Here is a 121,896-nt window from a genome sequence, read left to right as displayed (position 1 = left end):
TGTGATGGTGGATATATGACACCATGCATTCATCAAAACTCATAGAATTGTACAGCACAAGGGGTGAATCTTAATGTAAACCACGGACTTTAGTTAATAATAACGTACCAATATTGGTTCATGAATTACAACAAATATACTATGTCAATGCAAGATAATAATAGGGGAAACTGGGGGGGCGGGTATAGGTGAACTCTTTGATTTCTGCTCATTTTTTTGGTAAACCTAAACCTGTATTAAAAATTAGTTAAAATCAAACAAACAGACTTTGTTCCACAGAGTCAGATGGATCCCTGCTATGATGTTGCTACTTGTCTGAATTCCCGTACAGGCTGCAGGGTATCTAGACTTTATATTTTATTTTGTGGCTTTTAGAGTTTTTGTATTCACAGTTATTTTTGCTAAAGCATGGCTGCCTTATGTGGAGGCCTGATTTCAGAGGCCCTTTCTGCCTCAGTCATATATTCTACTAGAGTCATCCAATTGATCAGAGTTCCTAGTATGGAGTCTCCCTTCTCTCACGGTGAATTTTTATTTCCTGTTAGATTAATTTAAATCTTATCATGATAGCATCTGCAAAAGTAAGAAAAAATCAATCCATCTTGAGGCATAAAGAATCCAACAGATTCAGACTCAGAGATGACCAAGATGTTAGAATTGACAAGGAATCTAGAAGAATTATGATTAAAATGTTAAAAGATCTAATGGAACAAATGGACAATGGGCACTAACAGATGGGTATTGTGTTAGATAAAAACTATAAAACAGTCAAATGGAAATGCTAGAAATTAAAAAAAAAAACCAAAACCATGAGATCAGAGATGAAGAATTTCTTCAATAAGCTTACTAACAGCCCAGAAACTACAGACAAAGAATTAGTGTAAGTGAAAATAAGTTAACTGGAATCATACAACTGAAATATGGAAGAACAAGGAGGAGCAGGGGGGTGGGGAGGGGAAGGGAACAACTGTGGGATAATGAACTAACACACATGTAATTGGAGTCCCAGAAGAAGAGAGTGAGAGAGAGGTAAAAGAATATTTGAAGAGACAACGGCCAAGAATTTTCCAAAGTCAATGAAAGAATACAAGCCAAAAATTTATTAAAGAAAAAAAAAAAACCCTTAAAAACATCATTGTCAAACTCCTAAGAACCAAAGTTAAAGAAATCTTTTTTTTTTAATTAACATATAATGTATTATTTGTTTCAGGGTAGAGTTAAAGAAATCTTGAAGGCAATCAGGAGAGAAAAAGCATTATATATAGACCCAGTACCATGGCCTGGCAAAACAACCATTTGGTCAGTATGAGTCAAGTGACCTGACCCACTGCTGGGTTTCTGTTCTTTGTCCACATGCTTGAAAACAGGAAAACTCAAATGAACTTATCCTAGGATCTCTGGGTTTGGAGCTTAGCTGTCACCAGCTAGACCCCAAGACCTGAGCTTTACTGCCCACTTGCTTGTACTCACTAACCTTTGTCCTATGTTTTTTTTTTTTTAAGCTCTTCTTTCCAGCTTATCTCTTAACTCAGGCCAGCTGAAAGCAAAACCACCCCTCAGTGATAGCAACTGCCCTGACAGGACCTCTAGCCCGCCCAGATCACCCAAACCAGCTTGAGCTAAACCCCTGACTTATGCCTCCACAGAGGGGCCATGGAGTGACCTCTGGATTGACCAACAATTATCTTTACCACATTATAATACTAAAATCTCCACTCAAGAAGGAGCACTGGGCCTCATTTACATAACATAATGTGTGTATAGGCATGTTTCTTTTAAGGCACACGCATGACCTTCTGCTCACCTCTACATATAATGAAAATACTTTCCTATCTAAATATTCATCCTAGGGTGCCTGGGTGGCTGAGTCGATTAGGCTTCTGATTCTTGGTTTCAGCTCAGATCATGAACCCAGGGTTGTGGGATCAAGTTCCACATTGGGCTCATGCTGAGCATAGAGCCTGCTTGGGATTCTCTCTCCCTTTCCCTCTACACCCCCATCCATGGCTCTTGCACGTGCACACTTGTGTGTGCTCTCTCTCTCGCTCTCTCTATGTCAAAAAAAATTAAATAAATAAAAATAAATATTTATCTTAAACCTAAACAAAAGAAAACACATTTACCCTCGCTTGGAGAGTCACAGTTTTGGAAGTTATTCCCTATGATCTCCTTATTTGTGGCAAATAAATTTTCCTTTGTGTGACAACTCATCTGGTACAGTTTCTGTGACTCATCAAAGGACTGAACTCACCTTGTTTTGGTTACACTGCCCCTTAGTGGTCTTCCTGTATTCTTTTGTAAATCCCAGGGCCTTGGCTTATAACAACAAAATGAAGGCTTCCTCAAGTCCAGGTTTTGCTGGCTCCCAAATGTGGAGTGGGAGACTGGTTCTGTTTCTATGGGTTGGATTTATATAGTACTTCCTAGGACACTAGTATATGGTTTCATCAGTGACAGTTACGGGTGCTTCGTCTGGTTTCCTTCACTACAGAGGAAGCGTCAGTGTACACTGTTGTCCACTAGAGAGCGATATGAGCATTAACTTCTTTAAACAGGACACTGAGCCAGATTTCTGACACAAATTTATTTGTATGCTAGGGAAAAAAATAATGAACTCTAAAACAATCAATGTTTAAATTATTTTCATATTACCTTCTGGTTTGTGCTATGGTTGGAACATGATTAATATTTTCTAAAAATGCACATTAGTAGAAAAATCAAGCAAATAGTAAGAGAAAATTATTACTAGAGACTTTCCAGAATGATAAAAGGGTCAATTCATCAAGAAATTATAACAATTATAAATATATATGCACCTAACAATAGAGTTGTAAAATACATGAAGTGAACTGACAGAATTTAGGAGTGGCTGTTCAACAGTAATAGAAGCTTCAGTACTTAACTTCCAATAATAAATAGATAAGAGGCCAAAAGGGAACTAGGAGACTTGAACAACATTATAAACAAACTAGAGTCAATAGATGTATACAGAGCACTCACACAACGACAGCAGAATACAAAGTCTTAAATACATGTGGAATACTGTCTGGACAGATATGCGTTAGACTACAGAATAAGTCCCAGTAAATTTAAAATATTGAAATCGCACAATGTATATTCTCCAAGCATGATGGAATGAAATTAGAATTCAATAACTGAAAGAAATTTGGGGACTCGGCACATATGCAGAAATTAAATAATACACTTCTAAATAACCAATGGATCAAAGAAGAAAGCACAAAGGAAAGCAGAAAATTCTTTGAGATGAATGAAATTAAAACACAATATGCCAAAAATTTATGCACTAAAAGTAGTGCTTAGAAACTTATACTTCCTATATATAAAAAAAAGAAAGATCTCAAATTAATAACCTAAACTTCCACCTTAAGAACCTAGAAAACTAAGATCAAGATAAACATAAAGAAAGCAGCAGGAAGGAAATAATAAAAATCAGAGCAGAAATACATGAAATATAAATAAAAACAATAGATACAATCAGCAAAACCAAAGTTAGTTCTTTGAAAAGATTAATAAAATTGATGAAATTGTAGCTAGTCTGACAAAAAAAGAGAGAAGACTCAATTTACTAAAATGAAGAATACGTGAGGGGACATTACTACCAATATTACAGAAATAAAAAGGGGGAAAGAAATAAGGTCATGCTAAAAGCAATTATATACAAATAAATTAGATAACCCAGATGAAATGGATGTATTCCAGAAAAACACAGATTATTAAAGGTAACTCAAGAAGGAATAAAAAATCTAAATAGAACTATAACAAGAAAAAAGACTGACAATAAAAATGTTTTGAATTCCTACAAAAATCCCAAAACCAGATACCTTCACTGGTGAGTTCTATCAAACATTTAAAGAAGAAATAATACGAACTCTTCACATATTCTCCAAGAATTAGAAGAGGAGGGATCCCTTCCCAATTCATTCTATGAATCCAGTATTATCTGATCCGAACATCAGATAAAGATATTACAAGTAAAATAAACTACAGACCAGCATCCTTAACAAAATACTGTTTGCTATATTTTGTTAAGGTGTTAATACACCATTAACAAATGTGATTTATACTAGGAATGCAAGGATGGCTCAACATATGAAAATTAATCAATGAAATACACCATATTAATGCAAGAAGGACAAAAATGGCATGATTATCTCAAAGGATGCATAAAAAGTATTTAACAAAAGTCTAACACGTTTTCATGATAAAATCATTTAAAAAAACCCTAGAAATAGGACACTGCCTCAACACAATAAAAAGTATCTATGAAAAACCACACTTAACATCATACTTAATGGTGAAAGCCTAAAAGCTTTTCCTCAAAGATAAGGAATGAGACAAGGACATTTGCTCTTGCCACTTATATTCAACACTATATAGGAAATTATATCCAGTGCACTTGGGCAAGAAAAAGAAATAAAAGACCTACATATTTGAAAGGAAAACTACCTCTATTTTCAGAAGATATGATCTTCTATATTGAAAATCCTAAAGAATCCATTAAAAAATTTCTTAAAGCTAGTAAACAAGTTCAGCAAAGTTACAGAATGCAAAATCAACATCCCCAAATTAGTTTATTTCTATACACTAGCAATGAACAATCTGTAAATGAAATTAAGAAAATAACCTTCTGTACAACAGCACTGATAAGAATAAAATAACAAGAACAAATTTAACAACAAAAACATGTGAGATTTGTATACTAAAAACTATAAAACATCATCAAAAAAATTAAGGACCTAAATAAGTGGGAAGACATCCTACGTTCATGGATCAAAAGACTGTTAAGAATCAAAAGACTATTAAGATGACAACACTCTCCAAATTGATCAATAGAGTGAATGCAATCCCTATCAAAATCCCAGCTACATTTTGTTTTTTGCAGAAGTTTACAACCTGATTCTAAAATTCATATGGAAATGTAAGAGATCCAGAAAATCCAAAACAAATAAAAGGATTTGAATTCTCTAAGGAAGATTTATAAGGGCCAATAATCACATAAAAAGATGTTCAACATCATTAGTTACTAGGGAAATGCAAATCAAAACCATAATGAGATATTACTTCACACCCACTAGGATGGCTATACTCAAAAAGACAGATAATAGTAAGTGTTTACCAGGACATGGAAAAATTGGAATTCTCAATCATTCCTGCTGGAAATGTAAAATGGTGCAGCCATTTTGGAAGTCAGCTGGTAGTTCAAAAAGTTAAATATGGAGGTACCATATGACCCAGCAAATCCAGTCCTAGCTATATCCCCAGGAAATCTGAAACATAGTTCGAAGTTCACACAAAAACTTGAACATGAATGTTCATAGTAGTACTATTCGTTACAAGTAAAAAGTGGGGGGAAAAACGTGGAAAAAGGCTCAGCTCATTCCCTCTCCTCTGGCTGCACTCTCCTTTCTCTCCTTTCTGAGCCCCTCTACCCTCCTGGCTAGGTTGGTTGGGCCCAGTGAGTCCAGTGAACCATTGCTTCTCTTCTTTTGCTGTCCAGCTGAGCTTCCTGGATTAAGCTCCAGAAAGTTCTGATGAAGGTGAGACCCATGAAAAAAGCAAGGCAGCCACTTAGCCTACTTGGATTCTAAATCCTCAGGCTTGCCTTTAACTTAAGAAAAAGGACTTCTCTCTGTGATACAATGAAGCAGAACAGGGGCTGCATGGGGGTGTGGGGACAGAACTTCATAGCATTGAGTCATCTACAAAGGGACACAATAGTGTCCATCTCATAGTACCAAGTGGATCAAATGAAGTAAGCCTGTGAAAATCCTGGCACAGAACACTAATGTATTGCCTGACGTTCTCTGGTAATAGAAACAATGCTTTCTTTATCAGACATCAAACATTGGCTTTGTTCTCCTGTTGACTGGCAGTATCCCCTTGAGGCCAGAGACTTTGCCTGTCTTCTCTACCTCTGTATCTTCAGCACCTAACAAGTGCTGTTAATATGAATGAATGCATGAAATAGGTATTTGCTAAATGATCTGTTCATCTCTCCCTCATTACTGAATAGCACCTTCTACATACGGAGTGTTTGAAACATGTTTGATTAATCAATTTTATGTCTGAATACGTACACTTACTCCTTCTTAAATGTGTAGTCAAGTGCCCTCTGGTTGCAATGAACTTCTTGTGAGGTTCTGAGCTGTAAGGAAAGAATGCTGAGCTTCAATTCTGAAAAATCTGGTGTTGTCCTGGATTTGCTACTTAATAATTATAACAAACATTTTGGGTCACTGATTGTGCCAAACCCTGGGCTAAACATTTTACACACATTACGTTATTTCACCTTGACATCAATATTATGAGTCATGCACTATAATCATCCCTATTTTATAGATAAGAAAGCAAAGACTTGGAGAGGAGAGCATCTTGTTCAATGGTATATGCTTAGTCAGTGGTAGAGTCAGAATGCAAACCTAAATTTAATTCCAGCTTCCACTCCAATATTTGAACTATTTCAAGCTATGCAACATCAGCCACTAAACCTTCACACCTCTATTTCCTCATCTTTTTTTTTAATGATTTATTTACTTATTTGAGAGAGAGAGAGAGCAAACACATGTGAACATGCTTGCTTAGGGAGAAGGGCAGAGGGAGAAGGAGAGAGAGAATCTCAAGCAGACTCTCCCCTGAGCATGGAGCCCAATGCAGGGACTTGATCTCACGACACTGAGATCATGACCTAAGCTGAAATCAAGAATCAGACGCTTAACCGACTGAGCCACCCAGGTGCCCCTTTCTTCATCTTTATTTTTAATATTTTTATTTTTTTAAAGATCTGTTCATTTATTCAAGAGAGAGAGCATGGGAGGAGGTGGGGGGAGGGAGAGAGAGAATCCAGGGACCCAGGCGCCCCTTTCCTCATCTTTAAAATAGTTAAAATACCTGCCCTGCCCAACTGAGCTGATTATACCAGTAGGAAAGTATATGTTAGAAGCTTTTAAAAAGTAAAAACTTCAAAACTAGTGTAAGAATGTTCGTGATTCTCTGAGACAGGACTTATCAACGCCTTCTTATTCTCTAGTCTTGTAAAATTGTTATTTGTTCAATGGACACGTGTATATACTAGGCATTTACAACCTCAACACCATGTGTTTAAGATTCAAAACTATACTTGAGAATCAGATATCTCTATCTGCCATAACAGAGTTGGGATTTTTAGTTTCTAAAAAAAAAAAAAATAGATGATGTGGGTCAAGCGTGAATAGACATGTTTCCTAAATGCTTATTGTAAAAACCCCGAATTAATCACAACAAAATTTCACCAGCTCATTCCACTTTGGTCTCCCACTGATTTACCCTGAATTAGGAACCTGATGTGCATTCTTAATCCATGGGAACTGGGGCGCTCTTGAAAAAATGCAAAGCATTGCATTAATTCAGGCAATCTGGTCTGGCTTGTAAATTCTGGAAAACAACTTGTTCTACTCAACTGGCCACTTTCACAGTTCATTTTATTTAAAGCAATCATACTGATGCGCAAATTCTATGTAAACGATATTTACTGCGTTTCTTAATGGAAACCACTTAAATGTGTCATCAGTTTACAGAACCTGATAGCTCTAGCTGTTCTTTTTATTACTTTCTGTTGGTCTAGTTTGAGTTTCCTTGTTTTGTATACATCTGTTCACGGCCATGGGGTCTTGGACTTGGGCCCTATATTCTCTGAGGCTCAGAACAAGGGTTTCCTCTGCATGTCAGGAAGCATGAACGCTACGCTACTCTCTTCAAAGAAAGAGGAAATTGACAGGCAATGGAGGGATTAGAGAGTTTAGAGAAACTCAGTTATCCTGCTGGGTCTTCTGGCAACTAGAATGTCCTTCTTTGTGGATTGGGGCACTTACTCTTTCCCCCACTGCAGTGTAAGCCCCACAGGGTCAAGGCTCATGGCCTCGTTTACCACAGTGTCCACAGTATTGATGCAGTGCCTGACACAAGGAGCAGGTGTTCAGCGTGAATGTGGTGAGTATGAGTGCGTGTGTGTGAGTGAGTCACTCAATTGTATGAGTGTGGGGAGAGAGCGAAGGGGAGCGGGAGAAAACAAAGTTTCACATTTTGGCACATAGTGGAGAATAAAAAGGCAAGAAAAGGACTTTCCAACTCAGCTAGCATTTATTTAACACCTGATACTCCAAGCACGATGCTGAACACAGGGAGATGTCCTAAAATCCATGCATGAAAATTTACATCCCTGTTGCATCAGGAAATCTTTTAAGTATTTCCATGAAGCCTATGAATAGTTTTGACAACTGTAACAAACATCTACATTCCCACTTATCAGATTAGAAGCAGCCTATTAGGGATGTAATGGATGCCCTTTGTGGCCATGTGACAGCAGCAAGAAGTGACATCCTCAGAAGGAACACACAAACCATTTATAACAAGAAAAAAATAAGAATATTGATATTCAAGCCATAGGTTTCCCTCAGCCAAATGAAGGAAACTGCATGTGTGTGTTTCCTGGGTTTTTGTTGTATAGAAGAGGGATAGTAAGTGAAGGAGTTAAAGGAATATATCAGGGTAAGGAAAATAGAGATAAATACTAACCTGGCTGTATTTAAAAGGAAATTGTATGGTTCCGAGACAAATCCTAAGGAAGTTTTCCCAGGGTTGTGAATGTATTTCCCCTGCACCATTTGAAAATCAAAAAATCTCATCACTCTAAATACATTTAATATGCACAAAGCCCTAAAAAAACCTAAGTTCATTGAGAAATCTATGTACTGCCATACAATGATTGATATTAATAATTATGATCGCAAAACACAAAAAGATTTGTGGTCTCTGTTTAAGGAGGCAAAAAAGCATGAGATAATTCTGTGGATTCTATGGCTCAAATCTGGAAACAAACCAAATGTCCATCAGTAGGGAATCAGTTAACCGATTTAGTCAATGGACGACTATACACACATTAAAAGTGAAGAGACATATACACACATAAAAAATCTCTCTCTCTCAGGAAATGTCCATAATGTGGTTTTCATTTTTTAATGCTATAAAACAAAAAAAAAGCATTCAGTATAACCCATCTCTGTGTGTTTATGTGTGACTCACCAACTATATCCATGTTGTCAAATCCAAGGTTTCTTTGTCATCTTTCTTGACCTCAAAGTAACGTGTGATACAGTTCATCACTCATTCTCCTCTTGCCTCTTGTGACACCATATTCTCTTGGTTTTCTTCCTGGTTCTTCCTTACCTATCTCCTCTTTTCTTGCTCTCTGACTGACCTCCATAAATGGAGCACTTTGTGGCCTGGTGTTGGACTCTATTCTTTTCCTGGGCTTTATTGTTTTCCTTGGTGATCTTAGAAGGTCTTTTGGCTTTAAATACCATCCAAATGCTGAAGACTTGAGGTTTCTATTTCTTTTTTTTTTTTTAAAGATTTTATTTATTTATTTGACACAGAGAGACAGCCAGCGAGAGAGGAAACACAGTCACGGGGAGTGGGAGAGGAAGAAGCAGGCTCATAGCAGAGGAGCCTGATGTGGGGCTCGATCCCACAACGCCGGGATCATGCCCTGAGCCAAAGGCAGACGCTTAACTGCTGTGCCACCCAGGCGCCCCTGAGGTTTCTATTTCTAACCTGGTTTTTCTTCCTCGCTTCAGACTCTTAAGTTCAATGGTCAACTTGACAACACACAGCAATCTACAGAACTAAAGATTGTATTTTGACCCGTTGCCCTCCAAAATCTGTCTCTCCTGACTCTAAAGCATTGCTGTATATGAGCTAGCTCTTGTCTACATCAAGCTCTTGTCTTTATACCTTAACAAAGTTTCCCCTTATTGCGTCTGCTCTGATCTATCTTAATTTCCTTCTGGTTCTTAGACACACCAAGTTCATCCTTGACTCAGGCCATTTGCACATGGTGTTCCCTCTTCCTAGAATTCTCTTCCTTCTGATTTTCACTTGATTATTCATTCCTTGTCATTTGCATCTTAAATGTCCCCTCCTCAGACAGCCCTTGCCTGAATACCATATCTAAGTTGCTCTCATCCCCAATACTCTCTACACCATGTTTTATTTTATTCATAACCCTTATATTTTAATATCTGTCTCTTTATTGAAATAGAGTCTCCATTAGAGTAGGAAATCTGTCCATTTTGTTAACACTTATAACCAGAATACCTTTAAAGAATTCTTGGCACAGAATAGATGCTCAAGTACTATACATGTGTACATTGAAACAAAATTTAGAAAGATGCATACCATACAATTAACAGTTGTTGTTTCTGGGTGGGCGGTAGTAGGGGAGGTTAATTATAAACTGACTTTCACTTTCTACCAAGATATGTTTCAGTTAGTCTTAAATGATTCGAAATGAAATTGAATTACTTTAACAATTAGAAAAATTAAACATATTTTCAATTAGCAAAGATGGTTGATAAAATTGTGATGCTTAAGATAAACTGTTTAATTGGAAGATGAACTTATGTGGGATACTTTCTTGAGAATGTTAGGTAAGTAATGTGTTACTATATATAGTAAAATGTCTATGATTTTGTAAAAGCACTGAAACATGAAGCAGCAGAAACATTTCACCCAGTTCTCTTTCCTTTGATCTTGACCATCATATCTCTTGTTAATCATTTAAATTGATTTCTTCTTCAAAAGGTAACAAGATCCAACCATGAGTTTGATGATAACATATGCTTATTTTTCTTCAAATTATTATATTTTACATTGCTATTTGATATGTTCATCCTGAACACACTTACGCTTTGTCTTTTTTATAAGCTTACTAAACTTGCAATATTAGCTGTTGTTACCAGGTCTGAATGTTAAGTCAGCATCTGTTTGAGAGACCTTCAACTTATCAAGGATTGCAGGTCTCTGATTGTTTTGGAACCTCTTCTGATACCTGTGGACTTAGTTCAAGGCCAGTGATTTTTTTTTTCCAATAGGATGAACAAATGGTTAATTGTTTGCTTTGGTCACTCAGGTGTAGGATCTTACCTTATATAAAAGTCTAGGTGGAGTCTCTGCTCAGTGACATCCTTACCTTTCTAATCAGAGACTGTCCTCCTCAGAAGTTTTGCATTAGAGTTGCAAAATGATGACCATATCTTTGATCTGGGGGATTGTTGTCGCAGTGTGCTGTTGTTTATGGCTTATTCTTGGAATGAGGAGAAGGTAAGGAAAGTTTTATCTTTAAGCTGCATTTTAGTTCATCCATTTAAAGTTCTTTTACCTTTGTTGTTACATAATAAATTTGGTGTTCTGTACTTACTCTCACTAGCATTTTCTTTTTTAACAAAAAAACTTTAAATTTAAAATATAACTTAGAAGTTTGAAGTGGTATCTTATCACATCTAACAAAAAAGATTGAATGACAGTGTTTCCCTTTTAGTATTGACATACCCGTGGTCATGCAAAAATGTAAAAACTTGTTAAACAAAATGGACAGAAATTTTATAAGGTCTCTGGGTATGTTTCTGGGTGGATATAAAGATGAAGTCTGGATTAGGAAAGATGTAAGTGGTAAGTGGGATCTGCAATGGAAAGGGTTTCTTTCTAGCATGAGGATTAAATAGATGCTCTGACTAAATGAATGTTCTCTTCTCAGCTAGTTCTTGTGTGCTGAATAGACTCAGCCTAGGTTTGGACAAGAGCACAGAACCTGCATTGGTCGTTCTATTACATTCTGCTCATTAATGATAATCAACTATGGTAAATTGGGCAACTGCCAAATTTAGGTAACATCACTTTGATTTATGTGTCATTTATTTATAACCGGTTCAAAAAGACAAGAAATACAAATAGGTTCACATACATAGCCGTATTTATCTACCTTCTGATTGGCTCAGAGTATTTGGGGGAGGGCTCTGTAACTATTCTGTTATGTCAATCTCCAGAAGACAGAATTACCCACAGCATATCTTCAGCTATGTAGATTGCTATGTGTTTCTCTCATTTACAAGTTGTTTTTTGTTGTTGTTGTGTGTGCTTTAAGGTATCCTAATTCAGGTCCGATAATTTCTAGTTTTAGTTAACCTTACTTATCTTTGAACTCATAAAATGAGCATAATTATTTTATGCTAAGTTGTTCTGTCAAGAGGGATGGGAGTTTATGTTGGAAAATTAATGTTTATATTATTTAAAAACATTTAAAATAACATGAAAGACTGTATGTCAACTATGCTTCAATAAAAAAGAGACAACAAATAGCATGAAAGAGTTTTAAATCACAATTGGTGATCCTGTCAATTCTCACCTTATTTAATTTCTTTTTATAATAAGCTAATCTCTCAAATGAGATTCTTCTTATCTTCAACAATCATTATAGAATAATAATATCTTTAAACTATGAAGATTTTAAAAACTTCAATTTTGCCATCTTCTCTGCAATTGAGTATTCTATCTCTTTAAAGAAAGCAATCAAATAAAACATTTTGAGAGACTCAGGCAAATGATGTTTAGGAAAAATATGAACACTAGAATGTAGTTTCATCTGTAGTGAGAGGAAGAATCTTGTTAGGCCTTGTTGATCCTTTTATCCTCGTCATTGGAAAAAGTGACTGTCACATAGTAGACAGTCAATAAATGTGGAATGCATGGATGGATAGATGGATGGACGGATGGACGGACGGATGGATGGATTTAGCAATCATTTTTACCAACATATCATGTTACTAGGTTAATAAAACCCATTATTTTAGTAAAAGAGCAGGGCCCCACCAACAAAAGAATGATCTATAACTGTAGGTTTTTAAAGTTTGAAGTCAGTAGTGAAAGTTTAAATCAGGTGTAAATAAAAAAAGCAATGTGTAATTTCCCATACTTATCGTATGTTTGTGTCTTACAGACAAATGGGTGAACCACCTCTGGAGAATGGGTTGATTCCGTACCTGGGATGTGCTCTGAAATTTGGTGCCAATCCTCTTGAGTTCCTGAGAGCAAATCAAAGGAAACATGGTCACGTTTTCACTTGCAGATTGATGGGAAACTATGTCCACTTCATCACAAATCCCCTGTCCTACCAGAAGGTGTTGTGCCATGGAAAATACTTGGATTGGAAAAAGTTTCACTTCGCTACTTCTGCAAAGGTAACCAGTTTCCCATTTACACAGCGTTCTGCTTGTTTTCTTCTTTTTAGTTTGTCAGTTTACTTAGCCTTTGCTGTACCTAGACTTAAAAATAGAGATGTTGAGAGTTATCCTTCCATGGAGATTCTTAGAAATATAATGAATCCAATTAGACAGAAGCTCTTGGTAGTAATCATTTCAAAAGTCAAAATAGGTATAGATTTGTCATTCCTTAACCATGAGAATGAAATAAAAATGAAATATTCTACTGAGGCAGGTGTTATCAGTAAGATGGGTACAAACTCCCTCATGTCAACCACATGCACATAACTCCTAGAGCACATGTGGCGGAAACTTAGCACTGAACAATTGTTTTAGCACACTTATGCCACACAACTGTTTAATTTTGTTAAGCAGCTGATCAGATATTTTGCCATTGTTTAGCAATAATCTGAGAGGCTTTTTGAGAAAGAAAGCAACTAGCCAATATTTAGTGAGTCTCTGCAAGGAAATATTAGACACAATCTTGGCTCTAAGCAGACTAAAATCTGGTTAAAGTACATCTACGAAAAATAGAGAAGAGAACTGATGATTGAGACAAATATGGATTAATACCAAATTAACATGCCAATATATGCAGTAGCATAAGAAAAGTAAGAAATGGACAACTTGTGTGGTTGAGGGAAGTTTCACTGAAGAGCTGGAATTTCAACTTGGCCTTCCAGGAAGGGTAGGACTTGGCCATTTATTTGGAAAGTGCTATGGAATTGTATGTGCAAAGGCCAATTTCCCTCCTGCCCTGTTTTTAACAAGCAGAGAATTATGAAAGTATCTGATCTGTTTTTCAGTCATTTTCTAGCGCTGTGTCAGGTTTAATCTCTTTTTTTTTTCACACATTTCATTTATCATCAGGCATTTGGGCACAGAAGTATTGACCCGAGTGATGGAAATACCACTGATAATATAAGTAAAACTTTCGTCAAAACCCTGCAGGGTGATGGCTTGAATTCCCTCACAGAAGCCATGATGGAAAACCTCCAACTTGTCATGAGACGTCCGCTGGTATCTAAATCAAAGGTGCCTGCCTGGGTGACAGAAGGGATGTATTCCTTCTGCTACCGAGTGATGTTTGAAGCTGGGTATTTAACTCTCTTTGGCAAAGATCTTACAGGGCAAGATGCACAAAAAAGACACATTCTGAATAACCTTGACCACTTCAAGGAATTTGACAAAATCTTTCCGGCTCTGGTAGCAGGCCTCCCCATTCATGTGTTCAAGACCGCACACCACGCTAGGGAAAAACTGGCAGAGGGCTTGAGGCATGAGAACCTCGGAAAGAGAGACCATATCTCGGAACTGGTCAGGTTTCTGAATGACATGCTTTCCACCTTAGATGACATGGATAAGGCTAAGACACACCTCGCTATCCTCTGGGCGTCACAAGCAAACACCATCCCGGCAACTTTCTGGAGCTTATTTCAAATGATTAGGTAACTAGCAATTTATCCATTTATTTCTTTATTTTAAATGAAAGTAGAAAAGCTACTATTTTAACTTAAAAAAAAGAGTCATGGTATTTTCTCATGTTATCAATCAAGAATGTGATATTTCCTTTGTAAGTGTTTAACATGTATCAGTTCATCCAATCCTCACAAAACCATAAACAACCGTGCCTGGTACACACATCTTGTGGAAGCAGAGACCTTTCCAGGGGGAAAGAATGCACTGCATAGGGTCCGTTCAGGTTGCCTGGGCCCAGAGACCTGCTTTCAACCTCAGGCTGTTCCTCATGACACCTACTTGATGAATTCTGTCTTCATAATCATAAAAATGTATTTAATGATTCTGACTTGGGGACAGTGAGAGGGCAGTGCCTATGCCTTAGTCCTTTGTGTATTAACAGTTTGTTTCCACCCCATTAGTAATTTCTGTCTTAGCTACGGATCTATCCTACTGATTATTATCAATGGGCTTTGGCTAAATTTTGCCTTTTAAATGTATATAACAAAAACACTGTATGTAACATATACTTTACATAACATGATTTTGTTCCAAAGTGTCAGTCTTTTGGAAATTTGACATTCAAATGGTTTACTGGATTATTCTGGTTAAATTGGGAGTTTAGTTCACATGGACACAAAATTACTATTCTGTAGCATTGGGAATGCCAAATTTCCACTGATGGCTGATAATTTTATGTTTTTAATTTAAAAAATTTTTAGGGGCACCAGGGTGGCTCATTTGGTGAAACATCAGACTCTAGATTTCAGTTCAGGTCACGATCTCAGGGTTGTGAGATCACATCAGGCTCTGCCCTGGGCATGAAGCCTGCTCAGGAGTCTTCCTCTGCCCCACCCTCTCATGCATGCATGTGTGCACGTGCTCTCTCTCTCTCAAAAAAAAAAAAAAAGGAAACAATTTCAGATATAAAAACCCATTACTAATCTGTCTCAAATGTTAAATGTCTTCCCAAGTTTTTACTTGAGGGAACTCCGTCCAAAATAAATTCGTATATTTTCAGTAAGGTTACAACATCAATGTAATATCATAAAGGTAATAATAGCCATTTTATGACAGTCACACATATACTTACCAAACATTTCTGAGACTCAGTTTACTTCAATCATGTTATATAGATCCCTCTCCATGGCACTAAGGATCCAGTAAATCTCCATGCACTAAAAGGATCTAGCATTCATTTTACATGTTAAAGTGTTAGAACAATATAAGAGCGGAAAAGCTATTGTCCTACCTGAAATTGTGGCATGGGTTTTAAGAGTAAATTTTGATATCCATTTGCAATTTAGCTAATACTTTGTAATTGTTATCTCACCTGCAATTTTCCTTCTCAATTGCTATGTATATGACTAATTTGACCATTTAATCCTTATTACAATAATTTATTTATAAAAGTATGGCCAAAGTTTTACTTTTATGTTGCAAGGCCTTTTCAGGCAACAATTCTTGCTAATATGCAAGGACTTCGACACAGTTACAAAAGTGAATAAAAAGTAATTGGGAATGTCCCTTTCCCACCTTCTCTGGTATCCTGACCACCTAGTTAAAAGAAGGGGAAAACTCCTATCTCTTTGCAGATCTTTGGGTCTAGAAAACATTTATTTTCTGTACATCTTTTCTTTTCTCCACTTTTTCTAGGAGCCCTGAAGCAATGAAAGCAGCTACTGAAGAAGTGAATAAAACACTAGAGAATGCTGGCCAAAAAATCAGCTTTGACGGCAGTCCCATTTGTTTAAATCAAATGCAACTGAATGCCATGCCAGTGCTGGGTATGCTTACTGTGTTACATTTCATTCACTGTGTCCCACAAACAGCAATTGTCAATATCTGTTATGCACTTACGTGTAGGCATTAAGCTAAGTGTGTCATGTGTGTTGTCCCGTTTGATCTGCACCGAAATCCTATGATTGGAGAGTAGTTTCTATAGAACAGGTCAGGAAATTGACCCTGAGAGGTTAAGTTCGTACCTGCAGATACAGTGTTAATGTGAGACTCCCGACCCTACCTTCTCAACCGCTTCTCTGCCCTGCCCTCCTCTGTCTCCTTTATTATTATTATTACCCTTACCACTGATGTTATGACTGTGGGAGCATATTACTCATTTTCATGAAATAAAGGAGGGAAAAGTACCATCAAGACACCACAATTAGCTGCATGGGTTGAGTGATGGGATTGAAGGTTATTTTGAGTTTCTTATTTGTGCTTCTCTGTGTTTTACAGAAATACCAAAGTACTCTCTTTTTATAGTGATAAAAAGTTTTCTTTTTGTTTTTGTTATTTTTCTCTTGAGGAAAGAACCCAGTGCATGTTGTTAGGGGCAGCAAGTCTTAGTGGAAGGGACATAGGCAAGAAGCATAGGTTCTATGTTGGGTTCTGCCCCCCCACAGATGACCCCAGACTTGTCATTTCATTTTGGGGGACTTGCTTTTCTCATTTGTAAAATAAAAGGCTAACATGTTATGATTTTACACAAATCATATGATGACCACCTGAAACATGACCGTTAAAAGGATAGAGGCTGGAAGGTCGGGCTAGACCTTCTCATTGGATCTGCATATTTTAGCTATTTGCAGGGTGGTTCTTTTTGCCCCTTACCCTTTACCAGGCAGTAGGGCATTATCATACACCATCAGGTAGTGTAATCATAAAAATGGGGTCTTAGAAACACTGAACTGAAGCAGCATTAAACATCTGGAAACATATTTCTATATGAAAATGGTATCAGTATATTAAATCTCAGAAGTAATAAACTGAATAATTCACATAAAAGTGATCTGCTGATTTTTCCCATTGTATTCAATGACTAGTGTCATGTAGAAATAAGATTATTTTTCCATAAAATTATAAAAGTCTAGTTGCCATTGTTAACCAAGAAGATTATATCCTTATGAAATGATTTTCATAAACTCAGATGATCAGATAAAAACTACATTCAGACACAACTGAATCATTGATTACAGCATAGTGGCAACAGAAAAAAAATTTGGGAAAGTTTTATCTGGCCAGCTTCCCCTAGTTTGTTCAGCTTGTGTTATAAGCTGCTAGCAATATTTCAGACTCTATATTATGAGGCCTTTAAAATACTTGATTTCTTCTTCCTTTCCTCCTTCTCCTTGTTTCTTCCTTTAAAAATATTTAGATAGCATCATCAAGGAGTCTCTGAGGCTCTCCAGTGCCTCCCTGAACATCCGGACTGCTAAAGAGGATTTCACTTTGCACCTCCAGGACAGCTCCTATAACATCCGCAAAGATGACATCATAGCTCTGTACCCGCAGTTAATGCATTTGGATCCAGAAATCTACCCAGACCCTTTGGTAAGTTCATCAAAATTCCATATCCAGGTGATGTCTATCCAGATGGAAATAAAGAGGAAATTTACCGGGGTGCCTGGGTGGCTTAGTCAGTTAAATGTTGGACTCAGGTCATGATCTCATGGGTCATGAGATTGAACCCCATTGTGTTGGGCTCTGTGCTTGGTTGGGAGACTGCTTAAGATTATGTCTCTCTCTCTCACTCTCTCTCTCTCTTTCTTTTCTGCCCCCTTCGTGGGCATGCGTGCTCTCTCTTTAATAAATAAATAAATCTTTAAAAAAATAAAAAGGAAATTTATCATTGCAGAATTGATTTAACCATTGAAGCCAGAGGCATTGTCCTCTTAATTATGTCCGATATTCATAAATTTTGGAAAACCTGGAAGAGGGCCTGAATTTTAAAATTCCTGATACTTGTCATCCCATCATCTCTGCTAGATTATGTTTGCAATCATGATAATAAAGCTGCTGCCTTCCTTTTTTCTTAACAACTGCCTGCTCCCAAATCCAGGGAATTAGAGGCTAATATACTGGCTCTTCGAGTTTCTAATCTGAACTTTTCCTTCTTGTTCTGCCTAATGGAGGAACTAGTCACCCAGGAAGGATGGAAGGTATAATAAAGCTTTTTCTGGGGCGCCTGGGTGGCACAGCGGTTAAGCGTCTGCCTTTGGCTCAGGGCGTGATCCCGGCGTTGCGGGATCGAGCCCCACATCAGGCTCTTCCGTTATGAGCCTGCTTCTTCCTCTCCCACTCCCCCTGCTTGTGCCCTCTCTCGCTGGCTGTCTCTATCTCTGTCAAATAAATAAATAAAATCTTTAAAAAAAATAATAAAGCTTTTTCTGTTCCCCTCAGTTCTTGTCAAGCTCTTATTCCTTATTACTTTCTGAGTCAAGTTGGTGAATTTGCTAAATTACCGATAGATTGGGTTAAAAAAGAAAATTTCTCTTTGGAGCATCCCCATCAAAAAACAGATAAATTCCTTTAACTCTGGCTTACAGATTTGTTTTCTCTGTATTTTTATGGCAGACCTTTAAATATGATCGATACCTTGATGAAAATAGGAAGACAAAGACCACGTTCTATAGTAACGGAATCAAGTTAAAGTATTACTACATGCCCTTTGGGTCAGGAGCAACAATATGTCCAGGAAGAATATTTGCTGTCCAGGAAATCAAGCAGTTTTTGATTCTGATGCTTTCCTATTTTGAACTGGAGCTTGTGGAGAGCCAGGTTAAATGTCCCCCTTTGAACCAGTCCCGTGCAGGCTTGGGCATTTTACCACCATTAAATGATATTGAGTTTAAATATAAATTCAAACATTTGTGAACATATGGTTGGAAGCAGAGGATACGAGATGATGTTACCAGCCTGCAGAACGCCATCATGTATCTGTCCCTTTGGACAGTCCCTTTGGTGGTGGTGGCACTAAGGGGGGGTCCAACTCTGTACACGGATGCTTGCTTCTGAATCTTAACATTTTGGTGACAGTTTCCAGATGTTATCTCAGGCTGCGCTAGTGAAAAAACTTCGTTTCTAGAAGCACAATAATTTGTTTTCATTTGAGTATATCAGTGAACGTTCATCTAGCTAGGCGCTGAAGTTCATTATTTTCAAAGAAAAAGTCTTTTTTTCTTTTTCCAGAATGAAGATATTCTGATTGGCAAAAGGTTTTTTCCCCCCTAAGGAAACAGGTTTATTTTTGGAAGAATCACCCAATAATTATGAATAAGGTACAAATTCACGTTTTAGTGAAACCACATGATTTTTTGACTAGACAGGGGATATCTTTTTCCTTTTTTAAAATATAACCCTTTTATTGTCCAGCACCTGTGATAGTTTCATGTCTCTCTTTAAAGACTGCAGGAAGTTTAGGGCATTATTAGCCCTTTTAAAGGCAAAGGAGTGGGTAGGCACAGCCAGAAGTCCGTGACTATCGTACCACGTGGAAATGTGCTGTTAGTACAACCAAGCCCATACCCTCCATGCTCCCCACCACAGTCAAATGTAGATGTATATTATAAAAGATATATGAAATGATTTTATCATGCTCTTTAATCAAAAGGAAATGTTTTTCGGCTTTCCCTATAGGCCGTATTTAGGACTTTTAAAATGATGACCTTGATGTCCTGAAAATACTAAAGGTGGTTTTAATATTTGCTCTTTATGCTTTAATGTATTTTTGCTGGAAACCCTAATGTCTATGTCAGGCTTCAACTATCTTATCTATATTTTCATTAGATCCCATATTAAAAAGAAGATTTTTTTCAGAGAAAGCAGTTTTTCTGGTACTACTAACCATCTATCAGTGAAGAGAAGGTAGCTTTCCTATGATATCTTTTAAGATGAAAATGACCATTTGAAAGCCTTGGATGTGAAACATACAAAGAGTTCGCTAAATGTAGCTAGACATTGTGTTTTATTTAAATATTTTTTACCTTTAAATGACTTGTAGTTGAAGGAAAAATAATTGAAGGCTAGATAGTAGTGTTTAACTGCTGTGTACAACAGTGCTTTGATAAAATATTTTGAATATTGGAGTTAGCAGCTATACTATTTTTACTGATATTTCTGTATGTATATATTTTTTTTGAAAGAGAGAGAGTGGGCACGCGTAGGGGTGGGGGGGAGGAGCAGAGAGAGAGGGAGAGAATCTCAAGCAGCCTCCACATCCAGTGCGGAGCCTGATGCGGGGCTTGATCTCCTGACCCTGAGATCACGACCTGAGCCGCAATCAGGAGTCCGACTGTTGACTGAGCCACCCAGGGGCCCCTTATGTATGTATTTATATGTAAATTATATTTCCCTTTTTTCTTATATACAAATACTAAAAAAATACTGTAACATTTGATAATTTTGAAATGATTCACCTTTCAGAAATAAAAGTGTGTATGTGTGTAATTTTAAGTTCTTAACTCTTCAGAATGTTTAAAACATTCACCTAGTGACAAGCTGCAACAGTTTTGTTCATTATTCATCTCTTAGAAAAAATAAAATATTCACTCAAAAATCTCCTCCATACTTCATACAAGTCATTGAAAATTTTTAATCCTGCTATTTAATATTACCATGGCATTATCTCTTATGTAGGTTACTTTATATATTAAGAAAATTAAACTTATTTAGATATGGTGCAAGATGAACAAAATTCTGTTTTATAGCAAATTGTTTTCAACTAAATTTCTAATTGCAGATCCCTAATATATTTTATAACATGGTGGACAGGTCTATACATCCTTCCGTGTCTTTATTCTTTTAAAGCAGGGGTTGGTAATTGATACAACTGAGGGGCCAAAGGTTCCTCTCCATCTGTTTTTTATATGGATTGAAAGCTAAGAATGGTTTTTACATCTTCAAAGAGTTGTGAGAAAATCAAAACAATATTTCATGATGTGAAAATTACATGAAATTCAGATTTTCCCCATCCATGAGTGAAGATTTATGGGGACACAAGACAGTGCATTTGTGTTCGAGTCTGGGACTGCTCTAGGAATGTTTTTGCAGAGCTGAGTAGTTGCAATAGAGACCATGTGATTGTAAAGCTTCAAATATGTATTAGGCTGTAAAGCCTAAAAGAGATATGTTAATGGCTAAATGTGTTCAGGGTTACTGTGGTCCAGGTCCAAGCTTGGACACTTCCCTTGCACAATCTCATTTGGTCCTCATAAGAGTCCTGTAGGGTGCTTGTTTCTATCACCCCTACATTACAGAAGAGAGAGAGGGAACTCCAGAATGGTTAAGTCACTGACCCGGGGTTATAGTGCTGGCAAATGGCAGAGTATTGGAATCCAAGTTTTTCCTACTCCAGAGCCAGCATTTTTTCACTTTGTGGCAAGTCCAAGTGACAGGCTGTCTTCTTAAACTCAGGTCATTGAGGGAAGGCCACAGTAAACAAATTCTATGATGTCATTTCTGTCCTAAAATCTGCACTGTTTGAGAGCGTCACCTGGCCATGCTCAGCTGGTCCGGGGTGGCCAGGATGCTGGGGACCCCACCTTGCAGTGACTCCAACCAGGAGCCTGGGAGGAGCTACTGTGAAACCACGTTCAGTGTCGCTGCCTTAAAGGATGCTGCCCTCCACGCTGGAGCGCACTGCTTTGTCTCGCCAATAGCTTGTGCTTGCTCACTGCGGAGTCTCCGGTTCCTTCGAGGATCAGCGTCAGACATTTTTGAGGTGGTTGGGATTAAGGCTTCAGCCATCATCTCATTAATAGGTCATTGAATGCCAATCTTGTACTCACCAGCCTCTTCTCCACACCACCTTGACCGATCCCATTTCAGAGGCTTGGGCGTAGAAAGTGACACCAAGACAACAGCCCTGATGTTTCACAGAGCATCACGGACTATTCAGATTCTTCTAGTCTCAGCTCTCCTTTTAGTTAGAAACTGGCATCTGGTGGAAACGAAGTGATTTTGTTAAAAAGGCTGCACAGCAAGGTATACGGCAGGCCTGGTTCTGGAAGTCTCCTGTTTGCACAGCAAATACTGTAGTCACTGAATTAACCGGTATACGTTGAACATTAAGGACCTCGCTCTCCAAACTAGAAACATTAGTTTCATAGAGTCCACAGAGCCCATTTCCTTATCTATAGAGATATACATGAAAAAAAAAATAGAGGGGCGCCTGGGTGGCACAGCGGTTAGGCGTCTGCCTTCGGCTCAGGGCGTGATCCCGGCGTTATGGGATCGAGGCCCCACGTCAGGCTTCTCTGCTATGAGCCTGCTTCTTCCTCTCCCACTCCCCCTTTGTGTTCCCTCTCTCGCTGGCTGTCTCTATCTCTGTCAAATAAATAAATAAAATCTTTTAAAAAAAAAAAAAAGAAAGAAAAAAAAGAAAAAAAATAGAAAAATTTAAAACATTCATAAACTTTAACATTACTATATTTTTACAAAATTCCCATCTTTATTTGAAGAAAGTATATAATGTCTGGTATCCTCAACCCCATTTGCTGAGGAACCACTGGCCAGTGAAAGTTATCCAGCAATCTTCTGTCAAGTTAATTGGAAGGTTGATGCACTGCTTGGCAGTTCTAGAACCAATGTATCGTGGATGAAAAGAATGACAGTTTTAAGAATGATGAGTTTGTGTGAGAGAGTTTCTGAGAGAAGGGAGAGCTTACGGGAGTAAGGATGACCCCCTCCCTGACATGCTAGTTTGCAAAATTTCAAACGCTGAGAAACAGGTTAGAGGAACACAGCGACCACCCTCCACTTTCATCCAGATCCACCAGTCGGTCACTTGGCCACGTTTGCTTTTACCAAGGAAGCTGGCTTGAAAAGTGATTTTAGTTAGGGTTTTCATTTATAATTATTATCCCTTTTTTTTTTTTTTTAGATTTTATTTATTTATTTAAGAGAGAGAAAGAGCAGAAGCAGGGGGAGAAGCAGGCAGAGGGAGAGGGAGAAGCAGAGTCCCCTCTGAGCAAGGACTCAATCCCAGGATCCTGGGATCATGACCTGAGCCGAAGGCAGTTGCTTACCCGACTGCGCCACCCAGGCGTCCCTATAATTATTTTCCTTTCTCAGTTCCCAAGTTGGCATTTGATCTCTGGTTCCTCTGAATCTCTGAGGAGGAGAAAGGGATGAGGGAACCAGGCAGTCAATGACAGGTATTGATTCTCTTCCCCACTAGTGCCATGTCTATGCATAATCTTGTTTTACTTCTCGGGCAGGAAAAATAGTGAAATTCACTTAAACTCCCCTGGAAACAGAAATTGCTTTTTTGAACATAAAAAAATATACACATGTGCGGAAATCTGGAAGGAGACTCTTTTTCTTCAGAAGGTTCCTTAAAGGGTGCTGCTGAGAAGATGGCCAGGGAGGAGGTCCAGGTATTTCGCGAAGTAGTCGGTGCTCCAATAACGTGCGTCTGTCGAGGGCCATCTCTGCAGAGTGAGGGCAGGTGTCCTGGGGGGGGTGGGGGTGATGGGGAGGGGGACTCTGCATGGACACATTTCTAGGAAGTATAGACCTTAGTGCCTGTACTTCATCACTTCTTTGGAGTGATTCCAGGGCATGCCAGCTCCCCAAGAGGGTCACTGTGTTTTCTTCTCCTCTATAGCTCACCAAAGCTCCTAACTGGTGTCTTGCACATAGTAGGAGCTCAAACGTTTGAAGCCGGCGGCAAAGGGAACGATCAAGGTGAATGTGCCTGGAGGCGCTTTGCTCTCGGGGGGTCCCTGTTTTTCTTAGTCCAGGCTGCACAAGTTGCAAATGCTTTATTTGGCTGCTTTGCTAAGCAGACCTTTTTGCTTCTCTCTATTGATTTCTCACTCTATTACAATATTGGGAAAGAGTTACACACAGAATTGAGAACACACCTGGCCTGAGCTCAGGCCCAGATTGCGTGATAAGGCGGGTTCACTATTTGCTAAGATAAAGCGGAGTGGAGAGGGTCTCAGGCCTGCACACTGCTGAGCGATCTGCCCCAGGATCTCAGAGACAGAGAGGCGACCTGGTAGGGAGTGGCCGACATTGGAAATGGAGCACACGCTGCTACTCTTCAGTGTTCATCAATGTACCTCATACCCTACATTTAGCCTCTATTTTGTTATTCATTGAAGTTTCAGAAATTCGCACCCTGCTGAGGGTCTCGGCCCATTTTTGGTGATCATCAGGCCTTTGCTTGTGGCACAATGAAGTAACACATTCATTGTATAGTTTTCTAGCGCTGGAGGATGGAGCTGTAATGCCCTGCCACCTCTTAAGATTTCTGCTCATATTATAATTAGGTCAGGCTGTTTGTCTCATAATAATTAAAGCTTATTGCCAAAGAAATAGCATCGAGATGTATGACTTCTTTCAATTCAACCTGGTTTAGACAGAGTCCCAGTTCATAAATAGTATGTTCCAAAGATGCACTGTGAATAGAATATTTAGGACTCAGAACATATTTTATTGAAAAAACTGTGTTATAAATGGGATTTAAATTCTCAGAGAAACAAACAAAAGCTAATTTCATCCATAACAGCCATGGGTTTTGAATAATTTTGCAATGCAAAAGGAAAGAGGGGAAGTGCTGTCGAAATGTGAATATTCTAAATTGGAAACAGATGTCTTAGCAGAGGATGGAAGATGGGATATGAAGGATCTGAAGAGGTCATCTGGGTACTTTGGAAGGAGGCGCTTTTCCAGGAGATGATTTAGAATCACAGTCTCCAGGTTATGGATACTGACTTATTTTTTTAGCTAAGGAAAACAAGAGACAGAAAGATATTTCTAATTTTACCTCAAAGCTTATCCATTTTATTTACTTCTATTCAGTTGTGTCACTAGTGGTGAGAAGGCAGTGGGAGAAAGCTAATGGCATGTAAAGAGGAATTTGAGAAAAGATGACAGGTCAGTGTATTCGTTCTCAAGGGTTGCCATAACGAAATACCACAGACTGGGGGGGCTTAACCAGTTTTGGAAGCTGGAAGTCAGAGATCGAGGTGTTGGCAGGTTTGGTTTCTCCTCAGGCCTCTCTCCCTGGCTTGCAGATGGCCATCATCGACCTGTGTCCTCAGACGGTCTGTCTCCTGGGCACGCACAGCCCTGGTGTCTCTTCCTCTTTTTATAAGGAACCAGTCATATTGGATTAGGGCTCCGCCCATATGACCTCATTTAACCTTGATTATCTCCTTAAACTCCCATCTCCAAATACAGTCACCTTCTGAGGAGCTGGGGGTGAGGGCTTCAAGATACAAATTTAGGGGGGGACACAATTCAGTCCATACCAGCATGGAAAGTGAGAGAAAGCAAGAAATAAGTTAAAGAGCTGTGTGCAGCCAACGTGAGCAGTGAATAAGGCAGGGTGTACAGAGCAGTGGTTGGGAAGAAGAGGGCTGGGAGCTTTGGCATGGGGACATGGAGTGGGGGACAAGGCTCCTGAATCAGCCTGACCTGGCCTTCTGTGCAAATGTGTGTGTGTGGGGGGGGGTGACTAAAACACCTCAATTCTCATTCCCATGAATTTTACTTTTTCCTTAGGGGCCCAAAATACCAATGCCATCACACACAGATTCCATGAAGACTTCTCCCATTTTGAACCCCTTAAATAGGAAGCGGTCCAAGATGGCTGTGCAGCCCCAAGTGAGGGCATACTTCCCAGCACCCATTTCTGGCATGGAAATCAGGTAACAATGGCCAAGGGAATGTGTGATCCAACACTAATCAGGGAATTTTCCTACTTTAACACTGGAAGGTCTTCCCGGTGTCTCGCATGGGGATTTCAGATTCGTTGCAAAGCAGTGACCCCCAAATGTCTCCCACTCTTTCCTATTCTAAATGGGAGTGTTTTCTTGTACTTACTCTACCCCATTTCACTCTGGTTCATCAGTCCAGGGTGTGTCTTTTTAGTTCAGAGAGGTTCTGATGTGATGGGGTCTATGCTAGAGACCCCAGACTTTCAGCTGGAAGGGGACTAATGGCCCTCTAGGGAGCCTCCCTTGGGAAGGGGTCAGTGTGTTCTATGAATGAGAAGAACAATGGAATTGTTGAAGGTGGTCAGAGGGTGGATTGTTGCAGAGATAACTCTATGGGTTTTCAAATTCCATCTCATCGTTTTCTTCCTAGGTACCTGGGATATTACCTGTCCTGGCTTCTCTTATAGTGGGTTGGGGCCAGGTAACTGGGTTAGTAGAAGGCTAACTGGATGAGGTCACCAGCACTGTCAGTCACTCCCAGCCTGGCCTTAAGGAAATTTCTTCAAGATGGGCCACTTCTCTTTTCCCTCACCATGGTAACTGCAGATCACATGTTGGAGGCCAGTGGTGTGATGGACAAGGGCCGCCCGACTCACACTGGGTGTTGCATCAGTGAGAAGTAAATCTGCATTATTAAGTGTATGCCACCAAAACATGGGCATATCCCAGCCTTTTTTTACACTGAAACTGCCTCACTGTTGTATGTTTGCCTCCTTGTTTACTTCCTTTCCAACCTCCCTTGACACTTGCTTTCATAAAGCCTTCTTATCTTAAATTCCAGCCAGCCCCACCTGCTAACTCGTTCCAAACGGTCCCCTACAGACCTTATTCTCCAAAGTTTAGAACAACTTCACAAAATGCTGTTCTGAGGTTTTGCTTCTCAGTTCTCAGCTGAGTGTAGCTCTAGGCTACACTCCAGCTCCCCACAGAATCAAAGCCAACTGAAGGGGCGGCCAGCTAGGCAGGTGCCCTGGTAGCCAACCCATGAGGGCCAATGGAAAACACTGAAATGCAATAACGTGAAGAGAACTGTATTTACCAAAATTCCTCTAATCCTTTGATCAGCTCTTTGTGAAGGGGGCAGGAATGAGACCCCCAAGGAGCACATTCCAGTAATGGCTGGTGTCTGCTCAGCTGCTTTCTAGGGAAAGAGGTGTGCAACCCTGAGACCGGCTGATTGCTCATGATGAGAAAGGAGAGACTAAGAAGCACCAGCACTTTCTCAGCCCTTTCTCCCATTCCACACTTAGCTCTCCTCTGAGAACATAGGTAATGGCTTGATTTGATCTGATCCTGATCCTTTTTGTTTTGTGGTCAACTTACCCATTTGTTCACTGCAACCCAAGAGTAGGAAAGATAGCATACATATTTACACATGAAGAGGCCTTTCCCCACTCCTATTACCCAGTGGGTAAGCAGGTAATTGTGGGACTAGTAGGGACTAGTATTTCCATACAGGCAGTGGGTCTGTTAGCAGCTAATGATATCAAATACTGTAACTACGCATAGCCTATAGCATTCCTGCAATGAGCGTGACCCCTGTTGAACTGCTGGACTATTCCAACATGATTTTAGCCTGACACGTGAGAACAAGGCAAGGTGAAATTACGAAGTAAGGCTCATCTTTGGTGGCCTCTTCCTCATTTTCCTCTGTCCATCTTTTATTCATGAAAGAGTCAAGAGTAGCTGAGTATTCAGGCTGCCTAGACATAGTGCCAGGAATGGTAATTTATAGAGATAAAAAGACCCAATCCTGCCCTCAAAGAGTTTAGAGTTGAGCTCAATTGTTTTAGAAGCCCAGACAGACCAAATTCCAATAGCACATATACCTAAGAGTGGATTTAAAGTAATAGGATATTTTTTTGGGGGGGGAGGGGCAGGTATTTAAAATGTAACTTCTAATTTCAGAGCAAACCAACCCCACCCTATATCAGAGGATTTCAAGTGGCAGATGGATGAGGCTGTCTTCCCAAGGTCCTGCAGTCAGGCCTGGAGATAAATGTTCTTTGGAGGCTGGCCCCGTTTCAGGGACATGGTAGTTGCCTCTTCTTTGGAGGCTGGCCCCATTTCAGGGACATGGTAGTTGCTCACTTACAAAACAAGATTTTTGCCTTATTCATCAAAATTTTTTTGTCCTTATCAACCCTCATGTGCCGTATAAATCCTGCAAAGCAACCCTAGGCCTCAGTGCTCCAAACTAATAACTCTCATTGGGTGTCTTCCAATGCTGTCTCATGGTGTTTGAAATTTTGGCAGGAGATGTAGGGTCAAACAGTTGTTTGCAAGGTATTCACCTTGGTTACTCTTGGTGAAATGATGTAACCATCGCTCTATCTTTGGTATGTCAGCTTTTTTGTGTGTGTTTTTTTTTAGTAAGCTCCATGCTGGGCATGAACTCACGACCCTAAGACCAAGACCTTGAGATCAAGACCTGAGCTGAGATCAAGAGTCAAATGCTTAACCAACTGAGCCACTCAGGTTTTTGAAAATCAGCTTTTGAATCTAAAGTCACTTAAGGGCAGTGGCAAGGCTGATGGGTAAGAATGTAAAAAACTGAAGCCCTGCCCCCGTAACACACACGTGCACACACACACACACACACACACACACAATTTAAGCAACCTTTTGCATCTTCTATTTAAAAAGAGCAAGAGAAAAGTATTTTCACATGATGAAAAATCTCCAGACTAGATGGCAAACTAAACATGATCCAAGCCAAAGGACTTTGAGGAGAAACAAGAGAACAACAAAACCAAAAAGATTAACCAGGCCCTTGGTACTCAGAGATGTGTTCTTAAGACCACGTCAACTTACAAATACCACTGCCATGTAGGATTCTTCCATAAAATATGGCTGCCACAAAGCATTAAGATGATGTTGGGCTGATGTTCAGGTGTCTACCCACTGGGTAAGTGCCTCGCTCCTGCACACGAGTATCAGTGGGCATAACCACAGATTACTAAATGGTATGGAAGGTTCAGGGACCCTACTGGATGTCCAAAATGTGATGGTAAATCCTCAAAGGAGGGGACTCTTTCATGATTATGTGGCAAAGATGGAAGGAACAGGGGCTGATGACTCACTGATCACATACACCCTTGGCCTCTATTGATAACTATGTTAAAGAGTTTATTAGCTCAAATTTATTAATAATATGTACAAATTAGATGGACAAGACCATAATAGTCCCTCATCATTTCTAAGCTAAACTGATAAATATAAAAAAGTTTAATGAACCTGAATGAAAATCATTTGATCATTTTGTAGGAATCTAGGGAAAAGTTTCTGATCAGAACATGTTCATTGTACCTGATGAGAAGATTACATATAGACATCCTGTACGCAGACACACATAGACTCACTTACACTCACACACAGGTGAAGAAGAAAAAAAAAAAGAAAAAAGAGAGTGAAAAAAAAAAAAGACACTGAAAGCCCCAGGTGGGGAAGGAAGGCTGGGTCACCACCTACGGGTGACTCTTCATACTGCCCAAGCTCATGGATCCCATACCCTATGGAGTGATCACTCCTCATTAATCAAATTTGTCTACATAATTCCAGTGAGGTAGGCATGACGAATGGATTTCCTTGAGAGAGGAATTCAATAACGGAAGCAGTGGAGAAATTTAGAATTTCAGAAAGTCCTGGATAAGTTTCAAAAAAAATCAATCATGAAATTGTTACAGAAGTAATTCTGTTTAAATAGGAATAAAAAACTTGCTTGGAGTAAGCCATCAACACAGGCACCACAAATAGCCAAGGCCCCCTGCTAACTACAGGCTTTATTAAGAAAGGCAGATTCTCTTTTAAAAAAAGAAAGAGACGCAAATTCTCATTGTAACATTTTGTATTAGTTAAAATAAACAACAACAGCAACAACAAAAAACACGGAAAAAAACAACAACACCCCAGTGTTGTTTAGCAGTTGTATCATTGCTATACAGCAAATTACCCCCAAACGTAATAGCTTAAAATGATAAATATTAACTTACAGTTTGTATGGTCCCGGAGTCCAGACCTCTTAGTGGTGTGCCTGTAGCTCAAGGTCTTTCCCAAGGCTGCAGTTCTCTCAAAGTCGGATTGGGGCTGAGGAATCTGCTGCCAGGCTCCCTCTCGTAGCTGTTGGCAGACTTAGAAATTTGTACTCAGTTTACCCTGTGGGCTTCTCTACAGGGCTGCTTCATGCCAGGGCATCTGGCCTCCCCCAGGGTGAGTCACCCAAGTGATAGCAAGAGGGAGTGCCCCAAATGGACCCTACCGTTGCTTATATCCTAACCTCAGAAGTAATATCTTGTCACTTCTGCTGTTCTATTTATTAGAAGAAAATAAAAAATTTCAGCTCCCACACAAGGGCATGAATACTAGAAGGCAAGGATCATTGGGGCCATCTTAGGGGCTGTGTAACACAGTGGCTAGCAGTCTGATTCTGGAACCAAGATACCTGCATTCACTTCTCGGCTTTTCCACTTACTAGCCTCATGATCTTGATCTCTCTGTGCCTCAACTTCCTTACCTTTAAAAAGGGGATAACAGGGGCACCTGGGTGGCACAGCGGTTAAAGCGTCTGCCTTCGGCTCAGGGCGTGATCCCGGCGTTATGGGATCGAGCCCCACATCAGGCTCCTCCACTATGAGCCTGCTTCTTCCTCTCCCACTCCCCCTGCTTGTGTTCCCTCTCTCGCTGGCTGTCTCTATCTCTGTCAAATAAATAAGTAAAAATCTTTTAAAAAAAGGGGGGGATAACAAAGCAGACACCTCATAGAGGCGTTATGGGTTGTCAGTGAGTACTTAAAACACTGCATAGCACTAAGTAAGCCTTAGAGAAATTGTGATTATTAATGCAAGAGATTGCTTAATGCTCTAGGTTTCAGAATGTTATGGGGGATAAAAATGAGAACTTTCTGTATTGGTTCACATAGTAGGTAATATATTTGTCATGTGGATTACCCACAGAGGAATAGTACTGAAGGAAAACCAGAACGGCAGAACTATAAATGGCTGCCCAAGCAGAGCATTGTCAGAGTTCCCCCATGGCACAGGGCCTTGGATGGAGAGGGAGATGTTGACGGCATGAACCTAAAATCTCACCATGCAAGTCCCACAAGTTGAAATTCTCGGACCCTGAAGAGCAGCAGGTTTGTCCTGTTTTTGATGGTCCCCTATTTCTATTCCTAAGAAGAGGATAGGGGATGGGGAACCTCCTGACTTAGTCCTTCAGAAAAAATACATTTGAGAACTGCCCAAGGTTACAGAATTCCAATAGAACTAAAGTCAAAGTAAACATATCTTTGCAAGTCATTATTGACTTTAGGGTACAGCAATGCCTCCCACCGGCCCTGAAAACCTCGCAATTGCTAGCAAAGAAAACACTCATGATTCACCTGTGTGGATGAAAAGTGTAGGAACAAGGGAAATCAGAGGCCAACCTCCAGCTTCTTATTTTTTTAAATATTTTTTTATTATATTATGTGAGTCACCATACAGTACATCCCTGGTTTTTGATGTAAAAGTCGATGATTCATCAGTTGCGTATAACACCCAGTGCACCATGCAATACGTGCCCTCCTTAATACCTATCACCAGTCTATCCCATTCCCCCACCCCCCTCCCCTCTGAAGCGCTCAGTTTGTTTCTCAGAGTCCATAGTCTCTCATTTTTCATTCCCCCTTCTGATTACCCCCCCTTTCTTTATCCCTTTCTTCCCCTACCGATCATCCTAGTTCTTATGTTCCATAGATGAGAGAAATCATATGATAATTGTCTTTCTCTTCTTGACTTATTTCACTTAGCATTATCTCCTCCAGCAACCTCCAACTTCTTAATAAGGATCATCACATAAGGCACAGAGGCACATCTCCCAGAATACATCTTTTTCAAGTCATAGCAGGATGAGAATTCCAAAGAGTTTCCAACCCTTCACTCCAACCCCCAACCCATGGATATATCCAGGAGAATGGATATATAAATCACCTAGAAGTTATTTTAATTAATGAAATTTAGTGATGGGAAATGACATCAGGATTCTGTTGAGATTTTAATAGATCAGACCTCTTGATTTGTTAAGTCAGACTGAACTCTCCAGTGTCTAATTCCATCCAGTATTTTGAACTGAGACTACTACTAATACTAAAGGTATTGCAATGCTTACTATGGGTTAGACACTGAATTGAGGGCTCTCACGGATTGCCTCGCTTAACCCTCTGGATTACCCTATGAGGTTTATACTATTATTACCTTTTTTTCTGGATGAGGAAACTAAGATTTAGAGAAGGTAAGTGACTCATGACCAGGAATGATTTGTGCCCTGAAGGCCTCAGTGCAAAGCCCCGAAGAACTTCTTCTATCATTGGCAAGAGGGGAAAGGCAGAAGGTGTTTAGGAACAGCTGGTTGTGGGATGGCAGTGTGCTGAGGATAGACTATTAATTTTGGATGTCCCAGCAGGGTCAAATCACAACAGACCAGCACTCACATGCTAAGGATGTTCAGAAGCCACAAGCTATGTCTCAGCTACTAGCCCTCGATTAGATTTTGAAGGAACTCTTTCTGAGGAAAGAAAGATTGGAGGTGTACCAGCTGGGTTTGACAAGACCAGTAAGGGAAGACAGGGCAGAACACCACTTTTCCTGCTGTCCCCACCCTCCATGAGCAGAAGTGGGGGAGCAGGACAGGGGATGGAGACTGGGACAGAGGAGTCAGACACATGGAGCTGAATCATCGGAGACACCGTGAGAAGCTGAGACCACATAGTGGCTCTGCTTGTATTATGTTCTGGCTGAGAGCTTGGCAAAGTAGGTCTTGTGAGCTGCAATAAATACCCCCATTTGGAAAAAGAGGAAACCCAGCAGCCACTGCTTCTCTAAGAAGACGGAATCTCACAGGGAAGGGGCTGTAAGGATTCTGTGTCTGGTGGTGTGTGTAACCCCTCAGGAAGACCTTGATCATGTTCTCTGTGAAGAATCCCTTGTCTGTGTTCTCCAGGCCCTGGGATCCTCCCTCTGGCAGGGTTCATTGTCCTCATGTCCGTGGTCACATCGGAAGTGGGCTCTGGGGAGTCTGGGCTCCTTGAAGGCTGCTAAAGCCAGTAAGCTGCTGAAGGATGTTCAGTTCAGTCAGGTCCTGAAGTGGTTAGATTTTCTGCCGTGTGGACAAGGATGGATAGAGATAGGATAGATAGAGAAGGATGAGGCTGACAGGCAAGAGGAAAGTAGATATAAGAGAGAAAGTCTTGATGCTATATGGGTTCCTGGTCCAGCTATTCTTGCGGCTCAAATAAGTCCTTCCCTTTCTACTCCTTAGATTCTCTTTAGAGTCTGTGAGATGCCCCTGAGGCCTTGGCAACCGAGAGTCCTCACTAATACAATCCTATAATGAATCCAACTGCCAAAGGTATTCCATTCAATGCACAGACACTCAAGTTCTTTGACTTGGACTAGAGTTCTAATAATTTTTGCCCCATTTTTATTAGATAACATTCATTAACATTACCAAGGCAAAAGCAAAAACAAACAAGCAACCCTCCCCCCAAAAACCCCCAAATATTGTGGCTGACTTATGAGCAGATGTATTTACTTAAGAGGGATAATAAATGACAATGAGTCATAATGCACTGGGTCTAGATACCCTGATCTTGCTCCAGAAGATCAGGTAAATTTGTATTAATAATAAAAAAATGCATAAAACATAGGAGAGTTAAACAAAATGTGGTGGACACATACAATGGACTATTACTCAACTTTTAAAAGGAAGGAAATTCTGACACATGCTACAACACAAATGAACCTTGAGGACATTACGCTAAGTGAAATGAGCCAACCACAAGAAAGCAGATACTGTATAATCTCACTTACATGAGGTACTTGGAGTAGTCCAATTCACAGAGGCAGAAAAGAGAATGGAGGTTGCTAGGGGCTGGGAGGATGGGGCCAGAGGGAGTTGTTGTTTAAGGGATACAGAATTTAGTTTTGTGACATGAAAAAAGGTCTGGAAATTGGTTGCCCAACAATATAAATGTACTTAACACTGCTAAACCTTGCACTTAAAAATGGCTAAGATGGTAAACTTTGTTGTGTATTTTACCACAATTAAAAAAAATCAACCGGTGAGACCAATGTTTTAGAACCGTGCTGTTGTTAGAAAACAAATACATTTGTTGATAAATTAGTCTAGATATCAGACTAGATGACCTTCCAACCTGGATGCTTAAAATTTTGATGATAGCTATTACCCAGGCAGGTGGTTCTTAATTTTTTCCCTTAATGTGGTACACATAGAAAAATTATTCTATTTTAGACACATGGGAGCAACTGGAAGGGCCTGCTTGAAGCTGGAGGTCATTGGTTGGGGTGCGGAGGTGGGGGCCTCTAGCTGTTCCAGCACCTGGCCAGCTTGCCAAGTCCTGACTGTCTCTGTGCTCCAATCACCTCTTCATGGCACCTGCTGGGAAGCTCCCATCTACGGAGCCTGGTCACAGGGCGATTACCTCTGTCAATGGCTATATTCCAAAGCTGACAAATCAAGTTTGTGTAACCTGTAGCTCTGACAAGATGGAGCAGTTCTGGTTGTTGTTGTTATGTAGCCTGCTGATTTCATCTGCCAAGCCTTGAACAGCAAGGCAATGTCGTCAGATGTTACACCAGGCTGAAAATAAGAAGGCTCATTAGTTGTTCATTAAAGTAGATCAAGCACAACCAGCAGACCCTGAGACATTATTGTTCACATTCAGTGTGACTGTCAGATACAAACATAAATATTAATTCTTTCTGGAAAGATGATTTCTTCTCCCTTTCCAACCACCCATAACTTTGATAAGATAACTTATCCTAACCTGGAGTGGGAATTTGACAAGGAACATGGATCCCTAAAATAGGGCATTCACATTGTGCTATATTATTACACAGTATATTACATTAGGGTACACTTAACTCCAGAACAAAGAAAGAATTTCTCTGTGTCTTAGATCAGATCCTGCCTATGTTACTCTTACAATCCATCATGGCTTCCTGAAATGTTATTTTAGGTAAAAATGAGAGTGATGTTTCTGGAAAATGAACTTGGGGCAGACTAGAGATGATACTCTTCTCTTTGAGAGGTGGAGTCAATTCCCCTCACCTTGAGTCTGGGTGAGCTGTGACTTGTTTGGCCAGAAGCAATACTGTATTATAAAATGCTAGGCGAGAAGCAACCTTCCCCTCACAGAAATCCTGCTTTCTGCATACAATAGGTTACGTCCATCTATGAGCTTGGATATACCCAAACTGTTCTAAGATAACTCAACCAAAGAAAAATTCAAAGAATACTTAATTAAGGATGTGAATGACTAATATGTTGTCTCTATATTTGTTTTCTCTCTTGCCATTCTGATCACAATCCTCAAGAAATCATCAAAGCATTCCAAAGTTTAAAGAATCTTCAGGAGGACTGATCCACATTGATTTCCTATTTGGGGAGAAAGAAATAGGCTTCTAAGTCAACATGTTATTATTATGGTCGAATGTTGAGAGGAGCTTTGGGAGATGATGCTCAGATCATGACAGTTATCAACAGAGTAGCTTTATTTTTCATTGCATTCCAATTATTTAAAAAGTACTAGACCCCTTAAGTTGTAAACAAATTTTAGAAAAACTAAAAAGAATGATCCCTATTTCAGAGAGTGGTCAGCAAAGCAAGGAAGGCCTCAAAGCAACAGATGAAAGATGCATAATCATTTCTTACGTTGTCTAACACTTTAGAGGGGTGAAGTGATTTGCCCAATGTCCCACTGATGGTAAGTGGTGGAGTAAAGATGAGCCTACAGGTTATAGTCATTTCCTTCCCCTAAGCCATGTTGTGTCTGCAGAACACATCGCTTTTATAGAAACCCATATGAGCCATGAACATTTGAGAAATAGACAACTTTAAATTTTGACATGTAACCCAACAAGCTCATTGCCATGGTGTTACTCTACCAAAACTTAATTGAAAAACTGTTCAAGCATCTGAAGTCATGGGACATGCTGTTTTTGCTGGTTGCTTAACTGAAGTTCAAAGAAAGAAAGCAAGAACTTTCTCCACACTCTAGCCTCCAGTTCAGCTTGGGCTCATCTGATACTGGCCACACATTAGGTACCATAAGTGTTTAAAAAATATCTCTCAAAGGAGGACCCAAAGTTGGTTCTATTGAGATGTGTTATTTGAATTGATATTATTTCCCCCTCCTTGTTCTGTTCCCCTTGAAATGGCATACTTTTCAAAGCTTATAAACAATAGGCTTCCACGAAAGGGTAGTTAAAATCATAACCCTATCTCTTGGGACAAAGAAATATCAGTAGAAATAAAGTGTGCTTTGTATGTATATTAGAAAGCTTGGAAATGGCAAGCATTTTGTCACTGAAGAGGTATAAAGCTTCCAAAGTCAACATAAGCTAGTAGGTTATATACATAGCCTGTTCAACTCTGGACCCAATAGCCAAGATCAAGGCCATTTACTGATAAAAGTAGACCTTGAACAGTATTTATCAAGGTCTCTCTCTCTCTCTTTTTAAATCCCTACAGCTATTTGGGAACATTGAAACCAAACTGCACTTGCACGTAACCTTGATCCTGTGTTCTACTTCTTATGTTTATTTGAGGTAGTTCTCCATTCTTAGGTCTATGAACTCTAGGTAAATGATCCTACAGTCACACTTTTATTAAGGACTCAAACCATTATGTAATGGATGGGTAAAATGTTATTTACAACTTCTGAGGAAGACAAATCCTACGGAATGAAATCCCCACCCTTTTCTACAGAGGAGCTCAATTGGTTGGGTGAAGGGGCTAAACATTTGATTAGAGATAGAAAAGAGGAAACTGGCTCTACTTGGAGAGAAAATTTGGAGTCCTAGGGAGCACTAACTTCCTATCAAGGAGCATAAAGTTGGCACTATGGCGTAAGCCTGAAGATGTAGCACGGGACAAGAGGGCCAAAGAACAATCCGTAGGGATGGACGGTGTAGGACTTGCTGAGCGCTTAACTGAAGTTGCTGTATTGCTGTAATATTTCTCTCCCCTTCCTCCACAATCTCCTTTTATTCAAGTTGGCTACCAAAGGAAAGGCCTTGCATGCAGGGTTTTGCTTTCCCTGGGCTTTGGTTTTGGGTGAGGGTAGGGTGGGCGATGAGACCACGGGAAGTGTCCCAGTTTGACATCTGTGTCAATGTCGTGTAGAATAGGAACCGCATAGGTGAACCAGTGGGATGGCTGTTCATAAATCGAACTGATTAATTAGAAACAAGGAGCTTAGTGTAAGGACGCTCATGAAAATAAAACCAATGTGGAGAAATGTTGGGAAGGGCTTTTGACTTCCATAGGACATGGAATGGAAGTCAGAGCCAATTTCACATAGAGGTTAGAAGGATGTGAAATCATTTTGTGTCTTCAACGTCCTTCAAGAGTGATCTGTAGTTTCTAGAATATAGATCCTTTACCTCTCTGGTTAAGTTAATTCCAAGATAACATATGATTTTTGGTGCTATTATAAATGGAATCAATTCCCTAATTTCTCTTTCTTCAGTCTCATTGTTTGTGTATAGAAATGCAACTGATTTCTGAGCATTGATTTTGTATCCTACCACATTACTGAATTTCTCTATAAGTTCTAGTAATTTGGGGGTGGAGTCTTTTGGGTTTTCCTTATAGAGTATCATATCATCTGTGAAGAGAGACAGTTTGACTTCTTTGCCGATTTGAATACCTTTTATCCTTTTTTGTTCTGATTGCTGTCACAAGGACTTCTAGTACTATTTTGAATAATAATGGCAAGAGTGGGCATCCTTGTCGTGTTCCTGATCTTAAGGGAAAGGCTTTCAGCTTTTCCCCATTGAGAATGGTATTTGCTGTAGGCTTTTCATAGATGGTTTTTATGAAACTGAGGAATGTACCCTCTATCCCTACACTCTGAAGGGTTTTAATCAGGAAAGGATGCTGTATTTTGTCAAATGCTTTTTCTGCATCAATTGAAAGGATCATATGGTTCTTGACTCTTTTCTTGTTGATATGATGTATCACACTGATAGATTTGCAAATGTTGAACCACCTCTGCATCCCAGGGACGAATCCCACTTGGTCATGATGGACTAACATAACATAATAAAAAAATTATTATTAAAAAAAAGGATGGGAAATCATAGCTACTCCTGGTAGAAGTACTTTACATGTGTCTCTTGCTCGTGCTTTCTCTCTCTGGGAGGGGGTGTTTAACAGATACGTAAATATCTTTACATAACTTTTGATTATCTCACCCTTCGGAGGTACTATTTGCTTCTTTTTTGATTTTACAGATGAAGATATTAGAGCTGTGAGTTTCTTTTCCACGGCCATTTAGGAAAAGCAGGAGAGCAAGGGATTAAGGTGACACCTGACCCCACTGCCATGATGGTTAGGGCACAGGGAAGAGACAACACTGTGGACCCCCCGGAGTCACTGAACAGCTTACTTCCTTACACTGGGGCCAGGGAGGATCTCTGGTGGCTTGTGATCTAAACAGCTCGGTTCGCCGTGTATTAGTGACTCTAACTATATATTGATCTACAGATTCAGATCCCTAAAGAAACAAGTAGGAGATTTTAAAGGAATGAATGGCCTTTGCCATATCATCATTTTCATTTAATCTTTCAACATGGGTTCTTCATCAGAGTCAGTTTTCTTGGGTGAATTTGCTCCAGCAAATAGAATGTTTCTGTTCTTTGCACAGAAATTGCAGGAACTGACAAATCAGTGTGATGAAAGTATGGAAGGGAATTCCTCTTGTGCAAATGAGGGACAGGCGGGGGAGGGGGACAAGCAGCTGTAATCAAATAAGAGAGTTAAATACATCACTGGAAAAGCAAACACGCCGGTTATATGTGAATTAAGATCCATTCATCACAACCAGGAGCAACTGAAAAGTCTGAAAATTAGAGATCACAACAAAGATTTTGGATTTAGTTAAGAAAGAAGAGGTTGGGGCACCTGGGTGGCTCAGTTGCTTAAGCGTCTGCCTAGGGCTTAGGTCATGATCCCAGGGTTCTAGGATCCAGACCCACATGCATTGGGCTCCCTGCTCAGCAGGGAGCTTGCTTCTCTCCCTCTGCTGTTCCCCCTGCTTATGCTCTCTTGCTCTCTCTGTCAAATAAATAAGTACACAAAACTTAGAAAGAAAGAAAGAGAGAGAGAGAGAGAGAGAGACAGAAAGAAAGAAAAAGAAAGAAAGAAAGAAAGAAAGAAAGAAAGAAAGAAAGAAAGAAAGAAAAGTTAAGGAAAACCTTATCGTGGCTGCTTCTGATCACTGAGGGTCACAAAAGTCAGTGCCCACACTGGGGAGAAAATTGGAGAGTGGACAGTGAGGCAGTTCAAGGGTTTACACAAAGCACGCTTGGTTCGGACTCCACTGAAGAGCAAGATAAAGGAATCAGGAAGACAAGAGAGGTAGGAACGTTCAAGGAGAAAAACTGTTTTCCCTTACAACTCTTTCATGAGACAGAAAGACACAGAATGAGAAACAGTAGGAGGGGGAGAAGGGGAGAGAACGAACGAATGGATGAGAATAAATCAGGACTACTTTAGGAAATAAACAGCTGAAGGAGATTATGAAGAGTCAGTAAGAAAAAAGATATTGTCCTAAATGAACAGTCACCAAGTGACACAGTGGCGGGGATTGTTGAATTCTTTAGTGACAAAAAGTCCTAAGAGAAGTGAATAATTATGTAATCAGAGTACTCAGTGGTGCAGAGATAACAAAGGATAATTTCACAGAGTCCTTACAGCACAGAGAGAACAAAAGAATCTTGAGTGGAAATCAGAATGAAATCAAGCGAAAGTTTAAAACAGGAACAAAGAAGAGATTTTTGAAAATTTAGGATAGGAAAAATTGATCAACCGTTAGAAGGTTAATGAGAAAATTTCAGTAGATAGTTGTTAAACTAGACATCATCTCATCTCGCATAATTCCCATTAGCCATAAGGTAGGTACAGCATAAATAACGAAGGCATAGAGTCTGTGTGCGTGACCAGCTGGTAAATGGTGAAGTCAGGGGTGAAACCGAAGCCTATACTCCACCACCATTAACATTTTTGTGATTAATGAGCATTAACATTTTGAATACCTTAGTATGCATTAATTTTTTTTCTTCATAGCTAAGAATATTAATCACATTTCACAAAACTAATCATAATTTTCAATATTCCCAGCCCATATGTCACAAGTCACCCTCAAAATACCATTTAGAGTAGGTCTCTCCAAATCAGGATCTAGTCCTGTGCACACTACAGTAGCTGTACTCCTCACCCCTCCTTTACTCTAGAAGAATCTCTTCTTTTCATGACATGGATCTGTCCTGTAAAATTTTTCATCTTCTGGATTTGTCTGATTCTTTTTTTTGACAATTTTTAACTTATTCTTCTGTATTTTTCCTATAAAGTGAAAGTTACATCTAAAGGCTTGACTAATTGAAGTTAAATGTTTTAGTTGAGAGTACACTGCGTGTAGACATGTGTCTACACCACAGGCAACCCACTAGGAGATGCGTAGTTCCTGGCTATTCCACCATTGGGGGTGTTAATTTTGGTCAATGAATTAGGGTGATGATGGCCTTTTTCCATTATGCAGTCATGGTTTCCCCCTTGTGATGAGAGTATAATATTTTTTGATGTGCCCTGGGCAAATTGCATAGAAAATCCATTTCCTCCCAATCAATCATCTGATAATTTCAATACTAGCTGATAATCCTTATCTGAGTTAGTAATTTCATTAGGGACTTCAAATAATGGTTTTATATTTGTATCATCATCAACATTTATTAGCTTTCACTTATCGCTAGGGCTACTGGTTATTAGAAATAAAGGTCTGTGGGAAAGGCAGAGTAAATCTGTAATGCTTCCCTTTCCTTACCAGTTTTCAAGCTGAGGAGTTGGTTTAATGGTTTCCTCAAATGGTGACAAAGAAGCTTTAATGGCTCTTTGATAGGCATGAAGGACTTAGGGGATTTTCATAGACCCAGTGTATTTTGGTTAGCTGAAATCTTTTTTTTTTTTTAAGATTTTATTTATTTATTTGACAGAGAGAGAGAGAGTGCACAAGCAGGGAGAGCTGCAGAGGGAGAGGGGGAAGCAGGCTCCCCACAGGGCAGGGAGACCAACCTGGGACTCAGTCCCAGGACCCTGAGATCATGACCTGCGCTGAAGGGAGCTGCTTAACCCACTGAGTCACCCAGGTACCCTCAGTTAACTAAAATCTCGATGCTGATATGGTATCAGTGGGAATCACATCAGCCTGGCTCTTGAATCCATTGGTCATTTTAAGTTTCTTTACTTTTAGTCACAAGATAACCTGGGCTCACCTTGTATTTCCCTTTCCTGAACCTGGAATCAGCCATTTCTTGAAGGGGTTCTGGTTACATTTAGTGAGGAATAATATTGGAAACTGAAATTTGGACTAGAGAGTAAGAAATTTGTTCATTTTGTTTTTCCTAAATAAACCATCATCCTATGGTAAATCTTTTCTAACTTGACTTTGTTCTTATGATGAATTTTTTCACATCATTAAATATTCTACATTTAAAAAAATGAATAGAGTTTTATGAAGACACTATCATTTTTTTTAAATTTTATTTTATTATATTATGTTAATCACCATACAGTACATCCCCAGATTCCGATGTAAAGTTTAATGCTTCATTAGTTGCGTATAACACCCAGTGCACCATGCAATACGTGCCCTCCTTACTACCCATCACCAGTCTATCCAAGACACTATCATTTTTGTTGACTAGATCTGTACAGTTAGACACGAACATCATCTTTTTTAAAAGCTATTAAACAACTAGGAAAATTGTTTTGACCGTAAAGTTATCTTTAACCTATTTGTTAACACTATACTTTACCAGCTAGTCTACAGACATTATTAGACTAAAAATGCTTTTAATAAGAATACTCAAATTCTTTTGCCAGTAGGATAGTGCCAGAAAACCAACCCAAAAGGAAGAGGATAAATAACACAAGTTATATTTTCTATGGATTTACTTATTGCTTTTCACCGAGTTGTATCATTTGATCATCTTTCTGTCCATGATACCATCTTTAGGCAGGTTATGTTGGTCAGCACTTAATTTCATGGAAAGAGTCAGAATTCTCATCTCCTTGTTCTGGAGATAAAGTAGAGTTGATGGTGGAGGCATGATGAGCAGTGTAAGACATCAAACTCTTTTGCCAATCCTCTCCAGTTTAATTCTACAATTCTGCCACTTCTGTCTCTAAGAGTGGGCTCGGTGATCATAAAGTTGCATACACAATTCTAGAAGGACTGGTGAGTGTAAGAATTGAAATTTGAGTAATCAGAATTTAGCCAAGGAAAACAGGAGGGAGTATGATGTGGGGGAAAACAAAACAAAACAAAACAAACACACACACACACAAAATAAATACTTTCCAGGGAGACTGGCCTGTGGCATATGACAAAGTGTTAAACATCTGGGCACTATCACACTAAAAAAAACCCCCAAGGCCTAGTACATGAAACTATCAATATTTTTCATTTAATATCATTACATTTCTGAAAATGTGAATTATATTTATCCCTGTATTCTTTATGTGTACTACAGGTCAGAAAAAGCAGTGCTCAATGATATTGACGTCTGGGTAATTCCCACTTCTTACTTTAACAAATTTTATACTCTCCTTTCACATCACTTGAACAGTAAGGGAGACAGAATGATGTACATCCCTTTCCAGGGCCTATACACCCTCTGGTGGAGACAATAAGTAACCAAATTCCCACATACTGCTGTTGTAGTATTAACTTGTTGAAGGTACTGTAAGATGTCGTTTTATTAACAGCAGCACCTGGATCATTACGAAGATCAAGGGGGCCTGTGGCCTTAGGTATTTCTTGTCAGATGATGACATATGAAAAAAAAATTCTTCCCTCACTTTTCTACCTCACATGGCTCCTCCTCCAGACATATGTTTTGGTGGGTGGAAATGCAGTTCTTCCATCTTCCATGCTGGGTTGTTTTCTGAGATTGGAGTCATTTTGTGAGAGTTAAACTGTAATTGACAATAGCATTTTTGATATTGTTAATTGCTGCCAGGCAATGATAGGTGCTATAGTAATCTCAATTCTTTTCTTATATTGAAGGTAAACCATGTACCAGCACCCAGTCTCCTCTCCTACCATATTTGTTGTTGTTGTTGTTTTTGTTTTTGTTTTTTATAGTACATAAGATTTTTAAAAGCCTGTATGAAGAACTTTTCAGATCTCTAGGTTTATCAACTTTTTAGCTTCCAAGATATTCTGGCTTAGAGTTATGAGTAAGAATACCAGTACTCATTCACTAGATCAATGTAAAAAATAATTTGATATTCATATCTCCAGTTAAAAAACAACATATCCTTATGGAAACAGAGTCAGGTCCCTTCAAGTACTCTGCTTTTTCTGCCTCACGGTTCTTTTTTTTTTTTAAGGTTTTATTTATTTATTTATTTATTTATTCATTTATTTATTAGTCAGAGAGAGCGCAAGCAGGGGGAGCAGAGGCAGAGGGAGCAGCAGACTCCCCGCTGAGCAAGGAGACTGACGCGGGACTCGATCCCAGGACCCTGGGATCGTGACCTGAGCCAAAGGCAGATGCTTAACCGACTGAGCCAGATCGTCTCTCTGCCTCATGATTCTGGTTGAATAAAATTGCCAAGGAGATAGCAAGCAATGGAGGAAAAATATAACAAAACTTTGAACTATATTTGAATACTCCGTACAAAAAGTTACATAGCACCAAAATTACCAAATCATCATAGATTACCATTTTACCTGAGGATGGTTTTGGTGGTGAAGTTAAGAGTTACCATATTTGCTGAATATATTTTAGAGTATTACTTAACATGCTGAAAGTTCCTTAAAGTGCTGAATACTTGCCACGTTTGCTAAATACCCTTTAGAAAATGACTTAATCTTTTATCAGTCATCTATCAAACGAGTGTCCTGCTATTTCCATATCTACGCTACAGATGATTAGTAAGAAATGAGGACAACGTTTGTTGCCGACACTGCTGGACATTGGAAACGGAAGCACACCAAGAGGAGGGAGACACTCACTGACTTCACCTCTGCTCACAATGTGATTTTCCCATGAAAGTGATGGGGATAACACTGATTCTGCTTGTCTCGGTTCTCATGAAGGTTTGCCTCACCTCATCTTCCCTGCACTTGACTCTTCTCCCTACACATTTGAGGATGGAGAACCCCTTGCTCCAAGGAAAGCTCCCAGTAAGTCAGGAAGTTTGGGAAGTAATATTTAGAAGTATGTGGAGAAAAAAAGAGAGAAGACAACCTAATGAGAGAATGACAGGAGAAATAAGAATGGGAGTGAAAGTCTGCGTGTTGGTTGGAAACCACACACCACCACTATTCCCAACCTCCACATACATATGGTATGAGGATTTTTAGGTATTTTGGTAGATCCTCGGAGTCACAGTAAGCACTGACTATTGTTTATAACAGGAAGAATATGAGGAAAAAACCAAACATGCTTTTGCATACACTTACATGCAATTATTTGAGTAAAAATCTTAGCCTTGATTGGAGAACCAACCAAAAGTGGAATTAGGGGACTTAGGTGCAGGTATGAAATGAAAAACTTTAAGTCATAAAATTTACAACTTCTAAAAATGCAAACATCTTTCATAATTTTTTTCACTAGTAGATTAATGTAGATCCTCTTATTTAAAGCAATAATTTAGAGAAAGAAAAAAATAAATACAGTTTGTGAATCATCCAGTGGTCCTTCACATCTGAGGAGATTAGATCAAATGAATACATGCCACACACTCACGGAGTCATGTGTGTGACTTGGAATCAAATCTAGTGTCTTTGCTATTTTTACTACATCTAAAAAAAATGATTAAGCTGCCTAGGCATACAGTTCTATGTAAAAGTCATTTATGTCAAGGGCTGCACATATACACCCTTGATCACTTACAACTACGAGCTCTAGTGCCATTTTAAATGTCAAACATACTTAAGATTTGTATTTACAATATGTAAAAAAAATCTATGCAAGTTAAATAAGTACTAGGCATTTTAATATACATAAAAGGGTGTTATTAAAGAACACCAAAATTAGAATTTTAAACATCATTTCTCTCTGAAAAAATAATTTCAAGAACACTGAATCTCACACATGTTTGCTGATATACTTGTCTGTTTATAAAGGTTATTTGGAAATCTGTAACTCCAGGTCAATTTCTGCTTTCTTTGCTTGCGTGGAAGATTGGGTAATGGGAGTTAATTTAGAGAACAAGAACAATATAAAGTGCCTAGTGAGAATTTTCTTTGCAAGTTCAGCCAAATTGAGAGTCAAGCCAAAGTCAACAGTTCCTCAAACTAGTTTCATTTCAAAGGCACGAGGGATGTGTCAATAAAGTCTCAAGCAACATCTGACTTTCTACAACTTTTCAGTTAACTAGTTTACATGTATTTTAGCACACTCCCAATTGATTGATTAAAATTCATTTAAATCAACTTCCATTTTGAGGTATCAGTATTAAAGTGACAAATAAATGACGATGAGGTGTCACATTCTAAAACAAAACATTAATGGCTAAAATGTTTAAATAAATTACATGAAAGTCACATAATTAAATAATAGCTCTTATGAGGCTAGTAGTATTTTACCTCTGACATAAAGATAAAATCCATAAGGGAAATCATATTATAAACAGCAGATCACATGACCAGTCAGCAGCACACCTTTCTGAGTAATCGAATAGAACATAATGGGTTGACGGGTCTCTGGGTCTCTACCATGTCTCTAGAACAAAGTTCTTCCTTAGCCTTAAACTTGTAGAATCACAACACCTACTGCTGGGATTCAGACAATCTCGGATGTTTCTCATACTGTTGGGAGGGCATTCTTTAGCTCTCTTTACCCTAATTCTACCATGGGAACTGCCAGGACCATTCACTTATAGGGGTCGGTGCTACCACTCCTGGAAATGAATCAAGTCTGCCACTTACAGAACACTTTCTCTTCTCCTTCCTTTAAAACCCAAACAAGTATTTTCTATCACCAGTATGAACTCCGTTGGCATTTCTGAATCTCTCAATTTTAAAACATTAATGCATACATTTGTCCAACATTCAGAGGGTGCCATTCTTAATTCACTGATTTATTACTTATTAACCATTTATCTAACCATCAAAGATACAACAGTGGATAAGAAAAATCTCTGCTCTCACAAAGGCACATTTTGAGAATCTGGGGTGTTAAAGTTAATTCATTTATTGGGATCCACAAAATGTAGGATACCCCAGTGGCCTGGCCCATCACAATTTTATACCCAAGCCTGCTCTCACGGGCAGTGCCGGTCAAGGAAACGACACACACCAATCACAATGCTCCAACTCAGCTTTAGCTTGCTCACCTCACCCTGGAAAGGAGGCCCTGCTAGCCTTAAGGAAACCCCCCACCTCCTAGCCAATCATGCATTTCCAAGTTGCCTCTTCTGCTGGCTCTAAAGCTTGCTCTTGCTCCCGATCCCTCGGGCTCGGTGCTCCAGCGCTTCTGAGCACTGTACTCTCCCATCCATGGATTGTTTTCCTTGGATAAAGGACGTCAAGCTCTTACTAAATAGTTTTACTTTCATCATTTGATAGGGGGAACAGGAAAGATTGTCTCCATGTGAGATGTTGACAAAAGCCAAACAAATTAACAAGAAAATATCAGGCATTGCTAATGCTGTAGTAACAGGGTAATGTGACTAAGAGATAAGGGCATGATTTTAGATTGAGGCCTCACAGAAGTCCTCTCTGAAGTCACACTTATATAGAGGTCAGGGTGATAGAATAACAGAGGGACGTTGGCCATGAGTAACATGCTGCCTATCAAAATAGGATCCTGCTCTTGGTAAGCCCTCAATAAATGTTCAGCCCAAGTCGTTGTTATCTAAGATACATAGCCCTTACTACAAATGAATCACACGTGCTTTATTAAAGAATATAAAGTCAGATTCATTTGAGTTGCCATAAAATACCTATGTACACCATGTTTCAAACGGTAACATCTACTTACATTACGGACATTTATGTTTTCAAGGGGAAAAAAAAGACCTAGACTTCATGTTATCATGTATTTTATAATATACATATATAAACCACTGATTTGTATATAATTTTACTATATTAATAAAAACAACCCCCTCACCTCAGGGAATGTTAAATCTGAGTGATTGTACTAAGAACGAACATTTCTTTCTTTTTTTAAAAAGATTTTATTTATTTGAGAGAAGGAGAGAATGCGAGCAGGGTAAGGGGCAGAGGGAGCAGCAGACTCCCCACCGAGCAGGGAGCTCAATGTGGGGCTGGATCCTGGGACTCCAGGATCATGACCTGAGCCGAAGGCAGACGCTTAGCCAATGGGCCACCCAGGCGCCCGGAACACTTCTTTTTACAAGGTGCTACTCCACCCTACCTCCTCCTACGCTCAGAAGCTCAGAGCTGGCTAAAAATTCCAGGCTGCTGGGAGCACAACCTCTGCTTCTACTTAACTACATTCATGTTTTCACTCTCAAGCCTACCGATGTTCTGAATCTTTGTAGTATTTACAGTTGCTACTTTCTAATCAACATAGATTCTGATAGCAAACTAAAAATTATACTTTATACCATTCCCGATCCTAGGATTAAAAATGGTTAAAACTGTTAACCTTAGAAAAAATAAGCCTTTCTCACAAAGACAAAAATGAAGAACAAAGCAGGAAAGGTGTTAAATGTGGAAACGACGATATGGGACACTATAATTAACAATGTCCTAAAAAGTACATTTGAAAGGTACACTATGTAGATAAGGGAAATACGAACCAAAAAAGCAAACACGAAAGCATAAAATAAAAGGACACATACTCATTTTAAATACTCTTCTATTCCCAATCAATGTTAAGGCAAGAAAAGTCATAGTCTTAAAACACATGTTGTGACAAGATTTTCAGAAATCCAGTCTGGCAAAAAGTTAAGAAAAATTTGCACCTTTATTTTTGTGGAATAAAAACAGAAACAGTAACGGGAAATTGAAGTAACATTGCTACAATTCAGTTCTTCTCTGTCCATCAAAAAGATGCACCACAAGAAATTAAAGCACAGGTAATGTTATTCATGCTTTAAAATAATCCATTAAATCACTCAAATAAAACTGCAAATCAAGGAAATTTTGAGAAGGATTTTCAATGCCTTTCAGTGAAAATGGTCTTTATTGGTAAAGCAGACACTTAAAACTTTTTGATTACGTAGGTCATGCAAAACAACTGACCTCACACATGGCTGTCCACCTGCTCACTGTAACATCATCTTTGGGGAGGATTATAAATTTTATAAGTTACAGTGACTGCAACAGTAAAAAGAATTCAGGAGAACGACTGTAATGAAGCAAAACACGATGTAGCACAGGTGCAAGTATTGTTCTGAATGTTTAATTCTCCCTCCTGCTATGAACCTCTACACTTTGGGAGACTATCAGATACAAAAACGGCAGTCGCTTCTGTATGTGCATCCACAGGCACTCCCTCTACATGATAAAAGGAAACCACAGGAATAACATTTGGAACACAGTTCTACAGGGTTTGGTTAATCCCCTCACCCCATTTTGTTAATCCAAAATAGGGCAGTGCCCTTCTATTTAAAATGTTGATTTGTTTCAACAGGATATTTCCTAAGGACGATGATTTTTGCTCCTATGGAAGTGGAGTTTATCCCTGGTAATATTTTGCACTGCTATTATTTATATATTCTCCAAGTTGTCAATTGGTGGAGAGGGGCATGGCTTCCTGTTATTAGGAATAATCTTCTCACGCTGCATTGTGACACTGAGAACAAGTTTCTCTGTGGTGGTACCAACACTTCCATCCTCTGGGATGACAGCACTGCCAGTAGGAAAACCTCTACCACAGGCCAATTCACCTCCTTGAAATAAGCAGAGCCCCCAGAGACAGGTGAATTCCAAATCTCCTATTGGCACATTCAAGTCAAGTGGCAGTGAATAGGCATAGTAGACTTTCCCAGACACCTGGCTATGGGGCGCTGCTGGAACAAATACCAAACACCTAAAAATGAGGGCGTAGCTCTGGAATGAGGCCGTGGGTAGAGGCTGGAAGAATTTTTAGGAGCATGGCAGAAAGAGGCAGGATTGCCTTGAACACTGCTAGTGATCTATGGATGTTAATGCTAGTGAGGGCTGAAGGAAGGAAAGAGCATGGTAGAGAGCACCTAAATTGCCACGGTCATTATATAAATCGTCGTAAATGGACTGTTAGAAGAAAAAAGGACACTGAAGGTGCTGCCAGTGAGGGCTTGGTAGGAAATGAGGAACATGCTGTTGGAAAGTGAAGGAAAAGAGATTCTGGTTACATAGTGGCTTTTAGCTGCAATGTGTCTGCAGTTACGTGGAAAGCAGAAGTTGTAAGGGATAAACTTAAGACATCTGATTGAAGAGATTTCTAAGCAAAGTGTGCAAGGTGCGGTCTGGTTTCTTCTTGCTGGTTATAATACAACATGAGTGAAGACAGACAAATTGAGGAAAGAACTGTCACATATAAAGAAAACAGGACTCGATGACTTGGATATTCTTGGCCTACCCAAATGACAGAAGACATTCCAAGTAAGGGATTCACTGTCGGGGAAGCCAGCTCTAGGGAGAGATGAGGGTGCAGCTATGCAACCTTCTGCTAATACCTGAGGAAGGCCTGAGTTTTGTCACACCACACGTTCTTTGAAGAGATGAAGGGTGTGACTCACAGATCCTCTCAGCCTTCTCAGATAAAGCCCCAAATAGAGATGGAATGCTTTGTGCAGGGGCCTCTGGTCTAAGGAGCTGAATCCTCCTAGTAAGCACACAAGATCCCCAAGTTTCTGGAGAATGTTAAACCAGCAGACACTGCTACCTTAAATTGAAAAGGATGCAGATGGTATGAAATGAAGGATGGCGGGACTTGCCCCAGTTCCACAGGTAAGAAACGAGCTGAGGGGACTACTCATGCGCACAGGTGCTGCCTTTCAGGAAAAAGGAGAGAGGACTCTGAGAGGACATCACAAGCCTAGGAGATGGTGCTCCGGACCACAGTGATTGTTCCAGGATCTGACACCTAATAGGGTGTGCATGGCTCCTTTCTAAATCTTGGCACAGGTGGCTCCTTTTCTCATTCCGTTGTTTGTTTGAACAGGGATGTCTATAAACCCTATTTTATGCCTGTCCTACCATTATATTTGGGAGGAGATAACTGGTTTTCTAGGTTCGCAGGTACACAGATGGAGAGGAACGGTGTCCCAGGAATCATACCCGGACCCTCACTCATACTTGATTTAGATGATTTAAATGAGGTTTGGGAGTTTGGAGCTGGTGCGACTCAGATAAGATTTTGCACTTCGATGCTATAATGGGTTGACACTTTTGAAGCACCTTTGGATATGGTGACTTCACGTGGGATGGGTGTGCCTCTTTGGTGCAGGAGTAGACTGTAGTAGTCAGAATGGCCTCCAAAATATTCATGTTCTAATCACTGTACCTGTAAATTTGTGGCCTTACATAGGAAAAGGATTTTGCCAATGTGATTAAGTTAAGCATTTTGAGATGAGATTTTTCTGGTAATTATTCTAGGTAAACCAAATATAACACAAGGGTCCTTGTGAGAAGAAGGAAGGACAAATAAAATTCGTAGTAAAAGATGTAAGGACAGAAGCAGAGATTGGGAGGATGCAGCTAAAGTGAAGGGATGCCAACAATCTTGGAGGAGGTAAAGAACAGACTCACCCCTGCAGCCTCCAGAGGGAACCTGTAATATGTCACTTTGCATTGTAAAAGGGACTTTAACCATGCAGCCAAGCTTACGACAGGACCTGATGATGGGGAGATAATCTTGAATTATCTGGTCCGCCCAATCCAATCACGAGTCCTTAAAAGCAGAGAACTTCTCCTGGCTGTTGTCAAAGAGATGTGATGACAGAGAAGAGTCAAGATGTAGCATTACTGGCTTTGAAGATGGGAAGAGGGGCCACAGGCCAAGGAATGCAGGTACCCCTAGGAGCTGGAAACAAGAAAATGATGCTCTCCTAGGCCTCTCAGAAGGAACACAACCTTGTCAAAGCCTAATCTTAGCCAGTGAGACCCATGCTGGACATCCAACTACAGAATTACAAAATAATAAATTGGTGCTATTTTAAGCCACGAAGTTTGTGGTAATTTGTTACAGCAGCCACAGAAAACCCAGCAGGAGTGGTGACCAAAAATGAAATGGTGTCTGGGAGGAAGAAAAAGCCTTTCTAGCATTCCTGATATAGCCTACCTCATTCAGGAAATACCTGGCTTTGGCAGAAATGCAAATATTTTTGCTGGTAATTCTTTAGATCCAGTCTGGCTGAAAGAATTTACATTTCTGAATTTGTACACTCATTTTGCCCTGGAGTAGAATACATTCTGGGTTGAACACTTAGAACAGTGTTCAGTATATATAGTGGGTCCCTTAGAAAAATGTGTTGAATAAATAAATGAATGTGATCAAGGCAGGCTCTGGGAGGGATTGTAATTACTCTATTTTAAAGTGCTGTTTAACGGATCTTTTCAAGAACTCCTGACCTTTCTGTCCCTGTTTCTCGTTTATGATGGTCATAGTTCTGTAAAATAAAACGCCAAACCGTATTTTTTGACACTAGGAATATAGCTAAATCAGTAAGTAAAAAGGACGCATACAATCTTAATAGAAGGAATAATTATACGATCAACGTATTTCAAAATCAGAATACAGATACTTTTCAGTATATATCACAGAAAAAATTCCAATTGATCACAGGATTTCTTGATAGCTGTTGATCAAGGTACTATCAAAAAACTCTAGTGCAAAGGTTACCAAATGCATTTATCAAAATGGGGTTCTGTTCATTTTCTCTCCAAACACATGTTGTTACATTAACCCAGAGCATGTAACAAATTGGTTTGCCTGAATATTTACAAGCTAACAACACAAACCAGCCCTGCAACTAAAAACTCAAACATATTTATCTCAAAATCTATTCCTGGTCCAAATTCATCTGTATTAGGCTGGAAGACAGGATAAGAATAAAACTGAACTTTATCTGTATAAATAATAAAAATAATTAGTTTTCTCAATGCTCTAAGTATTTTCCTTTTATGGCACATTATCTTTCCTACATGCTACTGCATGGATAGGAGCAGTATTATTTTAGTTGCTGGAGTATCACAGTGTTAAGAATATCTGCTTCTTGTAGTGTCAGGCTTTCATCTGTTAGCTCTTTATTTGGAAATGAAGTCACAAGAATAAAGTCAAGAGCCGCAAATTCAGGACGGGACTGTACAATAAAGTCCCGGACATCCAGGATCCTGAAGAAATAAGATAAAAATGATTTGTGATATAAAAGTTTTATTTTCATGTAAGCTTTTAGCTAAAATTACGTGGTAGTAATATAAATCACACAATTCTACTCCTTATTTAAATGTGCTGTAATTTTTAAAAATTTACATTATTTCAATGGATGGATTTATATTGGATTATAGATAAAATTAACTCTGGAGTATAGCTAATATTTACTTTTTCTGTAAACAGAGACAATCTTTAGGTGAGTTATGCATAAAATAAATGTGAACAATGTTATTAAACTAAAAGTGCAGGTCCTACATTTTTCAGAGTATTAAAATATCTTAGCAGCAGATGACCCAGAAAAAGGTACCCCAGACTGACAAGGTGAGTCTATAACTATGGAAGGTTTAAGTCATAATTTTTTAAAATTATCCTTTTTTAAAAACGTTCACATATGTCTAGCAATTCAACTAAGATTATAAATATATCCCTTAGAGGCAATCAAGAAACAAATAAAAATGGTACGTTATTAGTACAACAAATGTATAAATGAATGTTAAATGACATTTAAAAGTTTATTTAAAGCACTTGACAAAAAAAAGTACTTGACAGCAGCACAATTATATTTTATCTACATTACAAATTTATATTGTGAAGAATTTGCTAAGTAGAAAGTTCATTCTAAACAGAATTATCAAAATTTTTAAATGAGTAAAGTCCAAATAAGTTTTTACTATATTTACCATATTAACTCATATTTGATCCCACTTCACATGGTTTTAGCAACAGTGCAAAAGTGCAACTTTTAACAATTTTATTTTTGAGTGATAGCTGAATTTGTGTTAGTATTTGAGCAGTTTACAGAGGATACTAATACAGCTATTATCCTTGTAGAGTATTTTTCTTCTCTCAAAAGCTTACTTAAAAAGCACACGTAAATAATTTCATATTCTTCATTACTCAAGTGACATAGTTTATAAAGATAAGTGACCACGTGTGAAACCACAAACGAGCTTACCTGTGTGTACTATTGAATCTTTGTATCAAGCGACTCCCATCTGCTAATCTGATTTGAATTTTTGTCGTTGGCACGGAATCATCAATAAGAACCACCGCATTAAGTATTGACTTATCCTCCTCTTCTGGGGATGAAGGTGTACTGACTATTTCAGGGGTGAGGCTAAGAAAGAAGAACTGAAGAATTAGAGCACGAATCTGAATCCACCCTAAGACATGACACACTGAGGACAGTGGAGTAACCACCCACATCCATGGCTGCCGCTCAAGTGCTCCTGCTATGACTTCTGAACCAGCAAGAACATGGCGTCCTTTGAGTCTCCCATACTTCTTCCAAGTTCTTTTGTTATATTAAAATTATTTTGTATGCTATGGTTCTAGTTTAGCTTATCCAATCTCTTTCAAAAGCTTAACTTTGTGTTCTTTGAAATTCCATGAAGCTGTTTGGGACAACAGTCTTCACTCAGAAATCTGAGCAACTCTCAGTTAATGTCAAAGAATGACTATGAGTACAGACAGATTTGGTTTCAAATCCCAGCTATGCCAACTGTATAAACTTGAGGAAGTAAATTAATCTCTCTGAATCCCAGTTTTATTATGCATAAAATGGGGGTGGAATAATACGATGTTATGATGTTTTGTAGGTTGTTTTATCAGTAAGCCCCTCAGTGCCTACAACAGTGTTTCAACAGGCGCCAGCTATTTTTGTACATCAAAATAGTGTCTATTTTGTATCATATATATATGATGATACATATAGTGTATCATCAGCACTAAACTATTAGCTTAAACTTATATTACTTAAAAACATCTGATTTAAGTAGTTGCTGCTTTATAAAGAGAAGTAATTTCTATGTGCTAGTGAGGAATGAAATTTTATATATGGTGATAGATTTATTTTTTAATTTTTTTTAAAGGTTTAATTTATTTATTTTAGAGAGAGAGAGTGTGCACACAAGTGGGGGGAAAGGAGGGACAAGCAGACTCTACACTCAGCACAGAGACCAACACTAGGCTGAATCCCCGGACCCTGAGATCATGACCTGAGCCGAAATCAAGAGTTGGACGCTTAACTGACTGAGCCACCCAGGCGCCCCTATAGTGATTGATTTATAATAAAAGTTATTTGATACGACATCTTACCATTGGAACTTGATTACTAATGACCTTAGCACTGCTTTCTTAGTGCCTTCTAATGCTAGCTAGCAGGATGACCTATCATTGTAAGCTGAAAGTCAGTGTCAAAAATAAAGTATCCTTTTGGTTAAGAAATTAAAACAAATTAAAACAAATTTAGCCAAATTCTTTATAGACATCAAATCTTAATCTTCTCTAACTTACCTAAAGGTATTATTTAATAGTCTTAATGTTTATTTTTTCAAACACGGAGATTCAGATGGCATCCTATAAATTATTTTCTTTTGAAAAAAATAAGTATATATTTATTAGTATAAAAGTTCTAGGAGCATTCTTTGCTCATCCTGACTCTTATTCCCACCCAAAGTTTCCCAAAATATACAATAAAGTAGTAAAAAAACTGGTACTTACTGCTAACACTTCCCCTTTCTTTAGCTGTTTCCTGACATATATTTTATAATTGATTTCAGAATACATATGATAAAGACATGAAAAAGAAAATGATGATTTGCAATCACTGACCAGGTATTCTTAAGGAATTTTCTTTGGAGTTTGGAACTGAGGACTTAACAGTTGTACCACCAAGTTGGTTCACTGTGCCAACAGTCCAGTGTCCTTTATACAGTGAGAGGTACAAAACCAAAGGGAAGGGACACTGAATGCAAAAGACCTGTTATCTCTTCCTCTGCCTCACCGATAACTAGGCGTATAGATTATTATTACCATCACTACCACCAACCCAGCCACGACTGCGTTTGTCACTTCATTTAAATCATGATGTGAACGAGGGAGTAGAGGCTTAACAGTTAACAGCGTGGATCCAGGAGCCTGACTCCAGGATGCTTGACTCTGCCACTTACTAGATGTGTGACCCAGGACAAGTCACTTAACACTAAGTTTCCTCATTTGCAAAACAGACAACAGCAGCACAGCTGTAAAGATGAAGTTTATGAGGACATACAAGCATTTCAAACAGTGCTTTTATATAGTTGACACTTCCTAGAAGGCAGCTGTTAGCATTGAGGGAAAAGTTATCTCTATTAGCTGAGATGCCTCAGACCCGAGTTTCTATGGTTTAATGCTTTCTGTTTAAAATACATTCTGACCAGATAAGCTTCTTCTCAAGATATAAAAAGAGAGTACCAGGTAAGGAAACTAGCTAAGGAAAGCTCTTTTGTGTGTTTTTTTGGTAAGATGTGTGTATGTCAAAATGAAATTATATGGAATAATAACACCTGAGGACAGGAGTGGATTTTCAAGATAGTTTAGGCCAACTGTATCATTTTACAGGAAAACAACAGAGTCAGAGACTGAAGGACATGCTCAGAGCCACAGAGAGGTAGTTAAGCGAGTTGGTAAGCGAAGTATAAAAACACATTTAAAAAAGTTATAGTAACTTTACTATTTAGCCTTCAAAGTTGTACCTGCTTACTACTTAAAACTTTCTCATCATTCAACTGATCAAAATATAATGACATTTTCAATATGCTGTTTGCATGTTTCAAGCATTAAAAAGAAAATTTTTAAAAAAAGAGGGAAGTTAATTGATAAAGCAAACTTTCTAGGCAAACTGGAGGAAAGGATGTAGGTTGGTTGTAAGAGGAGTGAGTCCCTTGGTCAGGAAGAGAAATATCTAACTTAAGAGAAGGCAGTAAAGATGGATTTAATAAACTTTGAGGCTAAGAGGAATCTATTACAAAAGCTAATTCTTGTCAGGCTGGAAGCAAAAAGAAATCTGCTGAGATGAGGGCAGGGAACATTTGGGATCAGCCCTTTGAGAGTGGGAGAGGCGCAGCTTGTCTGCCTAGCATGGGGGTGCGAACGTCCCCAACAGCACTGAACTGCACAAGGGCAGACAAACCCAATGGCTGAACAGTAAGGCAAGGGGCCGCAAAGCTGCTGGGATAAGAAAATGAAGAAAAGGCAGGAAGGGGTTGTTAAGCTTAGAGAAGACAGCCCTTAAGGGTCCAGGGATCAAGATGAAGTCAAAACTCAGGTTTAGTGGCCAGAATGGGCGAGTGACAAACGGACTCTTTTGGACTGCACAGTATGAAAAACAGGCAGCGACCGTTCTTAAGCAGAGAGATTTGCTTCAACTCATGATCTGTATCATCATACGCACAAGCTCAAAAGCCTACAGTGACTGTCTGCTTGTTAGCCATGTTTATCAAAAATGATTCTATAATTTTCAAGGTCTGTTGGGCTCTAGTCCAGCTCACTAAACTAATTTTTAAGCAGTCGTACAGTTTATTCTGCCATTGTAAATTTGCAGTTCTGTACCTATGATTTGCTTGTTCCTACGATATTATATGAAGGAACAAGGTAGTATTTTTAATGCATTTAGGTATACCCCATAATTATTTGTAATATCACAATAAAAAATTAAGTTAGTTTCCACCTGCGTCATGTTCTGTTTGCAATAAGACTTCCAGCTATGGAAGACAATGGAATTATTTCCATTTCTGTTTTGTTTGCTTCTTTTTAATTATATTTCTGTTCAGTAGTTGCCTGGAACTCTTGGGAAATGAGCCATTTCAAAAAGTTACTTTCTAAATACATAAAGGTTAACTGTTAGAACTTTAATATTTTAACAGATTTCTTAATGTAAATCCTTCTAAAATGTTCTATGCAATTCCATACTTTCTTAGGACTTATATTCAACTACTCAACATTCTAATTCGTGTGTATCAAATAGGCTCACAACATCATGTTAATCTCCTAGTGTAATTTCCTACATGGTAGAAGCTGAAAATTCTAAAGACTACATTTTTCGGACTTCCTTGCAGTTAGGATTTTATATAATTCCACCCTTCTACCAAGCAACAAATACACTTTTATGGTGAATGTAAGCACTGTGAAGTGTACATTATGCAGATTTTCTGGTTACCAAGGTGTTGGAGGCATTTGATTCTTCTACAGCAGCCATGATGGAATGTTCCAGTGTCTGGTCTCTAGCTTCATGGGCACTGAGCAGCTGATGGGGGCACAGGAAATTTTTTCTCTAGAAAGTTCTCTGTTGTGTTTGTTTCTTCTATGAAACTTTGGTTTGCTAGCTCCAGAAACTCTATAACACTATCCAGGGCTCTGTCAGAAGCCCCTTGTTAAACTAGTAGGTGGATTCTGTTTTCTACAATCAAAAACCCTGACCAATATGGCTAATGATTAACAACCCAGTATTCTCACCACTTATTTTTGTCATTCCCCTCCATCATTGCCTCCTTTCTGGCTATTTGCCTTATGAGGAGAAAGGCTGGTCTTTGTAAGATATGACAATGAGATAGTATCCTTATTTTCAGTTGTCGACTGTAATCATTGGCTCTTCTCAGCTATCTTCCCTTTATGCTACTTCCTTCAATTTCAGTTATAGATTTACTGTTCTGCTAACCAAGATGTGCATTTTAACATTCATTCTTGGTCACAAATTTAAATAAGAAAGAAAGAATATGTACAAAGCGGAGAGATGGCTGGGCATTTTACCTGTGCTCTAATTAAAAATCATAATCTCAATAAAAATTAAGAAATGAGAAGTGCTAGGGGTGCCCAGGTGGCTCAGTTGGTTAAGTGTCTGCCTTTGGCTCAGGTCATGATCCCAGGGTCCTGGGATCAAGCCCTGCATCAGGCACCCTGCTCAGTGGGGAATCTGCTTCTCCCTCTGCCTCTGCTCCCCCCCAACTTGTGCTCTCTCTCTAATAAATAAAATCTTAAAAAAAAAAAGAGAAGTGCTAGAAAATGTTTTTAAAAATATATCTGGAGGTCATACTTATAAAAACAAACCAGAGGAAGAAAGAACAATCAGGACAAACCTGACCTGTGCTGGTAGTAAGGAGAGATGAGGGAGAAAATTTCCAGGTAGACCTGTGAGTGGGCACTGAAGGATTTGGGTCCTAAGAAAAGCCAGGGTGACATGTGTTCCTGTATTCTCTACATGTCTCAGAAATCAGTTTCTATCAGGAGAAAAGGATACAGAAAGGGACACTTGAGGTATGAAAGACAAGTGTAAAGAACTGATACGAATTTTTTCCTATTCTGAGAAATGCAAGGGGAATGGAGAACCGTAGTGCACAAGGCAAGTGAAAAGAACCTGGAAGGGAAGGAATCACAGGAAAAGGAACAAAGGATGCACAAAAGCGTATGCTGGAAACATGGCCAATGCTACAATTTCACATGTCACCTGTAGTAACATGTGGACAAATACAGACTTTTACCAACATATTTTACAAGATTTATGAAAATTCTTTTAAGCCAAGGCTTTTATACAGGAGTCCACTCACACATTATACAACATATATTGGTTTCTGAATTGTATTCCGCAAAGTCCTGGGGGATCTTTAGAAGCATTTCCAAGGCAATTCCTTCCTTCTCCTACAATAGAAGCTCTGGTTTTGTTAAGTGTTTTAAGTGTTGGGTTTCCCTAACATGAAGAAGAGTTTGGTGGCTTAGCATTTACTGAAAACAACCAACTTTAGCACATTGCTCTTGCTGCAAGAGCTTACTAATTACTTATGACAGACAGGCATGCGTATAGCTGTGATCTAAGATGCCTACTGTTCAATCTAATCAAGAACCGTTTATAATTTCCCCTCTTGAGTCCATGTAATCAGAAAGAGGCAGGATGGCACAATGGTAAAAAGCACAGACTTGAGCCAGTGTGTGGGTCTGAATCCCACAAAGTAACCACTGGCTAGCTCAATCACCTCAGGCACACTACTGCATTAACAAATGAAGTAATCACAGGACCTACATCTAAGAGTTGTGTAAGTGAGTTAATGTATGTTAAAGTGCTTAGAGCGCCAGGAATGTGGTAACTGCTATCTAAGTATTAACTACTAATATTATCACTAGATTTGTGTATCTAATTCCATCAGCAAGGTCTTCAAGGTTCATGCTTTAGTTGTTACTTTCTAGGTTATTTTGCTTTTTTTGATTCTCAAAGAAAACTCATGCTGAACAAAGACAAATGTTTTTCTTATTTTAGGGTTTTACCTTCCAAGTTTTTGTCCTTCTCCACTAAAAGCCTTGAACCTCAATCTAGGTTTTATGTATTCTTGATCCTGATGGTCTTCCATATCCAAATTCACATGGCCACCATGAACCAGCCGCTGAAGCTCCAGGGGAATCTCTCTTTTAAAAAGGGAAAAAAGTTTTAGTTGAAATTACTACAATCAAGTCATAAGTTATCCTGCAAAACAGCAATTTTTGCTTAAATTATAAAAGTTTCCATGATGACTGATTAGTCCCTATAGATATTTTCTTCTTCAAGTTGCATCACATTATGTTACCTCCAGCTTTGCTTTCCTTTTTCAAAACTGTTTTGGCTACTTAGGGTCTTTTGTGGTTCCATATAAATTTTAGGATTGTTTGTTCCAGCTCTGTGAAAAATGCTGTTGGTATTTTGATAGGGATTGCATTAAATCTGTAGCTTGCTTTGGGTAGTATAGCCATTTTAACAATATTTGTTCTTCCAATCCATGAACATGAAATGTCTTTCCATTTCTTTTTGTCATCTGAGGTATCACCTCACGCCTGTCAGAATGGCTAAAACCAAAAACACAAGAGACAAGTGCTGATGAGGATGTGGAGATAAAGGAACCCTCCTGCACTGTTGGTGGGAATGCAAACTGGTGCAGCCACTCTGGAAAACAGTATGGAGGTTCCTCAAAACATTAAAAATAGAACTACCCTATGATTCAGCAATCGCACTACTGGGTATTTATACAAAGAATACAAGAACACTAATTCAAAGGGATACATGCATCCCTATATTTATATCATTATTTACAATAGCCAAAATATGGAAGCAGCCCAACTGTCCATCAACTGATGAATGGATAAAGATGTGCCATGCACACACACCTGGAATATTACTCAGCCATAAAAAAGAATGAACTCTTGCAATTTGCAATGGCATGAATGGAGCTAGAGTATAATACTAAGGAAAATAAGTCCATCAGATAAAAACAAAAACCATATGCTTTCATATGTGGAATTTAAAAAACAAAACAAGCAAAGAAAAAAAAAGAGAGAGAGCCTTAACTATAGAGAACAAACTGATGGTTACTCAGGGATGGGGGTGGGTAATTGGTTAAACAGGTGAGGAGATTAAGCAGTGCACTTGTCCAGATAAGCACTGGGTGATACATAGAATTACTGAATCACTATATTGTACACCTAAAATGAATATAACACTGTATGTTAACTATACTGGAATTAAAATTTAAAAAAAATTTGCATCACCCTATTCTTAGTGATTCTCAATATAGGGACTTTTTGTTGTCACAGTGATCTTGGAGTGCTTCTAACATTTAGGAAGCCGAATTGCAAGACAGCAATTTATACCTAAATAAGCACTAAAAAATTCCTGAGGACATAGTAGTTAATGCACATATTTATTTCCAAACTCTCTGGAAGAAGTTTTGAAAATTGATAGGCATCTTTAACCAGCAGTGTGATTCCTGAGTGCTGCTGTCGTGCTTGGTCAGGATCCAGAAACGAGATGCTCTGCCACAGGGATTCATCTGGCCTCAAGTCTCGTCCTGGGTTCCACGGAACCATGGAATGCCCTGCCAGAGATCTGCACGGATGACAACACGTCTGTAATGTCTGAGCCTAAAACTTCAACTTAGGGTCTGTCTTCCAAAGAAGAAAAAAACCCTTTTTTTGGGGGGGGGCACTGCATTAATACCCTTTGAAATTTTCAGGAATACATGTATCATATAAACTAAGAGAAGACTGCACTTTGTTTTGTTTGGAACTTTTATCAAGTACCTGACTGCAACACCACTGACAGTAATTACATTGCCAACCTCACATACCTCATTATTCCGTTTTTATGTTTGTCACATCTTCTTGAGAAGTGCTAGACTGCACATAGGTGCAAACTATTTTACTACTTTTATTATGTTCTGGTGTGGTCAGACCAAAGCATTTATAAACTGAAATACATACAATTTTATGATAAATTATTTTATTTCAATATATTTAAGATAAATTTTGTATCTTTTTTTAGGGAAATAATATGCATGGAAAGATTATATTATCCATGAGTTCTTCTTTCAGGATATTGAAGGTGGTATTACTCCATATTTGTCATAAGTAGAGGACACCGATTCTTCACTTGACCACTACTATCTGACATCAATCATTTTTCCAAGGAGTCTTTTCTAAAATGGTTCTTGAACATAATTTGTACTTCAGGATATAGTAAAACAAACAAACAACAAAACTCTTTTGGGACACTCTGACTCCTTAAACACTAGACCACAAAGTCTATGGCTTATTTTTATTTAAGAATAAGTGAATTTCGAGGTACATTATAGTACATCCATCTTCAATATGTTCTTGTCTTCCAACATCTTGAAATAAGCATCAATTTCCACAGCAATGTTGATCTTCCCTTAGCAGATGAACGAACACTTCCCTTGTCCAGTCGCTTCTAGCTCTTCCCAGTGATTGCAGGTTTCCAAGTCCACAGCATTGACTTAGACTATTATTAGCTTGTATTTACCACCACCACATACTGCCTCCTAGGACAGCTTCCCACCTTTCTCAAAGGACTTCAGCATATTGATAACAGCATTTTTTGCCATTTTTTTGGTATCCTGACATTATCTGGTAGAATCTGAATCTCAAATTCAGATTTCATGCTAGTGTTCTAATACTATTCCTTTCAAGGTCCTTGACTCCCTCAATGCCAATGAGTTTCACCTCCATTCCACTTCAGCCACTCTCCTTGGACATATCTGTATCATTTGGAAAAGCCCCACATTCAGTTCCTGAATGGAGTATAACCTATTCCGGTCCCTTCACTACTACTTAAATCTCCCAGTTCATCACCGACTTTGTGTTTAGCTCTATTTCTACTTAGGAATGGTCACACTGTCAGCCAGTGAAAGTATTTTCACAAAAGCTTTAATAATCATAGCAAAATCACTTCATTCTTCATCCTCTAGCAAGAAGGGCTGGTGAGCTATGATGTTCTTTCCATAGGTCAGAGCACTGTATATCTGGTTGACTTTCACAAATCATAACTTCAAATTAACCTTTTGAAATCTGTCAGCAGTAATGCCACTTTAAAAGATTTCTAAAATAAGTTGCTGAATTTCACACATACACGCAATGAGAGTCATCTTGTTAACAGTAAGCAGGATAGTGGCTTAGAAAGCGGGCATCTACAGGCTAATCAACTAGACTGATTTATTACATTAAGATGTTTCTTCTTGGAATGGGGACCATCGCTTGATCAGATTTTGAAAGTGACCAGCATCTACTGCCACTCCCCACCAAATTAAGAACCAGAGACTTACAGATAGCAACGTATCCTTTAGATACTTAAAAATACCCTTCCCCCCAGCAACCACTTACATAATATATTCCAGTATCTTAAAAAAAAAAAGTCCCACCCTAAGTAACAGATAGAATACAAGTAATTCATCTTACCCTCTTTTAACAGACTCCAGAAATTGAGCATTTGGTGGGTCATTATAGGGTCTCAGTTCTCCATCATCTAAACTGAAACCATTGCTCCATAGTTTAAGCAAAATCTGAACCTTTTGAGTGTAGGAAAAAAGATAAAGAAATACAAGAATCCATCTGCATCAAGTAATTTTAAGCTTCAAATGTGATATTTCACAACATATTCACCACATAAACCACCTACTTTATTTAAAATATGGAGTTATTCATATTACTTCAGTTACTGTTAAAATAAAGATGTAAATGAAAGCAAGTGTGTTTGCTCAGCAGATTTGTATGTAGCTTAACAAATCGACAATACCAAAGCTAGATCCTGGCCCTGATGTACAATTATTCTGGTTCATAGAGAAAACGAAAAAATGACAGCATCAACCTGTCACTCCACATCCACTTTTCTCCTTCAACCACACCTATATTCCTGTCTGCTACTCAGGGCTTAAATATTTACGTCAAGGGGCAAGACAGAATTTCCAGTGACCCTTCAAGGCTAAAGTAAACATGTTTAAATGAAATTAGAACTCCAAATTTTAAAACATAAAAACAAAGAATGACTTTAGGAGTTTCCTTGTTTACAACTCAGCTAATTCTCTATTATGACAGTTTACTACTTACAATAATTATTACTGTATGTATACAAAGCTCATTTTGACAGTGAATCATATATTCTTTCAACACGCAGAAAAACATGTAGAAAATACCAGCAATCTAAGTGCAAGGCACAATTGAGATACAAAATATAAAATTTGAGACTAAAAGCTTACACATTAGTTCTTTTAAAATTCATGTTTCAAAAAGTAACAGAAAAGACACAATTTAAATTACCAATTTTTAAATTTAAAAAACAGTAGTAACTAGAGGCAAATATCTGCAACTTTTCATTTTGCGTACTGTACCTACATCTTGCAGTTGATTTTCTCCATAGATGTATTCGGACCGCTTACAAAAGGAGTTACCCAACCTGTATCCTCCACCTGTAAATGACTGAAATACACAGAAAATGAGCTAAAAATTCACTATGGGTTACAGGGCAAAATGTTATGATAATGTGTGATATATATTTGAAAACTAGATCAACTATAATTAGCCAAACCAGTTTATACTTTCCAAGAAAATTTTATATTAAAGTGAAGGTTTTATGTTACACAGGAGTATACTCAAGTAAGAAATTATGTTTCTTCCCATAAAAATGTTAGTGACTCGGAAGTTGAAATAATTTAGGCCAATCTTAAATTAAAAAATACATTTATATAACGAAATATATATTTTCAAGTATAAACAGATGTTAAAAAGCTACCACTAATATTTTATGATGTCTTATAATAAAAATTATGTTTAAAATATATTTCACAAAGTAAATAACAGTTTCACAGTGTAAAGGAAGAATTTTATAAATGGGTATAAATTACCCTGAAGAAAGGCTCCATAATTATTTTATAAGCTGCTTTTATTCAACCGTAACAATCAACTATGATTGTACTTTTTGTTTTACCATACTGATCACAAGATCTTCTATTTTTCAGGTAGGGTAGCTTATGAGGTAGAAATGCCATTCCTTTTAATCACCATGCATATCGTAAATGAGCTTTTAATGATCATATTGCTTTCTTTTCTATCAACTCAATATGTCAACTAAATATATTAATATATCAATTCCACATTTTTCTTACAGAATCAGAGAACCGGCAAGAATGCAAATTACCTTAGACTTAACTGGAAGAGAACTGTAAGCTGTTAGTCAATAACCACATGAAAACTAAAATTTATGTTTCATTAGAACAGTGATTCTCAGCAATGGTTCTCAACAGTGGAGGTCTGTCACAATCACCAGACAGGCTTTTTCAAAAGACACATGCTTAGGCATACCAGAAACTTACTGAACCATAATACCAGAGGCCATACGGTAGTTTAGAAAGCCTTCCCAAATGATTATGATAAGGAACTCGGGCTGAGAAATGCTAATTTTAAGAATATTATGATAATTACACACAAAAGGACACTTGATGTCTTCATGTCTTCTTCAATAAACCAGTACTATGTCAGCTGATATAGTTATAAAAGCTGTATAAAAGATGTCTAGAATTTTATGAAGGCACAAAAGCAATTCAATGGAGGAAGGAGAGCCTGTTCAACAAATGGTGGTGTAGCAGGTGGACACCCATAAATAGAAAAACAAACCTTGATGGAAACCTTATGTAAAATTAACTCAAAATGGATCACAAGTTTAAGTGTAAAATGTACAACTATGAAACTTTTCTAGATAACAGGAGAAAACTCTGAGGCCTACGTTTAGGTGAAGAGTTCTTAGAGAAGAGACCAAAAGAATAATCCATAAGGAAAAAAAGATAAACTGGACTTTATCAAAATTAAAAACTTTTGCTCTGTGACAAACCCTGGTAAGAGGACGAAAAGACAAGCTACAATCTAGAAGAAAATATTTGCAATCCATATATTTGATAAGGGACTCAAAACTATTAAAATATATAAAGAACTCCCAAAACTCAACAGTAACAATCCAATTTGAAAATAGGTCAAAGTCATTTTACTGAAAGGGATAAGAAAGATAATGGCAAAAAAAAAAACACATGAAAAGATGTTCAATATCACTAGCCATTAGGAATATGCAAACTGACATCACTGGCAATTAGGAAAATGCAAATTAAAACCACAATGAGTTATAACTACACACATCACTATAGCTAAAATTTAAAATAGTGACAATACCAAATGCTAGCAAGAATGGAGAAACTGGATCTGTTATTCACTATGGAAAAGAGTTTGGCAGTTTCTAAGAAACTAACATATACTTACCATATGACCCAGCAACTGGACTCTTGGGCATTCATCCCAGAGAAATGAAAACTAATCTCCATACAAGAACCTGAACACGATTGCTCACAGCAGCTTTATTTGGAATAGTTCCAAACTGGAAACACCTCAAATGTCCCTCAATAAACGAATGGTTAAACCACCTGTGGTATATCCATACTATGGAGTTCTATCAGGAATGAAAAGAATGAACTACTGAGACACTCAGTAACTCTGATGACATCCAGGGCATTAAGCTGAGTGAAAAAAGCCAATCCCAAAAGGTCACATACTATATGATTCCATTTGTATAACATTCTCAATATTATAAAATCAGAGAGATGGAGAACAGATTAGGGTGGCAAGAGGTTAGAGATGGTCGGGAAGAGGACTGAGGGTGTGACTAAAATGGGGTACACCATGAGGGAGAGCTTTGTGATGACAGAACAGCATCTTGATTGAGTTGACAATTATACAAATCTACACATGTGAGAAAATGACATAGAACTATATACATACACGGTACCAATGTCAAATCTTGGCTATGATACTGTACTATAATTATGTTAGATATAACCATTGGAGGAAACTGGGTGAAAGGTACACAGTATCTGGGTTCTTTTTGCAATTTCACATGAATCTATAATTATTAAAAAAAAAAAAGGTAAACAGAAAAGATTTCACAGAGATGTAAGAAATTGCTGCAACTTTCAGTCATTAATAGAAAGATTGTAATCTTATAGAAATATAGTGAATGCTTAAAATAGAAATATATAGTTAGAAAAACAAATGTTTGCAAATAATATAAAAACCTAGAGAGGGGCGCCTGGGTGGCACAGCGGTTAAGCATCTGCCTTCGGCTCAGGGCGTGATCCCGGCGTTATGGGATCGAGCCCCATATCAGGCTCCTCTGCTATGAGCCTGCTTCTTCCTCTCTGCTTGTGTACCCTCTCTCGCTGGCTGTCTCTATCTCTGTCAAATAAATAAATAAAATCTTTTAAAAAAAAAAAAAAACCTAGAGAGGAGGCCAAATATATATATATATATATATATATATATATTTAAAAACTATATATAATATTAATATATATATATATATTTAGTTTTTAAATTTAGCACTTACCTTAGATTTGTTATCGCTGGAAGCTCTTGTGGCTTCATTCAGAGGGACAGCCCCGTGTTCTCTTGCCTCTTTGAAAAGTTCATTCACAATCTTCCCAGTTGAAGGTCGAACTATATGTAATCCACTGTATTCACGTTCACTTGAATAGAACCTTTAAAGTTCATGAATAGAAACTTAGAATACAAACATAACTCCTTTAAAGTAAAAAGCTACAGAGTCTTAGGGAGTAACTTTATTTAAAAAGAGCCATATCTATGACTTCTGTGGAAATATTTAATTTTAAAAATGGGATTAAGGAATGAAATAGTAAAGAGTTCATGCACTTCCTCATGGAGTTTGTGGAGATTATGGCAGTCAAGTTCAGCATTCCACATGAGAACTGGCTTGCCACTGCTTCCCTCCCCCTTCTGTAACTGCTTATCAAATGCATCTCTTGCACAACTTAGGCACTTTTGGTGTGGTGGGCAAAGCAGTGTTGACAAGCAGAATTAAGGCTCTTCCCTTGAGGAATTCACATTCAATAGGGACCTAGTTAGTGAAGGGCTACACATTGGGAGTTTATTCCCCAGAGATTTTTAGATTCAAATATTATAACTTCCCTGTGTTAAAGGTAAATAATTTAGAACACAAACAATTTTTTCAGTGTATTAGCTGCATAGTGACTAATTTCTAGTCTGACTCCAACTTCATAATGGTCTTAGGTAACATAAAAATTCACCTAATTTTTTACATAAGATTTTATCAACTTTATCTTTCAAGATTTCAGTCAAGAATATCAGAAAATATAGCCAATGAAATATCAACATGGAGACTGCCAGAATAAGGTAACAATCAAAGCTCATATGTTTAACTACCTATACCCTCCAATACAGTTCCAAATTTGCACTGAATTGCTTCATAAAACAAAGAGGGAAAATTATATCAGCACTGGAGGCTAGGAATAGAGGTAACCTTCAAGACTTTCTGCAAAATTAGTACATGCAAAACTGAACAGGAAAGAGGGAAGGGCAGGGTATCTCTCTATTCACTGTAAGTGAAGGAAAAACCCACCTGGAGAACAAATCCAACAGCGGAACCCTATGAACACAAGACTAACTCATTACTGCTGGGGGCAGGGGTGGGGTGGGCTGGCCTCCATCCTGCCAGTGTACCGGGCAAGTACAGAGGTGAGTTTGCCCAGAGCAGGAGTCAGTGGAAGCCTTCCTGCCAAGATTAGACTCAGAGGGCCTTGCGTAGCAAGCAAGGCCAAACAATACCATAACTGGCTCTTAAGAGAGCGGTACTATGAGGAGGAGCTCTGATGTATGGCAGTCACGTGAAAGGGAAGAGGAAGGGGAAAGGAAAACAAAAGGAAAAGCTTCCTGCTGCAGCTCCTTCCCTCCCTGTCCCGTGTCTCTATTCTGGGAAGTACAACTATATAGTAACTTTTTATGTCAGTTGTGGTTAGAGAGACCTTATAGGAAAAATCTGACATGGGAAAAGATTTCCTAGCTCCTCTATAGTTCATGATTTTATTTCCTGTCTAAGAAATCTTTGCCTACCTGAAGGTCATGGAGATACTCCATTTTCTTCCAGAAGTTTAACTGTTTTCTTTTTATATTGTATTTTATTGTTTTCCTTATTATATATTGTTTTCCTATTTATATTTCCTTTTGTATTTAGATAACAATCCATCCATTTCTCCTCTTTCATAATTAAGTATGCCTATATCCTTGACTCTTGTTCTCTGCTTAAACTCCTCTGATCATCAAAATATTTGTGCACTCCCACAGATAACCACCTCTTCTACAGATGACTCTCAAATATGTTTTTAGCACCCTGTGACTTATGGTTGAGTGCTGAATTTATTTAAATTTTTTTTTCAAAGATTTATTTGTTTTAGGGAGAGAGAGTGTGTGCAAATGAGCAGGGCTGGGGGCAGAGGGAGAGGCAGAGTCTCAATCAAACCCTCTGCTGAACACAGAGCCCGATGCTGGCGTGGATCTCATGATCCTGCGATCATGACCTGAGCCAAACCAAGAGTCAGAAATGTAACTGACTGCGCTAACCAGGCACCCCACTGAGGGGCTGAATTTAAAAGCACAAGTTCATCTCTCCAAAACTAGACCTGAATTCCTCACATATATCTTCCTATTAACAATCACATTTTTTCCCGCATACCAGGTTAAGAACCTTTAGGTCTCAATTTCTCATTCACTTGCTCCCTATATCCCACATCATCAAATTTCTACAATAAAATCTTTGGAAGTCTCCCACACTGATTTCACCTTTCTCATTTACTCCATTGATGTCACATTAATCCAAAATTTTATTAGGGTAGTCTTTAGATTACCATAATTGTTTTCTTCTTAATTTGTCTCCTTATCTTATTCTTCCCATTATTATTAATTTTGCATTGTATCGCCAGTCCTATTTTTCTAAAAATATGTAATAATAATAACTAACACTTACCAAGGAGTAACTATGTGCTCATTTAAACCTCTTAGCAATGGTATTATCCCTGATTTACAGATAAAACTAAAGCTCAGGGAATTTAAAAAATTCGTACGTTGCCAAAACCTTATTAGAACAGACAGAAAAAAAATTAGAACAGAGGTGTATCTGTCTCTAGAATCAAAGCTTTTATTACCATATTATAGTTTTTATCATAAAATTTACATTTAAAAGCTAATACTGGTGTTCCACTGCCTTCACAAATACAACTCCCCTTGGCTTTCAAGGCTGTCCATAACGTGGCTCTATCCAGGACTGGCTACATAATTTGTGGGCCCCAGTGCCAAATGAAAATGAATGTCAATTAATAAATTTTATTTTATTTTTAAAAGATTATTTATTTATTTTAGAGAGAGAGAGAGAGAGCAGAGAGAAGTACAGAGGGAGAGAGAGAGAATTTCAAGCAGGTTCTTCACTTAGTCCCAAACCCAACGTGGAGCTCAATCCCACAACCCCAATATCATGACTTGAGTTGAAACCAAGAGTCTGTGGCTCAACCGACTAAGCCATTCAGGCACCTCTCAATTTAATAAATTTTAAGATTATATAGATAAGCTGAGAGCAAACAACAAAAAGGTGGGAAGAATGCTCTGGATTGAGATTCAAAATAGGCATAATCAAGTGGAATGCATGGCCCTTGGTTAGATTCTAAATCTGAAAAAGTTTCGAAGACATATCTGACTATGAACTACATATTAATGATTTTATGAAATTACCGTTCATTTTCTAAGGTGTGATATGTTATCGGGGTTATAAAGGGCATGTGCTCCTTCTTAGGAGATGCATACTGAAGTATCTAGGGATGAAGTGTTATGATAGCTGCAATTTGCTTTCAAATAGTTGAGTAAAAGCACGTGCATGAATGTAATGCTGTAACATGCTAGCAACTGGTGAATACAGGTGAAGCATATACAGCATATATCCACTGTACTAATCTTTTGATTACTTATGGGTTTGAAAATAAAATAAAAAGTTTGGGGAAAAATTAATATTCTTTCTTCTCATTCAGGTCCAAAAAGGTATGTCATTTTTACCTCACCTACAGAAAAAAGGAAGTAGAAGGTAATAGACAAAAAAGAAAGAATAATTTCCAGTAAATCTTTAAACTTCTGGTAAAATGACAGACTTCCTGTGAATAAGATGTAACGGAAAAATTCCAAGTTTCTCCCCAGTAAGGAGATTAAAAGTATTAAAGTATTAAAAGTATTAAAAAGACACTAATGAAAATATTCCTAAAAATAAGAAAATTCATGGTAATAAAGTATACCTGGCTCTCAACTCTTACATCTGGATGGCTGGCTCTCTTTCTAGTTCAGGGATTTTAACAACAGCAAATACCATCTAGGAGATCACTTATTAGATGGGTCATTATTCAGTGAAAACATAGGTTCCTGAAGTTCTAGATTCTCTTTTTTTTTTTTTTTTAAGATTTTGTTTATTTATTTGAGAGAGTGAGAGAGAGCGAGCACGAGTGGACTCGGTAGCGGGGGTCGGGGGGGAGAGAGGCAGAGGAAGAGGGAGAAGCAGGCTCCCCACTGAGCAAGGAGCTTGATGCAAGACTCAAATCAATCCCAGGACCCCAGGATCATGACCTGAGCCGAAGTCAGATGCTTAACTGACTGAGCCACCCAGGCATCCCAATTGTTTATTTCTTTTAGGTTTCTGACTATTACCATTTTAGGAATACTACCTAAATAATATTTATTTTAGAAATCATAGTTTTAAAGAAAATTCCCAAGACCATTAAAATAATTTAGGATTAGCGAACTAAAAAGAAATACGAAACAAGACAAAAACAAAACAAAACTTACCTTTGAGGTGGTGTTCGTGGGCTTTTAAAGACTGTAGCTTTAGGTCGATCAGATTTGGAAGATTTGCATTTCACTTCATCTTCATACAATTCTGCCAAGGCCAACTATAAAACAACAGATTTGTTATAAAGTATAACACTAGGAATGAACTATTTGACATAAGTAGAAATTATGACTAGAACATGTGATTGTGTAGGACAAATTTCTAGTGAAAAATAAAAGCTGCTGTTTCAGATGACCCCCTTCCAAAATAAAACCAATGTATCTCTCACTTGATAAAACTACCCACAATGCCACATATACGGAATATATTAAAGTTACAATAACTGCTTAGTTATTTTCAATTAACTATGCAACTGTTTCAAAAACTGTATTTGGTAACAGATCATTTTCAAAGTTGAGCCCACAATTTTCCTATAATTAAAAAAAAATACTTGAAGATGTTTCACAGTAATGTCAACCTGCTCTCATCAGCTCTCATAAATTTTTTTCATTTAGATGTTCAAGTTTTTAAAACCCAAGCACATAAAATAATTTCAAAATTATTCTATTTAAAAGTCTACCTGACATATAAAGTTCATCAAATTTAGGAAAACGAACTTTTAAAAATATAAGACGATGTACTATATATATGGTTTATATAAATTTTAGAAAGCAATATTACCAAATTATGCATTATAAATATATGGCTGGGTACTTTTAAAATGAAATAAATACAACACAGTTCTTGAAATTGGAATTTTAAAAAGTTATCCAAATATTTCAGCATTAAGTTATTTTGTTCCATCTTGAACAACAATTCAAAAACTTCCCTTAATGCTCCCATAATTGGCATGGGCATAGTCTTTAGAAAATCTTTTGGAAAATAAATAAATAAATAAATAAATAAAATCCCCGTTAAAAACCAGATAAAGTGCTCCTTCTAAAAATACAAGAGATATGAAAACTACCTCCAGGGCTTCTTTCCTCAGAAGGAAAAGAAGAATTGGGGCAGAGTCAATCCTTTGAAGATTCTATTAGTCAACTTTTAAAATACCACACACACAAAAAAACAAAAGGATTTATTTTCCTCCCTAATTTTTACTCCCTACCCCATCCCCATACACCTACATCAACTTTGATATTTCTAACATGGCAATTTTGTTAGAAATCCTAATTATGAAAGTGCTTTGTAATTTAAAAGAACTGAATTAAAATCCTAACTTGGGCTCCTATGGTGTGACCTTGGGCATGTTATTTAACTTCTCCGAGCCCATGGTTCCGTCATCTTTAAACGTCTATTTAAAAAAATTACCTTTGAGGGTCATTTTAAGGATCACAGAATGCATGTGAAGCAGAAGGCAAGTGCTCCATTACTAGAAGATATTAAACAATGTTTAACAATGACTACTATCAGTGTTTCATTTTCCCCAAGATTTCCTTCTTCAATGTTATCTACATCTCTTCCCACCCTAGTCCCTCCAAAATGAAACAAACCAAATGAGAGAGATGGAGACAGACACTCTGCCTGACTACCTGGGTCCAAAGTTTTCAGAAACTTTACCTCCCTGAAATCTGTTCAGAACAGTATTCCTTTATGGAAGTTCCTTCTGAGCTGATTATTCCAGCTCTATGAATTACTTTTACGTGATTTCTAAGCCCATCAATGTAAATGTTACCTATGTTGCAAAGGCCCACTTCAGCCATCCTTCACAAAGGCTTTTCTAGTTTTCTTAACTAAATGATATTTCTTTCCTAACTCCTCATAGTACATGCTATTCTGTCATTAACATTTATATTAAACATTATATTGTCATCACTTGTGTACCTTTTCCACTATTTTATCCCTCCTACTATAATTTAGGTTTCCTAGATTGTTTCTAATACAGTACTTCATGGACACCCAACAAATTCAAGTTGAATCGTGTAGGTAATAAATATAGATAAAGTTGTAGATTTTTAAATATTTATTTATTTATTTATTTATTTATTTATTTATTTATTTATTGCTAGAGAGAGCAGGAGCAGGGGGAGGAGGAGGGGCAGAGGGAGAAGCAAACTCTCACCTGAGCAGGGAGCTGGATGCGGGGACTTGATCTCAGGACTCCGGGATCATGACCTGAGCTGAATTCTGAGGCTTAACCAATTGAGCCACCTACGTGCCCCAAGTTATATATTTTAAAACTCAGATTACACTTTCTATAGAGTTTTTTTTACCTTCTTTGTTTTTTGTTTAAGAAGATTTGAACAAACCCTGTCAATCAACTAATTTTCTTCTGTAAAATAAATGAATAAAGCAAATAATGTGTTTTGATTCTGTGGAATATATATATTTACAAAATATTAATATATATTAACAAAATAGGAATATAGGGGAAATTGTATTAGAGCATGGAGTCCATCTACCTGAAAAGTTCTTAGTTATTAATGGTGCATTACTAAGAGGAAAATGAATGATATTTAGAGGGTATTATTGCTGGGATTCATGATTTCCCTGCAGCATCATGTGGTATAAACTCATTAGTAAATATTATAAAGAAATGTATGCTAGTCGACACAGCAAATGACACCACACCAGGAGAGGAAATGATTATTTAAACTGATCAAAATAAAGTACTGGTCAAAAGGAATACAACAACAACTAAATACCAAATAAAGAGTTAAGAACACGCGCATTGTGAAGTAATGAATCATTGTGAGTTATCAGGACAGAGTGTTCCGCAGGCTAAACAATTAGATTATGAAGCTATTTCAATTACACAGAAGGAAAAAAGTACATAAGCACTGATAATCTTTGCTCTAGAATTTGAAATGTGAAGAATATGAAAAGAAACCTGAGAGCAAAGTAATTGAGAACGAGAAAATTAAGTATGGAGCAAAAGATTAAAACTACTGGAATTCTCGGTCTTAGAGTGACAACCGCCAGAAGGTATTATACTGATTTTTTAAAATACAGAATAACATCAGCATCACCTGGGAACTTTTGAAAATACAGATGCTCCAGCCCCACCCTAGAACTAATGAATAAAAAACTCTGGGGTGGGGCCCTGCAATCTGTGCTGTATCAAGCCTTCCAGATGATTCTGATGCACCCTAAAACTGAGAACCAATACTATGGAATACTGATATCCAACAGGATTAGGATACTTGTGGCAACTGTAACACAGTATCAGATATTTTTATTCTTTTCTCACTTCTAGAACTCCATTGTTTTCCCCACCCCATCCTAACCTTAATAAATACTGAAGTTATCGCTATAATTACTTTCCAACTCCAATCTATATAGAAATACAGAGTTAACAGAAATCTTTTTCTTTTGATATTATTCTGGAGGAAAACTGGGACAGAAGCATACAATTAAATATGCTAGCCAACTATTAAACCCATGTGTGTAGATGGACTGAGGGGAATCAGGAGAGATAAAGGTCTCTGAAAATGTTCAGAAATACTAATAAACACTGAGGTTTTGAGGGCGAGGACTGTCACTAACAATCCCATCCTAAACCTTCCCACTGAATGTTTCCCAGTTTGGGGGGAATGAAGGGAGCTAAGATCTGCTCTTGGTTTGATATCCACAGGAGATTCCTGTGGTTTCTAATTCAGAGGCTCGAAGTGCTGGAAGGCTTTCTGAGAGACAACCATCCATGTTTCCTCCTGTGCTAAACAAGGAAATCTTTCCTGATTTAGATGCCGACAAACCCTATACTGCCTGGCAGCTTAGATATACATACGTAGGGGTATCTTTTGCTTGTTCCAATTAGTAATACCTTTCCCTTTTCCTCTATAATACTGTGAATGACTGACTCTTACAGCAAGCTGTCCAGAAAGAAGTATTTACTGAAATATACACTTAAGATAAGCACTGCTAGATTAAACAATAACAAGTTAATCAAACAGTAATCACTATTCAAAAAACTAGCTGGGGAGAAGATTATTCATTTCTTTTAAACCTACTCTATTTCTTTTAAACATACTCTATTTCTTCATACATCATCACTTTGGTTGTTTTCAGGTTTCTTCGCAAGTTCTTCAGATTCTTATTAAATTCTAAAGGAAACATTATCAATACTTAATGTATTTGATATCCAAATAACATTTATAAAAAATTAGCTATCTACCCACCAACCTAACTACCATGAAGTAGATAAATGATTAAAAAAAAAAAAAAAACAAAAACAAAAAACCCTGGGGCGCCTGGGTGGCTCAGTCAGTTAAGCGTCTGCCTTTGGCTCAAGTCATGATCCCAGGGTCCAGGATGGAGCCCAACATCAGGGAGCCTGCTTCTCACTCTCCTGCTCAACCTGCTTTGCACTCTCTCTCTGTGTCAAATAAATAATTAAAAAAAAAAAAAGGAAAAAAAAATCCCTATCCTTGAATTGATGGTGAAGAGGAAGACATTCTTTCGATTAGTGACATCTACCAAAATATCACCAACGATTAATCATATATTAATCTGCTGGATTAAGTCTGTAAATTTGTAAAGTATTAGAAAATCATAAGACAAGCTGTTCTTATTTTTCACATGAAAAGAATAGAATGAAATTAGAGAAAGGATATTAAGTTATATAGTTTTAACTTTAACGGCATTAGACTGGACTAACCAGTTAAAGTTACAGTATTTTCCTCCTTTAAAGAAAAAGGAACCAAATTATCTACCAAGCAAGTACAGAGCCAGGATAATACGGGAGTGCATGAGCACTTTATGGACATTTCTTCCCTGACACCACCATCATCACCCCTAGTTTACAAATAAAGACACTGAAGATCAGAGAGGTTAAGACATTCCTCTTACACTCACACACCTACTAAGTGACAGGACCAAGATGTAAACAGAAATTGGTCTAACCAGAAAACTCCACTTTTTCTCAAAATCCCATGTTGCCTCTTAGTGATGGTAGTCTACCATAGAAAAGATGAGGCTGATGATAGTTTCTTATTCCTTGATTCTGTTTACTACTACCTTAATTGACTTTACTACTTGAATTGACTTAAGAGCATTGGAATTCTTCTACATTCGGTTCATCTTCTAACCCGATACTGAGCCCTCCATTCTCCAAATTCTTCATTTTATGTACTGCTTAATTTGGCATTCAATCATACGCCACCTTAAAATGTCATGGCCAATATATTCATATATTATTTCTGCAAAAAATAGATAGAAATGCCTTTTACACTTCTATCCCCTTCAACAGTGTCCAGCACCAACTATAGATTTGATGTCCACAACAGCCAAACTGTGTCCAGCACCAAGTATAGATTTGATGTCCTATTCCTCTCAGCATTGGTGTTTGTTGCACGGCAGGTGGTCAATACTTGTTCAAAGAAGTAGAAGTAACTGTAACAGAACTTTTCTACCAAGCCATGTAGATTTGGTGTCATTTACTTTTAATTACACAGCTCCTTATGATTGTTTACTTGTTGATTTTATCAATGGTCTTAAGAGACAGGAAAAAAAAACGCCTCAATGAGCAAAACAGTGTTAAACATCTGAAAAGCGAGATTTGGTGCATTCGTATTTAGCTCACTAATGTCACCATGAAGTTTTATTTCGCTGTTTCTTATGTGCAATGTTTCATAGATGTAGCTTTTACAACTAGGCGGTGCAGCTGTAGGCTGGAATACTTTAGCTCACACTTTTAAAAGGGAAGAGCTGTCTGATAAAAAGGAACCATTTTTATATGAAAGTAATCCAGACAGAAACAGCATCCAAGACAAGAAAGATCAAAACAGCACACATGTTACTACTTATAAAGTGATCCTGATTTCCCACGGGCACAGTAAAGCTTTCTCCTACAGTAAGTCTCCTGAAAGAAGCACCAACCAATGAACCACTCAACTGACACACACAATGTCATTCTAAACGAACAGCTGCTTCTTAAATTGCAAATCCGGTGGAGGGGGAATCAACAAAGAGTCGGGCTCGGGCACTTGTTTCCTCGAAAACCACTGTTTGATGCACCGCCCTGGGCGGACCTGCGACGCCGGAGTCACAGTTCAGTCCCCAGGTGGGGTCTGGCAAGTGCTCAGCCAAGGCCAGGGGCGGCCTCTGACACACACCCCTCCGCGCCGTCACCCGCGGCCGCGCCCCGCCCCCGGCCGCTCGCCGCACCTGCAAATCCCGCGCGCTCGGGGGCCTCGGCCCAGAAGACCTCTCTTGCTCTCCCGGGTCGGTACCGCCACCTTCCGCCATCTTTCACTGGATCGCCGGCGCCTGCGCTGAGGCGTCTTCAGCGCCTTCCGGGGCCGGTTGCCTGGCAACCGCGGGAGGGGCGGTGCCTACGAGCCTCTACTTCCCTCCACCCCCAGCGTTGGGCGGGCGTCCTGTCTTCCAGCGCCAGCCCTGGGTTTATGTATCCCTCTTTTTCTTAAAAGACACTGGCTCAGAGGATTTCTCCACAGGGACGGGTGTACATAAGCCTTGTGTTCTCTCTGCAGGACGCTTGAAGGCACTGTAGCCCTCTCTAGAGGGCAGCATAGGCTTGCAGGTTCTTTTAAGTCAAATGAAAACATTCTCTGGATGCATTGTGTAATACAAATGCAACCTTACGTTTTTTTTTTTTTTAATGTTATGTTAGTCACCATACAGTACGTCATTAGTTTTTGATGTAGTGTTCCATGATTCATTGTTTGCGTGTAACACCCAGTGCTCATTACAACACGGGCCCTCCTTAATATCTATCACCAGGCTACCCCACCCCCCTGCATCCTGCTTCCCTCTGAAACCCTCAGATTGTTTCCCTGGAGTTCATAGTCTCTCAAGGTTCATCTCCCTCTCTGATTCCCCCCCCTTCAGTTTTCCCTTCCTTCCCTTAATGTCCTCTGTGCTATTTCTTATGTTCTGCATATGAGTGAAACCATAAGATAATTGTCTTTCTCTGCCTGACTTATTTCATTTAGCATAATCCCCTCCAGTTACATCCATGTCGATGCAAATGGTGGGTATTTATCCTTTCTGATGGCTGAGTAATATTCCATTGTATGGATGAACCACATCTTCTTTATCCATTCATCTGTGAAGGGCAACTTGGTTCCTTCCACAGTTTGGCTATTGTGGACATTGCTGCTATGAACATTAGGGTGCATGTGCCCCTTCTTTTCACTACATCTGTATCTTTGGGGTAAATACCCAGTTGTGTAATTGCTGGGTCCTAAGGTTGCTCTGTTTTTAACTTCTTGAGGAACTTCCATATTGCTTTCCAGAGTGGCTGTACCAGCTTACATTCCCACCAACAGTGTAAGAGGGTTCCCCTTTTTCCACATCCTTGCCAATATTTGTTGTTTCCTATTTTGTTAATTTTTGCCATTCTAACTGGTGTCAGGTGGTATCTCATTGTGGTTTTGATTTGTATTTCCCTGATGGCTAGTGATGTTGAGCATTTTTTCATGTGTCCGTTAGCCATTTGTATGTATTCTTTGGAGAAGTGTCTGTTCATGTTGTCTACCCATTTTTTGACTGGGTTATTTATTTTTTGAGTGTTGAGTTTGAGAAGTTCTTTATAGATCTTGGATATCAGCCCTTTATCTGTAATGTCATTTGCAAATACCCTCTCCCATTCCATGGGTTGCCTCTTGGTTTTGTTGACTGTTTCCTTTGCTGTGCAGAAGCAACCTTACTTTTCTAGTCTTGGTCAAATTCTCTCATCTTCCCTACCAAAAACTGGGTGGTATGTTGCCCCTAATGCGTGAATTAGTGTTGAGGATGAAAAACACCATTAAAGTTCTTTGTACTCACAGCTGGAGACTACTAAACCCTCTTCACTCATCGGAGATTTGTTTAAACTCCTGCCTATTCCAGGCACTTTTATGCTCCTGGGATGTAAATGTAGAAAGGGTAGTCCTGGTCATTATAAAACTCACAGTCTAGTGGGGAAAAGAGAGATGTAAACAGATAATAAAATGCAGTTTGCGAGAGCGCTTTGCATTAAATGTTATGAGTGGGATGTGGGGTGTGAAGGAGAGTATTCTGTTGGTGTCTGCTATGTGCACCATCCTAGGGGCATTCCATGTGTGGTCTTGTCTATCTCCCTGTTAGTTAAGCATTGTTATTACCGTGTTATACCCAAGGAAACCAGATGATAAGTAACAGCTAGGTTCACCTGCTGTGAATGGCAGTACCAGACACCAAACCTGGCCTTTGTTGTCCCAGTATTCTTTTTAATACAACTTTCTGCCCTTGAGATCCCTGGCTTGTCTTTAAGTCCCATAGTGCCAATGACATTTTGGCTGAATCTTAAAGGATGAGTGTTTCCAATAGACTTTGGACCAAAAGGGACCGCAAGGAACAGTGTTGGTTTGAGATACCATCCCCTTGTTGATAAAGTGCCACGTGGTTGAAGCTTAGAAGAAATGACAAAAGATAGTAATGGGGTTGTGGGGTACAGATCTAGATAGGAGATGTAGGCTTAGGACAGATTCTGAAAGATCCTGTCTTAGTGAAGAGATTGAACATTACCTTTAAGCCAATGATCCTCAAATGTTGCTGCACATTAGAGCCCCCATTAGAACCCCCACCCTACCCTCCCCACCTAACCCCAGAAATTCAAATTTAATTTGTATGGGGTAGGACTCAAGCTCATATTTTTTGTTTTAATTTTCTTTCCTTTTTTTTTTTTTTAAGATTTTTATTTATCTATGCGACAGACAGAGAGAGAGAGAGAGCACACACAAGCAGAGTGAGAAGCAGAGGGAGAGGGAGAAGCGGGGAGGAGCCTGATGTGGGCCTGGATCCCAGCATCCCAGGATCATGACCTGAGCCAAAGACAGATGCTTAACTTACTGAGCCACCCAGGCACCCCCAAGCTCATATTTTTAAAGATGTTCCCCAAGTAGACATTGCTTCTAGCTATGACAATGTACCTGGTACTAGACTTGTCCTCCCACACCCAACATTTAAAAAACTAGACAAAACACCTGAAACAAAGGTTTTGAGATATTGAATAACAGGCGGTATAGGCCTATGATATCCCAAAGAAGGGAAGCAAGCAAGATGTGCTGTGTTTTCTCTGGCTTTCTGCCTGGAATGCTCACACGGTGCTGGTAGGAATGGAGAATGGCACAACCCCCTTGGGAGATAGTTTCTTCCAAAGTTGAATATTCAATTATAAGACTTACCATTTCCACTCCTAAGATTTATCCAAGAGGAATGAAAACATGTTTATAAAAATATTTGTTCATAGAAGCTTCATTCATAACAGCCCCAAACAGGAAACAATCCAAATGTTCGTCAACAAATGAATGGATAACATTTTGATAAATGCACACAATGGAATACTACTCAACAGAAAAAGGGAAGATATTATAGATTCACACACTCTGGTTGACTCTCAAAAACATCTTGGGTAAAAGAAGCCAGATGCAAAAGAGTAAATATCATCTGATTCAATGTATATGAAATTCTAGCACAGGCAAAACCAATCTTTACTGGCAGAAAGCTGGTGGTTGCTTAGGGTTGTCTCTTCAGGAAAAGATAAGCCTAGGGAATTTGTCTGGAAAAGAACATATGGGAAATTTCTGAGACGATGGAAATGCTTTATATTTTATGGCGATTACACAGGTATATACATTTGTTTAAAACACACTGAACTATATATTTACAATGGGTATACTTCACTATATGTAAATTATATGTTTATAAAGTTGGTTGAAAAAAAATCTCCCCAGATAATTCTGTTGTGCACGCATGGTTGAGAACCGCTGATCTAAGGTACCTGGGAGCCATTAAAGGATTTGTGATTTAGAAAGATCACATAGGCATCAGTGTGTAGGATGAATCATTGTTAAGAAATTAGAAGGTATTGCAACAAGAAGAGGTGATTGAACTCAAGTTTTATCAGTGGCAGTGAGTACAGAGAGAAGCAATAGTTGGTAGAGATATTAGGGTCAGACCCAATAGGTGCTGGAATCTATTAGAAAGGAGGAATAAAGAATGACATTCAGAGTTTTGGTTTGGTGGTTTGGTAAATGGCACTACCCCCAAGTCAATGAGTTAAAAGTGAGGAAACAAACTTAAAAAGAAAGAAACAAATCTGTTATGGACATTTTGAATTTGAAATTTATGTGAAACTCTAGGGTGAAAACACATCCTGAAGCAATTGCAAATGTGGGTGTGGACTTTAGGAGATTAGGAGAGAATTTTGGTGTGGAGACAGACAGATTTGGTGCTGACTGAATATCAGTAACAGCAGAGTAGATGAGACTTCCAGCAGCAGTGTGAAATATGAGAAATATGAGGACTGACAATACACAGAAACACCAACATTGAAGGATTGGATGGAGAAAGGAAAGCATTCAAAGTAGACCTAAGGAATCATCAGACAGGTAGGATAAAGACAAGAGACTGGAAAAACTAGTGACAAGGCGGTTTCAAGGAGAAGACCAACAGTGTCATTTCCTACAGATAATCAAGTAAGATTAGGACCAGAATGTATCCAATGGATTAAAAGAAGAGGAGGTTGATATACCAAAGGTCACTACTAATTTCATACAGAGGAAAATCCATCTTTTATTTTATTTAAAAAAATTTTTTTTAGAAATAGGTATTTTTTTATAATAGTTTTTTATTATGTTGTGTTAGTCACCATACAGTACATCCTTAGTTTTTGATGTAATGTTCCATGTAGCTTGAGAGTGACAGCTAGGACCGTGAAGCCTATGTTTTCAATGTACTGAAAGTCAATGGTGTGCAAGAGGTGGCTTATATGGGCTTGTGAGAGCCTACTGTTAAATTTTCAGGAATTTTATAAGGAGTTGTTAAACATAGCCATTATTAAAAAGTAAATTACATAGGGGCGCCTGGGTGGCACAGCGGTTAAGCGTCTGCCTTCGGCTCAGGGCGTGATCCCGGCGTTATGGGATCGAGCCCCACGTCAGGCTCCTCTGCTGTGAGCCTGCTTCTTCCTCTCCCACTCCCCCTGCTTGTGTTCCCTCTCTCACTGGCTGTCTCTATATCTGTCAAATAAATAAATAAAATCTTTAAAAAAAAAAAGTAAATTACATAAACCTACAATGAAATCATGTAAAAAACCAGGTAATAAAAATTCAAAAGTCATCATTGCCTAATTATTTAAAAGCACATTTTACTATTACCTATGCTGTTGAGGGTATTTACATCTCTTCTATCCATGTGGTGGAGATACTGTGTAATGACATGCTCTGCACACCTCTTCTGAACTCCATATGCTTTCATCCACAGCATGTGGTAGCTTGAAATTTACCAAGATGGCAGTATGTACACCTCAGAAATTGGCAATACCACAACTAAAGATTTGATTTATTGCTTTGTTCAGTGTCTACTCTAGATTTAAAAATGTGGTGGAGAGAGTGTTTACAATTCAGTTAAGACTTAGAAGTATGCTGTGTCCATAGCTGTTATATTATGAAAAGAAAAAAAAAAAGAAAACAAAAAAAAGAGAGGAAGAAAGAAAGAAAGAAAGAAAGAAAGAAAGCAAGAAAGATGTAGTCTTCTAGTATTTGAAAATTATTTGTTGATTCAGAAAAGAAGTTGCTCATGTCATGTCATTGAGTTACTCCATATGTTTGTGTTGTTTCACTCCTGTCTTGTTAAAGTGAATAAAAATAACAACTGACATTCACATGGTCCCTTTGAAGTTCCCTCTCTTTTAGCTTGTGATGAAAACTATAGTATCTCTTCCCATTCTTCTCCAAAGGAATATGATTATAAATACCTCACTGCCCCTCCATCCTCTATTTTATATTCTCAAAGTGGTCTAGGAGGTTCAAGGATCACAGCATTTATTGTACTGGATATAAAATCCAGGAATGTCTGTGTCATACTTGCTTCCACATATAATATGTATTGTTTCTTGAGGTGCTTAAACTGGAAACTTAATTTTATACCTTGTTATACTTAGTTTTTCTTTCCAGTAGACTGTAAGATCATGGAGGCTACAGGCCTCTTTATCTCTAGTGCCTTGGTGTAGAACCTGGAACATAATATGTATCTTTATTTTACTTTTTAAATTTTTAAAAAGATTTTATTTATTTATTTGAGAGAGAGACAGAGAGAGAGAGAAAGCATGCATGAGTGGGGGGAAGGGGTAAAGGAAGAGGGAGAAGCAGACTCTTTGCTGAGCAGGGAGCAGGATGCAGGTCCCTGGGATCATGATCTGAGTCAAAGGCAGATGCTTAACCAACTGAGCCACCAGGGACCCAATATTACCTTTAAAAAGTGTATAACTGAGTGAGTGACTAAAGGAAGGAGGTAGGGATCCATAACTCAGATATAGGTTTGACTATCTCCAAAGGCCATTTTCTATTCACGGAAAGTCAAGAAATAACAAGATATATCAACAGAGATCATCATGTATGGATAGGAGAGATAGAATAAAATGCAGGCCTCTCCATCTCGGATTAATAAACTGTATCCAACTGCAACTCCCCTAAATGAAACATACACTTGTGTAATTTTATTTATGTTGGAACATAACTGAGGCCTTGCAAGATCCAAGGTCCCTGTAGTATACGACCCTTTAAAACATTTAATCTTGGCTTTTTAAAGTTTACAAAATGTGGAATATTTATAGTTGGTCATTATTTTATGTAATCTACAATGTCTATTTGGATTTGTTTTCATTCTACAGAATTAATCAAGGACCAAAGAAATAAGAAGAATTTCTTTATATCACCCAGGTATTAGGTAGCAGAACTAAGTTTTAAATTCAGGTCCATTAGTCTTGTATATGCATTTCCTTTATACCATCTGTGTGTCTCCTGGGAGCTTTCTATGCAGCTCTTAGCATTAGGGATTGTTCTCCTACTGAAATTTCCTCAGGGTACTTCTTGGTACTCTGCTTACCTACCTGACCATTCCTTTTGAGCTTCTTCTAACATTTTACCTTTTGTCCACCATCTAAATTCTGGTTTTTCCTAGAGTTCTATCTTCAGCTCTCTTACTTTCTTGATGTATATGCTTTCGCTATTCAATGTCACAGTCTCATACCTATGATTATACACAGAAAATCCTCATTATTTGCAGTAGTTATGTTCTATAATGTTGCCAAGAACATGGAATTAGTGAATACTGAACCATCGCTCCTAGAAGAAACTCAAGGCTAGGGTCCTGTAAGCTTCTGATTACATTTTCATCAACCAATTGATAGATAACCTTGTTTTCTGTAACTGTTAAAAGACACCTTATTTAATATATATTGTTGATTCTTTAACACTGAACTCACAGCCAACAGCACCATAACTCATGCCTGAATGGAGCTCGTCTAACTCATGTATTTCCTCCAAAAGGCAAATTATAACCCTGTTGTACTTATGGACTTGGACTTAGGAATAGCAGTTCTGCATTATGCTTGGGGCCCTTTTCAACATCAAAATCACCAACAAAATGCACAAAAATGAAAAAAAAAGTGGCACTAAATAGACCATTGAAAACATTTGTTTACAGTATAGGAGCTGAAACAAGAAGGCAGAATATTGCCTTGTTTGTCCTTACCTGGGAACATGCTCATTGGGCAATTCAAATATTTTGCTTCTGTGTGCATGTCTGCCAATGATTACAAAAGCCCCATGTGTATTGGTTTGGGGTTATAAGTAAATTTTATCAGTAGATGAATTTGCAAATATGAAAATGTGAATAGAGGATTGCCTGCGTTTAAAATTTTTAAATGTTTTTCCAATTCTTAATTCTTTCCATTACTCCAGACTTACATTTCCAATTGTCAAGTGTAATTTTCTTTTGGACGTCTCAAAAACATTGCCTCTCAAACCAAAACCTCTTTTTTTTTTTCTCCTATAAACCTTCCTCACTGTTTTAACATTTAATACACCATTTAGCAAAAGCTACAAATTGGAGTCATTTTAATTCTCTTTGCTTTACCCACACCATTTATTGTTTACCAAAGCTTTTGATTTCAACTCCAAAATATCTCTTGAGCATGTCTTCTCCTTTTTACCCTTACTTCCACTGACATGATCCAAATTCTTTCTTTTTATTAAGGTATAACTGACAAAATTGTAAGATATTTAAAGTGTATCACATAATGATTTGATGTATGTATACATTGTGAACAGATTTCCCTCATTGAGTTAATACACCCATTACCTCACATATTTGCATATGTATATTTCTCTCTCTCTCTCTATATATATATGGTAAGAACATTTAAGTTCTACTTTCTTAGCAAATAATAATACAGTGTTATCAACAATAGTCACTAAGTTATGCATTAGATCCTCAGACCTTATTTATCTTATAGCTGAAAGTTTGTACCTTTTACCAATCTATTTTCCCCATGGCAACCACTTTTCTATTCCCTGTTTTATAAGTTTAACTTTTGTTTTTTGAGTCCACATGTAAGTGATAGCATGTGATATTGTCTTTCTCTGTCTGGCTTATTTTACTCAGCATAATGCCCTTGAGGTCCATCCATGTTGTTGGGAATGGCAGGATTTCGTTCTTTTTTAGGAGTGAAGAAAGGTCCATTAACTCCAAGACAGGGCAGTAGAATTCACCCAATGAGAGGAATAAAGAGAAAAAAGAATGAAAAGAGTGAAGATAGCTTAAGGGAATTATAAGACTGCTGACCAATATATGCATTATACAGGCCCCTAAAGAACTGTTATTTCTTTGAATAGGCATATTTCCTTGGCCAAAGCAAATCATCTGGCCATGCCCAGCTCAAGGAACTGGGGAAGCACAATCCTATAGTGTACTCTGAAGGACAAGAACCAGAAATCTCAGTGAGCAGCACTGACTATTTCAATGTGTTTCACAAATTAAGAACAGGGGAATATGAAAGATGTTTCTTGCACTGGTTTTGAAGCACTGGTCCTAGCAGTGAATAGCCTCTTTCATCCAACTCTAAAATTGGGACAAAGATACTGTATAGTTGTTGGTTCATCACCCTCCTGGGAACTTCCTAGATGAAATTTGAAACTGGTCCCCATATGCAGAGGACAGGGAGAGACCAAAGAGAAAGGCCCCTCCAGGCTGGTAAGTGGTAGTTTTAATAAGCAAAGGGAACTTACTAAGTCGCTTGTGCTGGGCAGCAGCAAGAGGAGTGGATTCCAGCACCACCATCCAAATCTTGGAAGTTTATAAAGAGGCCTTAACTGGTTTCAGTCACGTATACCATGCAGGTGTTTTCAACACCACATCATTATCTCAAGTCCGTGTCCTTGGAGAAGCCTCTAGGAGCAGGTGAGGCAAGCAGAACTATTTCCTAGTAGAGGGAAGGGGGTGAGAAGCCTCTGAGTGCCTGGTGGGTCTTGCTCTCAGGTCAATCGGTGGCCATGTCTTTTTTTTTTTTTTTAATCCAGCACAGTTAAAATGTAGTGTAATATTTATTTCAGGTGTACAATATAGTGATTCAACAATTCCATATATTGCTCAGTGCTTTTCAAAATAAGTGTACTCTTAATCCCCCTTACCTATTTCACCTATCCTCCCACCCACCTCCCCTCTGGCAACCACCAGTTTGTTCTCTTTAGCTCAGAGTCTGTTCTTTGGTTTGTCTCCCTCTTCGTTTTTTCCCTTTGTTCATTTGTTTTGTTTCTTGAATTCCACAGATGAGTGAAATCATATGGTATTTGTCTTTCTCTGACTTATTTCACTTAGGCTTATACTCTCTAGGTCTATTCATGTTGTTGCAAATGGTAAGATTTTATTCTTTTTATGGCTGAATAATATTCCATTGTGTATATATATAACACATCTCCTTTATCTATTCCCCTATGGATGGACACAGTTTACTTCCACATTTGGCTATTGTAAATTATGCCACATAAATATAGGAGTGCATATATCCCTTTGAATTAATGTTTTTACATTCTTTGGGTAAATACCTAGTAGTGTGATGGCTGAATCATAGTGTCATTCTATTTTTAATCTTTTGATGAGCCTCCATACTGTCTTCCAGAGTGGTTGCACCAGATTGCATTCCCACCAATGGAGAAGGAGGGTTCTTTTTTCTCCACATCCTGACCAACACTTGTTTCTTTTGTTTTTGATTTTAGCCTGTTTTTGATTTTAGTTCTGACACATGTGAGTTCATATCTCATCGTGGGTTTGATCTGGATTTCCCTCATGATGAATGATGTTGAGCATCTTTTCATGTGTCTGTTGACCATCTGGATGTCTTCGTTGGAGAAATGTCTGTTCTTGTCTTCTGCCCGTTTTAAAACTGGATTATTTGTTTTTTTGTGTGTGTTGAGTTATATAAGTTCCTTATATATTTTGGATACTAACACTTTATTGGATGTATCGTTTGCAAATATCTTCCAGTGGTCATGCTTTTTGGATGATCTTCCCCAACAATAGTCGACCAGGAAATGTAACTAAGAAAAAGATACTTAGTACACTGGGGTAATCATCACTGCAAGTTTCTAGAAATCTGTCCTCTTTTACCTCTAAAAGCCCCGAGGCTTTCCCTTCATCACAGTAGTAAGAGATATTAGAACTGTTCTCAGATAGTGGTTTCGGGATTGTGCAAACATTACATCAGTCTTACACATGGGCTTTGCAATATCTATTTTGTCTATTCAGAGGCATTTTCTCCCCTTTTTGCTTACTTCCCTGTTCTCAGTTGTGTAATATGTTACCATCTTTGCCTGTTAGTGAACTATTTAGACAGAAATGACCATATAGAGCAGCATAAAAATAAAGGAAGAGGAGCAGCCACCAAAATTGTAGCAGCATATTTCTATCCACCTGTGACTAAAAATAGAGCTATTGAGTAAACGCACACAAGATGTAAATGCCTGGTTGAAGCTAAGCAGGTGGCATTCAATAAAGGAGGCCATTCTAATATGACAAGATGACACAGAACAGGATGACCCAGAGAGATCAGTGTTAGAGTTGTGTAAGACCAGGGAGGCCTCAGACCTTGGACTTGTCTACTGGTGTATTGTCAGTCCTATTGACCAAGCCCCCTGGCATTTCAGCACCCCGTGTGCAGTCTGCCTACTGCAGGGGTGCCTTCAGTAGGCAACAGTCGTACTGAGACAATGGTGCCTCTGGGTCTTTGAAAGCAACACAAGGTGTGAGGTCTCCCTGAACAGGCCCTGGACAGTCACCTCTGTCAGCAAGCTACACATATGTCGTCATTTCCCTTGCTGGGAAACACTGACTTACGGTGTTGCTTTTGACTCTTTCAACCACTTCAGTAGTGTTGGCCCAGAGACATTTGAGCATTATGGATCTGTGCAGCTCTCCAGCAAAGGGCCATGGTGGTAATGTTGGGCTCCTACATTCAGCTGTCCCTTCACACTCTGGTCTGTGTCTCAGCCAGTCACCTCCAGAACCCCAAATCACCCAGCACATAGAATTCAGTATCTTCACCATTTTCCGCAACAGGACCTACACATCAGCTCTCCAGGGAAGTGTTCAGTATCTCAGATCGCTCCAAATGAACACTTGACTTAGCATGTATTTTCTGTGGTCCCTACCTTTTACCATGGTACACGATCTCTTCCCAATTCCCGAATACAAACTCCCCGTCCTTTATCAATCAGAACAAACATTTGATAAATAATTATTAATGAGCAGTCTCTTGAGGTTTATCTGCCACTCCAAGCTCTTACGGAGCGATTTCTTTTTAGCAAGTTCCCTGCAAATTCGGGCGAATACAAGCAGCTTCATCTCGTTGGATTCATGCATTTTTGATCATGCGAGTATATTTTGAGATTATCTTCTGATTAGTCTTGGCTTTATGAGATGTTTCGTGGCCTATGAGCAAGTGCTCCTGCTTTAACCCCCCCCAAAACAAAACAAAAATCAAAAAAATCCCCAAAACAAAAACAAAAGCCTGTGCAATGCAAAAGAAAGTCCACTAGAGGGAGCACCAGCACACAGGCTTGCCTGTAACTTGAGAATCCAACTGCAGCTTCAGATTCCTCCCAATCTGGACTGAGAAGGTGAAATTCTCAGGGATACAGTGTTATCTAAAATATACATTAAGAGAGGATTAAATATATCAATGTGATTGTTACTCTGTAGAAATGTGAAGCTGAATTTGGGGGAGAGGGAGAGTCAAATTTGTGATGTGAAATTTGCAGTGGTATTTCCATTTATTGCAAAATAGCCTGGGGAAAAAAGTTTAAAAAAATTATTTGGGAGGAGTTTCCTCAAAAAATTAAATATAGAAATACCATATGATCCAATAATTCCACTACTGGGCATTTGCCCAAAGAAAATGAAAATACTAATTCAAAAAGACCTATGTATTCTTGTGTTTATTTACAATAACCAAGATATGGGAATAAGATTTATATACATATGAATTACATATATATGTGTGTATATATATATATATATATATATATACACTCAGCCATTAGAAAGGATGAGATCCTTTTTTTTCTTTAGAAAGGATGAGATTTTGACATTTGCAACAACATGGATGGACCTAGACAGTATTATCCTAAGTGAATTAAGTCAGACAGAGAAAGAAAAATACCATGTGATTTCATTCATATGTGAAATCTAAAAAACAAACCAAATGAATAAACAAACAAATGAACGAAAAACAGAATAAGACCCATAAACACAAAGAACAAACTGGTGGTTGTCAGAAGGAGTGGGGTAGGGGGAAGGGCAAAATGGGTGAAGGGGAGAGGGAGATACAGACTTCCAGCTATGGAATGAATAAGTCATGGGAATAAAAGGCACAGCACAGGGAGTATAGTTAATGATATTATAATAACATTATATGGTGACAGATGGTAGCTACACTTGTGAGCATAGTATAATGCAGAGAAGTTGAATCACTCTGCTGTACACTTGAAACCAGTGCGTCAATCATACTCAAAAAAATTGAAAAAACTCTTTAAAGCATCTAAGGTAACCAAATTTCATTAATTGATTTTATTGCAAACTTTAGCCAAGCTATTCCTTAAACCTTCATCTTTTTGTGGAAAGCACTCTCTCTAGAGATTTAGCACCTATTGAATGGTTTTCTTTCCCAATGCCCCAAGCTCTTCCCAGCTCTTGCCCTTCACCTCTCTTCCTTGGCCCCAAGACAATCATGCCAACTCACCACTATCAGCAATAAGGACCAGAATTAGGGCAAGAATGCAATAAATAAAATTTCACCCTAAATTCCTATGACTACACCAGGTATCCTCCCTGCCTAGAGAAGTGAGCCTGGTCTGAGTATGCATTTCACAGAACCCCATAGGTCATTCTTTATTCTTCATCTCTAGGGAGCTCAGGGGTTATAATTACTTCGTGCCATTATGCTAAGTGAAATAATCCAGAAAAAGACAAATACAGCATAGTATCATTTACACATGGAATCTTAAAAAAAAAAAAAAAAAGCCAGACTCATAGGAACAGAGAGTAGGTGGTGGTTGCCAGGTCCTGGGGTAGGGGAAATAGATAGATGCTGTAAAAGGATACAAACTGAGTTGTATGATGGATAAGGTCTGAGGCTCCAATACATTGCATGCTGACATACTACACTGTATAACTGAAATTTGCTAAGAAAGTAGATTTTAAGTGTCCCCTGCCCCCCAAGAAGGTAAATATGGGGTGTGATGTGTATGTGTGTGTCTATATATATATATATATATATATAGTTGTGGGATGGATATATATATATATATAACGTATTCTTTAAATACCTCACAATTTTTTGTCAATTACATCTCAGTGGAGCTTTAGAAATAAAAATTTATGTCAGAAAACAAATTCTAAGAGCTCTTCACTTTAAGGATACATGAGTACCTTATAAACTAAAGAGATAGAACAAAGAAATAACTATTTTTGTTTCAGGAGTTTTTTCACTTTCCAAAAGGGTATTTTCTGTGGGTCTTACAAATAAAAACATTTTATAGCATGTTTATATATAATTATATTTCTAAAACTTTATTTGTGCACTTTTTTATGAATTTACATGCTGCTAAAGCACTGATACTATGTAAATATTTTTATATTATAAATATTATACTCCTTTTGAACCATATATCTAGCTCTGTTCTAAGCCTGCATGAATACATCATGGATATTAGATTGATGGACCTTGAGCCCCAGCCACCAAAACACTACAGACCTGGAGGAAACGTTATCTGCCCACATCCTACGTCCAAGACAATTTGGATCCTTAACCAAATGTGCTTCAGTTTGTTTGTCTTAGAAGGAGATCAGGAGACCAACTTTACTCCAGATAGATTAGAATGGCTTGAGTGGCATTCAAGGAAGGCTGGGTATTAACTCTGACCCCGGAATACGGTCACTGGATTGACAGTTGTCACCCAAGCTTGGCCCATCTGGTTCTCTTTCCTGCGATATGGAGTCGGATTCAGATTTGTAGGTCAGACTGCCCCGGGGGCTGGAATTAAAATGTGCAAAGCGTGGGGCAGCCATTTTCTGCCAGGGGGATAAGGAGTCAGAAGGCACGGCTGCTCGGAGAGAAATAAAGGAAAAAAGCAGACCTTCACAGAGAAGCAGAGGTGACATGGGAACACCTTCTGGCTTTCAGACATCTGTCACTGCCTGTCCCCCCTGACTGGCTAGTAACTTCCTTGCTTCACGTCAGGACCTTTGCGTTTATCATGCTATCAAATTCTCACAACCTAGTGAGGTGGACGTTATCATCCCCACCGACACCGGCACCCACCAGCAAACATGCTCCAAGGGGTGAAGTACGAGGCCACGTTTGCCCAGCTGGGTATGTGGAGGAGACAGGTTTGACCGGAAGTCTCCTGACGCTGACACCCACGCTCGCTTAGCGCTCCTACGTTCATACAGCGCGGCCTGCACGCCTCAGGCTTAGCTGGTTTCCCCGCAGCACGGCCAGGGTCCCGAGGCCATGTGAGAGGAGGCCGAGAGCAGGAAATGGTGAGGGTGCAGGGTCGGCGTTAGGAAACCCAGGGAAGGGAGGCCAGGGACTGGGGGATATGAGAACACAGAGGGAAGGGTGAGGAAAATGTTCTCCTAATTGATCCGTCCACTTTTTTTCATTATGTATCAACTAGCTTTAAAAATGCATAGTGACGGTTAAAATTATTCAATGAGCATAGAAGGGTATAAAGGAAACATGAGAACTCTCCTTCCCCATGTGGGACATCCCAAGCGTACATCCCTGAGATGACTACTGAGCTTCCCAAAAGAGACACAGATGTGCCCCAGGTGACTGCTCCCTCAGTCCGAGGGGCACCTGGGTCTCCCAGATGGTCCCCTTTCCAAGGGTGCCTGACCAGGGTGGGGCCTGACACAGGCCCAGCAAAGCAGCACCAGGCCAGCTTGGTGAAGGAGCAGGAGGGGTGGCGTGGCGGAGGCTCTGCTGTCTGTCGGTCTGCTTCTGTAGGCTGGCCACGAAATCTCTGGTGGGCACGGAGGGGGAGCTTGGTTGGAGCTGGCATTCCAGATCCCCAAAGCGCCTGACGCAGGACCCTCGGAGCAGCTTGGGGGCTGCAGGAGGCAAAGGCTTTGGCTTGTGCAGTGACCCCCAATTTTTGTCTCCATAATATTATTATAATTATTTTAAAATTTCAGATATAGGAGCTTCCTTGCCTGCTAAACCATCTAGATGGAAATGTGTGGTAAATGGATGGAAACAAAGATCACAAACTTAGGAGAGAGGCAGGCATTTTTAGACCAGTTTAGGTATAGACATTCACCACATTGGACTATTCTTTTTTTTAACAGTCAACATAAAATTTTTGCCATGAGCAAAATGATGTATTAAACTTGGCTCCCAGAATTGTCCACATTAATTTTTTTAACACGATTTAGTTTTTTTCACATTACTCTAGCTGTCAAATTTTCTTTGGCAAATTTACCCCACATACCAAATTTTCATCTTAGAGGTGAGTTTATATTTACATATATTATGGTCACTAGGATATCTTTCTCCAAGTCCTAATGGTTTGTATCTTCTTTTTCAAATGTATAAGTATCTTTTAAGTTGTCATTCTCAAAGACATTTGGAGAAACAACGATGAATGAAACACCTATACCTTCTTCTTTGTTTCTATTATGGTGTGACATCTTATTGTCTAACCCACAGTGGCCGGTCAGCTGAGGGAGGCTGCACTCTAGTTCTCCTCAGACACAGTTGCCTGCATGTCGTAAAGCAACAGCTGGTTAGAGCTTCTCCACCTCCTTATTAACAGCTGTAACCCGGTCATGGTCTGAGCCATACATTTTGACTAGTTTTAACCTCTGAAGAAGTTCTTCTTTTTCCTGAATGGGCTTCACCAATTTTGCTTTTTCTTCATTTAATCCCTGTTTGAGAAGATTCTCTTTCGCAAAATCAGTTTGGGGGCCCCTGCACGACCTAGTATCAAGTGCCTGAGATTCAACGTGTGTTGATGTTCTCGAAGGTGTTTTTCAAATATGTCCTTTCATCAAATTCACTGTGTGTTTAAAATTTTCTGGCTATTCCAACAGTTTTCTTTGGTTGGAGATACTGCTTTGTCTGAAGAGGGCTGATCGTCTTTTTCATCCTCTACTTGATGACCTCTGGCCACACTGTAGCAGGAATTAGATGAAGATCTTATTTTCCCGAGTTGTTCTGGCACTGTTGTCCTCAAAGGTGGTTTCCTTGAACGGTTTGTATGCGCGAAGGTGGATTGGTGCGGGCTGTGGCTTGCTGAGGAAAGTGCTGAGTCTGATGGATTTTTTTGTCTTGAAAATGAAATCTTTGTATACCTCATGGAAAGAGAGCTCTGTTGGACTACAAAACCACCCCCTAGCTCCCTGCCCCATGCCAGGCATTCCAGGGGCAGGACCTTGAGAGGGTGTCCATGAATATTAGTTTCCTGGGGCTTCCATGACAAAGTACCACAAACTAGGTGGCTTTAAAATAGCAAAAGTACATTCTCTCAAAGTTCTGGAGGCCAGAAGTCTGAAGTCCGGGTGTCTCCAGGGTTGGTTTCTTCTGGTGGTTCTGAGGGAGAACCCATTCCCTTGCTTCTTTCCCAGCTTCTGGTGGTGGAAGGCAATCCTTGGCATTCCTTGGTCTGAGGGTGCATCACTTCAACACTTGCCTCTATATTCACATCACATTCTTCCTTGTGTCCTGGGTCTTTCCCTTTTCTGTCTCTTTTAAGGATACTCCCATTAGGTTTTGAGCCCACCCTGATCCGAGATGATCTTATCTTGAACCTTACTTTGATTACATGTGCAAAGACTTTTATTTCAAATCAAGTCGTATTCTGAGGTTCTGGGATGGACATGAATTTTGGGGTAGGGGACACTATTCAACCCAGTACACTACATATTTTATACAATTCTGCCTACTTGGAGCTGACATGTCCTTTTAGGGCCATCCAAACCACTTTGGGGGTGACTGCTCTAACAAGGCCCATGCATTTTTGCAAATGAGAGATTATTTAGATTGTGAAATACTTGGTATGGAAATGTTTGGTTAACTTGGAAATCCAGTCACATCACCAAAGAAGTTTTAACTTTACATTTATCGATGAAAGAAAAGGAGAAGACATTCTTCTTAAAACATAGACTCTCAACTATGTTAAAATTTTCACATGGTTGTAAAGTAATTAAATTTTTTGGTATTGTAGTCTAGTGCAAATAAAGTTTTTCATCAAAGGTGACCATCAAGAGTTAGACTAAATCATTTCTTAAAAGTCTTGATCAAAAATTGTGTGTACTCATTTCAAGCATGAAAATCATATACTAAAAGTTATATTCATGATAGCAAACTTAGAAATACATTAAGTATTTGAAAATGATTTTTTGAAGCTAAAACTTAGTATTTAATATTTTTCCAAATACTGGAAATTTTATTCTTTTTTTTAAAAAAAGATTTTATTTATTTATTTGAGAGAGAGGAAGACAAAGAGAGAAAGCGCAGGAATGGGGGGAAGAGCTGAGGGGGAAGGAAAGAGAAAAGCAGACTCCTTGATGAGCACAGAGCCCAATGTGGGGCTCCATCTCAGGACCCTGAGATCATGACCTGAGCTGAAATCAAGAGTCAGACACTTAACTGTAGGAGCCCCTACAATTCTGTATTTTTATACAGGTGGAATGATAATACACATATAAGGCAAAAAGTGGCTATTTCTCTTTAAGTATAAGTTTATTCTTCTTTTCTTATGAGTATGCACAGAACCATGTCGTTTAAAAAAAATGGCTGAACAGTACGGTATGGCTGTGTCAATGTTCTATAATTTATCAGTATCCTTCTAGAACATTTAGGTTGTTTCCAGATTTGTTTTGTTTTTGCTATGAGCAATAACACTGTGAGGAATATTTGGGCAAAAATATCTGTGAAATAAATTCCTAGAGGCAGAGTTGCAGTGTCAAAGGTGACGTGATTTAAACTTTTGATAGATACTGTGAAATTACTAACAAACTTTAACACCAATTTATTCTCTCCCAGTTTGAGAGGGAGCCTGTTTTCCTATACAGTTTCCAACAGTCTTCTAATTTGTAGTCAGAGGGTTGGAAAGTGCTATCTTCTTTTTTTCTTTAATTATGGGTGAGAAAATAAAAGGTAGGTAATGAGAAACTGGATGCCCATCCTAAGTAATTGGTCAGCAGTCATCTGGAGAAAACCTAAGAACTTAGTAAAATGTAGCTCTGAATTATTCTGAGGCAGTAGGAGCAAAATGGGAAATTATGATTAACAACTTTGGTAGGAAAACCAACTTTGCTTTCACTTCAAGAGAGTTTTTAGCCTTTATTATAACGGACACTGACAATGAACATGTGACTGTTGCGCTAGAAGGCAAGTTATAGGACACAAATCATGGGACTGAGGACTAGTAGAAATGGAGTAGCGTCTTACATGTAATTCGTCTTATAAGATCATCATATACATAATTAGTAATGATTTTAGGCAGATCATTGAATGCTCAGCACTTCTGGGTCTATTTTCACATGTGTGTAAAATAAGGGGTTAAGACCTCAACCTCTTAACAAATGTTATGAACTAGAAAGGTCTAAATTCAGTAAATATTGCCATTTGATAAGGATTTCTAACATGAAAATGTTCTAATTCTAATTCTCCAGTAGGTGGTGATATCACGACATTCAAAATAGTTACTGCTCTAACTGACTGCAATTCTCTCAGAATTCATTTCAGAAATATTTTAATTTTACACAATTTTAATTTTACACAAAAAGTACATTTAAAAAATGTATTATGTTACACTTAATGCTATAGAAAGAGTGCATTTGTAAAATTTTTTATGTTATACTTAATATATTCACTTAGGATATCAATGGATTGTTAATTTGTTCCTTTAATGTGTATAGAAATAGAATTCCAAATCCAATTACTTCAGAGGATGTGATTTCCAATCTGTCACAATTTCTTTAATTCAGTTAATTTTAGAAATATTTTGGATTTAATTAATAGATTTACTTAATTAGAAGACTAAGAGTGGATACAGATGGAGCTTTGTGTATCTTAATGAAACTTTAGGGGTGCCTGGGTAGCTCAGTCAGTTAAGCATCCGACTTTTGATTTTGGCTCATGTCATGAGCTCAGGGCTGTGGGATCAAGCCTCACATTGGGCTCTGGGCTAACTGTGGAGCCTGCTTGAGATTCTCTCTTTCTCTCTCTCGCTCCCTCTGCCCCTTCCCCACTCTCTAAATAAATAAATAAAATCTTAAAAAAAAAAGAGACTTAAAAATATTGCATAAGAAGATATTTAAAGGAAAGCTTCAAATAAGGTCTCTGGATATCTAGTTAGAAAGTCAACTTCTGCTAATTGTATAATTATATCAAAAATCAAGAATATCAACCAAAAAATTAGTTCACGGAATGGAAAGATTTTAATGGAATCTTCAAAAAATCAATTGCACACCTACATTAATGACATATAGTTAGAAGATAAAAATAAAAAAATAAATGTAATGACTTAGCAACAAAAGCCTTGCATAAATGGATAGTGATTTATCTTGGAACATAAAATATATATTAACAGAATATAAGAAAACCTTAGTAGGAAAAATACAGGAAGATACTCATAATTACAGAATTAAATACACTGCACATGAAAATACTATTTAAGGTAAACATAGATAAAATGTTAATATATGTTCAGAGCCTATATGGAACATTGTACATATATTGGCAAGTTTATAGTAAAAATCTGCAAAAACCAGGAGGTAAGTACATGAAATAATTTTTTAAGATACTAATAATCGACTTACACTATAAAAGATATTTTGCGAAACTTTTGTTAAATTTAAAAGGTAACTGGAGAACAATGTTAAAGGTGGTCATGGAAATAGAAAAAAATTTTAAAAATGTATTATTATATAAAGATGTTCTACTCCCTAAATATAACATGTTTACACGTGTTTTTATCATATAAAAAAACCTATGTTAACATGATACATTCTACAAGAATTGACTCTGATGAGTGTTATCAAAGTATAAGCAAGCACAAGTTCTTGATATGCAGATGAGAAAATCTTAGAAATTTTCCTTTATCTCAAAAAACAAAAAAAATGTAGGTTAGGAATAAAGAACCACAGAAAAGATTTTTACACATTGTTTCCTTGGCAAGACATGTAATCTGCTGTAAAATTTTTAAATAGGACAAAAAATACTCTGAGTTGATTTAGGAGGCATTGCCTGAAATGAAGGTTAGGGGATGAATTCAGAGACGCTGCAAATTTCAATTTCCTTTTTTTAAGGAAAGAATGAATACATCGTAGTTATCAAAACTCTTCCTATCTGAACAGAGGAACTGAACAGACTTGGATAAGTGGTGTAAGTGGTATCTAAAGTCTCATAACCTGGACTCAGGAACTAAATAGATTAAGGTAATAAGGGATACTTCTATATTACTACAGAGTTAAGCAAAATTGAAAAGAGAAAGGAATCTAAGCAAACCAGCGGTCAGTTTTGTCAAGTGCAGTGTTGTGTAGGCACAAAAGCATTCTTCTATCTCTAGGGCACACAGCTAGACCCTTCCCCCAGCCTGCCTTCGAGGTAGGTGTAGCCATGTGTGTGCAAGTGAGTTCAGCCTTCTAAACCAGACCCATAGAAACCTCCTGTGTATCCCTCAAATTCTTCCTCCATCTCCCAGCCAAATGCAGAGGAAAGAATGGCCAGGGGCTCCACAGCCCAGGCGAGAATAGAGCCACAAATGGAAGGAGCCTGGGTCCCTTAGCTGATGCTTACCTGAAATGTTTGTATGTAGCTTTGCACGAACCAAAATTAAACTTTTACTATGAAACTTTGGAATTTTTTTACAGCAACTAGGGTTACTTATTCTAACTAATACATGATACTGAATTTTAATTCTATTTGAAATTTACATTCAAATAGAAAAGAAAAACGAGTTAGAGAGTTTTTCTTATATTTCTTATATTTCAACTAAGAAAAAAATTACATTTCTTTCTTATTTGAAATTAATGTATAAATATTTTATGTGCTACTTTCTTCACTTAACATTTCCATGAACTTATATTTGTATGCAAAGAATGTTGACATGCTAACAATCTTGAACAGCATATTAGTATTTTAATTAATTAATTAATTAATTAATTTTCAGAGAAAGAGAGTGCATGAGTGAGATAGCATGGCCGGGGCAGAGGGAAGGGGAGAGAGAGAATCTTAAGCAGACACCATGCCCAGCTCGGAGCTGGACGTGGGGCTGGATCCCAGGACCCTGAGATCATGACCCGAGCTGAAATCAGGAAGCAGACGCTTAACCAGCTGAGCCACCCAGGCACCCCTAGTATTTTACATTGTTATTATTCTCTATTATTACTTATGCATTCTCATCTGTTTGGCATTAAGTTTCCAATTTTTCACCAGAAGTTGTGCTGCTCAGTACCTCTGCACCAATTGTTTTGGGGACTTTATTCAAAATGGAATTATCTGGTCAAATAAATGAATGGTTGAAAAGGATAAATGTGGTCAGCGTCTCTTACATACTCTACAAATTCCTCAAAATCACTGAGTTGTGCAAAATTGTACAATAAAAAACATGACCTACAAAAGAAAAAATGATAAGTTGGACTTCACTGAAATTAAAAACTTCTGCTCTGTGAAAGACACTGTCTAGAAAATGAGAAGACAAGCCAGATTCTGAGAAAATCTTTGCAAAACACATATTTGATAAGGAACTGGTGTCCAAAATATACAAGGCATTCTTAAAACTCAACAGTAAAGAACCAATTTAAAAAATGGTCAAAAATCCGAAGGGACACCTTACCAAACCAGATATACAGATGGAAAGAGAGCATGTGAAAATATGCCCAACATCATATGTCATTAAGGAATTGCAGTTTAAAAAATGAGATAGTACTACACACTTATTACAATGTGTAAAATTCAAAACACTGACAACATCCAATGTTGTGGAGCAACTGGAGCTCTCATTTATTGCTGGTGGGAAAGCAGGCTGTTACAGCCACCTTGGAAGACAGTTTGATAGTTTCTTACAAAATTAAACACCCTCTTAACATAGTGATGCAGCACCTATGCTTCTTGAGTTAAAACTTAACTGCCCTTAAATGACTTGAAAACTTCTGTCCACACAAAAACCAGCACACAAATATTTATGGCAACTTTATCCATAATTGCCAAAACTTGGAAGCCACCAAGGTGTCTTTCAGGAGATGAATGGTTAAATAAATGATGGTACATCCAAACATGGGATATTATTCAGCAATAAAATGAAATGAGCTCCCAAGTCACAAAAACACACGCTAGAATCTTAAATATATTACTAAGTGACAGAAGTCAGTCTGGAAAAGCTAAATACTGTATGATCGCAATCATATGATATTTAGTAAAAAGCAAACCTACGGAGAGTAAAAAGATTAGCAGTTGCCAGGTGTTAGTGGGGTGGGAAGAACGAGTAGGTGGAGCACAGGGGATTTTTAGAGCAGCGAAGCTGTTGTGTAAGATGCTGTAATGGTGGATACATGCTGTTGTATATTTGTCAGAACGCACGGAATGGAGAACACAAAGACTGAACTATGGGTTTTAGTTAATCATAATGCATCAGTATTGGCTCATCAGTTTTAACAGATGTACCTCACTAGTACAAGACGTTAACAATAGAGGACACTGTTTTGGGGAATTCTGTGCTTCCCATTCAATTTTTCTAATAAACCTAAAACTGCCCTAAAAAAATAAAGTCTATTAAAAAGACAAACAACCAAATAACAAAAAAACAAAGACCACAGGGCAAAAATGGAGTTATGGGCATGACACTCACACATTTCATCAGTGACATAAATTGACCTGACACATAATGATGAGAAAAGAGATACTATTTTAAAAATACTTCAGTATTTTTTCAGTGGCTCAGTCAGTTAAGCATTTGCATACCGCTGAGGTCATGATCCTGGGGTCCTGGGATCGAGTCCTGCGTCCCTGCTCAGTGAGGAGCCTGCTCTCCCTCTGCCTCCCGCTCTCCCTGCTTGTTCTCTTTCTCTCTGTCAAATAAATCCATAAAATCTTTTAAAAAAATAATAAAAAAATAAAAATACTTTAGTTGAGCAAAATTTAAAAAACCTAAAATTGTCAACGCTAGTGTGACTAAAAAGAAACAGTCATACTTATTTATTGCAGCTCATCTTTATGAGTAATACAGATGCATAAAAGAGCCTGTGGATGGGTGTGGTTCATACGTGGTGCATGGAGGCAGCTGGTACGTATCTGAAGGGATACGTGTGTGTGTGTGTGCGTTTTGTATATTCTGACAATTCAGTGGGGTGCAACATTGCTAGGGTTTCTTGCAGACAAATTCTCACATAAGGAAGTAGAACATTTCATTATGTTCAAATTGTTCTCAAATTAATGAATTAATTAATTGTGCTAGAAAAAAATTCAAAGCAAGCATTATCACAAAACTGACTAATACTCCAAGGCTTATTATAAATAGCGGTCTTCCACTTCACCATTTCTCCTTCACAAGTCTGGCCTCCAGAGCCATGGCTTTCTTTTTTTTTTTTTTTTGTCTGTTTCTTGTTCTTTTTTTTTTTTTTTTTAAGATTTTATTTATTTCTTTGTCAGCGAGAGAGAGCACAAGCAGGGGGAGCAGCAGGCTCCCCACTGAGCAAGGAGTCCTATGCGGGACCCGATCCCAGGTGAAGTCAGACGCTTAACCCACTGAACCATCCAGGCGTCCCATTTTTGTCTGTTTCTTAAGGTAAGTAGGTCCATATTATTATTTTTTATTACTTAGATTGCTATTTCTTTAGTTAAAATTTTAGAAGTGAACTATTGCATCCACTAAGCTTTTTTTGACCCCCTCACACCAGCCCCCCATATTCTCCTATGGCTAGGTCAGTAGACACTTCATGTTGTTATGGATTGTGTAAATATTGTTTGATAGTGTCAGATAGTTTACTGGGAATACCTTTCCTTTCCTGCAGCATTTAAATAATTTTTTCAAGATTGATTTATGTATTTTAGAGAGAGAGAGAGAACGTGAGTGGGGGGAGGGCAGAGGGAGAGGGAGAGAAATTCTCAAGCAGGCTCCCCACTGAGCATGGAGCCCCATATGGGGTTTGATCTCATGACCCTGAGATCATGACCTGAGCCAAAAGCAAGAGTCAGATGCTTAACTGACTGAGTCGCCCAGGCGTCCTTGCTTTCCTGCAGGCTTTGCCTTTCACATTGACTCCTATCATTTGTATTTATTATGGTTGGTTTCACAGATGTGTAGTGGCAAAAGACACTTATTTCATATTTCTTTTCTATCTACAGTGGAATATGAATATTGATGTTATTTGTATTAGTTCTTTATATAGTCAGAATATGAAATTTTTTTTAGTGATGTCTGGGAATTTCATTGCTTTCTTGTTAAAATATTTATTCGTGTCATTATACAAATGTGTTTTTAAATTTTTTTCTGACTTACAAGTAGTTTTCAGTGTGTGTTTTACACTTTAACTCATTTAGAATTTATTATGGTGCCTGATGCTACATTTGCATCTAATTCTCTAGACATTTTGTTGCCAGTAATTTTGTTTTTTCCTCATCGGCCTTGCTTTATTTGTTTGTTTTCAGAATTATGTGCCGCTAATTGTTGATGTCATCTGTTTTCTCAAGGCCTGAACTATTCTTGTAGAAATTGGTGGTCCTTGTAAAGTTGCTACACTGGGATTCTCTTTCTATCCAGCTGCACTTTATTTCTTTGAGTATTATTTTGGTATTGCTAGCTTCATCTCTCTCATATTTCTATTATTTTCCTCTCTCAATCTCTCCCTCTCATTGCTACAAAGGTGTGGTATCCCTGGCTTGTGTCATTGAGCTGAAAGTCGAGTTGGTTGTGCTAGTATACCTTAAGTACTACTCTACTAACAAGAGTATCTTTACTCACTTCCTGAACTTTGCTCTTTACCTCAGGGAGGCAGACATTTTAATGAGAACTTGTTGTTGTTGCTTTTTATTTGATTTTGTTCAACTTGACTTTTGTTACTTTTATTATAATTTTTGTTAGATCTAGCCTAGAATAGGCATGGTGATGATTATTTCAACATCTGTTCAGAAGTGTCGACACTGTATTTTATCGGATGGGGTTTTCACTTGGCCCTTGCAAAAGTAGAGGGGCGGGCACTAAAGTCATGAGAAGAGAGTACTGTATTAACTGAGTTTTAAAGAATCATATTCATGATTGAAGAATTCACCCAAGGGTCAATACAAGAACGTAAAAAATTAGCTTCTGACTGACAAGGCTTGGGTCACTTTTATCTCCCTTTTGGGGAGAAATACTTATTGACCTCCTCTGGCCTGAAGTGATCCCTCGAGGCATAGCATTGACTGTCTCTGTTACTTGTTAGTCATTAACCTTCTGCCTCTTAGAGTTGTCATCTTTCTGTGTGTTGGTCTCTGGTCCAACTAAGTGATAAACTCCTTGAAGGTGGGTCCCTCATAAGTATCTTCTCTTGTATGTCTTATGGGGCCTAGATCAGTTCCTCACATGAAGTGGGTGCTCAAAAATATTGATTATTTGAAACTTAGTCAATAGCTTTTGAGAGGAATTTTTCTTAATAAAAAAATTTATCAATTTATGTTCATACACACACACACTCCTTTTTGTTTTCTTGTCAGATGTCTTTGCTGACACGGTAGACTTGGGACTCCCTGTTTTGGTAGATCATAGGTGACACAATATTGTCAACTGCCACCTAAAGAGAAGTCTCAGAGGGTCATGAATAGCATGTGGAGCTCTCAGCTCTCTTGCCTTTTTTCTGTTTGGCAGGATTGTACTTTTAGGGACGTTTTTCTTTAACAAGATACACAGGAAGTTCAAAAATACATCTGTACACATACTTCTCAGAAAATGTTTTGGCGTACAGGATTACTGATTGGAAGCAGGCTCTACTGACTTTGAGAATATCCTGATTAGATGTCGCGATTTCCTTTGTGGCTTAAATAGCCGTATATTAATCTGAATGTGAAACCATCATTTCCAACCTCTTTTTAAGTTGTTAGAAATTGCTAACTGCCAGCTTAGTCACTAGAGTAAAGCTAAATTTGTCATTCGTTTTTTTGAGGTTTCAGAATAAACGAAACTTCAGAAACAAAAGATCAATTTGGCTTATATTGCATGACTGACAGAAATTGCTCAACCCAGTGATATCAGCAAAATACAACAGGCAATAAAGACGGTTAATGGAGGCCATGACTGAAGGCGTACCTTCACAGCAGAGGAAAAACTTCGCAGGTCAGACCAAGGTCATAAGCATGCAGAGCAGGGTTATGTTTACAGGGAGTCTCTATTTATTGTTATTTAAAAAACAAAGATCTGTTTGCTTTTAAAAAAAATCTAATTATTTAGCAAGGTCTTTCACATTCTGAAAGAAAGATTTTATCACAACATCTCACAGAAATAGACTTTTCCAAGACCACTTTTGTGAGGCAGTTTTGTAACTTCATTGAAATTGAGAGCCCGCACTTAGTGTGAAGTGTTTATTTTAATGGATTAAATCCTTCTAAGTTAGATTAATAATTTTTAAGATCTAATGCTACGGCTTTAAAACAGCTGTTCCATTTCGCCAAAAAAAAGAAGAAGAGGAAGGCAATACTATTGTGAAGTGCTTCATATGTTTTAAATGAAGCAGGATTTTCTATTGTTTAGTAATTTATTCTTTTGATGGTGATCAGAAAAGAGAAAGAGCTGCCTGCTTCGCTGCTTAAGAAGCCTCAGGAAGCACGGAGGGGCTTATTGGTTCTGGGTCTGGGCTCTTGCCAATTTACAGGGTCCACTGTGTTAAGCTTGAAATGTGAGCTCTAAAATGTTTTAATGGGAAGCATTATAATGACCCCACTTTCATAAACGCTCCTTCCTCTCCAATAACAGACCGATCCCTTCAGGCTTTCTCTAGCCAAGCTCTCACTGGCACCAGTGACAAGCTCGCACAAAAGAGGCAGAAGGACTGGGATTCATTTAAAAGGAGTCGTTTTGTACATACGTAAAAATTGCATCCATTAATTTTGTCACTAAGGTGGCTGGTGAGTGAAATAGGAGAACAATAAGAAGTAGGAATCGTGTGACGCTGAATTTTGGCTCTTACAGAGGAGTCAGCATCTGTGTAGCCATGTGAGCAGCTCCGTCTTGGTGAGGGTTAGCCACGGAGCCGAGAAGGAAATGCTTTCTTGTCGGTGAACAGAAACAAAGGAAAACTCGAGGCACTAAGAAGTACTTTAAATTTTTATATAATGAGAGTGGTCTTGGATATCTGGGGTGAATAGAAATAGAGGCTTGTACACAACTAAACAAGTTGGTTCAACACACGTCTCTTGAGTGCCTATCAGGAATAGCACTGTGCTTGGTGCTGGGGTTGAAGACCAATTAAATGGACTTCCTCTCCTAAGGAGCAGGGGACAAATGTCATCAGAACACCATCTTCCAGTTGGGTATACAATCCTTTCTTCAAATCTGTAATTCCAGATCACCCCTTGAACACACTTCCCTCTATGTATTTCTAGCATTTTCTACCCATTCAAGTTAGTCTTGCCATTCAGAACTGAATGAGTAAATGACCACTTGAAGACAAAGGAGCATCTGATTGAAATATATTTTCAATATATTTTATATATTTCAATTTCAGCATGATGGCAATTTCACTCCTGTCACAATGTTCTTTTCCTTAGTATCAACACTCTTATTTTCTCCACTTTCACCTATTTTTATAAATTTTAATGTGAGATTCTAGCAATTGCTTCCCAGACTGCTGACTGATCAAAGTAGTAATTGTGCAGAAGTACATACGTTGCCTGAGACACTCTGCACTGCACTGTGAATTATGTATGTGTTTAGAAACTGATATATGAAAACTTCCATGGGTGCCAAAAAAGTGTCCTAGATGCCATGATGTTTGATCACAAAAGTTCTGGTTGTAAGAAAGGTTAGTAATTTGAAATCAAGGGCTGCCTATAGACCAGATCATTTTAATTTGGTACAACGTGGTAAGCTGGACATTTGAAATGTACCTAGCTCATGGGAATGGGGAAGGTCATTAGAAAAATAATAAGATACCTAATCCCAAAGATTTTAACATTTGAACAGCTTAACTGGTTAATAGAATAAAAGCAGGTATGCACACAGAATGTGTCAATAAGCTAAAATCATCTGACAATGATTGTGAATTTCCCATTTGGCATGAATTCGAAATTTTCAAATCTAGGCAAGCACTTGAAAAATCCATCTTCCTAATCTAGGGAAGCACTTGAAAACCCATCTTTCCTGGTACTTGTCATTTAGTTTGGTAGCTCCCAAACTTTTGAGTATGAGGATTGTCCAGCTGCTAGTGATGGTACCATTAACTTTTCAGTCTGTGAACACTAGTTGGTATAAAGGAGTAGTAGATTTGAGGGTTTTGTGTACTAGTCCTACGGCTCATCCATATGGATTGTGGCTGGGTAGGGCCTTGGTGGGGGAAGAGAGGCCCGACAGCCAGTATATTCTCCCATCCTACTTTTTGACTGTAAATTTGAATCGGATTCACCCCAAATCCCAAGAATACATATAGAAAACCATGATTCAGGGAGAGATAGTTTGGGGTGCAAGAATTAGACATTATCTGGGGAGGAATAAGGAAGAGCTCATTATTACATGCAGGATAAAACATCTCAAGGCAAGAATACCGAGTGCCTTTGGTTGTCTTGGAAGTTATCAATTCTTAAAGCTTCTGGAAGATTGGACATAAATATGACAAGGGAGTAAGGGATTTCCATTTTAATAAGTTTTAAGTATGGTTAATAGTAACCCATGCTGCCAGCTCCTCCTTCATCTCTCCCCCCTTTGGGTTTCTAAGCAGGACCACTAATAGATATTAGTGCTAATTCCTCTCTCCCTGCTTTCCTTTCTTCCTTCTGTAAACATTTATTGAATACCTACTGGCTGCAGGACTTCTGGCTAGACACTCAGAATAAAGGGAAGGGAAAAGCAGAGTCAAAGGTATAAGTGGCCTAAATGTGAAAAATTCTAAATTAAAAAAAAATAGGTTGTCTATCTCCCCGCCTTTGGATTTGGGAAATACTTCTTCAACAAACAGCCATAAACTATGTCAAGAACTTCATAGACCAATGTAATAACAATAACAAGAATTGCTAGTTACTGATATACCTATATACATGTATCGACACAACCAACAAGGTGGGTTCAATGACTGCTTGTTTCATAGGTGAGAAATAGGAGATATATAGATGTGAAGTAACTTTCTCAAGGTCACATAGCTAGTATGCAACCAACACCATAAACAAGGTTAAAAGACAAGCATCAAATTGACAAAAGATATTTGTAAGTTGCTTAACAGAAAAAGATTAATTTTCCAGAATATGTAAAGAACTCCTATAATTCAATAAGAAAAAGATTGGTCAATTTAAAGATGTGCAAAGTAATTTAAAGGCAAGGAAATGCAAATATCTACTATGCATATGAAAATATGCTCCATTTCTTTGGCTAGTGGGAAACTGCAAATGCAGGCAGTAATGGGATACTGATTTCTATCTATCATGCAGGCATAAATTAATCTGGCAACATCAGGCCTTTGTAAAGCTATGTTAAAATATACGTATATACTTTCATACACTGTCTGGTGTGAGTACAAGGTGGAAAAGCAACTTTGGTTGCACCTGGAAAAAATGCAAACAAGCTTACTCTAATATTTAGCAATTCTGTTCCAGGGAATATACGTTCAGTGCTGGGCTGGAAAATGTCCGTGGTTTGCTGGTAAATGTTTCACTGGTTTCTCTTTGGGAGATGGAGAGTTTGGTTTGTAGGTTTGCCATTTTTCGTGGTGTAAATGCTTTCACCATGGTCATATTCAAGCTTCCAATGTAACATCACCGCAGGCAGAGCAGGAAAGGGATGTACACTGTCCTTGGCTCTCACTGGTCACCTGAGCTGGGTCCAGCTCTCCACTGTGCGACATTCTGGCACAGGAGCGCAAGAAACATGAGCAAGGGTGTTCCCTGAAGATTGATAGTAGTGCTAAAAATGTAACGCAAACTAAATATCAATCAATAGAGGAATGAGTTTATAAACCATCTTAAGTTATAGGAAGGTCACAGTTCAGTTAAAAGTGATGAACTATTTCTGCATATATTTCTATAGAATTGTATACATATTTGATTAGTTCTCAAAACATAATGTGGCATGATGCAAATTACACAACAATGTTATTATATCATTCTGTAATATAAAACACATACAATAAGTGTAGATATTTTAAATTATATATGGAATGAGAGGCTACATACCAAAATAGAAAAATGGAGTGGAAGTTTATTTCAAAATTATACATGCCTTTGGGGTGTGGGGGGAAATAATGGTATATGGATAAGATGTGATGATGATTAAAAGTGGTACTAGTAATATCTGTAATATTACTTCCTCTCTCCTGGTATTTACTTGCCTCTTTGAACTTTGTGTGTAAAAACCCTAAAAAGATTCCTATTTCTTTCATCTACAACTTCATTAGTTGAAGATGTATCATTCTTAATAGCAGCTTTTCTGGAATCAAAGGAACATTATCAGATTAAATACACACATCAATTGTAAGACTTCTCTCAATTTAGGAAATAGTAAAATGTTTATTCAGGCGTGCTCAACATGGAGGAATATGGTAATTCAGCTGACTCGTTTAGCAGCTGTCAGGCATAAAATTTCATTACTTTTTGATAAAGGATGATTTCAAAAAACAATACAGGAGTTGTTAATGTATCACGAGGTATATTAACCATTCAACATTTGAGATAAAGATCAATGATTGTTAAATATATTTTATGTACACAGGACCTGGGGGTGACATGAAGATAAATAACAGAGTTCTCCAGAAACTGCCAATCTCAACCACATGGACTATAGGCAGCAAAACAGAAGTAAGTAAAAATGCTTCTGAGTGGACAATTCCACCTGCTTTGTTATAGGATGTGTGCCTCTTCCAATAAAACCACATGCAAAGTAAGGGAGGAGATGGGAAACAGCACAGAGAAATAAACGATGGCTCGTGACAGCCATGAGAAATGACAGCCCTGTAAAAACCCAGCAGACAGGGCCATTTAGCACAAGGGCAAATGATCCTCCGTGTCACCATGGCTCTGGAAGCTCTCGAACGTACAAAACCTATTTACGTGTTTGTTTCTTGTTTACTTGTTTCATGTAGCACAGCACACTAACCCATGTTTTTAATGTTGCCCTCGAATCATCAAGAAAATGCAAATTTTTCCCAGTATGCTCACAGATGCAAGGTTTAGAAATATTCTTCTAAAATCTTGGCTTACTATGGAGCACTCTCTAAAAAGCCAGGGAAATGAGACATCATTTTATTTTAAAACAGAGTTCATATTTAAACATAGTTTATGCCTTCCTGAGACCTTCGGAGAGGCAGGCATTTTCTATAACAAATAATGTTATATTATCCCACAAAATTTCACGTTTTTCAAAAAATTTTCATCTTAGTCTCGTAGTACTCTTCTCAGGTAGGAGATGCTGGCAGGATCCAACCCCAAATGATGAAATGCTGGGAGGCCATAAAAATCTTGAAATGACTTGCCTGATGTCTACAGGGAAAGTCACTGCAAGATCCAGAAATGAAGTCCACATTTCCTGAAGACTGGCCGCCTTTCTTCTTTCTACACTCTGTGTCAAAAGGCAACAAAGCTCTGCAGACTTCTTTCAGGGGAGGAAGTCTGTTGATCAAGTCGGAAAAATGTGTCAACAGGGTTTCCCTTTATGCCAATAATTGGGAAGTTGACGCTGCTATGGAGAGCTCACAGGAGGAGGATGCTGGTCGGCTAGTGGACTCTTTTTCTCTGGAAAAACTGAGAAGTCATCATGACATACAAATATAACATCCTGAGAAAATTTTTAAAAATCTCCAATATAGTTTATCATTCAGTGCATAGAGAAGCAAAATGTGACAGGTATAGCATAAAAAGAAAGAAATGGAACTTTGGGAAGCTTACAATCAATTTGAAATTTTCTTCTTGGGAAGCATGGTAGAATTGGGGTAGGATTGCTAGATTCCTAAATGGAACAGCTGGGACGTATATTTCAAAATTATTCCTTGTTTATCTAAAATTCAAATTTATCTGCTATTGGGGTAGGATTTCCAGAGAAAATACAGGACTCTCAAATAGAACAGTTGGGACATTTACTTTGAAATTATTCCTTGTTTATCTAAAATTCAAATTTATCCAGGCATCTCCTAACTGTTATTTGCCAAATCTGGCTATCTTAGGTTAGGGACTTACCCCTCTCCCCACATCAACAATAACAGTAACATGCTTAATTGGCAAAATAAAGAGTTTTGTGAGAGAAATCCCTGTCGTCCCCTGATGAACTATGGTAGGAAGGACAAAGCCATCTGTGTCTTCTTCTTCATCCTTTGATGTAGAAAGTTCTTGCGCCAACCGAGTTCTAGAAAACATTGGCTTTTGCTTGCTTTATGTTCCTTCCCTGCTCTGATATGTCAGAATCTCTCTCTGCTAATCATTCTACCTCTAACAAAATAATCTATCCTTTTTGGATGCCTGAAAAACTTCCATAGCCTTGTCAAACCATGAAAGGTTTCAAAAAGTGTGAGGTTGTCATTTGTTTTTCTTAGCAGAACAATAACAACTCTTCTGTCTTCCATAACACATGTGTAAATTTGCATTTATAGATGTATATAAAGTAGTATATATATTTATATTTAGGTATTCATATATCCTTTACTCCGAATTATGCTTTCAATATAAATTAGGAAAATGTTCATCTTGGGGCGTAAATTTCCTCAGCAGCTACTATATGGCCAACATTGGTGAGATTTGGGGCCTGGCGATAACACAGGCACGTTGCCTGCCATCATAGTATTTATAGTCTCCTGGAGTGGGGTCAGGCAATTTACAAACTTTAATGTGTGAGTAATAAGATGATGGGAGAGTCCAAGATGGTTTTGGTTCAAAAGCCATTTGGACCTTCCATGTGATTAAAATACAAGGATTTAGTTTGACTAGCAGTTAATGAGCTTTTAAACATTCATCCTTTGTGCCTCTAGGAAGAATTCTCATACAGGGCAGCAGGAATTTGAAATACAAGTCAATATTGTACAGTCATATGGAGGTTTTACCTGGGTGATTTTTGTTTGAACTGAAAATCACCTATTAGATGATTAATGAAATTATTATTATTTTTAAATATTTTATTTATTTATTTGTCATAGAGAAAGAAAGAGAGCATAAGCAGGGGGAGCAGCAGGCAGAGGGAGAAGCAGGCTTCCCACTCAGCAGAGAGCCTGATGTGGGGCTTGATCCCAGGACCCTGGGAAAATGACCTGAGCTGAAGGCAGACGCTTAACCCACCAAGCCACCCAGGTGTCCCTATTAATAAAATTATTTTAGGAATTAAGACAAATACAGTGGCAAATTACTTTCTTCTTTGTAATTTAGCAAAAGGAAAACAAAGCCAGAAATGGAAATGCAGTTAAGATTTTGAAGAAAGCAATTTCGTTAACAACACCTAGTTAAGCTATGGGACTCCAATGGTGAAGTGTATATATCTATTTGTGCCTTAGTGGGATAAAGAGATGCTTGAGAATTATAGGATGCTCATGGTATTTACGCTGCTTGGTAGGATTGATCTTGCGTGGGGGTGGTCCTACATCACAGCACAGTGATCCTTTAGAGTGGAGAGGGAAGTAAGATTAAGGAAATGGTATCTTGGCACTAGAGTTAAGTAAAATATATCTGTAACCAAAGTTCTGAATAGCATTTGGTATATTCACATTAGCATGTATAACTTTGAATCACTCTATCCAAGAATCCCTTTTCTTTTAATCAGTAAAACAAGAGTTTGCTTGTGGTTGCTGAAAGACTGAGTCACATTACTGAGTATGCCTCCAATAGCTCCCTCCTGGTTGATCTGCTGGAGAGAAACCAGAGGTCTGCACGGCTCACCACATCCAGAAATGTGGAGTGATGGCTGTAGCTTGGTTTTCATGTGACCTTGTTAGGCTGAAACTATTTTAACTCCTTTCCAACTATTATAAAGAGTTATGTTGTCATTTATGTACTAGAACCTTATAAAATGTGAAAATACCATTATAGGGGCGCCTGGGTGGCACAGCAGTTAAGCGTCTGCCTTCGGCTCAGGGCGTGATCCTGGCGTTATGGGATCGAGCCCCACATCAGGCTCCTCTGCTATGAGCCTGCTTCTTCCTCTCCCACTCCCCCTGCTTGTGTTCCCTCTCTCGCTGGCTGTCTCTATCTCTGTCAAATAAATAAATAAAATCTTTAAAAAAAAAAAAGAAAATACCATTATAATAACAAAATGGATTTCTTTATTCATTTTCCTAAACACACCATTCCAGCAACAGAGCAATATTTTCTGTGTATGGCAGCTTTTAACTGCAAAGTTAAAACTGAGGAAGAGCTGACTAACTGGAAAAAATCTTTTAGTATCTTTTAACTGAAAACTAGTAAAATCCCTTGAAACACATGCACATGGGCACGTGCGCATGCACACACATACACATTGTTTAATTTTTAAAAAAGCTCATTACAGGAGATCACATTCTGCAGCGATGAAAAAGAGCTTATTTCTGAGTGTGAATATTAGAAAGTATTCCACAAGGGCAGGCAGCTCCTGTCCATTTTGATCCCTGCTATATCTCCAGCACATAGAACAGTGACTAGCCCATAAAAGGCACTCAATAAATACTTGTTGAATGAAAATATAAAGATGTACTTGGGAAAAGGAAATGGAGGGTAAGTGGTCTTTTCTTCCTCCCCTCCTTTTTTCTCTTTTTCATCTGTGTATTCAGTAAGTATTAATTGAGTGAATATAGGAGTTCAAATCCCAGCTCTTAGGGATATAACAGTAAAGTAGACAAAGATCATCTCTGGCTTCTAGAACACCAACTAGTTTAAATCACTTTTTTTAAAAAAAAAAGGTTTTATTTATTTATTTGAGAGACAGAGAGAGTGAGGGGGCAGAAGGGGGAGGGACAGGGAGAACGAATCTGAAGCAGACTCCACACTGAACGTGGAGCCTGATGGGGGGCTCCATCCCATGACCCCGAGCTCATGACCTGAGCTGAAACCAAGAGTCAGACGCTTAACTGGCTGAGCCACCCAAGTGCCCCATAAATCACTTTGTTTATTAGATGGTTACATATCTACAAGTTTTAGGTAACTGTCATGCTGGAGATGAGAAGATTGAGGGCAAATAAATATGTCCCAGCATATGAGTAGAGTGTCCCCTTTAAGCACCATTTAATGGGCACTGCCAGCAACTACTGTGTGGACAAGAATCAGGGAAATACGTAAGATTATCCAGGATTATTAATTAAATATAATTTTGCTGCAATCAGTGAACAAAAGAGTGTTTTCATATTTGCAAAGATATTATAATAACTTCATTACATGGAACTTTTAGCACTCCCCAGTGGAATTCATTGTCCTTAACTGTTAATTGTTTCCTTGTTGTATTCAAGTCAGTTTTCATTTTGACCTCAATTCATCTGTCAAATCTTCTTCTCCTCTCCTCAAATTATAGGCCCTGTATCCCCAGAAGGTTCTATTAATTGTTCCCGGAATATACTTCGCTAAATCTGCTCAAGTTTTATTGTGTAACACCTATATGCAAAAGAATATATATAACATATGTATGCCTGTTTTGAAGCATAGTGATAAAACGAACACTATGATTCCCCATCTCTCCCCCAACGTTGGGCCAGGGCATTGCCACTGTGTCTACCCATGTGATACTTTCTCATTCTTGCTTCTCAAGCTTTGGCTCGTGCCCCTCTGTTCCTGCCTGGACTGCTTCCTATGCTCCTCCATGTTCCTTCAAAACTTTGGTCGGGTCCTACCTCCTGCATAAAGCTTTTCTTCACCACAGCCAATAATTTCCCTTTGCCTGAGTTCTCACGGCCCCAGTCAGGCCATAGTGCTCATTGGGCATTTCAGTGATGCTGCCTTTGTCATATGGTGCTTCCTCTGTGATTTGCCTGTCAACTAGATGGCAAGAGCGCCATAGGTAAGGATATCTCCCACGATGCCCTTGCATTGCACTGAATAGATGCTTAAGAGTTGCCACTACCCTAGAAAATTCTATTGTCAAGATGATGATGAAGTGGATAGAGCAATGAACGGGATCTCAAAACCTGTGTTTAATTCTGGATCTCTGATTCCTACCATATGTGACCTTGGACAGTGTAATTAATTTCTTTGATAATGTCTTAATTATACACACACACTAACACACACGCACATGCACACATCATTTCATAGGGTTGCTGTGAAAATTAAATGAGATAAGATGTCTGAAAATCCTTCAGGTATGTGTTTAGTGTTTATGTATATATGTGTGTATGAGCGTGTGTGCGTGTGTGTGTGTGTGTGTGGTTTTTAATACTTGCTTATCTTAGGTGATATACCCAAGGAAGTCAAATATATTATTACTTAGCAGTATATTCAAGATTTTATTAGCAACATAGAGAAATACTTGCTTTGACATATGGAATAGCCTTGAGCTCCTGGGCTCAATCATATCTTTATAATTTTTGAATTATGGATTAGATCTCATATACTCTTAATCACCTTGGGGTGCTAGGGATCTCCATTTCAGTTTAATTGAACCACATAATTTAAATAATTAATAAGTTGAGCAAATTGAATAAGAGGCCTGGTTCAGATGTTTGCGGTTTTCAATCAGGCAACCAAAAACAACAGGGACAGAATTTTAAGGAACCATTGAGATTAAGCACCAATTATGAGAAACACCATCTAAAGATAGATGACTCCCACACATTACATTTATTATACAGAATGTCATTGCATTAAAAAATAAAATTTCTTTAAAACGTCTGAAACAGAGATTGTGTTTACCTTCCACCAGTGATCATCAATATCGTTCAACAATTTTCATTTGCATTTCAGAATCTTTGAGCTGAAATGGACGATAGATTCTTATTCATTGCATCAGTTTTCAGATGAGAAAATAGAGACCCATACAGTTTCTGTGGTTTGTCCAATTAGCATTGATCTGATTAGTGCTAAATCTGAGCCCTGGGTCCTTTTCATAAGATTCTGCTGCCTTAAATTATTATTTTTTTAGTATAGTGATTTTCAGGTTTTTTGAAGTCATAGACTCTCTTTTGCAGATAACCATTGTGTGAAGCAACTAATACTAACTTGCTTTACTGGGTGAGGTTCCGCGAGTTAGAGCCACTCACACTCTCTTCTCCCGAGCCTAGTGGCAACCAAGACACTTCCATATAACCCACTTAACCATGTAACCACAGAACTCTCGTAAACGCGTAAAAGTTGTAGTCTTTCTTTTAAGAGTAGCAGATATATATGCATATATTTAAGGACATATTGAAGTTCAGGGTTAATGGAGAAAGATGATTTTTTTAAATATTTGGGTAAATTTGGTCAGTTAGGAACATGAAAATCCTGACTGAACACTAGATACAGCAAATCCGACGTTGTATGCGCTTTCTCTGTACATTTATGTCAGCGCATCTCTTTTGTAATTTAAACACTTCTAATGTTGGATTCCTGCGAGTTGTGGCAAATCGGGTCCACGTTAGCAATATTTTCAAACAGCGACTGAAACTTTGAAGAACTATCTATAGTAACCGACAGGGTGGAGGTTTATTTAATCTTCATTATACATTGCTACCATGCCCTCTCCACAAAATAAATTGTAGCATTTTTATGCAGTTGAAAGTGCAGCATTCACTCGCTGCTTGACAGAGCCATTTCTAGATGGGCTGCGCCTCTGTGTTATCATGTCAGCCGCGTCTTATTTGTATCTGAAGCCATTGGGAGTTGGAAGTCAACAAAGTAAGTTACACACTCTCAGGGTGCACCAGCTATGCATAAAGATCTAATCATTACAGCTCTCTAAGTTGAAGCCTTGTGCCCAGGTGCCCGGTAAAATGACAGAAGAAAGCAGACAGTGTTACGAGAAGACAATGTAGCTATGTCAGTCTGTCATTGTTATTTCTCCTTTTATGTCTCTTTCAAATCTCTCTTTTGTTAAATAATCTAATCTTTACTTGGGATTCTATATCTTGTTAACTGACAGCTTTATACTGTAATGCAGGAAAAATTAAAAACAACACTCGGCCATTTTAGAGGACAGAGGATGAAAATTACTCACACAATATATGGTTTTCAATTTACTTTTTCAATTTTGGAAAGCAGTGAGGATTCATGCTTTTATTCCTTCATTAAAAAAAACATTTACTGAGTACCAAGTATGTACCATCTACTGAACTAAGCCTTGGGGGTTTAAAGATATATTTAGTGTGAGCCTATGGTAGAGCGGAGGAAGCACACATAATTAAAATACTTGCAATTTATCACAACTGGGGCTGTTGAGGAGCAGAAAGGGCTTCTGGAATCTCAGCGTGGTCTTGGGAAGAGAGAGAGTTTCAGAGAGAAGCTGATGTTTGAATAGGGTCCTTAAATGTGAGAAAGACTTTGCTGTAACCAAAGGCATGATCAACATTCAGGGCTGGGAAGGAAGTAGTGTGCTGAGGGCTTGCAAAGTCCTTTAGGAGCAGCACTGTGACTTGCTAAAGGGGTTGAGGACACCTCCTCATTGAATAGAAGTCGCAGGCATACCAACATGTTTAGGGTTATAGAGTCAGGATTTAGATGTATGTCTAGAGGGTGGAATAAATGTCCTGATATAATAAAAGTTATTAGAAGCAACCCAAGTGTCCATCAGTAGATGAATAGGTAAACAAAATGTGGCATATACATACAATGGACTATTATTTAGCCTTAAAAAGTAAGGAAAATCTAAAACATGGGACGGCATGGATCAACCATGAAGACATTGTGTTAACAGGAATAAGCCCATCAGAAAAGGACAAATACTGCATGATTCCACTTATATGAGGTACTTAAAATAGTCAGATTCATATACAGAAGGTAGAATGGTGGTTTTAAGGGGCTGGTGGGAGCAGGTAGTGGGTAGTTGTTAAAGGGTACAGAGTTTCAGTTGGGAAAGATGAACAGGTTCTAGAGAAAGATGATGATAATGGTAGTACAATATGAATGTACTTAATGCTACTAAACTAAACACTTAAAAATAGCTAAGATGATACATTTTATGTTACCTATATTTTCTCATAATAAAAAATTCCTTTGACCACTAAAACAAACCAAATTCATCACAGAGGTTAACTAGACATCTGCAAATGTGAGATTTACTCTGGGGGTTTAGGTGACCGCAGGTTCAATATGATGGTGATTAGATTGCCAGAAACAAGACAATTATACATAAAGTTTCCTTTGTAGGCTAATTCTAGACAGCAATAGAGGGACTTTTTCTGCTGTGTTTTTCGTAATCATGAAATTATGTCTTATGTATTGTGTTCGGTTTGGAATGTTATACTTTAAGAAGGATTTCAGGAATGGGAGGGTTTTTTTTAGTTTTCAGCTTTTAGTTTTAATTTTATTTTTAAGAGAAGTGCAACCAAGATTGGTTAAAGGCCTGAACACTGTGACCCTTTGGGAAGAGTTGAAGAACAAATACCATTTAGGCTAGAAAATGGAAGCTTGTAAAGTTATGTGATTGTTTTGGAAAATATACATCATTCATTCATTCATTCATTCACTTTACAAGCATTTCTTTTTTTTAAAGATGTATTTATTTATTTTAGAGAGAGAGAGAGCACAAGTGGGGGGAGGAACAGAGGGAGAGGGAGAGAGGGAATCTCAAGGACACTCCATGCTGAGCACAGAGCCTGATGCAGGGCTTGATCTCATGACTCTGAGATCACAACCTCAACTGAAACCAAATCAGACGCTTAACCAGCTGAGCCACCCGAGTGCCCCTCTACAAGGATTTCTTAAGCTTCTAACTTAAGCCAGGCACTGGGCTATGAGTTCAAGATTGAATGGTGAGTAAGATACATGTTTTACCATGAGGATGTCAAATTCTAGTGGGAAGGCAGTGGCAGATACACAGGAATGAGCATGAGCTTGGTAACTGCTTCTGAAAGATGTGAAGATGGTACCATGGTGCTCAGACCAGGGAGGCCAGCTCCAGCATGAGAAGGAGGGGGAGGGAGAAGCTGTCCTTCCTGGGCTTTAAAGATAAGTAGGAGATTGCCAGTGGAAGAAGGGCATTTCAGAACAAAGGACAGTGATCCTTGAGTGGCCTGGAGAAGGATGAGAATTTAGAAAGAATGAGGAACAGTGCAGCCCATGAGGCTAGAGAACAAAGTGGGTTGAAGCCTGAGAGCTCCAAGGAACTGGACAGAAGTGCTGAAGCAGACAATGGCCTGATGAACTTCATCATTGCAAAAATACCAGGGAAGGACAGAGGCTCTTGCAGAATCAGCAAAGGGTGAATCCTCGCCTCATGTGGAGGAGAACATGTGTGTACAACAAAAGGTGGGACTAGACCAACCACTGTACACACAGGCAGGAAGATTGTGGTTATGCAGAAGGCAGAGTTTCCTAAGGACAAGTTGTCTGAAAAATAGGGTAAATGCAACATGTAAGTTTGCTGTTATTGGTGATGTTCAAGAAGAGAAAGAAGAATTTCTATGTGTCCTAGATGGAATTAGCAATGGTGGAGAGCAGTGGGTCTCAGCCTTGACAACACAGTTTCTGAGCTCCACCCCAGAATAATTAGAATCTCTGGAATGGAGCTATGGTATGTATAATTTTTAAAAAGACTCAGTAGTTTTTGTAATGTATGTAATTACTGAGTCACTGTGTTGTACACCTGAAACTAATATAATATTGTATGTCAACTATACTTCAATAAAAAAAATACTGGGTCAATTTTAATTTGGAGGCAGGGTTGAAACACAAATTGGTAAACTATGAGTTTCATTTCTCAATTTCAACAATGATGTGGCCATAATAAAATAACCAAATAAGTCTTTTGTAAGAAAAAGTATCATGCTAACTTGTGTACAATATACATTTAATAGCTTCTCATCCTAATGTGTAGGTTTGGGAGGACAGATGTTGATGGATATGCAATATTTTGTGGAAAAGATCCCCAAAAGTTGAACCTTGCTGGCCAGTGAGCTCTGCATAGTGACCAAGTTGTGTTTTCTCCACTTACTTTGCCTAGAGCTCCCCTTCTGCTTTAGAAAGCATGGAATGGCTTAAGAAGTTTGGATATTTTACTTGTGGGATAAAGTTTCAAGATTTAGCCCATTTTCTATCAAGATGCAAGGATATTTCAAACCCTTTGCTTTATCATATCACTTCAAACAACCCTGCCGACCCTGAACTTGTCTGTCTACTGTTGAGTCTTTTGTTCAGATATGAAGTCAACAGTGTAATAGGTCCTACTAAAATAAATGACTATTGATCATTTCCTGTTATGTCATCCTCTAACTGTGCTAGAATAGAGTGCTTTTATTCTTGTTGTTTTTGATCTTTTTCTTTTATTTGAAAAAATAACAAAACAAACAAAAACTCTTTTGAACTTTTGAAAGAAGGCATAGAAAAATAGAATCCTACTATGAGAAATCCAGCCAAACATTGATAGAATTCATTCATCGGTTCAGATATTTTGTTGAGCACCAAGTAAATGCCAGGCTGAGTGTTTCAGGAGTGAACAAGTCCTAAGGCTCTACACTCACATGACTTTGCTTTAAGTGGGGAGATCTCCAGAAATAGCATCTGAAGTAAGGTCTATGAGAAAATGCCGAATGTGTAGATGGTGAAGACATTTCAAAACAAATATCATCTACAGGGACATAAGTAATAAACCTACAGATTTATTCAGTTAGTAATACAGATAATTAAAAAAGGGAATATGCTAGGGAATGGAGTGGACACAACTTGAGTGGGGTTGGTCAGGACAGACTTCAAATCCAAATATGCTTGTCATGAATTTTCCCCAAATAATAAGAAGTAATTCCCTTTTTCTCTGGTGGGTGCACTGGTCCTGGGCAGAGGCAGAGTCATAGCAGGGCAGAGCACCAGCTTTCTTGGGAGAGGATGAGGCTACTCCAACATTGGGAGGAGGCCTGCAGGAACGCTGGACCTTTGTTCCCACACTCTTCCTGCACATTTACGGCTCCTGTACCTGCAACCCACAGCGCGTTTCTCATGGAAACCCTTTTCTTCTGGTTGTTCAGAGATGCTTTGTGATTTTCCAGCCCTCGTTTTTATTCTGAACATGCTCTATCTAGATAGAAAGTTACTTTTATTTCCCCTGTGTTCCAAGAATGTTATATGGACATAGTTTTTATTGGTGATAAACTCATCCTAACATTAGGCTGGAAACAAGCATAGTGTTTCTGTCAAACATTTTAGGGTTGCAGCTAAACCTCTGGCTTTCTTGCTTTAACACACCAGGTTCTGATGTGTGGCACTGACTTGGTGTTTGATATGAGACACCTGTTAAACCTGTCTATAACGGTCATGTTCAACCTCCAGGAATATGTCAGAATGTTCAGTCTCTGTTTCAGCCCTGTGTGTTATAAGCCACTCTGCTCCTATGGCCTAGAGTTGGTACATGACTTAAATGTGCATTATCTTCTTCACAATGGCCACCATATATGTACACACACACACACACACATACACATTCTCACGTAGGTCATAGTCCATATGTGGAATTGTTTGCTTGACCTGTCTGTGCTTTCGTTCTCAAACATCTCAGGGCTCCTTCCATCCCAACCCTTTGCCTTTTTCCTCATTGTAGTTTGTACTTGTTCTTATCCCTGATGCTTGAAGTCCCTCCCTCCCATCTGACTGTGTCTCACACTTACCCCCTTATTTCAGCACCTGGCTGCCAAGGAAAGCCACCCTCCTCTGGCAGAGACAGTGAAGGATAGTGCTGGATAAGGCTTCAGGAAATAAAATGGCATAAGCAAAAGTGTGTTTCCCTGATTTTAAAGACAATATCCATACAATTTCCAAATTTATGAAAGACAGATGAGGGAATTATTCTTCTTCAAAAGCAATTTTCACTTACAAAAGAATTTATCATAGAATTCTCATGCAATTTAAAAGCAATTTGATAAATAAGAAATTAACTTACATGAAACTTTTCAGCCATGCACTCTGTGAAATAGAACATTTTTATTATTATATCCTTTAAAAATAATAATCATCATCATCATCACCATCATTATTTAGGTTGAGTGGTGAATGATGTTTGCTTTAACATATATAGTGTGCTTAAATCTACATTGAACTAAATAGAATGCTTGGCTATTTTTTATTGTAGAATAAATGAATTTTCTGTTCTCTCATCTAAAGTCGAAAATTCTGGGATGAAGTGGAAGATTATATCCAGTAGTTTAGAGAGTATGGGGATAATTAATTAGAATAAATTGTCTTTTGGGATAAAAAAAATGATCCCCAATCAAAATGGCATATTCTTTGTGTTTCAAACAGCAGTGGTGGGCAAGTTTGTACTGATCTACCTACTTTTTTATCCAACATGGTTCTTCTATTATACTCTTGCAAGACGGCTCACTATTGTTTGGTGGTGTTATGGGTATCTACTCCCCCATAATATCCTTAATTACTATATACCTAAAATGTAATATTATCTGAGATTATTGAAAGTGCTTATGAGTGACATATTTAGACTCTACTGTTTTTCTTTTGAGTTGTTTCAGTTTTCAGGAGCCCTTCTTGTTTCCTTAGAAGATGAGTCAACTGTGACTGGCTTCTCTTTTCATGAATGGTATTCTGCAGTCATGAGGAAATAAAATGATCTGATGGTAAAATATAACCACATAAGCTAAAAAAAAAAATACATTACCTATGGATAACCCATTTGAACTGGTAACAAGTATGTAATCTCAAATTGCAGCCTGTCTACCCTCGAGGCTGCTTCCACCCCTCTATGTTAGGATTTTTTCCCTCTGTTTTCTCCCAGGTGATATATGTCACCCTTGTGATATGGTCAGGCTGGGGTGGTGCTCTAGGACCTGAGCTGCTGGCTGCCTTCGGATGTGCACTGAGGTTCCACATCTGCCCCAGCGACATCTGCAGCTTTGTCAGCAGGGATCCTCTGGCTGTTTTAACTCAGTGTCCAGGAAGCCGGAGTTGCTCAGCATTCCTTCCTTCTCAGTTTGCTCAACATTTCATGAAGCCCCACCCTGCTCCTGCTCCCTATGGGCAACACATCTTGAAGTAAATGCCAGCTTGAACCCACCATTAGGTAGCAGTCTCATCAGTCTTGCCTTCCATTCACACTACAAGTAGCAAAACCCAGGACAACTTCCCTAAGGTTTTCTTTTTAGTTAGAAAAGGAAATGTGGAGAATCTGATCTAACTCCATGATATCTTGCCCCTAATC

General features: G+C 38.4%; 2 protein-coding genes and 1 long non-coding RNA gene across 3 annotated transcripts; 1 reads left to right on the top strand and 2 right to left on the bottom strand.

Annotated features, from left to right (window-relative positions):
* Positions 1 to 11,030: 11,030 nt before the first annotated feature.
* Positions 11,031 to 20,547, top strand: LOC100463816 (cytochrome P450 7A1). The gene is made up of 6 exons (XM_002918334.3): positions 11,031 to 11,157; positions 12,830 to 13,070; positions 13,962 to 14,539; positions 16,206 to 16,336; positions 17,707 to 17,882; positions 18,906 to 20,547. Exons 1-6 carry the CDS (start codon positions 11,078 to 11,080, stop codon positions 19,203 to 19,205), a joined length of 1,506 nt encoding a protein of 501 aa, XP_002918380.1. The 5' UTR covers positions 11,031 to 11,077; the 3' UTR covers positions 19,206 to 20,547.
* Positions 12,619 to 30,266, bottom strand: LOC117803744. The gene is made up of 3 exons (XR_004627786.1): positions 30,052 to 30,266; positions 22,118 to 22,269; positions 12,619 to 12,914 (listed from the first exon to the last, which is right to left on the bottom strand). It is a non-coding gene; the product is annotated as an uncharacterized LOC117803744 (long non-coding RNA).
* Positions 30,267 to 48,050: 17,784 nt separating this feature from the next.
* On the bottom strand, positions 48,051 to 77,497 carry UBXN2B (UBX domain protein 2B). Its single transcript, XM_002918333.4, has 8 exons — positions 77,348 to 77,497; positions 71,260 to 71,363; positions 66,956 to 67,106; positions 63,925 to 64,008; positions 62,992 to 63,101; positions 59,539 to 59,676; positions 53,420 to 53,581; positions 48,051 to 52,424 (listed from the first exon to the last, which is right to left on the bottom strand). The coding sequence occupies exons 1-8, from the start codon at positions 77,426 to 77,428 to the stop codon at positions 52,262 to 52,264; spliced, it is 993 nt and encodes a 330-aa protein (XP_002918379.1). The 5' UTR covers positions 77,429 to 77,497; the 3' UTR covers positions 48,051 to 52,261.
* Positions 77,498 to 121,896: the final 44,399 nt, after the last annotated feature.

The sequence above is a fragment of the Ailuropoda melanoleuca genome, chromosome 9, assembly GCF_002007445.2.
Source record: "Ailuropoda melanoleuca isolate Jingjing chromosome 9, ASM200744v2, whole genome shotgun sequence".
NCBI classification, from domain to species: Eukaryota; Metazoa; Chordata; class Mammalia; order Carnivora; family Ursidae; genus Ailuropoda; species Ailuropoda melanoleuca.
This window is presented reverse-complemented; position numbering and strand designations above follow the sequence as displayed.

Coding starts and splice junctions, on each gene's coding strand:
- UBXN2B (XM_002918333.4), bottom strand. CDS start 77,428: ATGGCGGAAGGTGGCGGTACCGACCCGGGAGAGCAAGAGAGGTCTTCT. Junction 71,364..77,347: donor CGAGCGCGCGGGATTTGCAG/GTGCGGCGAGCG, acceptor GTTGTTTTATAG/TTGGCCTTGGCAGAATTGTA. Junction 52,425..53,419: donor AGATTCAATAGTACACACAG/GTAAGCTCGTTT, acceptor TTATTTCTTCAG/GATCCTGGATGTCCGGGACT.
- LOC100463816 (XM_002918334.3), top strand. CDS start 11,078: ATGATGACCATATCTTTGATCTGGGGGATTGTTGTCGCAGTGTGCTGT. Junction 11,158..12,829: donor ATTCTTGGAATGAGGAGAAG/GTAAGGAAAGTT, acceptor TGTGTCTTACAG/ACAAATGGGTGAACCACCTC. Junction 13,071..13,961: donor ACTTCGCTACTTCTGCAAAG/GTAACCAGTTTC, acceptor ATTTATCATCAG/GCATTTGGGCACAGAAGTAT.